The 144,179-nt window shown below is 38.1% G+C and overlaps 4 protein-coding genes across 8 annotated transcripts; 1 reads left to right on the top strand and 3 right to left on the bottom strand.

Annotated features, from left to right (window-relative positions):
- Positions 1 to 26,091: 26,091 nt before the first annotated feature.
- med4 (mediator complex subunit 4) lies at positions 26,092 to 29,195 on the bottom strand. Its single transcript, XM_079427314.1, has 7 exons — positions 29,099 to 29,195; positions 28,768 to 28,834; positions 28,373 to 28,543; positions 27,757 to 27,814; positions 27,086 to 27,172; positions 26,830 to 26,961; positions 26,092 to 26,674 (listed from the first exon to the last, which is right to left on the bottom strand). Exons 1-7 carry the CDS (start codon positions 29,170 to 29,172, stop codon positions 26,502 to 26,504), a joined length of 762 nt encoding a protein of 253 aa, XP_079283440.1. The 5' UTR covers positions 29,173 to 29,195; the 3' UTR covers positions 26,092 to 26,501.
- Positions 29,196 to 29,212: 17 nt separating this feature from the next.
- On the top strand, positions 29,213 to 39,923 carry itm2bb (integral membrane protein 2Bb). 2 transcript variants are annotated; one of them, XM_079427312.1, is made up of 7 exons: positions 29,213 to 29,705; positions 33,382 to 33,513; positions 33,881 to 33,943; positions 37,440 to 37,640; positions 38,476 to 38,586; positions 38,718 to 38,868; positions 39,056 to 39,923. In XM_079427312.1, the coding sequence occupies exons 1-7, from the start codon at positions 29,631 to 29,633 to the stop codon at positions 39,142 to 39,144; spliced, it is 822 nt and encodes a 273-aa protein (XP_079283438.1). In that variant the 5' UTR covers positions 29,213 to 29,630; the 3' UTR covers positions 39,145 to 39,923. The 2 variants fall into 2 exon arrangements, with proteins under 2 accessions (XP_079283438.1, XP_079283439.1); XM_079427313.1 differs by lacking the exon at positions 33,881 to 33,943 and having other exon boundaries at positions 29,215 to 29,705.
- Positions 39,924 to 41,107: 1,184 nt separating this feature from the next.
- epc2 (enhancer of polycomb homolog 2) lies at positions 41,108 to 58,985 on the bottom strand. Of its 2 annotated transcripts, none has more exons than XM_079427311.1 (14): positions 58,594 to 58,985; positions 56,687 to 56,846; positions 56,425 to 56,570; positions 55,022 to 55,228; positions 54,554 to 54,702; positions 54,204 to 54,333; positions 53,909 to 54,118; positions 53,726 to 53,809; positions 46,633 to 46,772; positions 46,173 to 46,468; positions 44,339 to 44,460; positions 44,091 to 44,233; positions 43,558 to 43,842; positions 41,108 to 41,569 (listed from the first exon to the last, which is right to left on the bottom strand). In XM_079427311.1, the coding sequence occupies exons 1-14, from the start codon at positions 58,744 to 58,746 to the stop codon at positions 41,497 to 41,499; spliced, it is 2,298 nt and encodes a 765-aa protein (XP_079283437.1). In that variant the 5' UTR covers positions 58,747 to 58,985; the 3' UTR covers positions 41,108 to 41,496. The 2 variants fall into 2 exon arrangements, with proteins under 2 accessions (XP_079283437.1, XP_079283436.1); XM_079427310.1 differs by having other exon boundaries at positions 43,558 to 43,846; positions 44,095 to 44,233.
- Positions 58,986 to 65,169: 6,184 nt separating this feature from the next.
- Positions 65,170 to 124,943, bottom strand: acvr2aa (activin A receptor type 2Aa). 3 transcript variants are annotated; one of them, XM_079427125.1, is made up of 11 exons: positions 123,781 to 124,943; positions 100,402 to 100,612; positions 97,671 to 97,822; positions 93,571 to 93,725; positions 78,270 to 78,413; positions 72,584 to 72,727; positions 71,789 to 71,934; positions 71,434 to 71,548; positions 70,355 to 70,493; positions 69,100 to 69,230; positions 65,170 to 69,008 (listed from the first exon to the last, which is right to left on the bottom strand). In XM_079427125.1, exons 1-11 carry the CDS (start codon positions 123,833 to 123,835, stop codon positions 68,814 to 68,816), a joined length of 1,587 nt encoding a protein of 528 aa, XP_079283251.1. In that variant the 5' UTR covers positions 123,836 to 124,943; the 3' UTR covers positions 65,170 to 68,813. The 3 variants fall into 3 exon arrangements, with proteins under 3 accessions (XP_079283251.1, XP_079283252.1, XP_079283253.1); XM_079427126.1 differs by having other exon boundaries at positions 97,713 to 97,822; XM_079427127.1 differs by lacking the exon at positions 97,671 to 97,822.
- Positions 124,944 to 144,179: the final 19,236 nt, after the last annotated feature.

Below are 144,179 nucleotides of genomic sequence, written 5' to 3'. Positions count from 1 at the left end.
GAATCGCCAACTACTAGAGCACTTTCATCAGGTTTCTCAGTGGGTGTGTCACTGAGTGGGGAGATCCTGTTTGATGTTTTGATCGGAACGGAAGAGCTGTGTTTTGACCCGCGACTAGGCCGCCTCACTGTCACCCAGTTGCCCTGCTGCATGGGCTCTAATGCCAGAACCGAACAATGTACAGGACTCCCTGAGCTAGTCGCATCCAAGGCCGTATCTACAGCCCTCACATTCTTACTATCCTCAACTAAAGTTTGGATGCGTGTCTCTAGTTCTAAAATCTTCTCCGTCAGCCTAACTATTTCCCTGCATTTATCACATGTGAATCCCTCGTCGCCGACAGAGATAGATAAACTGTACATGTGGCAAGCAGTGCAAACAATAATAAGAGGAGAAGAAGCCATTACTCACCGTGACTGATGAATGATACCAACTTAACTTACCACTGTTGTTTGATGAACTCGTGAAAACCGGAGTGAGAGAGAAATGAAAACGGAGCGAGAAGAAAGAAAACAATAATAGGCGTGAATAGAAACACAAATGGAACCGCGAGTAACAAGCTGACCGGCTAACAAATGCTAACGCACTGCACTCGCGGTTTTAAAAGCGAACGCTCAAATTAGTTAGATTACTTTGATAGATAATACCAGAAATGTGGTGGGAATTTAGTTATATATTATCACTTCAAACAACAGAGAGTGAAAGTAAGGTAAAGGTTCAATAAAAAAAGCGGAGCTACAAACGCAAACCTCTCAGCAGCACAACAGACAGGAACAGACTGAAGCAATCGATCAGCTTTAGTCAAAAAATGTTGGTTCTACATTAATTTGAAGATTGAATGTGAAATTATTGCAATATAAAAGTATATTTAGAAACTTTAATGTTAGGTGGGATTAATCGTGATTAATTGTGATTAATTTCAGAAAAAAATGTGCGATGTTATTTTTTTTATCGATTGACAGCACCAGTATATACATCTAACAATATTCTAATCGTGTGCAAAAAAAAATACATATGTACAAATACAGAATGTGAAAAGTAAACTAAGGTAAAAAAAATTGTGACTTTAGTCATTCAATCTTTGTTTCACTATTCAGGAATGTATGTGGAGCAAGCATAAAAATTGGGAATTCATTTGAAAAGTGAAATGACATCAAACTTCCTTCTAAGTAAACTGCAGAACTAAATCACTTGTTGACAGCTCTTCACTTGTTGACAGCTCAGCTGACACAAGTTTCTTCTTTTTAATTGTTGCTCCAAAAATATAATCACATTCACCACAATGGAGATTACATGAACAGTTTGGCTTTTACATAATGCAAATTTTCTCTGTTTGCCACTCATTTCCCGGCATCATCATCATCTGTGAGTGTTTTTATGCTTGTGGATAAATATAAACACTCAGACTCAATACCTCTTGTTTCAGCAATCTGTTCCTTTCCAAGCCAGTGACTCATCTAAAGATTTGAAATCTTCTCAATCTGCGCAAATGCGCTACTAATTTAAGATAAAATGTGAATGGCTAAAGGAGAGATTCTAGCTTCAGTGACAAAAGCAGTTATGGCATCTTCAAAAACCAACTTCAATGCTTCTCAGTGAATGAATTAGTTAATGTCACTGAATGCGGCTAACAGAGATAATTTCATGTCAGATTGCGCAATGACATCCCCAAAAAATCTCTTATTTTGTGGCATGCATCATCTTTTCCGTCACATCACAGATATTTTTTTTTTTCATCTGAAATCAGCCAGGGTGTGACATTGTCCCCATTCAATATGCTAATGTTTAGGTGCCTTTTGGCCATTGTTAATATGTTAAAATTGGATGCTCTAAGACTTGAAGATGCACTGATTGTCCTCTCTTTGATAAACGTACAATACGCACCTTCTACAAAGTGGATAATACCTCCCAATTCTAAAATCTGAGAGGAAAAAATCTGCAGGTATGTTATAAAACAGATGTTGTGACAGGAACAAAAAAATACTAGTTATCCAAATCCCATAAATATGCAAAGAGGAAATCTGCATATACAAAGAAATGAAATGGTTATCTCTCTCTGTTGTAAAAGAGCAGGGATATCATCACTAAACTGAATTTTAGGATGTGATAGGAAAGGATTTTAACACTGGAAAAAAAAAAAAAAAAACTTAATTTTGAATTTCCAAAATAAATTGTGTCAAAAACTCAGGAACCAAGCAAGTCAACAAATTATTCTGTAATATTCCTGTTACATCATGATTTTAATTGCTTCATCTATGAGAAGTGAACAATGTAATTAAAATTATCTATCACAAGATGCCAATCAAACAGTTTTGCCATTTCATTTTTTAATGAATTTACTCACGGTTCAAGATATTGGCCAGTTTGCAAACCCCTTCTGTGCTGGCACTCATTTCACTGATGACAGTCAACAAACCTCCTCAGCAAATGCCAAATAATAAATAACAGTCTATTTCCATGAAACAGAGCAGTCAGAGAATCAGAAGTGGACATCTGGAGGAACTTCCCCAGACATTTCTACAAGCTTAAAAATGCCACCCAGCATGTACTGATTAAACTATATTATAGCCAATAAATCAATTGATTAAGAAAGAAAGAAAAAAGTAAACCTATAAAAATGTCATATTTATAAATTATGTTGACTGACTGACGATTTCAGTCAGCGTTAGCCATTTTTGCATGTAATTTGCAGCTGATGCGTGGGCTGAGAATAGCTCGCAAGTAACCATATTTGTTCATACAAGATTTAATTTTACATTGACATTGTTGCCACTATGACCAACTTGGACATGACAGGTGCTAGAATGGCCAGTGAAAAAGGCCAAGAGAGGCCTTCATTATGTCAGAAGATGTGATTTGCTGAGGGGAGGATACAGTGCGTAGACTGATACATCAAAGGATCTTTGACAAAGAGTCTGTGATATTCTGTGGTGTTCGGGGAACAGAAGTGTTTAAATGGTGTTTTTTTCATCAGGACTGTGAGTTATAATATAATAATAATGTGGATAATGTGGCAATCCTGAAGCAACTGGCATTAGGTCAACAGGATGCTGTGTTCTTGACTTCCTGCTTAGTCACAGGGAGAGAGATCAGAAGGGACCATTCTTACATCTATGTCTTACATCGACTTATTTTAGCATTTTAGACATTTAGTGCTGTATTTTCTCTCTAAGCTATGACAAATCTATAATTTTATGAATGAGTGCTGCCATGATGATTCGCTACTTCTGTTTTAATGTTTCTACGTCCGGTCTCCTTAAAAATCACTGTAGGAGGTACAAGCACATGCGTATGAGTTCAGCTTTAATATGTGTTTTGTTGATTGCCACAAAAATAAAATTTTTAAAAGAAAATATTCATATGCACATATTCATATTAGTGTCATGATACGTGCAGTGAAATGAAGCGAGAACTCAAGTGCAGGGAAATGGTGGTTTAATTATAAAAGAAACAAAAACACAACATAAATTCCCCCGAGGGGAAAAACAGGCAGACTAAGCAATACAACGATCAGGATCTAGAAACACACAGGACTTACTGCACATCACATTAGACAACGTGGCCGAACAGGACTGCAAACACCAGGATCATTTAAAGGAGACAAACAAGGAGGAACCAGGTGTACACACTGAGACAATTAGGGAATAACAAGGAGGGCGGGGTCAAACAATCAACCGGGGAACACATGGAACAATCACAACACAACCCCATGTGCTCAGACAAGACAGTGACATCTGGTGGCCAACCAGGGCACACCCACAGGATACGTGACACTACCCCCCAACAAAGGAGCAGCTCCCAGATGCTCCATCTGCAACACTAAGACGACACAAAAACATGAAAAATGAAAATACAAAATGTCAAGAAGGGAGGTGGGCAAGAGACGGATCAGGGGGAGGGATGGTGGGCCAGGCCCGTGCAGAGGCAGGGGGCCCGCAGACCAAGGCAGAGCAGGAGACCAGAACAGATCCGGAGGGACGGACCAGGGGGTTTCCGGCCCAACAGGAACCCCAGCGCACGGCCAGGGTGGGGCCGGAGGGACAAGCCAGGCAGTGAGTTTACGAACGGCCTCTGTGGCCGTGACAGGGCAGACAGTCAGTTCAGAAACGGCCTCTGTGGCCGTGACAGGGCAGACAGTGAGCTCAGGAACGGCCTCTGGCAGGGTAGGGAGCTCGAGTGGAGCCTGCAGGGCGAGAAGTTCGGGTAGAGCCGGCAAGGCGAGGAGCTCGTGTGGCGCCGGCAGGGCAAGGCGCTCGGGTGGCGCCGGCAGGGCAAGGAGTCTGGGTGGCGCCGGCAGGGCAAGGCGCTTGGGTGGCGCCGGCAGGCCGAGGAGTCTGGGTGGCGCCGGCAGGGCGAGGAGCTTGGGTGGCGCCGGCAGGGCGAGGAGCTTGGGTGGCGCCGGCAGGGCGAGGAGCTTGGGTGGCGCCGGCAGGGCGAGGAGCTTGGGTGGCGCCGGCAGGGCGAGGAGCTTGGGTGGCTCTGGCACGACCTCCTGGCCAGCAGTGAGCTCCTGGGTAGCCTCCTGGCCTTGTGGGACGGAGAAGGCCTTCCTCCGCCTCTTCCTCCGTCTCCGGGAGCGGGGCGCCGCTGCGGCATCTTCGGCCACCACTAGGGGATTGAGAGCGGGCACCGCCGCCTCGGGAGCGCTGTGAGCGGGCACCGCCGCCTCGGGAGCGCTGTGAGCGGGCACCGCCGCCTCGGGAGCGCTGTGAGCGGGCACCGCCGCCTCGGGAGCGCTGTGAGCGGGCACCGCCGCCTCGGGAGCGCTGTGAGCGGGCACCGCCGCCTCGGGAGCGCTGTGAGCGGGCACCGCCGCTTGGAGATGCGCCAAAAACTCCACAAACTCCCCAAAAGTCAAGCGGCCCAGCCCCCTCATCCACTCCTCATCGAGTGGCTCCTCCAGGGCCAGGTTAAAAAAGTCCTTGAGAGCCGCATCGTTGTAGCCCAAACCCTCTGCTGCCTCACAGAACGTCAGGGCAAATCTCCTCACGTCAGTGCCCCTCTGACGGAGGGATCGCAGCGTCCTGACCTGGAGGATCCGTGAGTAGCGAGGGTTCCTCACGTTAGCGGTTGGAGGATGGTGTGGATCCATTCCCCGCTGAGTTCTCAGTGTCGGCTACGTTCTGTCATGATACGTGCAGTGAAATGAAGCGAGAACTCAAGTGCAGGGAAATGGTGGTTTAATTATAAAAGAAACAAAAACACAACATAAATTCCCCCGAGGGGAAAAACAGGCAGACTAAGCAATACAACGATCAGGATCTAGAAACACACAGGACTTACTGCACATCACATTAGACAACGTGGCCGAACAGGACTGCAAACACCAGGATCATTTAAAGGAGACAAACAAGGAGGAACCAGGTGTACACACTGAGACAATTAGGGAATAACAAGGAGGGCGGGGTCAAACAATCAACCGGGGAACACATGGAACAATCACAACACAACCCCATGTGCTCAGACAAGACAGTGACATCTGGTGGCCAACCAGGGCACACCCACAGGATACGTGACAATTAGAGGATAATGCATCCAGTGCATTACATTTAGCCAGAAAAAAATAATAAAAAATCCTTGAAAGCGAATGTGTCAGTGCAACACAATGTTAAGTATTTGCTACATAAAATAGTTTTTCTTAAGCAGTGCACTCATGCTCATTTTATTTCTGAAACTTTATACATGTGATGACACAAATGACGTGAAAATAATTTTCTAGTTTTGTTCAGTGATGGCCTTGTCTTTACAAATTCACATAAACACACACAAGCTACTTACATTTATATCGGCTGATAAAATATAAAGCAAAGTGAATGTAAAACATTTTGACCAAAAAAAAAAAAAAAGGCCATTTAGGACAAAAGTGGATACAGGTGGAGATCTTTTGATAATAATCACAATAATAACCATGTAGGCCATAAAAATAAAAAAAAGGCCATTTAGGACAAAAGTGGATACAGGTGGAGATCATTTGATAATAATCACAAAAAATAACCATGTAGGCCAGAAAAATAAAAACATAAAATATAATTCATTTAATTTTTTTTTCAGAAACATAACATGTATCAAACATTAACGTTTAAGGTTATTCAACTGCCTCATGAGATCTTTTTGATATTTGTTTTTCCAAAATCTTTTTGCAGACACCCCTCCACCTGTCTCTGTCTGATTAAAAAATAAATAACTTCCCTACAGTTTGTGATTTTCACTTGTATGTTGTTGAGCTGTTCCATCTCAGCGGTCTCCAGTGATGGATGACCACTCTTTCATTTCTTCATAAATATTCCACCTTACAGCAGACACAGATGCCAAACCACATTACAACTTTCAGTTGGAAGACTTGTGTCTCAGAGTCACACAGTTCTATGAAGGAAACTAGGGACATGTTATGAGTCTTTCTACAGACATTGAAACCAAGAACATTAATGACATAAACCACTAATAATTTGTGAGAAATTACAATAAACATTTTCTTTTTTTCTATTTCCTCTACTCTAAAAAATGTCAGCTCAATGTACAGGGAGAATTAATATTTTTGCATTGATTTTTCACATGTATTTTGCCTATATTTTACATTATGCATTTTATTGTATTGTGTTTTATGGCTGAAAGAAATATTCGTTAACTAGTAGGAAATTATCCGGTTTTCTACAGACTTCTTTCTTGCAGTGCTTGTACACACAACTCAAACCATATAGCTGGTATACAAAACTTTGAACACATACCGCTGATGAAAAAATGACCATGCTCAGGATCTCTGCAAGGAAACTGATCAATTTTACATTCAAAAATTGGTTTGAAGCAGAACTGAATTTACAGACACTCCTACGTTTACCTTCATAGAGACTTCAAACCCTTTACAGAAGTGAGAGAGAGCTGTAAAATGGACATCACATAAAGTATGTTTGGAAGCACTTCCTCTCAGTGCATCTCCAGGGCTCTATGCGTTTTAACTTAAAAAGTCTGTAAACATAACTCTATTGATTTCTCTCTTTCATAAACCTATACAGTAGCACATGTCCCTCAGCTGTGCATTGCATGCAGTATGCAGCTGAATACACACCAACAAATTCAATGCATTCTACAGAAAGCCAAGTTTTCATTTTATTTACATATCCATATTCGAACATGTGGTGAGTCACAACTCTCCTCAAATGCATTTCCCTTCTTTGTTCTTCGTCTGCCTGTGGTTAATTCTTCAAGGCTCTGCTCATAGACTGTTGTTGAGTAAGACTGCCAGAAGCTGTGTGCTCATTGATCTAAAGCCTCTGGGTCTTGGCAGCAGGTCGCTCAGCTCTCCTCTGAAGCCTTTCTGCCCTTTGAGCAAGTCGTGTTCCCCGCACAAAAACAGACAGGAGTGTGGAGACACGACATGCTAACTCGCTAACTCAACCCCCCGCTTCCCTCTCTCTTTCTTTATTGAGCTCCTTCACCTGCAGAGCTTCACATCACAAAATGATCTTCTGTTGGCCCCCAGGAGGATGCAGCTTTTTTTTTTTTTTTTTTTTTCTCTTTTTTTCTCATTTAAACATGTCAAGTTGATTTTGAAGGCATCTTCTAAAATATCTTTATCTTCACTTATAAAGTGTTTTAATATATCAAATATTTCATGGTTATTTTAAATATATGTTTATTATATACAAAATATAATACATGATTTCTGAATGATCGTGCGACACTGAAGGCTGGAGAAATGGCTTTGCATCACATTAATAAATTACATTTTAAAGCATTAAATTGGAAAAGGTTGTAAAATTGTAATATTATTTTACAATAAAACTGTTGTTACTTTTTATTATTAAGTGTGTGTATGTGTGTGTGTGTGTGTGTGTGTGTGTCAGACCTCTGTTGTGTGTGTCTTGTGTTTCCAGGTGCTCCCTGTGTTTCCATGCCCATATTTGGTTTGTTTCCTGTCCTCGTCTGATGTGATTATTAGTTAAGGCTTGTCCAGCCGTGTTCGTCTCATTATCTATGATTTACCTGTGTATTTATAGCCCTGTCTTCAGTGTAATGTCATCTGGTCTACTTGTTACCCCCGGTGTTTGATGGCTGTGAGTTTGCATTGTCTTCAGTAAAGTCTGTTGTTTGAGTTTACGTCCTCGTCTGCGTGTCCTTGATCCTCCCTGCTGTGTGCACCGTGACTGTGTGAGAGAGAGAGTTAAATAACATCTGAAACCTCCAAGATGTGTTAAGTAAAAAAAAGTGTAACATAATAAAATTAGATAATCATTCTATTTATAGTGTCAAATAATCAACACACCTATGCAGTATCATTACAAAATAGCAATTATAATATCTGTTTTAAACAAATTTAACAAATAATACACTTGTATGAGCTTCATTATCATTTGCTCAACATAACAGATAAGATTCTCCACCGTTTCAAATGGGACTGGCTTCTATTTCCCTTCTGCTAATGCACTAACCTCAGGTCAAGGAAAGGAGAAAATGCAAAAGAGAAAAATGGTGAGTCACCTCATGAAACGTCTTATGCAATATTATCCTCTAGCACTGTCTCTCAAGAACAAACTTGTCCCCTGAATATCACAGAGGACCGCAGTACACATCTGTCAATTTTCATGACATGTGAGAATTGAAAACCAACCATCTGTTTATCGTAGTTTAAACATATTGATTTGGTGAGCTCTGTCTAAAGCACTGCGGTGAGTTGTCTTTGAAATATTCTCCAGCTAAGCAAAAAAGGGGCGAGACACTGGTGACCCAGCAGGGCGATAAACACATCCATCAAATAAAATCACCCACGTGACCTGAAATGGCATGTACATGTTCTATTGTTCTTTTTCTTGCAGGGGAAGGGAACAAAACAATACTGTCTCTTAAGTCAAAGAATATTTAAAAGTATGATATCTTGAACATAAATGGGTTTAAGCTGGTATTAAAACCTGCGTTGATATCTTCTGAGGATGTTAATAAACACAGAATAACAACAGAAACAGATTTCCTGATCCCATGTGAATCTCTCATTAATATAAAACCATGCACATTAACCTACCGAATGCAAATGGAGAGCCAGACCTCATCAGACAAGGTCAGCAATGACTAACCACTGACAGTAATGAGTCCTCATCAAATATTCTCCAAGAGGATAGCTGAGGAAAGACTTTGACAAGAGCTTTTGACTTCATGTGAATTTCTGCCATTACAGTCACTTTCATGAATTATTCATTTTCTTTGACTGTTGACTGCAGTAAACAGAGGATGCTTGGAAGTGTGTCAATCTATAAAAAGTCCTCATGTGGCAATGCAGGAATACTTTATCTAATCTTATCTAATCTATTAGCTAATCATTGTAGCTTTCCCGCCGCTCTGAATTTACCCTTGATGAAACGTGAGGTTTTCCTGCAGGGATGAATATAACTTGAGAACGGTTTGTGTGTACACCTCAGTTTTCATTTGGTAAAATTCAAATATGCTGAGAAGTGCTATGTACATGCTTGCCATATATAATAACCCTCCTCAACAGAAGGTAGTCTCTGTTTTTCTAAAAAGAAAAATAGTCGGTAGTTGTTAATGTAAGCAGGAAATTACCTCATCCCACTACACTTGTCCCAGCCTCTCTGAAGTCACTACATACTCACTTGAAAGATGTTTAGCTATTAAAATGCAAGAGAATAGGTAGGCTTTGTATGAAGTCTTGCTTTATGTTGCAGTCCACTCATGTCACTTTGGATAAAAGGGTTTGCTAAATCAATACATGTAAATTATAATGCAAAGTGAATGGCTATCATTACTCAACTGCATGTAATTCTTTTTAGAGCCCATCCTGCGTTTTATTGAAATCATGTAAGTGATTGCTATTTAGCTGTGCACATGATTTGCTTACAACAATGAATAATGTCTGATAGCACAAAGTAGACACGTGCTAAGTCACTGCAGTTAAAACTCCTTATTTCAGAAAATTTTATCCTTGATTACTATGCATTCAAATGGTGACTAATGCATTAACAATCTGACAACAATTATAGATGAGTGCATTGTTAGAGTGAGCATTTACGTGATACACTAACCTGCGTAATCAACAACAACGTAAGCAGCATTCTATTATTATTATGATGCTTATTATTATTAGTCATTTTTCATTATCTAAAGCCTTTTTCATTACTGTAGGGACAGTCTCTCCAGGCTAAGCAAGGTTTCGATGACAAATTTATTTGGTTCATGTCTCAGAAATAATATATTTAGCTGCATGTTTGCGGATCCCTTTATCTGAATCAAGCTTCCAATGCCCTTCCATCTGTACTGTAAAAGAACTGAGCAAATAATCACATACAGGCAATGTTTGTACAGATATTTTTTAAATAATTTAGTCACTTTGGTAAACACATACCACGGACCGATGAACCTGTAACGGAGCGAACGAGATGTGCAGATCCATTTGCAAGCTTTAATAAACAAAGACATGGTTAAAAAAACACAAGCAGGGTTAAAACATCAGCAAACAGGTATGGCACAGACGAGATACAAGAATAACCCAAAGGGCAAGTGTGGGTCTTTGATCGGTGAACATCCAGGAACATGAGCAATAGTCCACATAAAATACAAACAGAGTCCGAACGGCGAGACAAGGGTAAATCCAGGAAATACAGACTAGAAAACAAGAAACATGTTCCATATCGCAGCTAAAACTAGGAGAGTAATATACACAGAATGGCTCGGTAAGGCAGCTAACACTAGGGGAGTGCTATACGCAGAACAATACACGGCGATCTATGAAAAGAAGTCCATGGTTTATAAAGGGTGTGTGATTGTGAGATGGTTCTCAGGTGTGAGCCTGTGATTGAGACAGCTGTGTGCACTTAGTGCAATGAATGATGGGAAATGCAGTCCAGGGTAAAATGTAACGGTCTGTGTGGTGTGAAGGTCAATGTGATGGAGGAGTCACCTCTGGTGGGGAGTAAACAGAAGTTCATAGACCAGATTCGTGACAGAACCAGTTGTTTGCACTGTAGAATAATTGTGTTTGCTTGAGTGAAAGCCACACAAAGCTGCTCTAAAATGTATTCAGTGAAACTGCTGAGAGGAAACTCTGATGTGTCATGATTATCTTGTCTTTCAGTCCAGTGCTTGAATGCAGTCAAAATCAGCTGAGATTAAAGGGACAGTCACAGTGGATGTCCTCTCGCAAATATTCGGGATATTCACCGTAAATGATCAGAGCATATCAGTGATCTCTGTCTCGAAGTAGCAAATGATTAGACTTTATGTTTAGCACACCAATTTATTTTTTGAGATTTCTCTTTCACTGCAGAAGAGAAGAACTGAAAAGCTTTTACCTAGGTTATGAATCACCCTTGTGCTTTCACTACCTGTTTTTGTCTAACACTCTATTCTTCCTGACACACATGCAAGTCACACAGAAAGATTTCATTACATGAAAATTGCCCTCATTTTCCCTGCTTGTATTATAATTTTGTCGGGATCTCCATTCTGTACAAATGTCAGCTACAACATTTGGCTTCTAAATTATCTTGCAAAGGTTATTTTCCTGGATGACATTCATTATTCTAACACACACACACCACCGAGAGAGGACAGAATAGATGCAGGCTACCTGAAACCTACTAAAGCTTCCACGCTAACCAGAGCATGCATTTGCTTACTCATTATTTGGGAGGCGACACTGAGCTAAATTATGCTTTTTCCAAACTTACAAACATCTACATTCAGGGCCATTCAGCTCCAGTGTGAAAAGATTAGGAAACAATGATCAAGGAAATGAAATGTCAATCATTTTTTTAACAATCGATGGAATGTCTAATGGCTGTCAGTGTAAGAACAAATACATTTTTAATAATCCTGAAAAAAATAATAGTAAACTTTGTTATAGTTACATTTTTTAGCATTAGTTAATGCATTAGGTATCTGGAACTAACAATGAACAACATTTTTACAGCATACTGTATTTATTGTTATGAATTAAATCATGTTTGTTCATAAGTCTCTTTAAGTATTATTAATTCGAACAACTTCAAAGTTTAAAAATGTATTTATATATTGTATGTAGAAATTCACATTAAGGGGTAGCTCATCCAAAAATGCAGATTATGTTATCGTTTACTAATCCTCATGTCATTTCAAACCTGTATGACTTTATTTATTCTGTGGAATACAAAAATATATTTAGAAAATTATTTAATGTCGCAGTGGGTTTCAGTGTTTCGGACCTGTGTGGGCAAAAACATTCTTTAAACATTTTTGTTCTAAACCAAAAACAGAAAGCTTTGGAATGACAAAAGGGTGAATGAACTGGCAGTGGTTTAATTTTGGGGTGACTCTTTTTAATCTAGATTAATAACCAATATGGTAACATTTTACAATGAGGTTTCATTGGTTACCATTAATTAACTATGTGTTAACATGAACTAATATTTCTACATTATTTATTAACCTCAGATAATGTTCATTTCAACATTTACTAATTCGTTTTTAAATCAAGTTTTATATTAACTTTAGTTAATGCAATGTGAGCTAACAATTGTATTTTTATTAACTAACATTAACAAAGGCTAATAAATATTATGAAAATATACTGCTCACTGGTAGTTCATGTTAGTTAATGCAGTAACTAATGTTAACAAGTTGAACGTGTGTGTGTGTGTGTGTGTGTGTGTGTGTGTGTGTGTCCGCTGATATAAGCTTTAAATTAGAACACACATTTCACAATGACCTTTCCTTGAAGTATGAGGTTATCATTTTTCATTTCCTTCTGTACAATGGGTCAACTGGGTGACTCACAGATGATGGTGTCTCCGTGGGTAAGGTCTTTACATTGGTTACCATAGTTCAACCATCCTCTGACCACTGCTATTGTGCCGAAACACCCTACTCAAATCTACCTCTGGGCTCCTAAACTTCTCTTTCCCTCAAGACCAGGGTAAAGCAGGGCTTTTAATGCCAGGGGCATCGCTAGACCCTTCATACTGAGGCACAAGCTCCAGTGAAATACAGCTGTGCCCCAGTAAAATATTAGACTACTGATAAATCACTGTCTGGTGATGGAGATCATTGTTCACCAACATAAGAATAATTTTCCTTGACAATATTTTAGCAATTTTGCCATGTGTTATTAGCAGTTCAGAACTAACAATACCAAATTTACAAATGGTTTGTAGAAAGGTCTAAAGTTGTTTGTGGTTCACTGCACATGTGAATGAATGAGAATGTGCTGCAGGTGAAGACAATTAATATCCATGTAATAATATTAAAATACAGATACTTTGGGGATTTATGGGAGCTTGTACCCCAGTGCTGATGGAAAACTAGAAACGCACCTCTTCTGGTGGTGAAATCCCTGAAATTAAAACAGAAACCTTTGAATCATAGTTGTCCTGCGTGACCGTAGCGAAATGCATAGGAGAATAAGCCACTGAATATGAAAATAGCAAGGCAACAAAGACAAATAAAAAGAGCAAACTTTTACCCAACAAAGGGTAAACAAAAGAGCATATATGTGAAATGAAGCAAAACGAATTCTAAACATGAATTAAAAGAAAATCAAATAATAGATGCATACAAATAAGAAGGAATGAAAGAAAAGAGAAGGCAGCAGGGGAATAAACAAGTGGTTAAAATCTACAAATCTGCAGCCATTCATTTTTTTTTTATGTGAACCGTTTATGTGAATTTAAACTCATTCCATGGCGAGCGGGAAACAGAAATGAAGGAGACTCTGCACAACAAAAACATTTTAGTCTGGGTTTCCCCGATAACATTGCAACTCGTGCTCTTATGATCATCTTAACTAACATTGTGCTTTTTTTATGAAGCTTCCCAAACATTTAAATTGCTTGTTAAGTAAACATGAAGTGCATTGTTAAGGGCTTTGTTAAGTCCAAAAAAAAACAGTGCTGTCAAACATGTTATATTATTAAGACACACAAAGTTATTAAAGATAATGCAATATAGTAAAATAAATTATTCTGACTTGTATTTCAGAAATGTTAATGATAAAGTTACCACAACAGTTATGCCCCTTTGGTTGGCCTGAGATGTAAACACTGTGTAACTGCTACTTCCTCTATGCAATATGTGACTGTCATAGAGGTTTATCTTACTGCCTGTCAGGTGAATTAAGATATATGACAGGACAAGCTCAGTGTAGTACTATTGTTTTAATAAGTGATTTTTACAGCATTTTTGAGCTTATATTTTTAACAAGATATAGTTTCATTCTTGAATACACTGCTTTGCAATAATCAAAATGAATTAATAGCTTTATTTTGTGTACCTTTGTGTTGGAAAACAAGGAGAACAATCAGTTTAACTTGCATGTTAAAGGCTGACTGATTAATAAAAATTTTAGGTAGATAATTATACTTTTGGTAAATGTGCATTTACATGCTACTAACAATCTTCTTAGCGCTCCTAAGGAAAAAATAAAATAAAGGGCAATGCAGATAATAAATCTTCAATATAATATAAAACTTCCTCAAGCAGAGAATATTCTTATAATAATAATGATAAACTTTTTTTTATATAGCGCCTTTAAAAGTAGAATCTCAAAGCGCTTTACATACATATACAAATATGAAGTAAAAAAGATACACACAAAAGTACAGGCAGTAAAAAACAAATAAAACAATACAAGGCCAATATAATAAAACACAAAGTAAATCACATAAACCACATAAAAGCTACCCTAAAAAAGTAAGTTTTAAGCAACGATTTAAAAACACTAAGGGATTCTGAATTTCTAATCTTAGAGGGTAGGGAATTCCACAATTTAGGAGACAATGAAGAGAAAGCCCTATCACCCATAGTTTTAAGCCGAGTTGATTGAATAGCTAAAAGACCAGCTTCAGAGGAGCGTAGAACACGTGTAGGTGTGTAGGGGGTTAAAAGCTCTGACAAATATTGAGGAGCCAAATTATTCAAGGCCTTATAAGTAAGCATGAAAATTTTAAAAGCAATACGAAAACTAACAGGAAGCCAGTGCAATTTTTCCAAGACAGGTGTGATGCGCTCCCTTGCACTGGTCCTAGTCAGTATTCTGGCAGCTGAATTTTGTACCAACTGTAATTTACTTAGGGTAGCTTTTGAAACTCCAGCCAGCAAAGCATTACAATAATCAATATGCGAAAACACAAAAGTGTTGATTAACTTTTCAGCCACAGAAAAAGTCAACATGGGACGTAATTTGGCAATGTCTCTGAGATGAAAAAAGATGCGTTGACTGTATTACAAACTTGCGGATCAAATATCACCCCCAGATTTTTTTGTTTAGTTTGAAACTGTAAAGCAGAGCCAACCAGACCTGCTTATCACTTCGGTCTTATCACTGTTTAGACAGACCAAATTTTCAGACATCCATTTTTTTATCTCAGTAAAACATTGAGAAAGAAAAGACACAGGCATATTGACATCAGGTTGTGAATGTATGTAGATCTGAGTGTCATCGGCATAAAAGTGGAAGTTAAGACCAAGTGTTCTTAAAAGTTGGCCAAGAGGAAAAATGTAAATACTAAAAAGTAAAGGGCCCAAAACTGATCCCTGAGGAACACCAGAGTGCACCACACCGACCTCAGACCTGCAACCACCCATCACAACATTCTTGCCTGAGCATAACTCAGTACTTCTTGCTAGGTCAATCACTTTCAAACAGCATGATATTTACTGAGACACTTAGTTTGTATTTATCATTGCCATCTTATAACTCTTTCAGAATCAGCACACACCTTTCATACTGTAGTTTTAAAACTTTTGGAAGTGCTGCTGTTTAGAAAGAGATGTGTGTAATGAGGCTTGAATTACATCAGAGGATGCAATTCTGAACAGAACAGCACAAATATAATGTGCTAGCTGTCATTTAATACTGCAAGCTGAAGCTGAAACTAAGATTTGAATGGAGAAATGTCGATGTCAGAACTAAGCCAGAGTGACAAATGAGAATCTGTGCATGTATAGCCATTCTAAACAAAACAGAATGTGCCTTACTTATATCCACATTTAATAAGCAGGATAGTTACCAATGTGTCCTGAAACATCAACATTCTTCCAAAAATGTGAAAAACATTGTACTAAGCATCTGAAATGACACAACGTATAGGCTGGAAACAACACAGACTTCACAAAGCAAAATTATCCTGACAATATCCAAGGGAGGTAACCGAACACTATAACGAGGGACAATGCACAAAGTCTAATCTAGTCTGATTTTGTATTTATTTATTTATTGCTGCAAGGGATGTGAAACTTGTCAAAACTTTATGTTCCATAAAAAGAAAATGTTCAAAGAGGTTTAACATGCAAAAGGAGAATTGGGGGCACGTATAAATAAGCAGTAATTGATAACTTGCAAATCTAACACAGATAAAAGACCTCTTAAATTAAAGCTGACTTAATTGTCCATTACTTAATAATCTTATCTTTAATAATTCCCATCTCTCCAGCGGGTTATTTGGATTTGGCTCTGAAGTTTACCAACTACGACATCATTAAAGTGCTCATAAAAGAGTTGTAAAATGTTTGAATATTAATGGCTGCTTTTAACTAATGAGGAACTATTATTTCAATGGAGAGATAAATCAGTTGTGGAGAGAACTGCAATTAGAAGCCAGTGTTCAGGATCTCGTATCAAGCGAGTCTAATGCTGAGCAGCTTCCAGTGACCTATGAGAGGCTGTGTGTGTGTGTGTGTGTGTGTGTGTGTGTGTGTGTGTGTGTGTCTACTATCCGTACAGTTTTCCAGGCACAGACAAGCACCTCCAGGTTTTTAACACGTATCAGGTTGGATTACACTGAAGAGAAGCATAGGTGAGATGAGATCGGGGACAGTTGTAGTACTCTTTGCTCTAATGTTTGTATCTGTGTTTTTTGTGCTGTTGTTATAACCTACCCCACTAAATGGGTAAATTGTAACAGATGGGGTGGATTGAAACACCATTAAAAAGATTGACATCAGAAACCTTCACATGGAATTCCGCGCCCTCAAATGGAATTCACAATCGCACTGAAATTACAGGATTTCGCCCCAAATTTTCCTGAACAACACTCAAATTTTCCACTGAGACAGGTCCCAGAGCTAGAACCGGTGCTCAGCCAAAGGTTGCACACATGCAGAACAATTTATGTCACCAATATGTAACTAGGATCGCTTGTTATCTCTTGCGGAAGGAAAGCATTGGTTTCTTCTGCCAAGCACTGCTGAACTGACATATTTAATTGTTCTTGTTAATTTTGTTATTTCAACTGAACTCCAATGGCTTTTAAAAATGGTGCCTTTCAAGCTGTGGCCTGTAGTGGAAGCTCCACTTACTAATGTCATAGGTTCCCTTGTTCGAGACCAGAAAGGTTCTGGGCACCAGGATTTTTTTTGAGCGGAAAAGTGGGGGGGGCATTTATTTAAGGTGAGTTTAGGTCAAAGATTCACAATGACACAAGCTGAAATATTATAACTATTTGCTAAGAATATGGTTTGCAACATTCTTATACCGTGTCTGGATGCCTCAAAGCGAATGTTCCAAACCCATTTGTCCTGTTATACCAGTGCATGGAGTGCATCAGAAACAGAATGGGGCATCCATTGATTACTTGTGTTTTCTGTCAGTGCGCATCCACTGTTGGTAACTGATTGTAATGGGTTCTGTCTGGGTTTGACGCGACACGTCTGGTGTATTAAAATGCTTATATGCTAAACGTGGCTTAACAACCAGCAAAAAAATATTTTCTCTTGCATTTCACTTCTCAAAAAACTGTTTGCGTTCTTTCCCCATAGAAAACAGTTACAAAGAAAATGTTTAACATGAATTAATGCATTAATACAGAGATAAAAGACCAAACTCAGTATACAGTTTACTGATGTTGCAAACTATATACAGAAAAGCAGATGTGGCCAGAATATGAACTGCACGTTAAGTGTTTTCCTCTCATTGAAAATCAATGTGAAGAAAAGGCTTAATAGATGAAGACAGTGATATAAAATGCCAATGTCTGCATACAGTTTATATACTAAAATGTATACTGCAGGCGAGCAGATGAACCTAAAATATGAACGCAGTATGCTAAATTGCATGGAAAGTGTTTTCTTCATATAATGAAGAAAATGCTTAAAGCCCAGGTATACTTCATTTTCATGATTTGTTTTACAGTGAATGGTAAATATGCACCTTATTTAAAAAAATAAAATAACAGACAGGTGTGTGAGTCATTCCAGTCATTATTAAACTGTGCCAATGTTGGCTTATACACCATCCCATTTGTGCAATCTTTGTAGGTCCAGCACAGGAAAATATGTGAATATTTTGAGTAAATGTAAAATCGCTGCTGATTTAGCCTAATAACAAACCCAGAGGGCAACATAGTTTTGGCCCACATCTGGCCCGTGTGAAATCCATGCAGGCCAGATGTGGGCCGGATCTGGGCCGACACTGGGTGCTGTCTGGGAATCCAATTATAAAGCACATTGTCGGTTCAAAAAGTGGTTAACCTGACAATATTACAACCATCCTCAGGTTCCCCTGCTCCCACATACACACATAGACACTTCCAGTACTGTTGTCATTTTACATAACAGTGTTCAAAAAGACTTTTCTTATTACAGAAGTTCAAACCTGCTGTTTTACAACAATCGGTGTCAATCCTGACCTTTACACACACATGCAGCTCAGAGCATGTTACTAAATGTAATACAGAAAGATGAAACTGTAATTGCTTATTTGCTCTTTGTTGACCAGTAATTCCGAAAATCATCTCTGCCTCAGGAAAATATACTTCATTGTTTGAGGACAATGTGCAGAATTCAGTCTCTTTCATTGTCTTGAGGGTTTTCTTCTCGCTCCTGATATTTCCTCTCTCCTTCTCTTCTGGCCATGTGAGACGGACTGCATCATGTTACCCTTAATAAACCCAAGTCTCTCTTTTTAGCCGTGCAATAGAGGTGACTCATCCACTGCTCGCTCTGTGCTGATAAGAACACTTGCCTTTTCATTAATGATTTTGACTAAAGGGGAAAACAAGCTTGAAAACAACCCACTGTCTTCACGCTTTCACTACAGTGTGATAAACAGACCAAAAAAGCAGAAGAACAGAAAAGATTTAATTATTCGTCATGATAAAAGAAGAAAAGGATGAGAGAAAAGCCCTTCTTTCTGTCCAGACGGTATCCTATTGAGTAAGCTTATCACTGGCCTTATTGTGTGAAGACGTACATCATTGAGATATTTCTGTACATTTAATGATCAACTATCTGCGGTCATTTATCTGAGTGCAAATTAAAATAAAGACCAGCTGGCATTCCTAGTGCTCTTCAGAGACTTGTTCAAGCAGCTTGAAGCTGCTGACACACACACGGACACCTACAGGGTAAATACCTTCCTCTAGATATTAATATTTTCTGACAGTGGACACACATTTTCCTGCTTCAGCAAGAGTACATTAATATTTATTGTATGTGTGTCTGTGGAACACATGCACTCCCCTAATGCCAACCCACACTGCGTTATCACTGCTGCACAGTGTACTCAAAATGACATGTTTTTCAGAATCATAACTGTGGCATATAGCATTCTGCCAGCATTAGGATAAGACGGCGACTGCAGACAGAAAGAATGAGTCTTTGCTGGAGATCAATGTTTGATGATCAACAATTGCTGCCCCAAGAGGCATAAACGCACACACTTGCACACAAACAGCATGAGGAACTTAATTCAGCGTGGCTTTGTCTTGTCAGATCGTTTTATTTGCAGTTGAATGTATCTTCTCTCTCTGTTAATGTTCTATCAGGACAGGACACCTTTGTGAAATTGAGAAATGAGTCGAAGATGAATGGCAACTTTGAATAAACACTTCTTCCTGTACCAAAATAGGCTCTGACTCCCTTCATTGAATTCTCTGCAAAAATAATTTTCCTCATCTGGTTGTCTGTAAGAGTTCATTACAGGAAAAAATGCCCCTACACGATTGTCCCAAGAAAGAGACGCTGCATAATTCGAGCCAGTGTTCGTATAATGTATCTTGAAGGGCAGAATTATTTTGATTATAAATAGATAAAAGCACTCTGAATTTAACATAGTATCAGAGCACTGCAGTCAACCGCTTTCAGCAGGATTCATTGTTGCGAATGAGTGTCCTCACTCCTACAAGATATAATCAAATTGACTGAGACTAATCACACCAGTGTAATACACAATACTACCATTTAAAAGTCTGAAGTCAGTAAGATTTTGATGTTTTTGAAAGAAGTCTCTTATGCACGAGGCTGCACGTGTTTGATCAAAAATACAGTAAAACAGTAATATTATGAAAAATTATTACAACTTAAAATAACTTGTCTATGTTAATGTAATGAAATCATTCTAATATGCTGCTTTTTTTTTACTCAAGAAACATTTATTACTATCAGTGTTGAAAACGTTTGCTTAATATTTTGGTGGAAACCATGAAACATTTTATTTTCTTGAATATGTCTTAAAGTATTTATCAGAAATATAATTTATTTTAACATTATAAAAGTCTTTACTGTCACTTTGGATTAATTTAATGCATCCTTGCTGAATAAAAGTATTATTTAATAAAAATTTAATTTTACTGACCCCAAACTTTATATAGTGTATTTAAAATGAAATTATAGGCAAATATAGGTCATTTGGAAGCTCATTTACCTGACTACAGTAACACAGGAACTAGAACTGAGGTAGAAGCAGAATACAAATTAATTTATATGAATTCAAAAAAGGAAAACTCATGATAAAAGCTTTTTTTTGTTTGTTTAATGCCATTACCTGTGCACTTTCTCTCATTGAGACAGTAAATTCCACTTCTTGTTATTCCAAATTGAAAATAGAATTCTACTTCCCGTGTGTTGTGGCTAATTCGAATTCACTATATGGACTGGAGTTTTTTTAATTCCAGACTGCCAATTTTGTAATTCTGCATCATGCTCAGCCCTGGTATTTGCAGCATGTTTTGTGTATTTAAAACAGAAAGTAGGAAAGAAAGCAGAGATGGCCATTCTCCATAGTCTTTAACAGTTTGTTACAGAGTGGAGTCAGTGGACAGATCCTCCTTTGTTATATCAGCGGGAAAAAAATAATAATTTGTTCAGACAGACTGGTGTGGTATGGTATGGTGAGAGGAAAAGCTGCTCTCAGCAGACAAAACAAACACACACCTCTGTACAAATCTGAACGGAGCAAATCCATTTTCTAAACCCTTTTCTCCAGCTGCCTCATACCAGCTTTTATTATCTGATTTATTTGTTAGAGTAAAATAGTAAAGTCTAAATCTGAGGACAGGATTAGTGATTAGACCTTGACTTGATTTCTTGAGTATCAAACAGCCCTTGCCAAGTTCATGCAATGTAAATATTCATTACGCACAATCTTAAATGCAAACATTATTTTTGCTTCATAAAACATTCAATGACAAATAATACACATGACACAGTCAAGATCTAAATATGGAGAAAGGTGTTTAGTTCTGTCAATTCAAGTTACAGTTTGTCATCATTAACATATTAGTATGTCAATAGGCCTAACTCACCTTATACAGTCCAATGATATCAAACTTGTAGGACTCTTTTGAGGAAGTTTGAAAGGCCTAGATGAGAGATGTTAAGTTAATGCCGCTATTTCCTGTCAGTTAATTTTCCACCAAAAGTCGACATGTTGGGCTGTGCAGGGTTGGGTGTACACATCACAAAGGGTCCAACCAGCGGGTGAAAACAGATAAGAGGAGAGAATGTAGTAGATAGCCTACATTTAAACAGTTATTGAGTTTTCTTTACTTTAAAAATGTGTGTAGGCCTATTATGCGATTATACTTCATTCTGGCTGGTCGGCCAATCGTGACATTTAGAGGTTATATATTTACTAATCTTTTTTTCCGTTAATGCCAACGATAGGCTATATCTGCCCGCGATTCCGGGTAACTGCAACCGAGGCTACTTTCATGTATCACTTCGCAGAATCGTGCTCTCTAATAATAAATAAGATTAAATTGGTGTATGGTTTGTTAGGATAGGACAATATTTGGCCGAGATACAACTATTTGAAAATCTGGAATCTGAAGGTGCAAAAAAAAAAATAAAAAATTGAGAAAATCGCCTTTAAAGTTATCTATGCATATTACTAATCAAAAATTATGTTTTGATATATTTACGGTATTGTAATATTGTTCAATATTGTTTCATACATTTTACTGGATTATTTTAGTGGAAACTTTTAGATAACAGGTAAATTTCAAAATAATGTACATCAGTGTACATCAATAGTTGTCTACTACAATGTAAAAAAGATTGTTTCAACTTAAAATAATTTGTCACCCCGCTGACTTAAAATTGAAAAATATTCCAGTTGTCCCTTAAATTAACATTGAGTGACTTAAAATTTCAAGTTGACTAAACTAAAAACAGTGGGGTAACAAATTATTTTATTTTTTTCACAGTGTATGTATTTGGTTAGTGGCTGTGTAATAAGCAGGATAATGTACAGTCAGCCCATACATTAGGCTATCCCTTAAATAAAGCAATTAAGCTTTATAGAACATTTTAGAAAAACACAAGATGACAATACACTCCCGTGAGTACCTAATCAACCCCTCACATAATTTAGTGCTGTTACAATCACATTTTATTACAACACTAAATGAGTCTCTATATAAATGACTATAATTATTGATGGTAATTATCTATCATTGTTATTATTTTAGAATTGAGTACTTTGATGATGGTATTAACAAAGGCTAAAGATGCAGTAGGGTAGACAGAAACACAGAGACACATATGGTGAGAAGTCCTTAGAGAGTCAGTTTCCGCTAATAGCACATTTTCTCCAGAGAGCAGAGACATGCCCCCAGCTCATCCATGTGATCAAAGAGACCCTAGTAGCAGATCACCATTTGCAACTAAGTCTTTAATATGTAGTCGTTTTGTCTAAGAAATTATTTAACAACAAGATTAGCTTTTCATCACTGTTAATTCTGCAGAAGAGCATTATATGTCATGTAAATGTGGGACCATTGGTATTATATGGTGCAAAGACCCCAAGCATATATAACGTAACACATATTTCATATAATAGGCTGCATTCTGTAGTGAAGCCATGGGATCATCACTTCATTTACACTCCTGTTGCTTTATGGGAATGTGTTGGTGGACTGAAGACAGTGATGTTGTCGAATGATTCAGAGATTACCATAGAGACACTGGCCACCCTGTCGTGATTTACTGAGCCATTATGTGCTCCCTTGCAAGGTGTGTGTTTGCATGTGTTTGATGCTGTTGAACGACAATGGAACGACTTACAGCCAGAGAGCTCTTTTTGACTTCAAAATATGTGATATGTTATGAACTGTGTTGTTTGTTTTGATTTTATTTTGTATTTGATTTTATTTAGATATTTATTAATATTTTGATGTTTTAACATTTATATTCATTATATTCTTAATTTGAATGAATTTATAAATAAAATAAATTTGCTTGTAACATTAAATGACAACTGTTAGTAGATGAGAAAATTCAAATAACACATTTAGCGAGGATAACAGTACAACAGTGAAATATTCCAATTTAAAATAACTGTTTTTTATTTGAATATATTTCAAAATGTAATTTATTCCTGTTATAGCAAAGCTGAATTTTCATGGTGAAATCATGGTATTTTTTTCGGTTTGTTTGATGACTAGAAATTTCAAAAGAACAGTATTTACTTCAACTATTTTGCAGGAATTTAAATCAGTTTAATGTGTCCTTGGGTTAGTAATTAATGGCAGATTTTCATTTTTGGGTGAACCTTTCATTTCTTTAAAAAATCTTACTGCGCCCTAAACCTTTACACGAAACATTCTCTGAAAACATGCCCTAATGGCCATTTTCCTTTGAAGGTAAAGTGAAATTGTTTAAAATATCTTGAGAAAAATCTTGTTGTCTTTCAACATTGTACACTGAGGGAATTTCAGTCAGTCTTGAACACAGAACAAGCGGTAAAACTGTTACATCACATCAGACTGAATTTAAATCAGTTCTTTTCCTGAACTAATAAGGTTATGATTAATCACTAGAGATGTCAGCCAAATGTCACAGGCATGTCTTTCATAATCATGGGATTTGGACATGTTCTTTGGAAGATTTTGGTCTGCTTTCCAATCTAATGAATGTCTTTGCCGATGATGATTTACCTGTAATATTTACTAAGCGTTGACGAAGAGCAGAAACAGAAACAAAGATTCTTAAAAGGAGTGTCTCCTTGATTTAAATGTGTTTGTACTGTAGATTAAAGCTAGTAAATCTCGAATGTGAGTGTGATGTGAAAATAGCCAGCATTGTTTCTGGTTTGTTGATATATTTTTTTGCACATTTGATCATGTGAAAAACATTAACCTTACAGCTGAGCAAGGTTCATAGACTAGAGCTTGTGGCTGCGGTGTTCTTTGTTTGTAAAATCTGTGAGCTGAAGCAATACAGACGAACATCTGAACTGTCTGTGTTATAGTTCACCTCTGAAAGTAATCATTCTTTCCCCCGGCTCTTCTTTCGCCCTTCCCCGTTCACCCCACAGCTTGCCAGGAGCATAGACAGGAGAAAAAAGCTAAAACAAGAAATGAAGTGTCAGAAGCAGAGAACACAGTTGCAGAATGAGAAGAGTTTGTTCCCTACCCTTTGTGTTGGTAAATGAGGCACAGAAGGAAAATAATGAATTATTGTGTGATTCACTAGCAGCTAATTCAATCTTAATTACAAGCAGGAACAGCTCTAAAATGCCCTGACACGTTATCTCGCCTATTGGTACACTTAACATTAGCACGCATTAGCATAGTTTCAAATAGTCATGCACTGAATCACCATATTTTAATGCTGGGCACAAACTGTGGATAGACTGAAAATAGACTTCTTTGAATATATCCAGTCAATGCTTGAATGCTTCTATACAGGATCAGGACATAACATCTGAAAGGATTAGGATATATGCCTGACATCTCTGAATCTACACTATCGTGTAGATATTATTTCGTTTTTAATATATTGTCATATATTCGCCTGATTCTACATTAGTTTGAGAAGATATACATTGGTATTTTGTACATACTATATAAATAATAAGCACTTAAAATGCTGTGTTGGCTAATTAGTGTTAATGCGCCATCTGGTGGCCAATGTTAAACAACCTGAACTTGCACCTATGCCCTATCAGAAATATATTCATTAATGTTTAAAGTATAAATTCAGTGCTCATTATTGCACTCTGGGACCATTAAACCCAATCACCATGTGCAATATAATAAGAGATCAAAGTTATTTTAGAGCTAAGAATGGAAACTAAGTTAGAAGTTCAGAATATCTTTTTAAAAGAGATAGTAAACATGTTTTAACAACTAATGTTACAAGAACCACTTATTCAAGCACATTATGTAGCATGTCAAGATTGTGTTTCTAAACAGTATGAAAAAAATATACAAATTAGATTATTTCCTGAAAGAAATACCTGTGCTTGCAAAGCAATAAAAGTGCATTAAAATTATGTAAAATAAAACTAATTAGACTAGAAACTAATATATAATTTAATGACGAGAGGAGGGAAAGGCTAAGATTGATGAATGAACATAAAGAAAATTCTGTGCCAAGTGTACCCAAATCTCAAGACATAAGTGTAAATAAATAAAAATAAATAATTTAAATTTAATTTTTCAGTCTCTATAGATGATTCTTGAAAAATGTATATTAATTTATGAGAAAGTTTAACCTGAATTTAGATACCCAAGACTGAAAAATTATCTTTGAAACATATTTGCCATATGTATAAGCGATTCAGACTGCATTAGTAAATAAAAAATGCTGGAGTTTCAAATAAACCCCAACCAGAATGTTACAGCAATATCAAAACTGTTTTGTCTTGCAAGCACTGTAATAAATTGAAGTCGACAGTCTATGAGCAATGATCATGCACAGAGTAGGATCTGTGCAAGCATTTTTAGAGGTCAAGGTATATATATTGGAAAACTGAACCCGAGGGGTCATTTAAATCAGACCTATTCCTCTACTACCTTACCTCAGCTCCACAGGGGAAACAAGCCATTTTAAAACTACACAGCCCTTCTGTATACACAAAACAGACCAGGTAAAATGAACAAAACAACAATATATATAAAAAAAAAACAATTTTATTTACAGAGTCTGAAAGTTCAGCGGTATTTACATTGCTATTTATATTCCAGCTGTAAAACAGTAACGCTACACTAGATTACAAATAAATGCAAATGAGCCTGTCACTCTGCACACAATGAAAACGATGCACCGGTGACATTTAAGGCCAGTGGGATAAAATTATACAAACAAATTATGACTGCAAGGCATCTGCAGAATGAAAAAAAAACAAGCAAATGAGGCTTTGCTGAAAAGAGGACCCGTGTAGGTTTGGTCCTCCTGAAAGCAGTATACGTAGCAAACTGGACCTCCACAATCACAGAAACTAGACGCAGACAACACACTTTCAGGCTGCTCAGGTGGACAAACTCAAGTTACTGTGGACACACTCACACACACACACACTCTCAGTCTGAGTCACTGCTGCTGCTAGAGGAATCTGTTGACATGGCCTCAACATCATCTTCATTTTCCTTGTTATGACCAGGTGGCTCCAGGCCAAAATCGTTGCCATGGTGAGGAGGCAGAATCCCCATGGAAACATCAGCAGACTGCCAAGGATATTGTGGGGTTAGAATATCTAAAAGCGAAAGGAGAAAGACATTAGCAAAAAATAAACATTCTCTACTTCAACAGAAAAGTACATAGCCACACACAAACCACAATATTTGTATGAATAAAGACAACCGGGAACAGAAAAGAGCATGGACGGATGAAACAGAAGAGTGAACCTGCCTGGTAATCTCCCAGCAGCCAATGCGTCTCCTGGCAGGTGCCCGTTCACTCCGTTGGTGGACATATTGCTCATGTTACCCAGTATTCCACTGCGCATCTCCAGATCAGTGGGGTACGGCCTGCGGGGGTCACCTACACATACATCCACATCACAAGAACTTACAAATATAACCGAACATGTTTCTGAGGAAATCAAATGAATAGTGAAAGAGATGAATAAAAGAACTGGACACAGAAGAAAATACTGTCTGCTTACCAGGAACCCAGTTGAGAGGAGCACACACTGCATTACTGGCACTGATCCTGTGGGCATATTTGATGATCTCCTCTGAAGAGACACTCCCTGATGAAAGCACACAAAAATAGTGAGACAAGAGGCCATTTTTAACCAGAGCAGAGTCTATTTGATATTATGGTAAATCAATACATTAAATCAACTAAATATAATACAATTACTTGCATCTCAGTTTTGTGACTGAATCAATCCTACTGAGAACTCCTGTATTTTCCTGAATAAAAGTCACATTTTAAATAATCTAAAACTTAAAATCCAAAGAGGCTTTTTTAAGGCAAGTTTAAATAAATTACATTAGACTTGGAGTTTATAGTGTTTTTTTTTTAATAATGAATGCCACTATAAATTATGATTATATTATAATATATATTACATATATTATATTTTACATTTCTGAGTACCATTAAATTTAAAGGATTTCTTGTGAAGTGAAGGAAACTAAAATACATCTTTACAGTGTTTATAATGTTCCTGAACTTCCTGAAAGTAATAATAAAGTGTCTTGTACACTGATGCACATTTTCTGCATTTTTTCCCCTCTCAACAATGCAAATATGACCTAGTATACATTATAGTCAGGTGAGACTTATTTTCCAGAAAATATGGTCATAATTTTAACAACACAATAATACCTTTTCTGGCCTTTTCAATAGACTTCAGCTTTTCTTTAGCTTGGTAGACAGCAGTGGCCTGATGAATGAAAAACAGAATTATTTTCAGTTTAAAGAACTGATTCATAAATATTGTCAAACACAGTTTGTATAAAAAGACTGGGTGGGTTGCACCTTATTTTAAAGTGTTCTTGTACAAATACATTGTGGTTAATATTAGTACACTATACATACTAAATGTTTAAGGTTTGGTTTAGGGTTAGTTGCTTGTAATTATGCACAATTTACTGTAATTCCTATAGTAATCACATATAACAATGTTAATGTTTTTATATATATATATATATATATATATATATATATATATATATATATATATATATATATATATATATAGTGTCCTCGTTGTGAGTTCAAAGTAATCAAAATACATTTGTAATGTTCTCTCTTAATTTTGTAATTTCAAATGACCAATGATTTTTCTCAAATCAAACTCATAACAACACAACAAGCAGTTGTTATTGTTGGAAATCAAGTATCTACAAAGTTGCACAAAAAAGTGACAGTTTGTAAAGTAATAAAGTATGCCGATCTGTAACTGAATGTTACTGAAATAAACATGCATTGGCTCAGTTACCAGTATATGCTCAGCCTCTTTGAGTTGTTTCTGGAGCTGCTGGATATCGCTGTCTCTCTTCTCAACTTCCTTCTCCAGCGCCTGCATCTCCTGGTGCACTTTGCCCTGCTCCGCCGCCGTCTGCATGAGCTCCTGGAACTCTTTATCTCTCTGCACTAACAGCTCCAGTATCTGCTCACAGAGTCAGCATACGGTCAATTCATGCACTACACAGCAATTCACAAGGCAATATTTATACTAATGCTAACTCTAATTGAACTAAATGCAAAATGTATTTCTTAGTTAGGATTTCTTTTTCCCAGGCTAAATCAGAAAACCTGTAAATATCAGATACAAATCTGTCTTCTTGCGATTTCAGTGATGTACTTGTTGTATGTGTAAACAGTGTCTCTCACATCTGTGTCCTCTCCATGCTGGGGCAGTTTCTGTGTCCTGGACAGCGCCAGCATCTCTATCAGCTCTCTACAACACAAACAAGATCATAAGAGAACCGAAAAGGGAGCAGTGTGTGAATAGTAGTAGTGTTAACAGCAGACTCGAGTGGACAAAGGAGACTGTGACTTATTTATTCCATTATGATCTAATCCAACAACTGTTATCAGGAATCACTGGGAATTTCATGAACGAGCAGTTTAATATAATTCTGCTTTGTAACAGCTAAAAAAGCAGACAGAAATGACATCAAAATGTATTTCTTCTAAACATGCAGAATATATGAAGACAAACCTGGATAAAACTTCAATATCATCCAGAGTGGATAAAAGCTTATCTTTCGTCGGTTTCTCTGCCGCCGCCGCCATGACTGTTTCTCGTCGCTCGCGCATGCGTCAAAAATACCACGCAGACGCAAGAGTAAGACAGTACTGACGCCTGTTGGCAGAAGGACTACAAACGCTCTCAATAAAATATTATCTGTGGCGTTCATAAACAGTTCTTGTAGAACTGCGGGGTAATAGAGTAAACGACGAAGAGCATAAAACTGGTTATCACGGCAATACCTGTCACTTATAGATACCGCTGTAATCTGGTAATTTACTTGCTCCTTTTCCCAGCGCTGCTGAGAATCAGCCAATATTCTATAATATCAAAAAAAGTGAACCACTCAGAATCTAGGGGGTGGAGATGGGCAGGTTTAGGCAGGTGGGAGGATCTTTAGGCTCCATCGAGACGCTTCTGATCAGGAAACTAAACGCTTTCATTTTGCGCTGTCTTTTCTTTCTCGACCTCGCGGAAATAATCATTTACATAAACTTTCAGTATGGTTAAAGTTTCTTTTAACAAGGCTCTCGCCATAAAGGATCCAAAGAAGGAAAGTCTCATTCTTGGTGTACAGGTACTGTAACGTTACTAACTAATCTTGCTGTATATTTACTATTTAATTGCGTAACCGCATTTTAGGAATGTTTGGGTTCAATATTATCTTTCAACCGAAAAGTCCAGTTATATGTGCATTGTTTTTTATTATTATTATTTTATATATATGATCTTGAGAGAAGTGTAGAAAGTATCCCAAATGCAGAAGTAAATGTGTTTCTTTGTTTAGGTTTGCTCATCTTTGATCAGGTTGAAAGTGTTTATAAAATGGCTGACGGCCCAAAGTTTGTCAAAGACACAGATCTGTGGTCAAAGACGGGTAATCACTAATACCTTGGTAAAACGTTACTGCAGGGTTTTTCACCTCCTTAAATTGATATTAAATTGAACTACCTGCCCTTTTTATATAAAGAGATAATAATTTTATATAAAAGGAAAAAAAATAAAAAATAAAAACTTATTATAATAACTTATGTCCCTCATTTTCATTGCCATTTTTTTACTTTAAATAATATTTTATGTATTTATTTCTAATTAATTTTGATATATTCAATTGATATGCTTTGATAATCTACTAAAAAACAAACTAATTTACACAAGCCCCTATGGGATCTGATACAAAGTGAAAATAAGTGTAATTAGTTACTACTGTATTTTGACAGAAACCTTGGTTGCCTTAGTACGTTTTTGTAAGCGTAATGAAATGTTAATAAACGCATAATTTCCTGGTATTGTTGGGTGTTAGACTGCCTGAACAGACTGTACTGGGTTGCTTGTTTGTGTGTTTTTTGGCAGCTGACACAGCCTGTTGTTGCCTCACTGACACTTTTTCTTTATTATATTTGCATGCGGATTTAAAAAAAAAGCTCTTCACTGATAATTTTTTATTAGAAAAAAAGATTAAATACTTGTGACACAGTGACAGAATAGAATAGAACAGAAAGAAAATGGATGACATACTAGACCCACATATAATTTACGTGGGTGGGCTGCACTAATTAAAAATGGCCAAATCAAGGCTAGACGATGGGCCAGTGGTGCAGTTACCTCTGGCTACAAGGGGGGCACTTACAATTGTGAAATTGAGATTGATAAGCAGTAGGTGCATTCCACTTGACCAAGTGCCCTGTGAAGTGGACCATTATGTGTGTGTGTGTGTGTGCATGTTTATGTGGTTTATGAGGACACAAATTTGTATAATGACATGGGTATGACAGAGGTATTACAATATGAAGGTGGTTTATGAGGACACTGCCTATGTCCCCGTAATTCAAAAGGCTTAAAAAACATACTAAATGGTGTTTTTTTGAAAATCTAAAAATGCACAAAGTCTCCTGTGAGGGCTAAGTTTAGGTGTAGGGTTGGTGTAGGGCAATAGCACACACAGTTTGTTCAGTATAAAAACCATTACGCCTATGGAGAGTCCCCATAAACCACAAAAACCAACATGTGTGTGTGTGTGTGTTTTGTGAGATGTTTCTCTGAATGGTATTCTTTCAGAATAATTTAACTGTGTTTCTCACAAACACTTTAGAAATACTCTACGCTCACTACCGGGAGACTTCTCTGATATATAAGGGAGTGCTTTTCATGGGTTGTGGATGTGTTGAGACATGTTTTATGTGTGCACTATCAAACATGTTTATGATACAGGCAACTTTGAAGAAAATTAGTGTATTGCATAAGGAGACAGAACTGCAAGCCAAGAATAAGAAAGTTAGACTTCAACTTAAAGGGATAGTTCACCCAAAAATTCTGCAATTAATTACTCACCCTCATGTCATTGCAAACCCATAAGACCGTCGTTCTTCTTCAGAACACAAATTAAGATATTTTTGATGAAATCTGAGACCATGCATAGACAGCAACGCAACTGAAATATTCCCAGACCCTGAAACATAGGACATTTAGTCATTTGGCAGACGCATAGGACATTGGTAAAACAGTCCATGTGACATAATTAGTGGCTCAACTTCAATTTTACGAAGCTACGAGAATACATTTGGTGTGCAAAGAAAACAAAAATAGCTTAATTTATTCAACAATTCTTCTCCCCGAGTTACCACATTGATTACGTTCTGGGGAAAGCACGTGTATACGTCATGGTACTCTCCAAAACAGCAGAAAATGGTAACTGGGGGGAGAAAAAGTTCTATTTTTTTGGGTGAACTAAGCCTTTAAGCTTAGAAATAAAAACTATTCTACTGCTTGTCTATACCATATGATTGTTGCTGTTGTTAATTTTCCTGCTGCATCTCAACTGTATATAAACTATATATCTGTATCTCACTCGCTATATAAATTTGGCTAAACATTATTGTTAAAATAAAAGAAACCAAAGTGCAAAATACTTGCAAATACCATATGTAAATATAGTGCAATTTTAACTGATTTTACTGTGGAACCAGGAAATGCCTGATTCATGAGGCATTCAAGAAGCATTAAAAAGACTCTCAACTGTCATTTCTGGTCAAGGCCATCCAACACTCGCCTCCATGTACTCAATAAAGGGCTGTGTGGTTACATTACTGAGAGAATGTGCCAATAAACAAAAACAACAATAAAAAATTAGGATACTAGGATAAACTATTTGGATTAAATAAGTACAGCACAATGAAACATGTAGCTCTGAAGTAGCTCTTAAATTCCCCTTCTGCTATTCAAATAGAAACTGTTTGATTAACTTTCTCTTTCAATTCATATTGCACTTAGGCGTGCAGTTCTTGTTTGAGTGAAGAAGCATTTTTGTAGATTAGAATTTAAAGACTTCTTTTTGCAGAAGTTGCTGACACCAAACTGTTTTAACGCCTCTTTGACTGGAAAGATGCAGTGTGAATCTCACTTCTTTTTTTTTTTTGGTTCTGTTCGTCTCATAACTGTCATTTTTCATAATTTATGTTTAAAACAGACTCTGAATAGACTAAGGTTTTTCTTGTTCCATTTGAGGTGTGTCTCATGGCAGATGATATCTGCTGTCTGTGAGGTGTGTGTGAATGTCTACTCTACAGGGACACAACTGAACGTTTAGGCTGAAGGTCAGGCTGGGGAGAGTCAGGCCCTGTTGTATACTGTATACTTTACAGAATGCTTAAAATAAGGCATTCATTTGAACAAGGAAAATGAATCTCTATCCAGTAATATTCATATTTTATCCTTTAGTGCTTTGAAAATCACTCTCTGTAACTTCAATAGATGACTTTAATTCTCAGGTTGGCCTGTTCTTTTGATTTAAGCCTTGTTTAATATGCTTAAATGGCTGCATTTATTTGATTAAAAATACAGTAAAACAGTAACATGTGTTAAATATTATTAGCTGTTTTATTTGGATCAATTTTAAAATGTAATTTTTGTCTGCGATGGCAAAGCTGATTTTTTTCAGCAGCCTTTCTTCCAGTCTTCAGTGTTATGTGAACCTTCAGAAATAATGATTTTTGATTTTCAAGAAACATTTCTTATTATTGTCAGTGTTGAAAACAGTTGTGCTGCTTAATATTTTTGTGGAAATCGTGGTATGCTATTTTTTCAGGATTCTACGATGATAACATTATAAATGTCTTCTGTCACCTTTGATCAGTTTACTGAATCATTGTTGAATAAAATATGAATTACTTTTGAACAGAAGGGTGTATGTATATTAAGTAATTGTTCAAACGTAATTTTGTAACCGTCGTTTCTCTGTGTAATTTGCCCTGTAGGATCCTGAGGCAGCGGTGTTGGTGCGTCCCCCGTCTAAGGTGTGGTGCTGGTGCTTTTGTCTGGGATTGGCTCTCGTTCTCTCTGGCGTAGTGGTGGGAGGAGCCTACCTATATAAATACTATGTGCTTGAGGTGAGAAAATTTATGTAACCATAGTGATATCAAAAACAAAACATCATAACATCTAACATGTATCATCTCGCATTGATTATTATCTTCATCTTGTTTCATTTCTATAACGTTTATTTCATAACCAGTCTAAGCCTCGAAGCAGTGATTTTCCGCTGGTGGGTTGTGACCCATAAATGGGTCACAGATTTTCTCTGAAATGCAAAAGCAACTCAAATCAAGCATAGACAGAATGTAGACACAGATACATGGAATAAACGCATTGATTATTACAGCACTGAGCACACTGGCAATCAAGGTGGCGTATGCAGTTCACATATATAATCAGGGGAGAGAGTAAGGTTGTTAACTTGACTTTCCTTTGCTGCAGATGCAGGATATTGTGGATGACAGAGCGGACGAGATGAAGGATGCACACACCTCTTTGCAATTGGTGAGTATAGAGGTAATCCCTTTCAACAGGTTTGTAGGCAAAGAACACTGGGGACACAAAGGAAGGGTAGACACACTGGAGACAAGTGCTAGAGGTAATGCTGGAGTTCAGGAAGTCAGGTAAGTAGTCCACTTTGTACAAACAAGACCAGACAATGAGGTGTGTGCTTTTGTAACAGTCCTAATGAGCGAGCAGGATGAGTAGCAGGTGTGTGTGATCAGAATTCTGGTGCTGGCAATCTGCCTTGTCCAGATACCCACACTTGCGGTCTTAGCTACTTGAGAGCGCGCATGTATGACAACAAGTGCACAAGACTGTCCAAAGTCTTCAAAACAGTGCCCTTAACGCACACAATCTCAAATACCGCTCCGGAGCGCTATTCCAGGTTTAGTGTACCCCATCATGCTTTGGAGTAAATCGTAAATCGATTTTTGCCAAGATCTTGCGAGAGGTCACAGAAACCGTTGCAATGAAAGTTAAATAGTAATACAATTAGATTTTATTACATATAATTTGGTGTAAAAAAAAAAAAAAGAAAAGTGTTGCACATTTTATTGGTGCAAAGAGTAGTGGTGGTGATATTTTGTACAACATTTGCAACTGCTTTTCACTACTTAATTAGAAGCACCACATTAAATTGCGGCATGTTATAGGGACTACTCAACAGGCATTTAGAAGTTGATCTTAAAATTCAAAGTATTTAAAGTAAAAAAATAAAGCCACGTAAACATGTTTTACAATACAAAACATTTTTACAACACCAAGTGTACACCATCAGGTAACGAAAAGTTCTACACACGTATGGTCTTCCTCCCTTGGCCCAAATACAGTAAATACGTCATGCAAGTAGTCAAGTGCAAAGACCACAAGTGTGGGTATTTGGACAAAAGGATTCTGTGACAGTACTTCCCCCATGTCATGGTGGTCGACCTCTTCCTTGGGGCGAAGGATGATCAGGGTGAGTGTCATGGAAGGCTGTGAGCAGGGTTGGATCAAGGATATAGTCTCTGGGGACCCAGGAGCGCTCCTCTGGGCCATATCCTTCTCAATCGACCAGATACTGTACGGTACAGATACTACAACCATCTACCACAGTGCAGGGAGTCCAGGATCTCTCTCACTCTGTAAATGGCTCCATCTTCCAGGATTAGTGGAGGGGGTTCCTAAGCTCTGTAGAGACTGAAACAGGTGGGTGATATGGTTTGTGGAGTGACACATGGCATGTTGAATGGATTCTGAAGTGTGCAGGAAGGTGCAGTTGATAAGCGACCGGGTAGATCTGTCAGGTGATGGTGAAGGGCCAATGCATCCAGGAATAAGCTTCTTACATGGCAGGCACATCCTATTGTCTCTGGTGGACAGCCAACCCGGTCCAGGCTAGAAAGTTGGAGTTCCATCCATCGGATGTCCGTCTGAATCCATTGGTGGCGCACTGCCACTGTGAGTGAGTGTCCCAGACCCTTTGGTTTCTCAGAACCACAAGTCAACAGATGGGACATGTGATGGTTTCCTGGACCACTGGAACAAAGGAGGCTGGTAACAGAGCATGCACCGAAAGAGAGCGAATCCAATGGCAGGCTGATACAGGGAACTGGAGCCTAGGAACTGCTTCCAAGAGTTCTGGCAACCATGGCAGAAGGTTCGTAGGATAGGTCCAATCTCCTGGATCTCTCTTCCCATCTGCCCATTTGATTGGGGATGGTATCCAGATGAGAGGCTCAATGTCACACCTAGGATGAAGAACGCTTTCCATACCTTTGCAATAAACTGGGGACCCCAATCTGATACTATATCCTCATGAATCCCTAAGACATGATTCAAGACAAGTTCTGCAATTTGCATTACAATGGGAATATCTTTGAAAGGAAGCAGATGACACGATTTATAAAATCGATCATTGACAACAAGAATGCATGCGTTACCATCAGAGGGGGCCAGGTCTTTGTAGTCCATGCCTAGGTGTGACCACGGGCAATTGGGAACGGCAGCAGATGGAGCTTGCCTGTTGGTAGATGGCTTGGGCTCTTTGAGATGGCACAGTCAGAGCAGCCTTGAATGAACCTTCTCACGTCCCTAGCCATATTGCACCACCAGAAACGATCTTTAAGAAGCAAGAGTGTGCTGTTGGCTGCTGGGTGAGTGGGGTGTGCTGTGATCTGGGACAACCCGGTGGAGTGGTTTCGGAGGCATTGGAGGATGTGGTTAGTTGTGGTGATCACTGGATGGGACTCAGAATCAAGTTGGGAAGCAAGATGGGCTCAGGTTCCTTGGTGACCTCTTTTAGAGCATGAAGACAGACCGCTTTGACATTCTTGGTACCTGGACAATAGAAATTGTAAACAGACCACTGGAGACATGAAAGGAAGAATCGGTGGAGTTCAGAAAGTCAGGTAAGTAGTCCACTTCACTCAAATGAGACCAGACATGAGGTGAGACGAGGTTGTATTTGTAGCAGTCTTAATGAGTGAGCTGGATGGGTAGCAGGTGTGTGTGATCAGAATTCTGGTGATGATGAGCGCTGTGATTGGCTGATATTGGAGCCTGGCAATTCTGTAACAGCAAATACTTCAAAATCATCTGCCACTTGGTAGAAGCTTGCAAAATTAGCCACAAGCCAATATACAAAGATCACGTGACTCGTCCTTATCCTCAAAAACCACAAAATGCAAGATACAACTTAGACTGCATAGTACTGACAGTAAACATGTAGGTGCAACTGGCCACGTTTACATGCACAATTTTTGGTTCAATCGGACTGAATTCATTCCGATTTATGAATCTGAATGTAGTGTTTACATGAACACTTAATAAATTGATTGGGTTGATGTGCACGTTTAGGTCACAAGCTTCAAATTGGATTTTTTTTTTTTTTACATGAGAACACTGCACAAATAGAGTTTCTCACTGTTTGTGCATAATAACCACTCTCCTACACTGTTTCTTTATTTGTTTTTAACAGCAAAATTAATATTTATCCATAAACCGCTGTGCCGTGCTTCTGATATTTATCACGCAGCAAAAACGCCCCTCCCTGCGCACAAGTCGGATCGATTAAGGTGTTTACATGAAGTCTTTTCATTCTGATTGAGCCATCAATCCGATTACAAATGGATTATTTGGTTGAATGTAAACGTAGCCAGTGCAAGCCATTTTACATCTTGGCAAGTTCTAGGAAACTAGTCACTAATATTAACATATGAAAAAACTTCTTTCATTAAGTGAACACATCTTGAGAGAAAAATGCAGAATTTTTCAGACGGCAGGACATTTATAGATCTGCACTTGTAAATTAATTCTGTATCATGCTTTTTTTCCCCTATGAAATTGTGATATTGTTACACTTGTGGGAGGTGCATGACACAAGTGTCATGCACCTCCCACAATGAGCAAATAGTTGATTTGCCTTTCAAAAAGTGTACATTTTCTTGGTACCAAACTGTTCTTTGAAATGTTGTTGCCAATTTGTGTTAATGCTGCATGTGTTTCTAACACACAGAAGGATCAGGTGTTTGTCTGTGGGTTGAAGTACTTTGAGGAAGACTATGAGTTTGATGAGGAGGTGGAGGTTGAGGCACCTCTGTTGCTCATTGAAGAGAATGTGAGCTTTTTCGAAGACGATGAGGTGGAGCTCATCAAAGTACCAGTCCCTGAGTTCGCAGAAGGCGATCCAGCTGGCATCCTGCATGACTTTACCATGGTACAAACACACACACACACACACACACAGACAGTGTTTAGCCATAACCACCATAAACATATTATCAGTCACGCTGCTGTATTTGTATCCATTCGAAATTTAACAAGGATAGATAGTTTTCTGAAATGATCAGGTTACAAAAAGAAGTTCATGAATTTCCTGTCTCGTGTTAAAGAGACTCTGGAAATATAAGTACATTAGTGAAATATTTTTATGTGACCCATTGGATGGGTCAAAATTATCTATTTTTCTTTTATGCCAAAAATCATTAGGATATTAAGTAAAGATCATGTTCCATGAAGATATTTTGTAAATTTTCTACCATAAATATATCAAAACTTCATTATTGATTAGTAATATGCATTGCTAAGGATTTTATTTGGACAACTTTAAAGATGATTTTCTCAATATTTAGATTTTTTTGCACCCTCAGATTCCAGATTTCCAAATAGTTGTATCTCGGCCAAATATTGTCCTATCCTTACATCAATGGAAAGATTATTTATTCAGCTTTCAGATGACGCATAAAACTCAATTTCACAAAATTGACCCTTATGACTGGGTTTGTGGTCCAGGGTCATATATTTGATTGATATGTGCTTCCTGGATCACACAAACTGTTTTAAGAAAAATTTGGAGGTTTTTTTTTTTGCTTTTATAATATTATTCTGCAAGGTTGTACAAAATTTATTAAAATTGACAGTAAATACATTGAATGTGACATCACAGGAATAAATTACATTTTAAAATGTATTCAAATAGAAAACAGTTATTTTATATTGTAATATTATTTTACATGACTATTTTTAACCTTTGTGTCATTCTGTGCTGTCAGAAACTGACTGCTTACCTCGACCTGAATCTGGACAGATGCTACATCATCAACCTGAACACATCTATTGTCATGCTGCCCAGAGATTTTCAGGAGTTCCTGGCCAATATCAAGGTAACCAGCCACATTAATAACAGGAGATTCTGTGAATTTGTGTCAATAAGTGGTTCTTGTGTTGCCGTGAATGTGTTTTTCACACAAATGCATTTCAGTAGTTAAGTTGATGTTTGTGTGTGTTTTTGCAGGCAGGAATGTATCTTCCTCAGACATACCTTGTGCGAGAAGAGATGATGATTACAGAGATGCTGGACAGCACCAGTGATCTGGGCTATTACATCAATAACCTGTGCAAAGACAAAGACACGTACAGACTGCAGCGTAGAGAAACCATACTGGGTAAGTGTACACAAACACTTACTTAAATTTGATAAGACTTTGTGTTTACATCTTTCCACCATCACAGTGGAACTTATTTTCAAGTTTTAAGCACAAATAAGTGGTGGAGGCACAGTATTTACTCTCATGTTCACTGTATAAACAAGTACATTTCAAACTTCTGAAAGCTGAATGTGCTCCGCTGCAGGTATGCAGAAACGTGAGGCTCTGAACTGCCACAAGATCCGCCATTTTGAAAACAAGTTTGTTGTGGAGACTTTGATCTGTGAGCCATGAAGAACATGAATCTCTGACGCAGCAGCAGATCTTCGGCTCTTCCTTTCATTAAGTGAAAAGAGTTTCTTTTGTGCCTGCTTTGTTTTTTCATAGGCCTTTTTTCACATACATTTTTAAAAGAAATCTAAAATGTGAAATTCTCTTCTGCACAAAGAGGTATATTATATTTGATTGTAAATGTAATGTGTCTTTTAAAGGCTATTTTCTGAATATTAGGCCTAATAAGCTATTGCAGCAATAGACATATTGCACATAAGAAAAAAAAAAGAGATTAACAAGTGATTTTAGCCTATATAGATGCCCAATCAGAGTTTAGACAGTAATTTAAATAAGTTTATTCCATGAGCTTGCTGAAAAGGTATGATTTTTCTGACTTTATATAAAAGTGTGTCTGTTATATTTAACATTTGCAACATCTACTGTATTTAAATCAGAGTTTTCAGCAAGTTAGTATATAACCTGGATCACAATGACAATCTGAGCTATTTGCATTTTATTTTCATATATAAATCTTTTATGAGATTAATAACCATACAAACATAACACTTCCTTTAAAATGACTAGAAATGTTCCAATCTGAAATGAATGTTCTTTGCTAATTTGTATATATGATAAACACTTTTCTGTCTTTAGACACAAGCTCCATATAAACAGAAAAATCACACAAAATGTTTTTGTCATGTTCATGTGTTATTTTGTTAGGTTTGTCAGTATACGTAACTATTCAAATGTTTGGGGTGGATTATTTTTTTTTTTTATTAAATACTTTTTTCTGTGTCGAGCGACAGTAAAGACACTTTTTTGGCAACTATTTAAAAAAAATACTTTTTTTTTTTGTGATTAGTTGAAGGTAATGTTAAAATATTTCAGCTTATTCCTACTTAATATGAAGAGATAATTATAGGTAAGAATTGTGTAGGTTTATTCCCCTGAAATGTAAATACTGAGACTGTGCTGCACTGTAAGAATATCAGCATCAAAAAAGAAAGTCATTTTCAGTTGATTTCAGATTTTCATCAGGTACGGCTCAGGTGATTGGCTCAAAAACTCGCATGAGCAAAAACGGCAGTAAGCAGGTCACAAGACTTCTGGGAACCTGCCAAACAACTGACAAAACTAGCAGCTTCCTCCTGGCAATATGGCTTGAAGGGCTCATTTGCCCCATCTGGTGGTTAAAGCCCATTCTTACATTGTTAAATTACATATTAAATCCTAAAAAAAGAGAAACAAAAACACAAGGAACTGATCATACTAAGCAGCACTCACTCACCAGCTGACCACAGTAACGCACCATGAATTGTTAAAATGGCTTTTAAAGATCCGTCACGTCCACACTAGCGAGCCCCATGGACTGTCAAGCTAAGTTCATGAAGAGGGACTGTAGGCTTATGTACTTTTCCCTAAACATTGTAAAAACAAAACATGTACGTCTGAGTTATCATAACTGAAATGTAATTATTTTACAGGAAACCAAATGCACATGACTGGCAGCTGTGGTAGTAGATTCACTCATTTCATTAAAAAGGCCATTTGAAAAGGGGAAATTTATTTGATGACACTGGACTGAGGATGTATAAATTTCAGCATTCATAAACAAGATGGCTGACAGTATTTGTGACCTGTAGAGTTTACTTTCAATACAACACGAGTCAGAACCCTGAACAGCTCCTTCAACACTGGTTAACCAGCAACGGCTAAAGACAAACATGAGGGCTTCTGTCAGAAGAGCAGAATGTTAAAGATCTTCTGCTCGATTCCTCAAGGATCACATTCTGATGAAGCCCATTGGGCTCCAGAATTAAAATACTATTCTTGGTAAGACAAGGAGAGGAAGGCAAGAAAATAAACCAATTAAAAATGGTTGACATTTCGAGAGGGGAGATCACCCCTTTTGAAAGTACATATCTGTGAAACCAAATTCAGCTTTGTCCTTCCTATAAAGAAACAAGCACAAAGCATGGTATACTAGCTATGTCTGCATTTTGTGGTCACAAAATTGGATTTATTTGTACGAGATACAAAAATGTAAACATTGCAAAATAAATAGTTAAAACCTGTGACGCAGGACCTCTATTCATGCTCATGATCCCAACATGAACTGATGCACTTGTCTTGCTTGCATTTTCAAGTGCAAAAGCATGATGACAAAAAAAAAATCTAGGATTCAAGTAACAGAAATGACAGACTAATGATACAAATATACTATTTTACAAGGTAGTGATAATTCCCAATTTTACAAAATGTACACTTATATTGACAAATTTCTTAATATTTTGATATGCTGTTATTGGGTATAAGTCCGTGTAGAAGCGCACAGCTCTCAGCACTGCAGTCTTTGTGTTTTTGGATGGGCTATGTGACCTCCATGGCGACTGTGGTCTCTGATAATCCGTTGAGAGCCAGTCTCTCTGGTTCGTGATTCTCCCTGCAATAGCAATAGAACATATGATATATTACTTAAAATTTTCATTCTATATTTGAAAATGAAAGACACACAAAACTAGATTTTGTTTTAAACAATACATTTATTCAGCAAGAATGCATTAAATGTCATTACTGTCACTTTTATTATGTTGCTTGTCAAATAAATTCTGTCCTTTAAACTTTCTATTCATCAAAAAATCATGGTTTCCACAAAACTATTAAGCAGCAAAACCATTTTTTAACATTAAGAAGAAAAAGAGCATAAGAAACATCTATCGAAAGCATAAAATCCCAAACTTTTGAACAATAGTGTATATTTTTTATAAAAAATAAAAAAATAGTACATTTACAGTGGGGCAAAAAAGTATTTAATCAACCACCAATTGTGCAAGTTCTCCCACTTAAAAAGATGAGAGAGGCCTGTAATTTTCATCATAGGTACACTTCAACTATGAGAGACAGAATGGGGGGGAAAGAATCCAGGAAATCACATTGCAGGATTTTTAAAGAATTTATTTGCAGATTATGGTGGAAAACAAGTATTTGGTCAATAACAAAAGTTCATCTCAATACTTTGTTATATACCCTTTGTTGGCAATGACAGAGGTCAAACGTTTTCTGTAAGTCTTCACAAGGTTTTCACACACTGTTGCTGGTATTTTGGCCCATTCCTCCATGCAGATCTCCTCTAGAGCAGTGATGTTTTGGGGCTGTCGCTGGGCAACACGGACTTTCAACTCCCTCCAAAGATTTTCTATGGGGTTGAGATCTGGAGACTGGCTAGGCCACTCCAGGACCTTGAAATGCTTCTTACGAAGCCACTCCTTCGTTGCCCGGGCGGTGTGTTTGGGATCATTGTCATGCTGAAAGACCCAGCCACGTTTCATCTTCAATGCCCTTGCTGATGGAAGGAGGTTTTCACTCAAAATCTCACGATACATGGCCCCATTCATTCTTTCCTTTACACGGATCAGTCGTCTTGGTCCCTTTGCAGAAAAACAGCCCCAAAGCATGATGTTTCCACCCCCATGCTTCACAGTAGGTATGGTGTTCTTTGTATGCAACTCAGCATTCTTTCTCCTCCAAACACGACGAGTTGAGTTTTTACCAAAAAGTTCTATTTTGGTTTCATCTGACCATATGACATTCTCCCAATCCTCTTCTGGATCATTCAAATGCTCTCTAGCTAACTTCAGACGGGCCCGGACATGTGCTGGCTTAAGCAGGGGGACACGTCTGGCACTGCAGGATTTGAGTCCCTGGTGGCGTAGTGTGTTACTGATGGTAGCCTTTGTTACTTTGGTCCCAGCTCTCTGCAGGTCATTCACTAGGTCCCCCCGTGTGGTTCTGGGATTTTTGCTCACCGTTCTTGTGATCATTTTGACCCCACGGGGCGAGATCTTATGTGGAGCCCCAGATCGAGGGAGATTATCAGTGGTCTTGTATGTCTTCCATTTTCTAATAATTGCTCCCACAGTTGATTTCTTCACACCAAGCTGCTTGCCTATTGCAGTCTTCCCAGCCTGGTGCAGGTCTACAATTTTGTTTTTGAGCCTTCGACAGCTCTTTGGTCTTGGCCATAGTGGAGTTTGGAGTGTGACTGTTTGAGGTTGTGGACAGGTGTCTTTTATACTGATAACGAGTTCAAACAGGTGCCATTAATACAGGTAACGAGTGGAGGACAGAGGAGCCTCTTAAAGAAGAAGTTACAGGTCTGGGAGAGCCCGAAATCTTGCTTGTTTGTAGGTGACCAAATACTTAATTTAATTTACCAATTAATTCATTAAAAATCCTACAATGTGATTTCCTGGATTCTTTCCCCCCATTCTGTCTCTCATAGTTGAAGTGTACCTATGATGAAAATTACAGGCCTCTCTCATCTTTTTAAGTGGGAGAACTTGCACAATTGGTGGCTGACTAAATACTTTTTTGCCCAACTGTAAATTAATTTTACGTGAATAAGAATAAGCGCTGCGTCTGGGTTCAGACCTGGCAATGTCGATGGCACTAGTGGGGGTGACTTTGGGTACCCGGTCCAGACTGCTAGCAACACTGGCCAACTTTAAGGCTGAGGGTGAAGGGGCGCACAGGCGCGCACTGTGGTGCGTGTGGGCAGGAGACACAGCGCTCACGGTGCTCAGGTGCCCATGGCCGTGAGGCAGAGACTGAGGGACGGGTAGCTGTGGGCTAGATGCATTCGTCATCCGTACTAAAGAGCCTGACTCACCACCACCTCCACTCTGTACAGAACGGTTCAATTTGGCTTGTCTAAAGCTTCCTGCAGGAGACAGAAGAATCATTTAAATAATCTACTTAAGTAATCAAATATGCTTATCTTTCTTTAAATTAACCACCAAACAAAGAGTTTGATACAAGTCTCCAAATAAACTTAGGTCTCATTAAAAGAGGTGTTATTATTCCCCACTAAATTCTCTAAAGCAGTTTTAGTTTTAAAATATTTGGACTATAACATTGCAATAGAACTACTGAGAATTTTAGATTTCAATGACATGAAGTTACACTTGCCTGAACTGGGAAGGACGCCATTGATACTCGCAATTTGGGGCCTGTTTTCATTGTTGGGAGTGTTGACCACAGCAGAGGCAGCAAAGTGTGCACTAGCCGAGTCCAGAGTCTTAGACATGCAGTCAGATGACGCCGTGATCTGTAGAAGAAATATAAAAATACAATTTCTTGAATTCATAATTACAGAACAGAATGGCAGTGAGGTTTAGCACCATAATGTCTGTCATTTGGTGTATATATTCACAGGCAGGTGTGTGTGCAGTTCTGGTGCTGTCGAGTTCTGCTGGAGTTCTTGCTGCTGTAACTGTTTGTGCATCTGAACCAGCTGCTGCTGATGGGAGTGAAACTGTTCTTCGGTGAATCCACCTGCATGTGCAAGAAAGAGCTTTAAACCAGCAATTTAATTTTTTTTTTTTTCGCTAGGTGGCAGTAAAGTAACTCAAGTACTAAGGAAATCATAAACACTAACATTCGGTATTTTTTATTTTATTTTAATGTACCACTTCTTCAACAAAGGTGACAGTAAAGACATTTATACTGCTAAAAATGTTTTATTTAAAATAAATGCTGTTCTTCAATGATTCATGAGGAAAATTTTATAAGTTTCGACAACAATTCGACAAGGTTTTTTCAACATTGATAATAATAATAATAATATAAATGTTTCTGGCACACCAGGTCAGCATATTAGAATTATTTCTGAGGAGTGATGTGACACTGAAGACTGGAGCAATAACTGCTGAAAATATAGCTTTGCCATGACAGGAATAATTGTATTTTAAAATATACAAAATTAGATTTAAAAATATTAGAAATATTTCAAATTGTAATAATATTTCAGAATATTACAGATTTTACTGTATTTCTGATGAAATGCAGCCTTAAGAGGCTTTAAATAAATGAATAAGATAAACATGTTACTGACTTTCAAACGGTAGTATACATGTGTAATAACGATCAACATTGAACTCAGCCATTTAATTTAAATATGTGCAGTTTTGTTTGTTAAATGACAACGTGTTCCAGGAATTATGACGTGGCTCAAATAGATTCAAGGTAACCATTTAAATAAATACACTGATAGGACAAAACACAATTGAATGCACGAAAATAATGTAGCTGCATTATTGCCAGAAAAATCTAAAAACGTGCTCTGCATACAGACTTCGTCCACTACTGAGAAGTGTGAGAGCTGAGTTTTATGCATAGTAGGACTGCGTGATTACGACAAAAATCATAATCACGATTATTTTGGTCAATGCTGTAGTCACGATTATTTAACATGGTTATTAGTAGGTCATAGGACCAAAACTTTATATGATAGATTTAAAGATAGCAATATATATCAAATATATTTTTTCTGTAAATAATGTTGCTATGCCATCTACATTTTAGAGAGACCAGCAAAATGTCACAACTCTCAATACCACAGCAGAGTACTAAGGTATAGCCTAATTTACTTTAATCCAATTTACCGCTACACATGTATTTTCATTCTCATCTGTTTACGTCCATTTATTACATAAGTGATGAGGGTTTACATGAATAATAACTAAGCGCCACGTTTTGCCATTTTAGTTTACAGTACATGTTCTGTTCCGTCTCTGAGCACATGCACAGAAATCCTCCAAAGGAACAGCGCAAGTTCTCTTTCGTGCTTTTAAAAACATGAATATATATAATCAACTTTAATAAATCAAGCAGGTCCCATTTTGCAAAAGTCACGCAACATGATTTTACTGATTTGCATGTGAAATCTGGCTTTTATGGAGGAGCGAAAGCGCACCACTGAAAAAAGGGGCGGAATGGGGTGCAATTATCTTGATTATTGTATTTTCATAATCGTTGGAAGCCGAAATCGATTTTCGATTAATTGCACAGCCCTAATGCATAGTGCACTATCATGTATCAGGGCAGTGCAGAAATAACCAAATTCAACTGGCAAGCCACATTACAAAAAACTGACAGGCTACATTTGTTGGAAAAACCCTGGAATAAAAACCCTGGAAAAACCCTGGAATAAAAGTTACAATTTAGTTGATTGACCTTCTGAATTCTGTTCAGCTCAGATACCTCACCTGACACATTGTTAGAGAGCGGCGTCGCTCCACCTTTTTCCACCTGCGGAGTCCCTTTCTTGTCCTCACCCCTCGTGTTCTCCTGTAGCGGCCGAGGGCGGAAAAACTTCCACCTGCAGGCCTGGATGTCACTCAGGAGCTGAGTCAGTGAGCGCTGAGGGCTCGATCTGGAGTTGTGAGTGTTTGTGTGGACGGGGAGGTCAGGCACAATAGAGTCAGCGGAGGGATAAAACATGTCAGGGTCCAGATGCCTGAGGGCACGGTCCAGATCTGACGAGGTGCGATCCAAAACAACCCTGATGGAATACAACAGTGCTTTTAGATTTATACTTTAATCTGAACTAAATAAAACCACACCACACATTGTCTCTACAGTGACTCATACTTCATTACAGGAAACAGAATTATTACAAAAGATGAAAAGGGCAATTGAGAAACTGTAAATAGATGAGCGACGTACCTGCCACCTCTGGCCACCCTCCCGCGAGCCACTGCGATGCAGCGTCTGGGCACAGAGAGAGCAGTGAGACAGTTCCGCTGCCACAGCCGGTCCTGACCTGTCTGTTGCCAGTGGGGAAAGCAGCTCTGATCCACCAGCGGCTGCGGACACACACCACACATGTAACAATGGCAAAGGAAATGACCAAAACACCACAGAGCCAAATATGCTTCTCTGTCATTATAAAAGCAAGTAGACCATAGTCTATGACAGGGGTGTCAAACTCAGTTCCTGGTGGGCCACAGCCCTTCAGAGTTTAGCTCCAACCCTAATCAAACACACCTGATCCAGCTAATCATGTCCTTCAGGCTTATTTGAAGAATACATGGTTTTTGTGTTGGAGCAGGGTTGCAACTAAACTCTGCAGGGCTGCGGCCCTCCAGGAATAGAGTTTGACACCCCTGGTCTATGACATCTAGAAACAACTTCATATAATAGTTTGGTTTAGTTACATGATATTCACATGCACTAAAGCTAAGCACAGTTATTTCTCATATGCTTTATTTACATGCCAAAAAAAACCCTTCCTGTCTCATGACCCACGTGTTTGGGAGTGTTCATTACTGCGAATCAATTCTTTGTGGTTTCAAGAATACATTCAAAACAATGATCTGATGCCATATAACATTCACAATAGATTTTAAAAGTCCTCAAACAGCATTTTCTCATGCTTAATGTTTTAGTAGAATAACATGCACTTATATAAATAATACAAATAAAATCCTTAAAATAATTTAAAAAACATACTTTGTGCTCATTTCAGAATCAGAATCAGAATCAGAATGAGCTTTATTGGCCAAGTATGTTTACACATACAAGGAATTTGTTGTAGTGACAGAAGCTCCACAGTGCAACAGAAAGAAAGACAGTAACAGGACAGGACACAGGTAATGAAACAAAATAACAGGAAATAGCCAATAACCAATGTACAAAGCAGCAAAAAAAATAAAAAATACACAATATATAATATATAATATAGGCGACTATGTATGTACAGGTGAAGTATGTGCAAATTAGAAATGAGAAAATAAAATAAGTGAGTGTGGTGAATGGATAATGTATTAGTTGTGTGTTCTACGTTTATTTATTGAGTGTTCATGAGATGTATTGACTGAGGGAAGAAACTGTTCCTGTGTCTGGTCGTTCTGGTGCTCAGAGCTCTGTAGCGTCGACCAGATGGTAACAGTTCAAAGAGGTTGTGTGCTGGATGTGAGGGGTCCAGAGTGATTTTACCAGCCCTTTTGCTCACTCTGGATAAGTACAGTTCTTGGAGAGTGGGGAGGGTTGTACCAATGATTCGCTCAGCAGTCCGGACTACCCTCCGTAGTCTTCTGAGGTCAGATTTGGTAGCTGAGCTGAACCAGACAGTTATTGAGGTGCAGAGGATGGATTCAATGATGGCAGAGTAGAACTGTTTCAGTAAGTCCTGTGGCAGGTTGAACTTCCTCAGCTGGCGAAGAAAGTACAGCCTCTGCTGGGCCTTCCTGACAATGGAGTCAATGTGAATATCCCACTTTAGGTCCTGAGAGATGGTGGTGCCCAAGAATCTGAATGACTCCACTGCAGTCACGGTGCTGTTCATGATGGTAAGTGGGGGGAGAGCAGGGGGGTTTCTCCTGAAGTCCACGATCATCTCCACAGTTTTGAGCGTGTTAAGCTCCAGGTTGTTGAGACTGCACCAGACAGCCAGCTCCTTAACCTCCTGTCTGTAAGCAGACTCGTCACCGTCCTGGATGAGGCCGATCAGTGTGGTGTCGTCTGCAAACTTCAGGAGCTTGACAGAGGGGTCTTTAGATGTGCAGTCGTTGGTGTAGAGGGAGAAGAGCAGTGGGGAGAGTACGCAGCCCTGAGGAGCTCCAGTGCTGATGGTTCGAGTGCTGGATGAGAATTTGCCAAGCTTTACTAACTGCTGTCTGTCTGTCAGGAAGCTGTTGATCCACTGGCAGACGGAGGTGGGGACGGAGAGCTGAGTTAGTTTATTTTGAAGGGTTTCCGGGATAATGGTGTTAAAAGCAGAGCTGAAGTCCACAAACAGGATCCTCACATAAGTCCCTGGTCTGTCCAGATGCTGCAGGATGAAGTGCAGTCCCATGTTGACTGCATCATCCACAGACCTGTTTGCTCTGTAGGCAAACTGCAGGGGGTCCAGTAAGGGTCCAGTGATGTCCTTCAGATGAGCCAGAACCAGTCTTTCGAATGATTTCATGGCTACAGACGTTAGTGCCACAGGTCTGTAGTCATTTAGTCCAGTAATTTTGTGTTTCTTTGGGACGGGGATGATGGTGGAGCGTTTGAAGCATGAGGGGACTTCACACAGCTCCAGTGATCTATTGAAGATCTGTGTGAAGATGGGGGCCAGCTGCTCAGCACAGATTTTTAGGCAGGCTGGTGACACACCATCTGGACCAGGTGCTTTCCTTCTTTTGTTTTTCCTGAAGACCTGGCACACATCGTCTTCGCTGATTTGAATTGTAGGTGTGGGGGAGAGAGGGGTTGCTGGAGGTGTGAATGGTTGTGTGGAGGGGTGTTCTGGGCGGGTGTGGGGTGATCGTTCAAAACGACAAAAGAACTCGTTTAAGTCGTCTGCCAGGTGTTGATTCTCCAGAGTGCTGGGGGGTGGTGTTTTGTAGCTGGTGATGTCCTTTAATCCAAGCCACACTGAAGCCGGATCGCTGGAAGAGAATTTGTTCCTGAGCTTGTCAGAATAATTCCTCTTTGCCACTCTGATCTCCTTTTCCAGTGTGTATTTGGCCTGTTTGTACAAGACTTTATCCCCCTTTCTGTGAGCATCTTCTTTGGCCTGACGGAGCTGTCTGAGTTTGGCAGTGAACCATGGTTTGTCATTGTTGTAGAATAGATGAGTCCTGGTAGGAATGCACATGTCCTCACAGAAACTGATATATGATGTTACAGTCTCTGTGAGCTCGTCCAGGTCATTTGCTGCAGCTTCAAAAACAGACCAATCAGTCAGGTCGAAACAGGCTTGTAAATCCCGCTCTGTTTCGTTAGTCCATCTTTTAACAGATCTTAATACAGGCTTCGCAGACTTAAGTTTCTGCCTGTAGGATGGAATAAGATGAACCAAACAGTGATCAGAGAGTCCTAAAGCTGCTCGTGGAACCGAGTGATATGCGTCCTTTATTGTTGTGTAACAGTGATCCAATATATTACTGTCTCTGGTGGGACATGTAACATGCTGTCTGTATTTTGGCAGTTCACGGGAGAGATTTGCTTTATTAAGTCCCCGAGAATGATTAAAACAGAGTCCGGGTGTTGTTGTTCACTCTCTGTGATCAGATCAGCGAGTTTCTGTAGAGCTGTGCTCACGTGCGCTTGCGGTGGAATGTAAACACTCACGAGAATGAACGAGCAGAACTCCCGCGGCGAATAGAACGGCTTGCAGTTAATGAAGAGCGTTTCTAGATCTGAGCAGCACATCTTCTTTAAAACAGTTACATCTGTACACCACCTCTCATTGATGTAAAAGCATGTCCCGCCGCCGCGCGATTTCCCCGTTGATTCTGTGTCCCGATCTGCTCTTATCAGCTGGTAATTAGGCAGATGGATCGCGCTGTCCGGTATGTCGCCATTCAACCAGGTTTCCGTGAAACATAGAGCAGCAGAGTTAGAAAAGTCCTTGTTTGTCCGGGAGAGCAGAAGGAGTTCGTCCGTTTTGTTGGGTAGAGAGCGGAGATTCGCCAGATGGATGCTAGGCAACGCCGTTCTAAATCCGCGCTGACGAAGTTTCACGAGCGCGCCGGCTCTCTTTCCCCGTCTGCGCCTCCTGAAGCGTTTGACCAGAGCTACAGCTCCGCCAACTACAATGTCCAGCAAAACGTCCGAAAAATCAAAAACCGGTAGAAGATTTTGTGGTGTGTTCTGCCGAATGTTCAGTAGATCATCCCTGGTAAAGCTGATCTTATTTGAAAAACAAAAAACAGGAAAAACAAACAAAAACAATACAAACACCGAGGAGCAACGCACAATAGCTGCCATCAGCGGCGCCATTTTGTTTGCCATTTTCAAGTAATTTAAATACAGTTAAATGTTTAAAATATTTTATTAGCTTATGTTTATTGCCATATCAACTTTGGCTAAATGTTTTATATAAGAAATTATCTACTTGACAACAATGGCAGACTCAAATTTCAAAATGATTAGGGGGCGGGGCCTCAGCAAAATATCCAGATGTCTGTGTATATTATATATATATATATATATATATATATAGGCTGGGTATCGTTCAACAATTTTCAATATCAATTCCTGAACGATACTTTTTTCGATACCAATTTTATGAAATCAGTTTTAACAAGATTACATTATCTCAAAAAAACTATTTTTTCAGCTTGCTGACATTTATACAGACTCAAAGCCTCATCTCCTGACCCACTGCACAAAGCAACAAAATATATCCAACACAATAAATCAGTGCAAATAATTTTAATAAAGCTCAAATAGTTTTCAGTTTATACATCTGTTAGGCTACATTTACACTACTGCGTGTTCATAGCTCAGACAGAATCATCATTTCTATTCATTTATTCTAGGTTGTTAAAGACTTCAAGAAATTGAAAATCTTTATCCACTTTTATAAGTGGGTGTTTTATTTTCTTTCACCATATGTTTTATTGTTATTAAATTCCGGTGTAGCATGTCTAATTATTTGAATGCATAAAAACAACTTTGTTTATTCAAGTTTATTCTTAAAATAGCCTTATGAAATGTTTTATTTTTCTTCAGAAATTCTGTGTTCTGTATCTGGTTTTCAAATGAAGGCATAAAACATAAATTTATCTTTAAATTATTACGTTTATTTATTTTGGCAAATAAATGGGGTTTACTATTAAAATGAAACTGCATCGCTTCTAGTCGAACACACCTAGTGCTGCAGGCTTATTGGCTCACTGACGCTGATGAGATTAACCCCTTTTAGTTATTCGGTCGGTGGCTAAAAAGTATCTCGATACCCAGCCTAATATATACATGTATGTATGTATGTATATATATATATATATATATATATATATATATATATATATATATATATATATATATATATATATATATATATATATATATGTGTATCTTTGGGATGTATATATACACACATATATATACATATATATATATATATATATATATACACACACTCACCTAAAGGATTATTAGGAACACCATACTAATACTGTGTTTGACCCCCTTTCGCCTTCAGAACTGCCTTAATTCTACGTGGCATTGATTCAACAAGGTGCTGAAAGCATTCTTTAGAAATGTTGGCCCATATTGATAGGATAGCATCTTGCAGTTGATGGAGATTTGTGGGATGCACATCCAGGGCACGAAGCTCCCGTTCCACCACATCCCAAAGATGCTCTATTGGGTTGAGATCTGGTGACTGTGGGGGCCATTTTAGTACAGTGAACTCATTGTCATGTTCAAGAAACCAATTTGAAATGATTCGAGCTTTGTGACATGGTGCATTATCCTGCTGGAAGTAGCCATCAGAGGATGGGTACATGGTGGTCATAAAGGGATGGACATGGTCAGAAACAATGCTCAGGTAGGCGGTGGCATTTAAACGATGCCCAATTTGCACTAAGGGGCCTAAAGTGTGCCAAGAAAACATCTCCCACACCATTACACCACCACCACCAGCCTGCACAGTGGTAACAAGGCATGATGGATCCATGTTCTCATTCTGTTTACGCCAAATTCTGACTCTACCATCTGAATGTCTCAACAGAAATCGACCAGGCAACATTTTTCCAGTCTTCAACCGTCCAATTTTGGTGAGCTTGTGCAAATTGTAGCCTCTTTTTCCTATTTGTAGTGGAGATGAGTGGTACCCGGTGGGGTCTTCTGCTGTTGCAGCCCATCCGCCTCAAGGTTGTGCGTGTTGTGGCTTCACAAATGCTTTGCTGCATACCTCGGTTGTAACGAGTGGTTATTTCAGTCAAAGTTGCTCTTCTATCAGCTTGAATCAGTCGGCCCATTCTCCTCTGACCTCTAGCATCAACAAGGCATTTTCGCCCACAGGACTGCCGCATACTGGATGTTTTTCCCTTTTCACACCATTCTTTGTAAACCCTAGAAATGGTTGTGCGTGAAAATCCCAGTAACTGAGCAGATTGTGAAATACTCAGACCGGCCCGTCTGGCACCAACAACCATGCCACACTCAAAATTGCTTAAATCACCTTTCTTTCCCATTCTGACATTCAGTTTGGAGTTCAGGAGATTGTCTTGACCAGGACCACACCCCTAAATGCATTGAAGCAACTGCCATGTGATTGGTTGATTAGATAATTGCATTAATGAGAAATCGAACAGGTGTTCCTAATAATCCTTTAGGTGTGTGTGTATATATATATATATATATATATATATATATATATATATATATATTTTATTTTATTTTTTTGTAAAATAATAAAAAAAAAAAATTGAATTCTGGATATAGGAGGTAGCCTAATTTTAAAAGTGAGATTTATAGATCTAAACTATTTTTTAAAAATCCTTATGCAATAAATCACAAACAACTGGAAGAAAGTGAAAAATACTTAGCTCCTAGAGTAGTAGTATATTTTTATTTAATGCCATGTCAGCATCTTAGGCTATTTTCATGGCAAAAACTATAAAAAAAATACAAGTATAACAAATACAATAAAAACCAGCAAACAAACGAGTTATATTACACAAGATTTTTTACATTAACATATGATAGAAATTCGAAAACCTTTTGTGTCAAAATTACACGAAATAACTCTAACTGAGGTCAATTAGCTCCTAGAAGTTTTGGAATCCTACAATTTTATTATTTATTTTTTAAAATTTAATTTACAGAAACTATAGTAAAAGTGGCCATGGTTTAAAATAAGTTTTGAAATCAAAACTAGGACTATGGGGCATTCAAATATTTTTGAAGACAGGTTGAGAACCATTGCTTTTACGCCATTTCAATGCACCGTAAAAATCAAGACATAATTTTTCAGCTTTATCACCCAGCTCTGGCACAGACTACAGCCAGCAGTGATGTAAAACGGGAAACTCACAGCGTGGTAACTGCAGCCAGCTTTCCGTCTGAAGGCAAAGATTCCATCAGGATCATTCTCTTCATCCGGCTCTGAAGCTGGAGACTTCAGAAGAAAAAGGAGAAACAAAAGACATAATTAATGTCTTTTAAGTAAAACCACTAAATACAACATCAACATGAGCATGTGTAGCCAAACACTGACCAATGGGTAATCCTCCTCTCCAGAGCTGTGGAAGTCATATTGTTTAATGTCTGCTTTGTTGATGGTTTGCTGTCGTTCTGGCCGACCAGGCTGGCGAAATGTATCAAGTCGGGGCCTCTTGTTGTACTTTTTATGGTTACGCACAAAGTCAAAGTGAGGCTCAGGCTTGACTGTGAAAGGGTGGAGGTGTTTGGGACCAGATTTGTGTAACTAAAGGAAAGAGACAGAAGAAATATTTTTTATAATGACCATTGAGCATTTTCAAGCAATTTCTTGCACACAGATCTTTCCTTACCTTAATTTTGCTCTCTGCCTTGTGCCGACTGCTTATGGGTAGGGATATGGGCGAAGGGTAAATGGTTTTCTCTGCCAGAGGTACAGTGACCTCATTCAGAATCTTTCCTGAGAAGTCTCCGATTTGATATCTAAAATACACAAAACATGGAAAACAAAGTGTAAAAACCACTTTGCACTTTTTAAATGATTTAAAGCTTAGCGAGACTGGTGATGAGAGAGATGGGTCACCTTAAATACAACAACCATTCTAGCAGTTAAGTGACACAAAACAGATTTATTTATATAGCGTATGTAACAACAGAAATCATCTTAAAGCAGCTTTATAAAAAGAGCAACGTTCACACACACCTTTTCTCAAACACTTCCAGCGTCAGATGCAGCAGCTCTCGTTTGCTCTTTTCTCTTTTCTTGATCATCTCCAGGATGCTCATGGTTCGGCTGAACTCTCTCCTCAGCTTCAGCATCTTCTCATAAGACACCTCGTCATTCTTTCGATTCTACGGAGAAAAAGGCACACAGACAGATGGTATGAATTAAGAAATATGCTGTACAAAACAAATACATTCGGCATTTAAAAATCTGTATTTCACCCAATCTGTCACCCACTTAATATTAGCTAGAAACAGCTAGAACTGAATGCAGATGTCTTATAAAATAAATAATAATATTAGTAAAAATAAGACTCAACATAAGGAGGCCAGTTTGACACAAACATATAAAAAATATTTCCATTTGGAAAGTAAGAACTACTTGTCTGAATGCCCTCTAGCAATACTGTTTGAGGAATGCATGACAAAGAACAGAACACATGCATACCTTCCTAGTCTGCATCTTCTCTGTGCGACGCCTGAAGGCCACGTAAGCATCATTGTTGGTGGAGCCATCCCTCTTCTCCTGCTTGATCTGAGGGATGAGCGATGGGCCTCGGCAGTTCTTCCTCTTCCTCACCCAGTAGTCATACACTGACTTCAACAGGTAGTCATCTTCATTTAGCAGCAGCTTGGCCTCCTGAAGAGTGACCAACTACTCAACAATTATTGAGAGAAAGAGAGAGAGAGAACGTGTGAATAAAAGCAAAAAATTAGGTGAATTGTTAGATCTGTATCATTTTTAGATCCGTGTGCAATCAGAACCCAAAAACGGGTCTCGGAGTGTAGGGAAAAAATTATGCTAGAGGCCAATAATAACTATAATACAACTGAGCATAGTAAGAATAACAAAATAAAAAGTATTTTTTACAAAAATAAGCACACTTTTATAAGACTTTATGGCCTGGTTTCACAGACAGGGCTTAGACTAAGCCAGGATTAGGCCATTGTTCAATTATGACATTTAAGTAATTTTTCTTAATGTGCCTTGAGACAAAACAAAGGCACTGATATATTTTAAGATCAGTCAGTGCAAGTTACTTTTAGTTGAAACAGCTCAGAATTACATTTTAGTCTGGGACTAGGTTTAAGCCTTGTGTGTGAAACCGGGGGTAAACTGTCTACTTTATTTTACAAAACCATGTGTCACATTAATGATATTTAGGACCAAGCTAATTTGCCACTTGGTAAAAGCTAGCTAAATCAGACAGGTGCTGTGAACAAAACAAAAATATGACTAGGACACTACATACTAGGTTTACTTACAGTTGCAGTGAGTATAATGGTCTGTGTCGACTATGTCTGTGTGTTTTACGTGTTGAATTACTGCTCAAGTAATTTATTATTTTATTCATTGGTGAAAAAAATGCAGTTCTTTTAAACTTTTTATTCATCAAAATACCCTGAGAAAATGTATCACAGTTTCCAATAAAACCTTACAGATGATTGAGAATGATTACTGAAGGATCATTTGACACTGAAGCCTGGGTTAATGGCTACTCAAAATTCAGCTTTGCCACCACAGGAATAAATTACATTTTAAAATATATTCAAATAGAAAACACTTTTTTGAAATTGTAATAATATTTCAAAATTGTACATTTTTTTTTACTGAATTTAACTATTGTAAATAAATACGGCCTTAAAGTACATAACACATTCTTTTAAAAAGGTTAAACTACCTTACAGACCCCCAAACCTTTGTATGGTAGTTTATGGTAATATTAATTTATTTCACCGTTGGCTTTATGAGATTGTTACTCTCATACAATTCTAGTACCGTGCTGGCTCGCCACTTAATGTCCTATGTCCCACAGCAAATCCAGATAAGAAGCACTGATATGTCATTACCTGGTTGGTGCTTGCTTTCTCTAACCGATCCATCATGGTCTCGAACTGCACAGGTTTGAGCTCCATTTTGCGGTTGAGTCTGTTCAGTAAAGTCTCGTCCTCCGAGTCCATATCATAGTCAGGCAGCTCGTTATCCAGCCCCAGAGCTGGTGTAACAGATTGAGAATCAAATTTAAAATCACACTTTGTTTGTTTTTTTTTAAATCAAGAAATTAGAGTATCCAGTAAGACTATGTTGAGTTTGAAGCTGAGGGTCACTCACGCTGGATGTGGATGAGCTGTTTGGGGATGCGGAACTCTCCTTTGTAAAGGCGGTCATAATACGTGATGTTACTCTCAGCCTCTGGCACAGGGATGACCATACTCTCCTTCTTTTCTCTGAACACCTGCTGGGCAGAGATGGCCCTCTGGAGATGGTGCTCCTGATGAAACACATTGTGTGTGAGAGAGAGAGAGGGAGAGAGAGAGAGAGAGAGAGAGAGAGAGAGAGAAGATGAGTAAACCTTATTCCTCATTCACTGAGTGGGACAACTCAAATTTGTAAAAAGGTTACACCATATATGCCACAACAGTAAAGATTTTGTTACCTCATACATCACACAAAGTATTTCCATTAGCAAGTGAGGCCAGTTCGTTAAGCTGAAACTGATGTAGCTGGACTCAGCAATAAGAAAAAGTTTAAAACTCACACAGAGTCGGAAATAAGAATTGGGCAAGTATGACTTCTAATGCAGCTGAGAACAGCAACGTGATGAAACCCGTTGCAATGGCTTACACAGCCCGCAAGCATACAAATGAACTCCAAGTCGTTCCAATGACTTTTGGATTCATAAGAGACCCACTGTGGTAGACGGTTCAATAATAGAAAGGTGAGCAGTTCATTATCAGGTGGGTGAGGAGAGCAAATGCAATCTGTGGCACATAACTCAAGTTTTTAACAGGTACCTTGGTCTGTACTGTATGTCTGTCCAACACAACCGCTTGATCTTCCTTGATCAAGATGGCAACATGGCAGTTCATACTTGTATTTTAATAAAACTCACTTCACTAACAAATAAAATGAATCAAACTGAAGAAACCTTGATCTGCTGCACATCTTTCAAAACAGCTGAAGATGTCCTGACAGTTGTGTCAAGTAGTGTAACCAAGTAAAGTAATAAATATACATTTTTGACTGAATGAATACCAGGTTTTCTTTTCCAAATGGAGGGTTACTTGATTTAACCAAACCAAAACATTTATTTTTATGTGTTTTAAAAAACAACAGGGATATAACGGGGTTGTTTCTGTTTTATGTTTTTCTTGACAAGTTGACATAATGTGAAAACAACATGAAGGCTTTTTGCCTGTCGGTTACTAGGACTTGGATATTTTTCAAATATTATTCCTGTGTCAAAACAAAAATTCTTATTTTTTTGTAAAGAAAATTTAGAAGTAGTATTAATAATACAGTAAACTTTAAATTATTAATAATAAAATACATCTCATTCTGCAACTCCATAAGCGATGATATACACTCACAGTCACAAACATATTTATGTAAATATTAATAACAACAACATTAATACATTTTAAACCAACAATAACCAATACTATCTTAAATAGTTTAATTAAATTATATTTCACAATTTTATTTGACTTTTCATTACAAGATGTGCCATGGAAACACATGGTAATATCATGGTACTTTGATATATACAATGATTCCCATATTCATATACCATTGTATTAATTATATGATACTGAAATGTGGGAGGTAAGTTAGTCATGCTACATTGAAGACTAGGGCCCGGTGCTGCAGAAACTAAACATCAGAAGAATCAGATTCAGGCTTCAGAAGCACGCCGTTCAGCTCCTGTATTCCTGTCGTAACATACGTAAATCTCTAACGCATTTACGCAAAAAGACTGACGTCAATGTGCATTCACCACTAGCAAATGTCTCACGTAAACAACCTTGCTCACGCCACTAGTGTATAAAAATTCCCACGACTACGCAACTGTCGTAAATTTTATACGTAACTTAGAGCATTAGAACGCTGCTTGCGGATCCCTTTGAGCAGAGAACGGACTTACGTACTAAAACGTGCGTAAGAGATACGTGAATACCAACACCCTGCTATGCACCTGAACCTCATGAAAAATTATTAATTTAAAACCATTTACATACCGACTCCTCTTCCTTTTCCATCCCGGTTGGCATCTGCGGAACCGCTCGGTTGATGGAGACGCAGTCGGTGAGGTCCGGGAGGTCTTTATTGCGGTAGATCGGCAGCGGTTTGGCGGCGTCTAGCGCTCGCGCGCGGAACGAGAGTTTACTCATTGTTTTCAGCGATCACAAACACACTAAACACGGATCATTCGGTACAAATACACACACGAGCCGGCGGTTCTCTCCGCGGCCGCGCTCACTGGCGTCCCTCCGATCGAAATCTGGCGGTTAAAGGCATCTCTGAGCGAGTTCTGGTGTTTTTTCACGGGCCTTTTTTTCTCGGCTGGTGTGAAAACATGGCGGACATGATCCCGACAGTCCGCGCGACACTGCCAAAGAGCGGGAGCGGGAGCGGGAGCGCGCGGGTGCCTCTGCGCGCGCACACGTTGTTACGACACGCGGGCACGAGGAGCACATGAGTGCGTCGCAGAGCTGTCACATTATACATTTGTAGACAGTCTGTTACACATCCCCAGTGATGCGTGTAATGTGTTCACATATGCCACTCAGCCAAAGATGGCCTACAATCCAAAACTGAACCAAACATTCAAGATTTTTGGCCGCAGAATGTTTTGATTGAAAATCCCAAAGGCTAGGCCTATTGAACGACAGTTTATGTGCATTTGGGGAAGGGATGCTCTTAATATGATCTTACTAATCCAGTCTTATGAGAAAATGTTACTGTTTTATGAGGAGGCGAAGAGATTCTCATGGAAACAGGCCTACAAGTTTTAGAAAAACATAAACATAAGGGTTTATTCCCAGCCCTACCACTAAACCTAACCTTCAGTGGGACTACATACTAAAACATAGGAATTGTACAAATTAGTCATCAATTTGCCAAAATTTAAAATATGTACGAATTGCAATGAAATTATATTAGTAGCTTCTCACCCTTATTCAGGTTAGGCACCATATTGAATTTAATGTTTGAACAAACACATTTTCACAATTTACAACTTTGAAAACTGTTTCTAGATTTATTGTCTAGAAAGACATTTTGCTAGCTGAACAACAGGTATGGTGATAAACAACAGTACAATCTATTCAACGCTTAAAAAATGAAATATGGCGTACTCTAAGGTCAGTAGTCGTTTTATTACCGATAAAGAAAGTGAAGAAGTGGGCCTGCTTGCTTTACAACATATACAAACTCATTCCAATTCCATTAAATACAAGTAAAATCCATAATTACTATGGATTATTGCTGGTTGTTTTTACTACTGATTTGTAACTAAATTTAAACCAGTGAACCAACAACACATATGTGACCCTGGACCACAAAACCAGTCATAAGGGTCTTTTTTTTTATTATTATTGAGATTTATACATCATCTGAAAGCCGAATAAAGCTTTCCATTTTTCCCACAAAAAAATCTAGATATTGAGAAAATCACTTTTAAAGTTGTCCAAATTAAGTTCTTGCATATTGCTAATCAAAAATTAAGTTTTGATATATTTACGGTAGGAAATGTACTAAATATCGTTACGGAACATGATCTTTAATTAATATCCTAATGATTTTTGGCTTAAGAAAATGATCATTTTGAGCCATACAATGTGTTGCTGGCTATTGCTACAAATATACCTGTGCTACTTATGACTGGTTTTGTGCTCCAGGGTCATATGTTGAGTTCAAAATTCAGTTATTTTGTTGCTGTGTTTTTATGTGCCTAGCTCAAATGATAAAAACGTACTCCACATATTTTATTGTGATTATGGTTACTCTGGTTTTGAGTGCATACTGTAATCACAGTAGCCTATTCTGTTGACATAAGTTTCTTAAATAACATGCGTCCTCCAACCATGTACGATTTCTGATACTGGAATTGAGATTCATGTGCAGTCTGGTCACATGGAAGCCAGTCTGCAGAGAGGAAAGTGTAGCATAAGGAGCTGCTTGGAAAAAGTTACCTGCTAAGACACAAATCATTTTTAATGAGAGGAACGAGCAGAACTTAGAGTGCCGAGGCAATCCTATAAAACAGTGGTGCATGTGAGATGGATAAGTGGAGAGTGTCTTGAGAGCTGCAGGGGCTGCGCTGGGTGTTTCTCTAGAGAACATTGCCTATATTGCTTGCACACACCAGGAACAGTACATTAATTGGAGCATTTTTGTTGTATGCTACTGTTTAAAAGTCTGGGGTGAGTAAGTTAGTCCTTTTTTAATTTCTGTTCCAAAAATTTCTGTTTCAATTAAATGCTGTTCTTTTGAACTGTGTATTCATCAGAGAATCTTCCCTTTTGAGAGAGAGAGAGAGAGAGAGAAAAACAGCATATGCTGGTTAGGTATGTTTTAAAGCATGGTAGCTGGTTTAAGCTGGTTCTTAGTTGGTCATAAGCTGGTTTAAGCTGGTTATGAGCTGGTCCTGAGCAGGATCTATAGTAGCCAGCTAAAGTGACCAACTAAAGACCAGCTGACATGCTTCAAAACATACCTAACCAGCATTTGATGGGTTTTTTCAACAGGGTAAAATCTTTGATAAAAATATTTAGCAGCGTAACTGTAAAACATCTCAGTGCTTTGTATGATTAGTCCACCACTGTTTTAAAAAAATAATACTGCATTTGTGCCTGCTTCATTGCATAAATTGATTGGTATCACTAGGCCAACATCAATGAATTGAACAAAAATGTTTAACTATGAAATGGAAGGAAAAACATCTAATTGTAACCATCAGTGAAATACGAAACTTAGACTTCATAGAAAGAAGATGTCATGGAAAAATAATGTTCTGTAATGAAAGATTTGATGCGCTGGTTACAAATAGTTACAGAAATATTGCTTTACTAGTCACTGACAAATGTTCATTTATGATGTTTACACACACATACATACTGCAACCAACTTATTAACGTGTTGTTTTACATCTAAAACCAATACTGAATGTGTATCTGATTCGTCTCCTGTCCTGACTGCGTTTTTCTCTTGTTTAAGACATGTCACCACTCATAGAGCTGGTTATGACAGTGATTCCCCATCATTTAAGCACACAACACACGATCCCGAGTCTCAAGACAATTCATTGTTGGAGTCATTGCAGGCATTGAGATCCCAGGTGTGAATTAGTGTAAACTGCTAGGATCGGGATTAAATGTAAGTAGCTGATAAAAGCATCACAGGCTTCAAAGATGGCTGTTTCACTTCGTCACAAATGGTCATCTTCCTTTCTTAAATTAGCCTTTTCTTCTCCAAAACTTCAACTGGAATATCTGTGTATGTGTGAACCCTGGGTTTTAGTGTAGTCCGGAGGTGTTTCAGCCTTTCTGTGCTGTCACAGCTATGATGTTCCTCATTACTGTACTCCATATTATGCTCTTCTTTCCCCTCAGGGTCCTGTTCTTTGGGTACACCGGGTCCTGGACCTTCTCTGACAAGTCCTGGGAGTTTTGGATGTGATGTTCCACTTCGCCAAATAATGGTGACAGGAATGTGGCCAAGTGTCTCGCGGTGTTGTACGAGTAGGAGTTTATACTGCTGACATTTGGTCGGAGTTGAACTCCCTCTTTATTTTTGGGAGGCCGTATGAACATTAGGGTAGAAGCAGGAGTAGAAGTTGCAGTTGGTAGCTTTTTCTAGGACTTAGCGTGCAAATGAACTAAACACCACCTGAATTATATATTGTGAGCTACGTGCATTCACTGAGGGGGAACGGTGAGCCCAGAGGCCTTCGTGATATTGTGACGTGCATGGGCCACAGGCATTACTAGACCCAGTTTCATCTCAGCTCAACTGTGAACGTGCATTCACTGTGCAGTGTTTATAGGCAACTTCTTTTTGGTCACATGCTATTGACATTTCATTCTGAAAGAGTAAATGGAGAAAAGTAAGTCACCACTACAAGATTCAAGCGGCTTTATTAACATATAAAGGCTTCTCATTGCCAAAGTATTGGTAACTTTAAAGACATACACATTTACAAACAATTAAAGCACATTAAAAAATGAGAGGGGATATTTAAGCTTATCTTAAGAAAAAAATGATGCAGAGCCAGTTCTATATAGCTGCTTATGGGTCTATTATATTCATCTGTACTGCAACACTTTAGAGGTTTTAATTTTCCTTTTTGCCTGAAAGGAGACAGTTTTACTTTTTTCACATTTATCCACCAAACACAGAAATATGCCTTCTGGACTGGATATAAAATTTCCTTCATTAAAACTGGAGACTGCCTTTTACTTATTCAGTGGTGGCCTGATCTTATATGGTGGTCAAGTAAAATACATTTGCTCAAAAATCAACTAGTTTATTGATAAATTGAATACCAGATCTAAATTTGAAACATGGTATGTGTTTATGTTGTATTCTGTCATGATATGAATTTATGCACATTACTGATAGTTTTCAAACACATTTCCAGATCTCTAGTTATGGTTTGTACAGTTGGATTGCAATAGATCCAATATGTTGTGGTTGAATTAACATTTGTCTTTTCAGACAGCTGTCTGTTCTGCCCAAGACAAATACATACATTTTATGTGTGAATAGAGAGCTTTAAATGCAAATCCTTGCTGATACAATTAACATTAAAATTGTCACATCAACAGTTTTTCAGAGTTAATCTGGACCTATGTGATCAAATACATTTTTTAAAGGCAGATGTTCATTTTCATTACTATAGGGAAACAATTAAGATCACGTTTAATATTATTTCATTTTATTATTTATTAATATTTTGAATTGTCATACATATACACACACACACACAAACAATATATGTTTATGTAATTATACTTATTTATTTATGTGTGTGAGTGTGTATATATATATATATATATATATATATATATATATAAACATTAAAAATGCATAACAAAATTTCTAAAACACACATATATATATGTATATATATAGAGATAGACATCAGTTTTTTAAGTTCTTTTGGTGTATTTTATTTCAGCTTAATTTCAACAACTGAAAACTATTTCAACTATTTTTAATAGCTAGTTTTAATTAACAATAACAGCACTGATGTTAAAAATCCTTAGGTGCATCATGTGAAACCTCCTGTGACCTCTGGAGATGCCGGAGAGGCAGGGGGCACATTGGCTTTGTGTTTGGGGAGCTGCCAAATGATTCTAGAGACGCATGTTTTTCCCAAGAGGAGCTCAATGTAGATGTTAATTTTCTCCTCCAGGGATAATGGCTTTCTCTGATCAGGTTATAATCAACCACTCAGTGTTATGAGATGCTGAAGTAACTTGATGTTAATTCTTAATACAAATGTTTTATTCTGGACTGTGAAATTCAGAAAACTGAACTACATCTGACTTTATGTAAAATCACTATAGATCAGCCTCACAAACATTTTTTTTTTAAATATAAAAGTAAAATACGTAAAATATAAAACTACAAAGCAAATCCAAAACACTAAAAAACTGTAATAGTATATAAATAATCACAAAGAAACAGCTGAGATGCCGGACAAGCAGTACACTTCATTTTATATATAACCTGTGGTGGGCGTTCAGTCCCTGCTGTGACACAATGAAAGCAATTTTAAAAACACCTGCAAATCAGTACCATTTAAAATAATAATAATAATTATTATTATTAATCGGGATGTATGTTGGCACAGAGGGCCTTGTGGTTTTGTTCCGAGTTCGAATCCCAACTGGACGTCTGAGAGTCCAAGAGCAAGTCTGCAGCCAGTCCCTTCTCAATCCCTCTTTCTCTCCCACTTCACTTCCGGTCAGTTCTGATCTGTCATTATCATAAAAGGCGGGGAAAAAAAATTCGGGATGTATAATAACTGTAATACATATAATATGTGACCCTGGAGCACAAAACCAGTGATAAGTAGCACGGGTATATTTGTAGCAATAGCCAACATTGTATGGGTCAAAATGATCGTTTTTCTTTTATACCAAAAATCATTAGGATATTAAATAAAGATCATGTTACATGAAGATATTTTGTAAATTTCCAACCGCAAATATATCAAAACTTAATTAGCATTCCTAAGAACTTCGTTTGGACAACTTTAAAGGCGATTTTCTCAGATTCAAGATTGTCAAATATTCCCATATCCTAACAAACCAATGGAAAGCTCATTTATTCAGCTTTATAAAATCTATATAAATCTCAATTTTGGTTTTGTGAATAGCTGGAGGACACATGCAACTACCATTTAAAAGTTTGAGTTTGGTAATATTTTATAAAGTTTTTGAAATCTCTTATTAGTTTAATGCATCCTTGCTAAATAGAAGTATGAATTAAATGGTCATTAATTTATTAAATTAGCAAATATTAATAATTTATTTACTGAATACTACTATTAAAAATAATGTTACTGAGCTCAAACATTTTACATTTAGGGAATAGGGAAAATCCAAGTCAAAATGGGTGCACAGAATTTGGCCAAATACTGATATCTAGTGGTGCGTTCACGCATTACAGCTATTCATCAAAAACCTGTCAGGCTGGACAGTACTGATCCCAGCATCGAGAAAATATGCATGCACGTATTTTCAGGTAAGTTCAGTGAGACACAGCACACATTTGAGAGCAGTCACTATACTTTATTTGAGGGGAATAGTAGCATAAAATTTCATCTGTACATTATGTAACAATTACATCTGATCAGGCCCTGAATGCGTTAAATATTAGAGAAAGGTGGACAAAAATGGCATGTCCAGCACAACAGTAATACAGCTGCTCGCACCTAAAATGGAGAGTTTTGGTAAAGTGGAGACATTTATTCAATGGTGTAGTTGAGAAGAAACATGGTCAATGAAGACCAAAAAAGTGTGTCTGAGAGAAAAGACAGAGAGAGAAGCTGCTGGTCGAATCCCAGGAGCAATACTTGCAACGCTGCACCATGTTGTCTGTCGTGCTACACTGTTTGTTCAATCTTTTGAACGCTGTGAGTGGAAGTCTGAGGTAAAGGATTGATTCTTTAGTAGTGTTTTATCTGACCAGTTTTAAAAGTAGCATCACTTCTCATTGATCAAGAAAAGAAGAATGACAGTTGGGCCATGATATAAATTAATAAAACTAAAATACAGATGTACAAAATTAACATTAAAATATTTAATAATAATAATAATAATAATATCAATAAAGGATTTTTTCTTTGAGACATTAAAAAAAAGCATGCTCTTTTCACAATCTAAAACAAGATTCATATGTACAAACGGTGCATTATTATCCAAGTCTTTTACTAAACACAGGGCTTTTAAAGTTTGGCTTTCCATCTTATTCAACCTTCCTCCCAGATTCCCCAACTAGAAAACCAAAAACAGACAGGGAACAGGACAGCACCTGGTGAACTCTACAGGCCAGCAGCAGTCACTCAGCTTATTGAATCATCTGTAGTGTTTAGTCAAAAGTGAATCACAAGAACCTCACGGAGATGCTCTCAAACCAGAGCGCTCAACCTGCAAATTAAGCAGATACTTCAGCTTAATGTTATAACCAACTGACCTTAAATGCAATGACCTTTGTATCTACAGAGTCCAACTGAGGGCCTTTAAAAGATGGCACAGGCTCCTGTATTAATTTACCATCACATGAAGTAAAACAGAATGAGCTGGCTGAGAATGCTACAGTAGAGAGAGATGGAGAGCTTTCATTGAAAGGGCTTGATTGCATACGATTGTATGAACCTGAACATTGTCAAATGCATCACATTGTGAAAGAATTGTGACAGCAAAATGAACCACTGAATCCTACTTCAAATCATACGATTTGTTCAGACAGGCAACAGAAATCAGATATTGTATGAGACTCAAATCAGTTCAGATGTTTGTAGTCTGAATAGATGAAAAAAAACAAAAACAACCATGAAATACATTGTATACAAACTGGATTCAAACCACCGCCATGTGGTTTGAAATCAGATTAAAATCAGGTTTTTACAAATGTGTTGAGTCTGAATGGTCTGATTCAAGCATCTGATTCAAATCAGTTTAGTTGTTTGAAGTCTGAATTGGGGGGGGGGGGGGGGGGGGGGTACATGAAATCAGACAATTTATACAAACCTGATACAAATCACATGAATATGTGGTTTTAAATCAGATTAAAATCAGATTTTCAGAAATGCGTTCAATTGTCAGTTCAGATCTCAATTCATTTTTCACTCTTTTGGGGTGCAATGTAACTAGAATATTGAAATCAAAATTAACGAAAATGAGCCACTGAATCATATTTCAGGACTTGTTCAGACAGGCAGCAGAAATCCAATTTAGTATCTGCTACAAATCAGATTAGTTGTTTGTAGTCTAAAAGAGGAAAAAACCCTCAAATAAATATGTGGTTTGAAGTCAGATTAATATCAGTTTCAGTGTGAACAGTCTGATCAGATCTTAAGCAGTTTTTTGTTATCTGGAATAGATATCGACTACACTGTCCGAACAAATGAAGCAGATTTCTCGCAAAATGATTTGAAAATCAAACTGGATTCAAGTGCAGTGTGAACGAAGCCACAGAGCAGCAGCAGAGAAGCTGTTCTTTTGAAAATACTCTGTCGGCCTGTTGGCAGAGAGTTACTGCATGTGTTCGGTCCCCATTACAGCATATTATTAGATTAATACTCTCAGACAACCGGGCGTCATAATATATGCATAGCCAGACGTCGACTTCAGTTTGTGATGTACAATATGGTCTATGCAAACTGCTAGGCGCTTGGATTTTTACCACACTGGAAGTGGCCTGTGAGCTGTGAAACAGTCCCTGGATGTTATTGCACATAATATGACCACACTAATAAGGTGATATATTAAGGACCCTTGTATACATAATACAACAAGGGTCACCAGAATGGCACCAGAGGGCTCAAAGCAAAGGGAAACGCTTCCTGAGACATACTGAGATACAGTTCTTGTAGAAGTGTGTAGAAGGTCGCCTAGTTGCTGATCTGAAACCAGTTTGACGTGTCGAACTTCATGAACTCGGGCTTCATGAGGAGGCTGGTTCAAATGCAGCTCACAAGAGCGGTCTTCTACTCGCAGAGCGACAGAAGCGGACAGCGAGAAGACTGTAGAAGACCAAGATCGGATGATTCCAAAAGGAAATGAAACAAAAAGAGTGACGCCCTGAAGACAGGAAATACTTCAGATTAACCAATAATGAAGGGGTTTCCATGACTGCTAATGGGATCTCATGCACAAGCTCCACATGATAAAGGTTTGAAAAGCTAAGAAAATTAAAAATAAGCCAAAAAAAGAAAAAGAAAAAGAAAAAAGAAAACAAGGCATGCACATACGTCAATGTTGTGAGGACACTGCAAACCTATATTGGTAAGTGCTTCTGTATAATGTTCACAAAATTCATATTTTCAGGGATTTTTTCTTCTCAACAGGTCTCGATAAAGGTCAAAATTTGTTTTAACAAACGGTCACAATGCTAAAAAAAAAAAAGGATCACATTTTAAACAGCAGGGCAACAGAGAACAACTAAAAGAAAGAAGGCAGAACACTGGTTTATGAATGGCCATCGTTTCTTGGCATAATCTGTCATATAAAAAAAGTTTTCCCCGTATTTAAAAAGCTTCCGTGCCAAATGGAGGTCATCGAAAAGCCTCTTTTTTATATCATATAGTGTTACAAAACAAACTTATTATTAGGATGAGAAACTGAGGTATACCTTGTCGAGAGGTTGGTGGTTATCTGACAGAAAATCTGAAAGCTTTCAGAGGAAACACGTGTTGATTTGGGTTGTATCGTCACCCTTTCTGTTGATATCTGTACAGCAGCATCACACTACACATTCAAAAAGCTGTTTCTTATTGGCATTACAATAGTCATTCATACGAACACATTAAATGTGTCTTTTTTTACATGGACGTTGCCCTTTTTTATACTGAAATGACACTAGCGCCGTGCGGAGGAGGAGTCTCGTTTACTCCTTGAATGGGAAAGTTTATTCTCCGAGCAGAGAAACGACAACAAAGAGGTTGGTTTTTGATGTCGGCTTATAATCCATCCGTCCTTACCAGAGCACCCCGTGGTACTAGTTAATATATACACAACACATACAATAACGTAGCTGGCTCCAGGTAAACCTGTATTGAACCCAGATTCGGCACAAAATGCATTGTCTGCATTTGCTCCAGCCGTAAGTACAGGACGATCATCCAGCATGTCTGAAGCCAGCCGTCAGAACAGCAGTCCACCACCATCCCCGACACGTCTTTTCTGTTCGGTCAGCCCGCAATTCACATGCTAATATCCTCTAGTCATAGGCTGGACTCCTTAGGGGGATAGTCCACGTTGGTCACCATTGTTACAACGGTGACTATTTCCTCCGGGGCGGAGACGCTGGTCTGCCGCTGCATTTGGATCACACGTTCCTCGACGCAGCCCGCAGAGAGACGCGCCTCAGCCTCGTGGTCCCAACACTCCTCTATAGTCTCACACAGCATGGCCAGACCCTGAGAGACAAATTGAACGTGTTTTATATCAAGTATATTCACTTCATTAAAAACTTCAGAGTAGCGGTGAGGTTTAATGATGATTACGTACCGGATGTTTCTGCCAGCACTCCCTGAGAGTGGGCCGAAGCTTTTTGTGGACCACCACCTCCTGCATGTCCTCTAGATTGGGGTGTTGGCCCACCTCCTCCTCAAATGGAAGCATGTACTCATCCACTGGACCTTAAGAAGCAATAAAGAAGCATTTGCTCAGAAATTCTACTGTTGAGGGGTAACACACGTTTTCAAACTAAGGTCCAGAGACCCCAGGGGTAAAAGGGGTACACAGAAAAACAAAAGAACACAGTTTTTTTTAAAGAATGTCTAAATTTATGTTAACTTTAGACATTAGATAAATGCACCAATGTATTAATTTTTAACATTTACAAAATTATTACGGTTTCATGTTTAATTATCAGCCCTAGTTTTTAATAATTTTGAGCAGCATAAAAGTAATTTAAAATATTTTTTTTGGGGGGGGGGGGGGGGGGTGTTCAGCTGCAAAAATGAAAATTGTGTCATCATTCACGTTGTTCCAAAGCTGCATGACATCCACTAGAGAACACAAGATATTTTGAAGAATGTTAGGAACCAAACCGTTTCTCAAAGTAACTTTTTACATTTCACAGAAGATAGAAAGTCTTTCAGGCTTTGAATGACATAAGAGTGAGGGAATGATAACAATTTTTCATTTTTGTGTGTACCTTTAGTGGTTCTTGGCATTAAAACGTTTAAAAACCCCTGGGTTAGTTTTGATGGGAGAATAAAAATACATATTTTGCCATTTGCATTAAAAATTAAATGAAATAATTGTTGATAAAAACTGATAGAAATGAACCCAAGATAAGATCAAATATTTCAACATCGAAAAAATAACATTCTTCTGCATTATCATCAGAAACGCCAAACAAATGAGGGAGAAGACACTTTGGAGAAGAAGTAGCTAGACAGAATGCCGTTTAACCACCTGATCTGCCATCACACTCTGTCATCAATTCAATCCCATCATGCACTGCACTCAATGAGGTCGTCACACATGATGACCCTGTCACAATAGTCCCTGAGGTCTGCTTCACTGTCCACTCCTGATCAATATTGTTCCATTAGACCAGACACCAATAATCGATAATAGTGAACTTACTGCACTTACAGTGACAGGCTTATTCAGGCCCAAGTGACAGGAAAACATACTGGAAATGTGTTTGTGTGATCAGGGAGTGCTGCCAGACCAGATTCAACTCAAATGTCAATCAAATTTGTACATCTGATTTAACTGCACAGATTGACAGCAGCTCACACATACGTACCATCAGATGCAGTGCAACGGGCCGCCAGCTCCCACAGCACCAGTCCCACCGCATACATGTCTATCCTGAGGAAAGCATCTCGCTGGAAGTTGATGGCCCCTTCCAACACCTCAGGGGCCATGTAACGTCTGGTTCCCACCTGCAGTGCACAGAGAGACCACCATCTGGTTAGCATGAGAGTTAAAAACGGAACATGTGCATGCATATAGTATGCCTTGATGAGTAGTGAATTATGGCCAAGAGTCCAGCTGCCAGAGCAACTATTACATTAAAGTATATGAGAATGTTTCAATGATCTAGATACACACCAACACTTGAACACGCCAGTAATAAAACAATGTGTATGTAGTGGGGAACTACCAGCACTTCGGTATCAAGTGAATCCAATAAAAAAAGTATTGCTACAAGTCATTCTACAATCTTTCTGCTAGCACTGCAGTCAATTCATTCATGGTTTAAATATGGAGGCCACCATCCAGATGTGATTTATAGCCTACTAAAACAAAAAGTTGAATTTTATATTTGATTTCTTTTGTATTTAAATAAGTTACTGAATGGTTACCTGAATACTTCAGACTGCTGTTAAAATGTGAAAAACTTCCATTTAATTTGCATCCTTGTTCTATTGTTTTAATTGTTCTATTTGTTCATGATTTTATTACCACCTGTCTACTTGAATAATTTCTTAGAAAAACTTCAAGATGTGATTACTTAATTGAGAAACACTTGAAGGCAAAATGCCATGGTTTTAATTGAATTTGTTAGCATTTATATTACTATTTAACTTTTTGCACAAAATACTTTGTGCTCAATAGCATATACATTTTTGTTGAGGTACTGAGAAAGAAATGTCACTGCTGAATCGTGCTGATATGTATCGACTACTGACATTTTGGTGTCGTGATAAGTCTTTTATGTAGGCAGCACATTAGTTTTTGAGATACAGCCTCTAATACACCTCCATAGAATCATATTCATATTTAAACACACTTCACGCAGCCAACCCTCGCACAAAGGGCGGCACTTTACGATCAGCACAAAGCTTTAAAGGATCTGAACAGTTGTCTTTCAACACTTACCTGCCCATGTGTGTCCCCAGCTGACTTTCCTGCCTCAAACCTCAAAGCCAGACCAAAATCAGCTATACAGGCCGTCAGGTTAGACTTCAGCAGCACGTTCTTGCTCTTAATATCTCTGTGCACATATAATACAATTTTAAGTAAGTAAAAAGGCTTAAAATGCTCACAAAGATCCTTTCAATTCTTTCAGCTGATTTTGTCTCTACAATGAAAGTCAGTGGGGTCCAAAACTGACTTTCATTGGACAAAAAAATCCACCCGTTAAAAATGTACCCAAGAAAGCAAGTTATACAGTGTTTTCTGTTCAATATATCCAGTGACCATAATGGTTCTTAAAGAGCTGCACATTTCTCACCTATGTGCGACGGCTGGTTTGTGGCCATCTCTGTGTCCGGGGAAGTCAGAGTGCAAATAAGCCAGCCCCCGAGCCATGGTTTGAGCGATGTGACACAGCTCATTCCACGTCACTACGTTTGCCTTTAGGTAGTCCGTTAGGGATCCCTGCAAAGAAACAGCACAGACATGCGGATCAATCATGGCTGTATATCAGCCTACAGTGCAAAAAACTAAAACCTTTTCAATTCACAATAAAAGAAAGAAAAGTATAAACTCAGCAATAACACAGACTGTGGATACTTTGGGTGCGACCATGTCACATATTGACTGGAAAATCTTGAATGATCTTTTTATGAAAATTATTTTTTTTCACATAATTGCATCCTACCAGGCATTAACATGACAAATAAAAAAATGTTTCTTTTGTAATATCCCTTGAGAACATATCAAACAGAAAACCTTCATAACAAAATTTAAAATGTATTGATTGACGCATTTTTACTACATCAGTAGCATTCAAAAAGCAGCCAATTCTCTTTCTCACTTTTTTATCATTGTTTCGTTTCATGTTTATTTCTCAGTGTTCAGCAGCTGGGATTGATAATTTCATAGTTTCTAGTATGATGTTCAAACTTCATATAAATAAATGACAAAAAAGACTTTATAAAGTTTATTTGCAACATCTGAAAATATATAGTACGTAATCCCTGCTCAATATGATAGCAGAAATTAGCCTAATTTGTTAACTATGAGAAACTAAAATGGATCTAGAACGGTTCCGCCAATATTGTCCAGCCCTCATACATCTCCACACCTTCTCATGGTAAGCCGTGATGAGCCACAGCTCAATGTCCAGGTTGCTTCCTCTCTTCTCTGCCCCCATGAAGTGCAGAATGTTTTCATGCCTCATGCCAGGGAGATTGTAAATGTCATACTCGTTCTGCCATGACAGCTTGTCCTGAGAAAGACAAAAAGTACATAGTTATTACAGCACACTGGCATGATGGGCAATCCCCTAAAAAAACACTGCGCTCTATGGAAGCAGAATAATGACAATAGTTTTTGAAACATAAAGCATGCTGAATTCCACAAATCGAAAAAAAAGATGCATTGCAATTAACAGTGCTTGCATTTTAATGCCTTGTATTTCCAGGGCTTGTATTTTTAGGTCCTGAAATTTAACAGTTTATTTAAGATGTGAATATTTCACACACATTTTCATAATTAAAAATTCAATAATTCATATTCACCTTCCAGAATTCACTTCCAAAATATTCAGTCTGTTTAAAAATACGATGTATAATATTCGACAGGCGCATTTCAGTCATTTTATTTCACTTTCCAAATTCGCTGCCACAAATTCAGTGGTTAAAAATTTTGGTAGAAAATTCAGCGGTGCACATCCGGGAATCGCAGCAATAGCAGTAGAGCACCGATACATGATCTCCAGCTGATGTCAGCCGCTCACCAGCAGGTGGCGCAAGCGGCTGTGATGAAGGCCATGTGTGGATAAAGTCATTCATTTACAAAAACTGATTTGCAGAAATAGAGCAAGCGCTAAGTAGAAGTTTTGATTATCAGAGCCAGTATAAACATGTGGAAACGCTGATTATGTGTATGTTTAATTCAACATCTTTACTGTGTCCCGTAGCCTACATGTAAGCAGCTTTCTCTACCACAAAGGAGATTATAATGCTCTTTTACCCAATGCTGAAGTACAGATCTAACATTACATCTGAGGAAGACATATATTGCTTTCGGTTGCTTAGGTTCTGTAACTTTGTATCATGGCTTGTGTGACGCTGTGCTGCAATACCGGGGTTCCCCTCAGACGTCACACTCCAGGATTCCCCAACGACGCGTAACGTGCCTCAGTGAACTAATACATTGATACTAATACCAATACATTGTTTCCCTCAGAAATCGGTTAAAGAAAACGCAGCTCAACACAGCTATTAGAGTTGTTTGAGATGCGCCTTGCATGAAGTGTAGGCGAGGGTAGTGAGGGGAGGAGTGAAATAAGCGCAGTCAAGACGGACAGTTCTGACCTCTCGAAGTGGAACTGATACCAGCGAGATCAAAGGCGGATACCGCGTTATTCTCACTCATGTGCTGTGCTGCTGATAAACGTGATATAATTTCAGCTCTGTTGCTTTTATATGAATATAAATATGATGAACAAGACCAGGGCCGGTGTGGGACTAATTTTCAGCCCTGGAGTTTCAAGCCTTAGACCGGCCCACTTTTCTTTTTTTTTACTGGCCTTTTCAGTGCCTCCTTTGTGCTTTCTATTATCCATTTTTTTAATCTATTATTTTTTGCTTGCATATCTCGAACAACTGACTTTTTTTTTTGAGCAAGGTGCAGCTGGCAGGGAAGTCAACAGATAATTATGTCATCATTAGTATTGCCAATTAACTTTAGAAATGGAAAATAAGGGACAATTGTGATTTTTTATCTTTTATTATTTGAGAAAATAAGTGTTTACTCTTTAAGAAAATAAGGAGCAGAAAAAGGGATGCTCCAAATATTTGTACTGTACCATAATGCAGGCTGTTTGCCTGCAGTTAAAAAGAAGTAATAAACTCAGAAATAATCACAATTGTTCTGAAAAGAATTTTAATGTAATACAAAAAATGTCATTGACCTAAATATAAATTGTACAATTATAGAACGGGGACTTCACAAGTGTATTAATTTAGGAGGTGAAAATACTGTAAAATACATACAAATGGCATGACATTTGAAAGCATAACAACTGAAGGTCTATGAAACGTCAGTCAATAAAGCATTATTTTTTTAAAACAATGGCACTTAAAGTTTTGAACTAAAATATTATTGCAACTATAGCCTTTGAATGAATGAAAATGCATATTTTTCAGTTAAATAAAACTTAGAGAGTGTGGTGCTTCTGGTGCTTGGATTTGTACTTTAATAATGAGGTCCAAGCTTAAGAATAGGCTACTAGAAGTTTATTTTATTAATGTATTTTTTTTTCTCTCACTCTCTCTCTCTATTTAACAGTATTACAATGAAAGATGTCTTCCCTCAGGTAGACTGAATGTTTTCCTGCCTTGCTAAATGTTGGTCTCATGATCAATAAGTTGTTTGCATTGGCCAAAACTGATTTGGCAGAGTCACAACACGGACGGTTGCTGTTAGCGCGAGTCCCGCACGCTGTGAAGCAGGAGCAGCCGGCAGAGGATTCCGCTTGGTCTTAAAGCCTTCCACAAATGGCTACTTCACAAAACAATGATTTGCGCAAAAAGAATGATTAATTATCAATTGAGAATTTGTTATTGATATGGTCTGGTGAAAATAATAAGGGCTGAGAGAAAATAATAGATAAAAAGAGTGGGGCTGCTATGAGTGCAGGCAGTCTAGGGACAGCATCCATTTCAACCCAGTGGCATGATAACACTGCGGGAATCCTCCCAGAGTCCCGGTGCTCCCAATTAGTCAATCTGGGCCTGAACAAGACACTCAAAGTGCTTGCTATTTAATCCCATATGAAAGGCGTATTCATCATTTCTACTTTAATACAAACATATATTTGAGATTTTTATAGAAATATGACAATCACATATCTCACACAGAGATCATAGTGTTTGGGAATATTCAAGCATAATTTAAATACACAATCACATGAAATCAGATTTCATTTTAGCAGAGAACGCAGCACCACAGTTGTCTGAACCAATGAGCATAAGCTATGTCGTCAGCAAGTCTTTCCCATCATGTTTTGATCAGTGCAGTCGGTGGAGAGCAACTGCGTGCGACTGCTCAATCCGACACAGCCGCCTCGCAGTTGCGAGGAAAACAAATAAATAACATCTTTTAAAAATAAATAAATAAAAAAATCATTACGTCGTCCGCCTTGTTCTGATGTCATGCTGACGTGTGTCAAAAAACTCTCGCGAAGGCTAAAAGGTTCTATTTTTTTTAATCTGATTTCATGTGATTGTGTATTTAAATTATGCTTGAATATTCCCAAACACTATGACAGTGCGATCTCTGTGTGAGATATGTGGTTGTTGTCATATTTGTATAAAAATCTAAAATACATGTTTGTAGAAATGGATGATAAATACGCCTTTCATATGGGATTAAATAGCAAACACTTTGAGTGTCTTGTTCATCATATTTATATTTATATAAAGGCAACAGAGCTGAATGAGTGAGCACATGAGTGAGAATAACGCGATATCCGTCAGAACTGTCTGTCTTGACTGCGCTTATTTCACTCCTCCCCTCACTACTCTCGCCTACATTTCAGGCGAGGCGCATCTTAAACAAGCCTAATAGCTGTGTTGAGCCGCATAATGCGTTTTCTTTAACCGATTTCTGAGGGAAACAGCGTGAAACATTGCGCGTTCGTTCATATTCTACATCTGCTTAACTGTCGATATAGTTTGCATAATCATCAATAAAGTGGTTTCTGAGAGCGGCGGTCTTATATCAATGTATTAGTTCACTGAGGCGCGTTACGCGTCGTTGGGGAATCCTGGAGTGTGACGTCTGAGGGGAACCCCGGTATTACAGCATAGCGTCACACATGCCATGATACAAAGTTACAGAACCTAAGCAACCGAAAGCAATATATGTCTTCCTCAGATGTAATGTTAGATCTGTACTTCAGCATTGGGTAAAAGAGCATTATAATCTCCTTTGTGGTAGAGAAAGCTGCTTACATGTAGGCTACGGGACACAGTAAAGATGTTGAATTAAACATACACATAATCAGCGTTTCCACATGTTTATACTGGCTCCGATAATCAAAACTTCTACTTAGCGCTTGCTCTATTTCTGCAAATCAGTTTTTGTAAATGAATGACTTTATCCACACATGGCCTTCATCACAGCCGCTTGCGCCACCTGCTGGTGAGCGGCTGACATCAGCTGGAGATCATGTATCGGTGCTCTACTGCTATTGCTGCGATTCCCGGATGTGCACCGCTGAATTTTTTGCCAAATTTTAACCACTGAATTTGTGGTAGCGAATTTGGAAAGTGAAATAAAATGACTGAAATGCGCCTGTCGAATATTATACATCGTATTTTTAAACAGACTGAATATTTTGGAAGTGAATTTTGGAAGGTGAATATGAATTATTGCATTTTTAATTATGAAAATGTGTGTGAAATATTTTGAATTGAAATATTCACAGCTTAAATAAACTGTTAATTTTCAGGAACTAAAAATACAAGCCCTAGAAATACAAGGCATTAAAATGCAAGCACTGTTAATTGCAATGCATCTTTTTTTTCGATTTGTGGAATTCAGCATGCTTTATGTTTCAAAAACTATTGTCATTATTCTGCTTCCATAGCGCTCCTCAAAAACACTGATTCACCAGTAAGTTGACAGCAGTAGAGCTGCTAACTGACCACTCAAACAATTGATACGAATTACAGAGCTTTAGCTGACATTCACAGACAATTCAGATTATGCAAGTAAGCAGTAATTTACCAGAGCAAATTATTACAAGACTGATTGATGAATGAGACAAATGATTTCCCTCACACCAAACTCTTAGCTGTGGAGCGAGACAGCTTCTGTTAGCTCGGTTTCTACTAGGGATGCACATTTTTATTTCATGGCATTAATATTTATCTTTATATTTTTACATATTTAATTCATGGATATTTAAGTAAGGAAGTATTTTATGCTCACCTAAGATGCATTTATTTGATAAAAATGGGGTAAAAACACTGTAACATTGTGAAATATTATTACCATTTAAAATAATGCTTTTCTATTGTAATATATGTGATGCAAAGCTGACTTTTCAGCAGCCATTACTCCAGTCTTCAGTGTCAAACAATACTTCAGAAATCATTAACATATGCTGATTGGGTGCTCAAAATCTTTTAGTTGTATCATTAATGTTGAAAGAACTTGTGCTGCTTAATACTTTGCAGAAACAGTCATAATTTTTTTAGGAATCGTTGATGAATAGAAAGTTCAAAAGAACATCAGTTATATGAAATAGAAATCTTTTGTAACATTATCTTCACTGTCACTTCTGATGAATTGAATGCATCCTTGCTGAATACTAATATCTTTTAAAAACAGCGCCCACTGAACACCGTTCTGTTCATAATCTGTTTAAAGTCATAGTTAATTAAAACAAGTTACAATATTTATTTGACAAATAAATAATTATATAATTTATGTATAACTATATAAATATTAAACATTGACATATACAGCTTTTACAGGATATGTTTGAATATGAAAGATGTATAGTTTCTTGCTCACATTCTTTTTAATACAATTGCATCATCTTTGCTGTCAAGTATCATTAGTTAGAAATATTTTACAATACTCTCAAATTCAGTTTTGTTTAAATCACATTATGTGCTAATGTTGTACATGCAGTTCACTTCACAGGCCGACACATGGCTCAGCTCCACGTTTGGCGGAGTAATTGTTTAAGCAGGTTAGATTAACTCATCAGCTTTAGGAGCTGATTCTCTGGCCTCGGGTCTGCGTGGTACCTGAATGGGGAAAATCTTCACTGCCACATAGTCATTGAGCAGCTGAGCCTTCCACACACAGCCAAAGCGCCCCCTAGCTTTGATTTCCAACAACTGCAGTGGCTTCTGGACCAGGGTGGGAGACGGCGGCATGGGTCCAGGGTCCTGCAAGACAATAAGTAAGGAAGTGTAATCCATTGGGTTGGCTGAACAGACCATCTGTAGGTGTAATAACTGCTGTAAGACTTCATCGCTATGGAGACCATCGTCACCCAGCTTGTTTCACAGCGACTATCTAAATCACAAGATGGCTATGCTGATTTATGAACAACTTATGCAGTGCCATCACTAACCACCATAAGGTTATTTCAATAAGATGCGTGTACAAAGAAGGGCCATTCAAAGTGCCCATTACAGAAGGACACCGTCCGGAAAGAAGACCCTGGATTAACCCACGACTCTTTAAATAAAACCTCTCTGTTACGTTGATTGCTGGTGCCACTAATATGTTGTGATTCCCACTTTAAAGGAGTTAAGGGTTGGTTCATGCTAGATTTTATATTCAATTTCATATACTTCCATTCATTTACATGCAAACGAAGGGGAATGGGTACACAAGCACATGCAATGATTTTGTCTTCTGCTACACAAACTCTGACCTGTGAACTGGCATAGAGACAATCTGTTTGACCAATAAAGGCTTAAACATCTAAAATGACTTATTGTATGAAAATCATACATGGAGGAAATTCTCATTTTGGAATCCTGTGTTATAGACACTACCATTTAAAAGTTTAGGGTTGGTAAGAGTTTTATAAATGTTTTGAAGTAGTCTCTTCTTTTCACCAAGATTGGTGAACTTAAGACAATTTTTTTTTTTTTTTGATTAAGAAGACCTAATATTTAAAATATTATTATAATAACTAAAATAAGAGTTTTCTATTTTAATGTTTTTACTTTTTTAAATTGTATTTCTTTGATGACAAAGCTGTATTTTCAGAAGTCTTGAGTGTCACATGATCCTTCAGAAATCATTTCAATATGCTGATTTGGTGCTCAAGAAACAATGATTATTATTATTATTATTAAAGTTCAAAATAGTTGTGCTACTTAATATTTTTGTGAAAACTTTAATACATTTATTCAGGATTGAATTCAGGATTCTTTAATGAATAGATTTATTTTTATTTGAAATAGAACATTTTTGTAACTTTATAAACGTCTTCACTTTAAATGTATCAATATAATGTGTCCTTTCTGAATAAAAGTATTAACTTCTTTCAAAAATAGAAAAAAAAGTCTTAAAAACCCTGATTTTTTTTTATGTTAGTCTAAGACAAGTTCAAAACAGTTTCAGTTCAGAAGACAAACTGCATGGATTTAAGCCATTAAATCACCAACAATAAAATTGGTAACTATCGTAAAAAAACATTTCTTTTTTTTTTGAGCACTTTACAATCGACCACACCCATTGTTATATAAGAAGGGAAGTGAAAAGAGCGTAAGCCCAGCAGAAGACCTGTTCATTGCATTAGGATTGTAACAAGTTGTGAGAACACTGAGGGGTCTCCTATGGCCATTATAAATACTATTGTGACAGATACCATACCTTATATGAACAAACATGCAAATAATACTGGTTGTGGTGATGTGTTAAATGGGGTAAAGGTGGACCATGTCATGCAGCTGAACTGCATAAAGCTTGGACAGAAGGGGCTTATGGGAGTTGCAGTTCAGAGCTTGTTACGCATAATCCATAGCTTCTGTAAGTGGACCACAGATTTGATAAGCAGCTGACCTAGTTTGTGGGTGCCGTGAAAGACACTGGCATGCCATTACATCTTGAAGGCTTGAACATTTCTGAACATGCCTTATGTAAGCAGAGACCATTTAGCAGTTCATCTAAATGCATGAGAGTGCGCTCAAACCTTGTCTTACACCCAACATGACCTTTTCTGACCAATTACCCTTTGTCGGCAAAACACAACAGACTGTTTCCCGCTTATCAAATAAGCTAATCCCAATTATTCAAGTGAATCAGTGCAAGGAAGCAATATAGATGGCATCTGTAGGCACGGATCCAATCCCTGCCGGTGTGCTTGCTGTACTTGGCATACAATTCTCCTAATACTCAACGCAAAGAGTGAATCCACAAATTTCACATAAAAAAAAGAAGAAAATTATATATATATATATATATATATATATATATCTGCAATATATAGTAATACTGTTATGGAACTGTCGGACACAAAGGTAAGTATTTCAAGTGACAATATTTATTAACAGTCTTGGTGATTTCCCAGCACCAGTGGATGATGTGAGAACAGGTGAGTGGTGATTCTCCGTGAGTTTGGTGATCGATCGTCAGGATTCTAACCGTCCCTTTCTTAACTTGCAGGTCCGTGGTGAACCGGAGTTACTTCGAGCTCGGGGAAGATGGTAGCCACCAGGAGCTGGTTCCTGAGAGCGGGGTGGATGAAGAGGAACAAGGCAGAAGGTAAGTACGACAGGTAGGGAAGTACAGGAAGTATACTCAGCCTAGTAGCTTCGTAAGCGGTCTCTCCTTGTAGTCACAACAAGATCGGACAACTGTGTGAACTGAGGACGGTGCTCTTATTGAGGGTGGTGATAGTAGAGGTGATGAGGTGCAGGTGAAGGTGATCAGAACTCAGGTGAGGCGGATCGTGGTAATTGGATTTGTGATGAGCCTGGCCGTTCTGTGACAGTACCCCCCCTCTCCACGACCTGCTCCTGAGGGCCGACCCCGGCGTCGTGGTGGTCTACCTCGGTTTCGTGGAGCAGGATGGTTTGGATGGGTGGCATGAAACTCCTCCAGTAGAGCGGGATCCAGAACATCATCCCTGAGGACCCATGAGCGTTCCTCGGGGCCGTAGCCCTCCCAGTCCACCAGATATTCCAAACTCCCACCACGGCGCCGGGAATTCAGGATCTCATTGACCTTGTAAATGGCGCCGTCGTCGATGATGAGAGGGAGAGGGGGTTCCTCGACCGGACCAGGCTCTGGGGAAACAGAAGGAACATGAGGTTTGAGAAGTGACACGTGGAATGTGAGATGTATCCTATAATGTGAAGGTAGTTGTAATTTGTAAGTGACCGGGTTGACCGGTTCCAGAATGGTGAAGGGACCAACGAATCTGGGACTTAATTTGCGGCAAGGCAGGCGCAGCCTGACGTCCCGTGTTGACAGCCATACCTTTTGACCAGGTAGGTAAGTCGGTGTAGCAGAGCGACGGGCGTCAGCGGAGATCTTCTGTCTGCGCACTGCCTGTTGTAGATGGTGGTGTGCCGAGTCCCAGACTCCCTCGCTCTCCCGGAACCAGTGATCTACGGCGGGCACGTCGGAAGGCTCACCTGACCAAGGGAAGAGGGGAGGCTGGAAACCGAGTACGCACTGGAAGGGAGCGAGTCCAGTGGATCCTTGCCGGAGAGAATTCTGGGCGTACTCGGCCCAGCCTATGAACTGGTTCCAGGAGTTCTGGCGACTGTGGCAGAAGGTTCTCAGGAAACGTCCTATTTCCTGGATTTTGCGTTCAGTCTGCCCGTTTGATTGGGGATGATATCCGGAGGTTAAACTGATGGTCACACCCAGGAGAGTGAAGAAGGCTTTCCAAACCCGAGAGATAAATTGAGGTCCCCTATCGGAGACAATGTCTTCAGGGATTCCATAATATCGGAACACATGATTGAAGAGTAACTCAGCCGTCCTCATGGCTGTGGGTAGTCCTGGTAAGGGAAGAAGTCGGCAGAATTTAGAGAATCGGTCGACTATGACTAGAATGCAGGTATTGCTATCGGATGGTGGCAGGTCGGTGATAAAGTCGACTCCCAGGTGTGACCAAGGACGGTTGGGTATGGGTAACGGTACCAGTTTGCCTGAAGGAAGATGACGGGAACTTTTTGAAATGGCGCAATCTGGGCAGCCCTGAACGAACCTTCTCACGTCCCTTGCCATGTTGGGCCACCAGAAGCGATCCTTTAGCAGCGAGAGAGTGGCGTTGGCCCCTGGGTGGCCAGTACCAAGTGAAGAGTGGGTGGAGTGGATGAGGGGTGTGCGCTGAGTCCGTGGAACATACTGGTGATTGGGAGGACAGCCCGGCGGATTCGCTGGAGGTGCCTCGGAGACGACTGGTGGAGAGGTCCAAATGATGGAGCTTGTGATAATGCCAGCAGGAAGAATCCCTTCGGGTTCCTCGAGTATTTCTTCGGAGGAATACATGCGTGATAGGGCATCCGCCTTGATATTGCGAGAGCCGGGGCGATAGGAGATCTTAAAATCAAACCTTGCGAAGAACAATGCCAATTGAGCCTGGCGAGGGTTGAGCCGTTTAGCCTCTCGCAGGTATTCAAGGTTTCTGTGGTCGGTGAGTACCAAGAAAGGATGAGATGCCCCCTCCAGCCAGTGTCTCCATTCCTCCAGCGCTAGCTTGATAGCTAGCAACTCGCGATCTCCGATGTCGTAATTTCTCTCCGCCGGGCTGAGTTTTTTGGAAAAGAAGGCACATGGATGGAGCTTGGGAGGCTTCCCCTGCTGCTGAGAAAGTACCGCACCAACTCCGGTGGTGGAAGCGTCTACTTCCACAATGAAGGGTAGGTCTGGATTGGGATGGATGAGGAGTGGTGCGGTAGAGAAGGCCTTCTTAAGGTGATTGAAAGCCTCCGTAGCGTTGAGGTCCCAGGTAAGGGATTTGTTTTTTCCCCCGAAGAAGGTCAGTGAGTGGACTGGTGATTGAACTATAGTTGGCAATGAAGCGGCGATAGAAATTGGAAAATCCTAGGAACCGTTGAAGTTCCTTTATGGTAGTGGGACGTGGCCAGGATGAGATAGCTTCCACCTTCCTCTTGTCCATGCGAATGCCACCATTGCTAACGATATAGCCCAGGAAGTGCACGGAGGGTTGGTGGAAGAGACATTTTTCGGCCTTGAGATATAGTTGGAACTTGCGGAGTTGTTGGAGGACCTCCGCAACGTGGTGGCGATGTTCGGCCAGGCTCCGGGAGTAGATTAATATGTCATCGATGTAGACAATCACAAAACGGTGGAGAAACTCCCGGAGCACCTCATGCATAAAGCTCTGGAAGATTGAGGGAGCGTTGACAAGCCCATAGGGCATAACCCTATATTCGTAGTGGCCAGTAGGGGTCACAAACGCGGTCTTCCATTCATCCCCTTCTCTGATGCGAATGAGGTTGTACGCGCTGCAGAGGTCCAGTTTAGTGAAGATGGTGGCATCGCGGAGTTGCTCAAGAGCTGCTGGGACAAGAGGAAGGGGATAGCGATATTTTATGGTTATGTTATTGAGCTTACGGTAGTCTATACAGGGACGGAGGCCTCCATCCTTTTTGGCCACAAAGAAGAAACTGGAGGCAGCAGGGGAGGTTGATGGTACGATGTATCCTTGATTAAGAGCCTTCTTAATATACTCCTCCATGGCCTTCTGTTCAGGCAGTGACAGGGGGTATATCCGACCCCGTGGTACTGGCTCACCCGGAACGAGGTCAATAGCACAGTCCCATGGACGATGAGGTGGTAGGCGTGAGGCTCTTTTGGGGCAAAAGACATCACGGAAGGAAATATAAGCAGGTGGTACCTCAGTAGATTGCTGCTCCACAGGGCTTTCCACGGAAGTTGAGTAGAGCGATAACTGCTTTGAGCTCTGGAGTCTAGGTAGTGGTAAGTGTGGGAAGCAGTGTGGGAAGCAGCTCGAGCCCCATTTTAGGATCTCCCCAGATCTCCAGGACAACACGGGGTTATGTTTTACCAGCCAGGGCAGACCCAAAATGATGTCGACAGTAGATTCCTCAAGCACCAGCAGATGGATAGATTCCTGATGAAGTAGACCCACCCTGAGCTGTAAGGGTCCTACACAGTGCTTAACTAGACGGTGTGTGAGAGGGGTACCAGTTATTGTCTGGATCTGGTAGTTAGTTTCGGTCGCAATGGTCGAGAGTTGGAGCTGTCTGCAGAGCTTCCCCGAGATGAAGTTCCCTGCCGAGCCGGAGTCGAGGAGGACGGTAACTGGCATTAACTCAGTGTCGAGGATTAGATTAGCACAGGTAGTTAGGGGATTCATCTTGGGAATGTCGGGCTTGAGGCCACTCACCAGCAATCTAGGTGGACGCAGGGTGCAAGTGAGGATCGTATGTTCTTGGCTGCCACAGTATAGACACAGTCCATTGTTTATACGTCGCTGCCTTTCCATGGGGGATAATCGAAACATGTCTGTCTGCATGGGTTCGGCGGTGGTGCTGACCTCTGGCTGGTGGTTGGGAGGAGTGACAATGGCTGCGGTAGCATTGGTATCCGATGAGCAGGCCTTCATTCGATTGGAGCAGCGGATGGCGAGCTGTATAAACTTTTCCAAGCCATGTGAATCATCATAGGCGGCTAGATGTAATCTCAAATGGGGATTCAAACCTTGACGGAAGGCGGTTATTAAAGAGGGCTCATTCCAGCCGCTCGCAGCTGCTAATGTGCGGAACTTCAGGGTAAACTGGTGGATCGTCATAGACCCCTGTCGAAGTTGATACAGCTGTTCACCGACTGAGGAGTCCCCGGGAGAGCTGCTGAAGACCTCTCTGAAGTGGGCGACGAACTGCGGGAAGGACTGCGTGGCGGGTCCTGCTTGATGAAGTATTGTCTCTGCCCATCTTAAAGCAGGTCCCTTAAGGGAAGTGACCACAAACGCTATTTTCGCTTGATCCGTGAGGAACATCTGTGGATGTAAGTCGATGGTTAATGAACATTGTAATAGAAAGCCATTGCACTCCTCGGGATCACCTGAGTAGGGCGCTGGTCGGGCCATGGGACTGGCGAACATGACTGGAGAAGAAGAGCTGGCGATGGTGGAGACGGGAGTGGGAACTGATTCTGGCAAGGGTGATGAAGCTGGACGGGTTAGAATTCTTTTGAGTGTGTCGACTAGTTCCTGAAACGGGTCTGGAACACTCATCTTGATGCCGTCTTGGTCCGATCTTCTGTTATGGAACTGTCGGACACAAAGGTAAGTATTTCAAGTGACAATATTTATTAACAGTCTTGGTGATTTCCCAGCACCGGTGGATGATGTGAGAACAGGTGAGTGGTGATTCTCCGTGAGTTTGGTGATCGATCGTAGGGATTCTAACCGTCCCTTTCTTAACTTGCAGGTCCGTGGTGAACCGGAGTTACTTCGAGCTCGGGGAAGATGGTAGCCACCAGGAGCTGGTTCCTGAGAGCGGGGTGGATGAAGAGGAACAAGGCAGAAGGTAAGTACGACAGGTAGGGAAGTACACTCAGCCTAGTAGCTTCGTAAGCGGTCTCTCCTTGTAGTCACAACAAGATCGGACAACTGTGTGAACTGAGGACGGTGCTCTTATTGAGGGTGGTGATAGTAGCGGTGATGAGGTGCAGGTGAAGGTGATCAGAACTCAGGTGAGGCGGATCGTGGTAATTGGTTTTGTGATGAGCCTGGCCGTTCTGTGACAAATACATATAATAATCAATAAATAATAAATCATTGCTTTTCTTAAAAAAAAAAGTACAGATATGCGTTATATAAATATATAATGTGTTTATTTATATGAGATAAAAAATTTAACATTTAGAAATGTCTATAATACAACAATTTGTTTAATTAACTTAATGACACTGCAACACTTTCTTTATGGTCCAAAAACCATTTTCTTTTTTCTTTAATCAAATATAAGCAAAACATAGCTGGAAGACAAATGACCCGAATACATTCTTCGCAGGTGTCTTTTGAAATTCCCCTTAAAACTTTGTAACAACTAGGGATGGGTAAAAAACAAAAAAATCGATATCACAATATTAATCGATTCTCATTTTTACCGAACGATATCGATTCTTAAATCCCAAGAATCGATTAGTATAGCCTGTTTTCAGTTAATGGACATATCATTGAAGGGCACTTCCCATCCAATATATTGCAATAAGCATTGTGCTTTGGTACTTTTAATATGAAACAAAGTCTCAGATTTCAAATTCTGTCCATTTTATTGCAGTATTCAAACAATAAATGCCTTTTTGGCGCTGTTTAATGTAGAGTGACAGATCGCTGTAGCGCCTCAGCTCAACAGACGCGGCAGTGCATAGTGCGAGAGAACTGATCATCTCCTCCACATTAATACCAGTTTCAACACAAAATAAACATGACTAAACATCCGAAGGTAAATGAAAAGACAGAGTACAACTTTACAATCTGTATCCTGTCTCATTTAATCGCTCAATCAGTGTTTCAGCCGCGCAAAGATGTCAAAATAACGTCTTGTAAACAATGTCACATAACGTCACATTTACCTCAGAAAAAACATATTCGTTGACCATAATCTCATTAGTCAGATATAAAAATAAGCTGTAGAGAGGGGCATTTTGCTAAATATATGCAACATATAACATATTCATTATAAATTTGACTGTTCTTCAATGTTTCATTTATGTTTGAATAAATCCATTCATCAAGTTATGTCAGCCACCATTATGTTTATAGATAAAAAAAACTAACTGAAGTAGAAATATTATTATTTAATTATAAATAACTTTATTATTTTAAAAACTCCATTAAGTGTAATTTTAACAAATCAGTCAATTTTAACCTTCAATATTATAGTAATGTAGTACCAACTGACTCTCATGTAGGCCTATATTTTACAGCATTAGTGGAGTTTTTTTATTTTTATTTGGCATGTAGTCTACCTGATATATGTCCAAAATAATCGATATTGAATCGAATAGAATCAGTAATTATATCGAATCGCAAGCTTGTGAAAGAGAATCAAATCGAATCGTGAAATTTGTGTCAAAACCCAGGCCTAGTAATAACCTACTTCCCTTTGTTCGTCGTAAGTGCTTGAATAGAGAAAAAAAGAGCTTCATTTGGCCTCCTTTTGAAACAAATGCCCAATAAGTAGGTAGGATGAAGAAAGACTGTCCACAGAGCACCTGCTGGATTGTGGTTTGGAGTTCAGGCAGAAGTAGGACAAATGCAGAACAGGCATGTTTTTATATGTGGCCTACATTTCCACCAACTGAACATGGGGGGGAAGGCACGATTGTTCTGAACTGAGACTCCTTAGCATATGGATCTGGGTTGTTAACTAACTTTTTCCAAGTCCTCAAGGAAACAAATGCTGGAGAAAAGTACATCGCATGACTGTGGGTGGGTGGAGACAAGGTTAAAGAACAGAACATCCATCATGCAGAGAAGAAAAACACGAAACGGTGAGGACGCAGGCGAGAAAGCGAGTACTTCTGAGATGGCAAAGCTTTGCTGTTACACAAACCGAGAGAGCCAATGCGTAATGAGGGAGGATGGAGGTACGGGAGGGACTGAGCTCCTGAGGGGGACGTAAAGAAATCAACCCTCACACTGACCTCACACACCTACACCCACACGGGTCAGGGTCATGTTTACTTTTCCATTTGCCTAAACGTCAGTCACTAAGCAGACACCAGTCATAAACATGACGACAATAGGTCTTATGGGAAGCGTTTGCCCCTTGCAATGGATGGAGGCACAGACTGACATTTTTAAAGCATTCCTTTTCTAAAATAGAGAAAAAGAAAAACAACACAGGTAATTTAAGAAGGCTATCCATCTACCCAGACGCCTGTGGCAGATATAGTATGTCAGAGCGCAGGTTACTGAAGTTGTTTGGTTTATTCAATGCTTGAAAATAAAGAGACCAGTGGAAAAAGTCCAGCGGAGACGATTGTTTTGCATGTGACTTCCATGTGAACAATTCATACAGGTATTTATTCATACCACTGACGCCCTTAATTCTCATTTCTCAGCCTATACTTTGAATAACTGGTTTAAAAAGAAAAAAAAGAAAAGATAATTTAAGCAATACTTCTTCAGATATGTCGTTTGCTTTCTTTTATACACAAACATTCTGTATCAATCAGGTCGGATTGTTTCTGAATTCAGCATACAAGGCCAACTCAAAGATGTGGCTTCGTTATTTTGTGATATGTCAAATACCTTCAATTCAGACGTATTCATTGATGGACATTTTTATATTGATTCATGTCTGAATAGTTTTTAATACATTTAATAAATTAAACCTTTTTTTTATTGGGACTGTTAAGTATAAATATGTATGAAAAAAAAAGAAAAAAAAAAGATTTCTCACCTAACAGAAAGCCACCCTAAGGTCCATGACTGTTTACCAAGACTATTACTTTAAGAAGAACGCATAGAATGCATCTGGGATAACTTGGGACATTTTGTGGGCTTTTGATCTTGTGAATTATTTACATACAGCAATTCATTTGAAAGACATATTTAGACCAGAGCAATACACAACGGTTTGCTGTAACAAATGGAAGCGTAGGCAGCATATATACAATGTAACACAGAGCTAAATCCTTACAGAACTAAATAGACTTCTTAGTGCCAGAGTGTTTCTTATCAGTACTGGCACACAGGTGGATAAAAGCAGCAATGTGATGTTTTATATTATACCTTCAGGATGGACTAAATCTCAAGAGGAATCAGGCAACAATCTTTGGCTCCAGAAACACTGAATGACCAGTTGATTTCCTTTACTTGGTCTTGGGCTGCCCAACATTACTGTTCAACCACCCTCTGGGAACACGAAGTGATTTAAAAAGGTTTTAAAAGGGCAATATCTTACACTTGCAGAATTTTATTTCCCCCCTGAGGTCCACTTATAATGTTAGTCAAGGTTTCCTGGTCTAAAAGTTAAATATCCTGGTCATAATTCAGTTTTTCCTGACCATTTTCAACTTTTTTTCTAGCCCCAAGAAAACAGGCTGATTTCACCGTTAGTGTGATATGGAAAGTGATTTCTGAAAAAAAGAAGGAAAAAAAACAAACAAACAAACAAAAACTGTATAATCTATATAATCACTATACCACTGCATTACTTGCTGGGAGGGAAAAATCCAGTTTCCCTGACCCTTTTAAAACTAGCAAGGCATTTTTATATTTCGCTGTTGTAGATTTAGTTAACTCGTGGACGAACATCTGTCAAGAAGCACATTCATGCAAATGTAAATACAGCTCAGGACTCATCAGGGAATAATCTTAGTCCATTCTAGTTTTTAAGAGCTTTGCCTCTCTGGCCAAAACTGCAAATGAGTGCTGCAGAGACCAGCAGCCTCACAACTTTCAAAGGTATCAAACCACTGATTTTCATCTGTATTTTGTGTGTGCTGAAACGGAAAATGTCCAAGGGGTGACACTGATGCAATATGACAGTTTGCCATGAATCTTTCAATATGACTGCAAATGTTTTATAGGTTAAGTACAATAAAAGCACTTTAAGCTGTTCCCCATTCCCACATTCATAACATTCATTTTGGCATACATTTGCTGCATGCTTGGAGACGTGCATTTTTAACCTCAGTACTGCCATTTTACCATGCACCTAAATCAAGGGATCTCTGCCTGAATCCCCCGAATCAGAGAGGATTTCGTTTTTGTTATCCGTGCACTGAAAGTCAGAACATCACAGATTGATGAGGCAATGTGCAGGGATAAACGCAAAATAAAACCAGTGGGATATTATAGGAAAATGTGCTAACAAAAAGAAAATGTTTAAAATGAGGTTCCAACATAATCTTGAATAAAAAATAATAAAAAACAAATTAGATGAGTCAGGCTTCTCTTACCTCTATCATTATATGAAAGGCGTGCTAGTTGAGGAAGGAAAGAGGAAATCAAGTGTTAGTTTTAGTTTAACGCATATGAGATGGAAAGACGTGATGGGGAATTTAACGATTTCTTCAAGAACGAGTTAATGTGTTTCTCAATATTTCTGTAGGTATTTTCACTTGCTGGCCAACACAATACAATTTTACAGGTTAACCCAATTACGTCTGTCCAAAAGATTTAACATTTATGTCAAGCCAAAAGATAGGACCCACTACTTTTTAAATATATATACACTATATATATATATATATATATATATATATATATATATATTTAAAGTTAAAGTATTTCGTTCTACTTTAATGTGCAGAGACTACACGTAAGGCATTCAGAGGTTGTTCTTGTCTGAAAACATCCTGACATAGCAACATTTACTCAACCAATGGCTTGTGTTTGGGATGGGACAATCTATTTGTCCAACCAATGATTTGGGTATTTTTTATTTTATTTTTGCAATTATGTTTGGTGCCACTTATGCTGCCCAGAGCACATGCTTCACAAGATAAAACAGCAAAGACTGATGCAGGTGTGGGCCTCAAGTAGATATTCCGATTAAACATCTTGCCTTATGTTTTTTTTTGGCTTGTCTGTGATTTTAACTTTGTGTAAGTGAATATAACTGGAAAGAATGAACCTTCAGCCCCAAGGACACCACTCAACGGTTGCTGATTATACCTGAGGCCAAATCTGCTTGTTACAGCAACTGCCAGATTTCTACAAGATTCTGAGAGACTTAACCAAATAAAACTGTCAACTAGGAACAATTCTGAACAATTCAAAAGAAAAACACAAAAGATTTTAAAGCATTTAAAGCAAAAGTTAAAAGACAATCGGGCATCAATTGTTACCAATCAGGAAGTAAAACAGATCTGCATTCCCATTTATAGTACAATATAATATTGTACTCTTGTCAGACAACCAACACAGGAACAGGAACATTTTAATCATGACTTAAAAACAAAATGACAACAAGAAAATGTTTTTTCATAGCAGTTTTCACATCTTCCCTCCCCATATACCAAAACATTTCCTGTCTAATGCAATATAAAATACAAAGCACAAAAAAAGATGAGTATAAAAAAAAAGAAACGTGACTTAACTCAAGATAGATGTGGAATGAGTTTAGGCACATGCACAAGAACTAAAATCTGAACAGAAAAAAACGGTCCTGCATGTGAATACAGGATCTGACCCAATGACCGTTTCTGCAAATTCTGCAAAATGCATGCAGCTGCCTGAATGGTCTTTCCTTCCAGAAACGAAAAATTCCTGTCCTCACAGTGAAGCCAAGCACTTAATGCGGTTAAAGCACATTGTGCTCTCTCTCCTGAGGGGCATGTTAGGTCTTGGGTCCTAGTAAGAAAACCGTTAAATAATCAAGAAGCTACTCTCCGCTTTTTAAATGGTATGAGACTCTAAAGTGGAGGCTGGGGGCCAAATGTTTCAAAAGAAGACATTATTTTTAACTACATGCTTTAAAACAGCCTGAGAATTGATGGGGAAACATTTCAATCAGAGCTATTCAAAACAATGTTGATGACAACTGCTAAGGGCATCATAAAATGATTCTCATATATGTTGATAAAGTGCCCAAAGTAAATGCACACAGCAACCACCATCAGGCCACCGTGCACAGTTAAAGATGTATCGTGTATTTCTGGCTTGCAGTGAAAATGTTTATAAAGACCATATCGGTGAGTAAAAGAAGAAGTTACAGGAAGACAAGAGAGGAGTCTTTAACCAAATAAAAAGAGCAAACAGTAATAAATATTGAGTCAGACAGCTCTCATGTTACTCGTGTTTAGCTTGAGCTGTACAAACGAGTTTAGCTCTTCTAGCTTAGCACTGAACAGTAGAAAGAAAGGTTATATCACAAATGTAGCAACCACCATTATAATAGCTCCTCTGAAAGTCAGAAGAAAGCTAAATGTTATTTATCAACAGACATTGAGCAAGCTTTTGGACAGTAATGGTTTCATCACTAAAGTAAGAAAGAGAACTAAAGCCTTTTTCTACACTCAAATGTCTTAGTCGATGAAAAAGATTTTCAAAGAAAACACATTTATAAGCATTTCAAAACAAGCAGATTTCTTTGTGGCACTTTGTGAAACGTCACATTTCCTGTCAACACATTACAAAATCGTTTCTGGCAATCTTGCAATATTTGGGACGCAGTAGAGTGACAGATAGAACCAAAATACTAGAGGAAATGATTGATCAAAACAAAAAGTACAAAAAGTACACTAGTATATAAACTACCATTTAAAGGATTGGGGCCAGCATGATTATTTTGCTCACTAAGACGGCATCTATTTGCTCAAAAATACAGTAAAAACAGTAATATTGTGAAATGTTATTATAATTTAAAATGATTATTTTATATTTTAATTTATGGTAAAATGTATTTTTTTTATAATGTGATGGCAAAGCTAAATTTTCAGCAGCCGTTACTCTAGTCTTCAGTGTCACATGATCCTTCAGAAACCATTCTAATAGACGTTTTTCCCCTTTTCTTTAATTTTTCAAGATACTTTGATGAAGGGCAAGTTCAAAACACCATTCATTTGAAATAGAAATATTTTGTAACAATGCTAAATGTGTCCCTGCTAAATAAAAGTATTAATTTCTTTCAAAATAATAATAATAATTAATAATGACAAAATAAAATGTTCTCTTGTTCCAAAAAGACTTTCTTTTGAAAATAAATTTTCAATTTTTCTAGTTGATATACCATTAGGGAAGTTGCAAATGCAGTTTCATATTAACTAAGTGTTGTAATAGTCCCTGAGGCCTTCTGACGGCTGCATTAAGAGCTAATAAAGTTCCCTACTTATCAAAAACAAGTTTGGGCTGATAATGATACTCGATATCAGCAGCGCTGTGGGGATGTTTCATCTGTCAGATCTGGCCTACATGACACTGAAACTCAATCGGGGAATTCCAAATGCTCACCTGACACTAAGGTAACCCTTTGTGCTACCACAGAGACCATATAATCAGCCCAGCACACATAAATGCATCTACTCTGAGCTGCTAAAGATGTCCCTGCAAGGCTAAGGATAAACAGTAAGGATTTTTTTCAGGCTGACCCAGCAGTTCAGATTTTGACTTCACTGGCTAAATCTATAAAGATCTATTGTGTAATTCAGAAGTAGATGTGACTCTCAACACTAGTCTCACACAGGGGTAAAGGTCACCTGATTGCTCATGTCTTGTGTTATGTCAGCTCTGTTATCTCGTCTTTCTGGTGGGAGAAGAGGGCACTGAAACACAACCGTGTCCTCACAGATCTAGTTTGATTTCAGCTGACAGTGTGTTTGAGCTTAAGTGAGTGTGACATTGAGCACATTAGATCCCTGAAATCACTGTCATTCACATCAACAGGAGGTGCTGCCCAGGGGAAATAACAGCTCCCAATAGCACCGTTTCTAGTGGCATGAAAATGTTCTGATACACTGAAACTCAAGAGCTACAGTGATAAGAGCAGATGGATTTTGCAACATTGTGCTGCATGTGATACACTGACATTAGTATTTCCATATTTTGAATTGAAACACTACTCTCATTTTACTAAAAGTAAATCAAAACACATGCATTATACAGTATAGATATCAATTTACCTGGGTAGGCACCAGAACAGGCGGATACGCCAGCTTGTGATGTCGATACATCCAGAAGGAAAGCAGGACAATGGCTGTGATGCCCATGATGGGCACGATGGAGTACAGAAGGGTATTGAACAGTGATGGCTTCTGGGTAAAGGGGTTTGATGTTGCTAGGGAGAGAAGAAGAATGAGAGAGTTCAGTACCAATCAACACTTTTTAAATAGGTGCACGATTACACTACTGTTCAAAAGTTTGGGGTCGGTCATTTTTTCACGAAGTCTCTTTTGCTCACCAAAGCTGCATTTAGTTGAACAAAATACAGTAAAAACAGTACTGCTGTGAAATAATATTACAACTTATAATACAAAAAAATCTCTTTTAATATATTTGAATACATAATTTATTCCTGTGATGGCAAAGCTAAATATTTTTTTACAGAAATCTTTGATGAATAGAAAGTCAAAAGTGGTTAAAAAATCTTTACGGTACCTTTTGAAAAAAAAAAAAAAAAAAAAAATTTACTTACTGAACCCAAACTTTGGAACCAAAGTGTATATGATTAGGAATAACTGGGAATTGACTTTGAGGACGTTCACACAAGACACATTCCTATATTCTGTCATGAGTACATATACATTTAGTCTTCTAGCAGTTGTTTTAGCTATGTAAATAAATTAAATAAGGAAATATTTTGAAGGATTTCTCTCATGCATATGACAGTTTTTATGTATATAAATATGCTTGCTTATTGCATTCTACCAGTTACGGCTGTTACAGTAGTTTCCCTCCTAATACACATATTCTATTTTGGAAACCCACACTATTGCAATCTCTATTGGCTTAATAAGTGACATGAATGTGAAAAGGGATGACCTCAGCATTTGACAGAATGATTTCAGCTTACATTAGCATTAGTAAGCAGAACCTCAGATGAGAGTTTGCTCCTAATTCCCTCAAGAGGAACACAACAGATGATGGATGTAAAGTCTAGCACACACCTTCTATACGTCGCATTAACGAGATATGCGGTGTACACTCAGAAACTCTCACTGCATACTTATTTTATGTCCTACACCTTTTGAACTCGCTAATTGCAATTCTTTCACAGCAGCCTTGAAAAAAGGTTGGTCTGATTCTCTGAAGGCTGCTGACAGATTACGCCTTATGCAAACAGCTTTATTCCAATGCACATGCATCTATGCAAATGCAAATTCCCGTTAAGAGTGGTTCAACAGAACTGCACAAGTGTGCGCTTGAGGGAGAAGAGCACACATGCTTAGTCAGTGCACACGGTGGCCCTCGGTTTCTCTGCATCTAGTGCCAGAGATAGGATTGGGCTGTGGCTGCTGGCCAGAGATGCAGCTATCCCTTGCTCTTATGTTATGGCAGAGCATTTCCCATTCGCCCCGGGCTGACCACAGGACCATGTGCGCGACCCACCCGGTCGAACTTCAGCTGAACCCGTATTAGCTTTGGTCCAGCAGAGAGAGATCTCATTCATGATGCCATTTCTTCTCTCTCGTGCCAGTTATGGACTTGGAAGTGAGTTAAGGACTCTGGATTAATCCATAAGCACAAGAAAACACACACACACACACACACACACAAATCCACCCCCAACAAACCCACTCTCATCCAACCCTACTCTACCCTTCCCCCACTCAGCGGGCAGAATGGCCACACGCAGCCGTGGGGCATGAGAGTACCCGGTCACAAGGTCATAAAAAGCACACAGCTCCATGCTCGCAGAAAGCGAATTCTGAGAAACTCCAGTGTGCTTTGTTCAACTCTTCATGTCCCTGTGGGTTTTTGCATTTCATATCAAGATCATTCCATATGGAGTGAGTCAGTGCTGGAAATAGACCCATTACATAAGCATGAGTGAGACCCCCCTCCCCACCCACCTCCTCTGCTACTGAAGTACTGAAGACTCTTCTACCCACTGCATTTGCACTGATACCGACAGTTGTAGTGTCAAAACTCATCAGGCGGAACACAACCAGTACTGCACGCAACTAAATCAGGCCATGTTTTCAAGAGACGGTGGGCAGATCATAAATCACGATTGCTGAAACGTACAACTGCCCCCCTGCAGGGAGCTGAGAGCACTGGGCCAGTAGATTAGAACCGCTGGGTCTGTATTCGCTGACATGCCTCCATCCCTCATTTAGTTAAGAGGATGTTGATGTCAGTGTTTACTCAGAAGAGATAAAGCGACCAGATCAGCCTCGGTAATCTAAAAGACACGGTCATCTCTGGGGCTGCGAGAGCACGTTACGCTGTTGAAAGCTTAAAGACAGCAAAGCAAACTGATGTCTTCTATATGATATGCAGCACGGTCTTCTAAATGTTTCATTTTAGGATGGATGGATGAAAGCCAAACAGCTCTGAGTTGCCAAATTACAGAATCGCTCAATATAGATGGTTGTTCAGAAGCCATGCTAATGTTCAGTTTATGTATTCTGAGGATCTACTACAGCGGATGAAGATGGTTCAAAATCTGTAATGTTACGCTTAGACATTTCAGAAGAGAAACATAATGTAAAACTTTACTACTATTTATTCAATCACTCTGTTCCCAAACGCACAAAAATTCAACATTATAACTGATTCAGCCTTACAATTTGGTTTAACGATGCTAAATAATAAGTAGCAGGCCTACTTTTTGTCAAACATAAAGTCGCCTTCCATTTTTTTAATACAACAAAACTAATATGAATGTACGGTTTACTTAAAAGAAATAATAATAATAATAATAAAAGAAAAACAGATGCATTTCTACCTCTAAAACACCTAGCAAACATTCTGATAACTTTAACAGCTACTCCATGATTATTTAAAAAAAATATGCTTAAGCTAGATATTTCATGTTCATCACTTGCATCTGCTTTAGCTCCATCCAATGTGTCTGAGCTTGTTCACATAGGCATGCTTAGTTTTTTTTGCGATTCTGATATTAAATAGCACCTGACTTTATAAAAGCCGCCAGTTGCAGCAACATCACAAGAATGAATTTTGATTTTACAGAGAAACCTCCCGCTCTGAAAAGAACTTCATCCGCATTGAAGTAAAGGTTATGAAACATGAAAAAGCCTGATGAGCTGCATCAGTAAGATAACATACGACTACAACAAGCCCTTCATTCAAAAGCAGATTAATCTGCAGCCATTGAGCTGTGCAGTGGTCACAAAAAATTAAGATATGAATATGAGCCAATGTACAGAGTAATTAACAGAGCTTTTTTAACATAAACATATCTTTTCATCAACGAAATATACAATTATCTGAACATCTAACATCTTTTGCTTAAAAGCAAATCTGTAATTTGATATTTCAGAATCAAATGTTAAATTCAAGGTAAAACTATAGAAAGTAGGCACAATGAACTAACTGCAATATCTATTCAGAAGCTAAATTGCATACCCATGAGATATTATCAAACTCAAATAGCTCACAGAAACCGAACCTCAATGTCACTTTCTTAAAAGGATATTGAAAACATGCCGAACCAACTTCAGCTGCAATATTCCAACAGGAAATAATAATGAACATACACCATAACACTTTAGAAAACCAGTACCTAAACAGCCAGTTAATTTAATATAAACATCAAAACATTGATATGTTATGATGTTCTGCTAAATGCATAAAGAATGGTAAATATCACAACACATAGTAATAGAGAAAGTGCATATGTTGTAAGTGGTCTTCCTAATGTGCAAGTTTTTCATTAAAGATTTATGTTCATAAATAACATGTAGCACACAACACTGATGTACAGACTCTACATGCACTGTAGAGTTATACAGCACTTATGCATTGAATTGTGGCAGAAAAAAAAGCTGCAGCACAAATAATTCAGGAAATGAAACACATTGAGAGAAAAAAAAACAAACAAACACTACAATGGAGAGGAAAAGCAGTGAGCCCGTTATGATTTTTGACATGAACAGTCATGAAAAACGCCTGAGAGGTTCTTCAAGGTAATTGATGATTTTGATAATAAGGTTATGAGGTAATATAGGTTATGAGGAGACAAAGACATAAAGGAGGGTTTCACACCGACAGGACAATTACATCAGAGGAAGGGGTATATCTGAAGAACTTCCAATACCCTTAAAGACTTTGCTGTTTGTGTCGCTGAGGGGAGCCTTACTCTGAACTGGCTGCATGTCAGGATTATAGAAGAATTTCTCGTTGCACATGTTGCCCTCGCAGCAGCAGAAGAACACATCCGGGTCCTCCTTCTTCTCAACACACTCAGTGCTGTAAGATAGAGATCAAGCAGATCTGTCAGCCCGCAACTATTGTTCTTTTATGGACATTTGCAGAATTATTTCAATTTGACACACTAATAGAACAAAATACAAGTCAATTTTTCAACCACTTAAAGTTCTAGGGGACGACATATTTTCAATGTTTCATCAGTTCACCAAAAAAGACAATGAAGGTGTACAACAGCACATATGTATTACTTGTAATTCCTTTGATTAATTAAAGTTAGTTTTAATTTGATTTAAAAACAATGAGAAAGATTGATCGGCAGCACTATTTGTTCTGAATCATAAAAATTATTTTGGCAATAACAAAGATGGCATCACATTTGGAGATAATTAAGACATGCATGCTGCAAGGTTTATTTGGATTTTGCTCGGGTTAGAGAGCAAACAAACGGATAAATACACATTGGCGGAAAAAACCTGTGCCAAAGAGATACTTTTTTAAAAACTGGCAGCCCACATCAAAGCAGAGCTCTCAGGTTGGCTTAAAGAAGATAAACAAAGCTTAGCAGCACACCAATAATCCTTGACATACACACACACAGGTGCAAATGAACAAATAAAAGGGGAATGGGTGGCATTCCAGAGGCATTTAGTCAGAAAAGTGAGTTCATTCGTGCTTGCGATGCACACGTGCCATAAAGCGCTTGCAATACTTGCTTAGCTACCTAAGGACTTGACATGGTAGTGCAATGTGCATGAAAAAAAATATATAAATCCTTCCAACGAATGAGGTAAACGGGTTCAGCAGCATGTTAGGACAAGAGAAGTGCTGCTGCCTTTGCACGCTATCAAAACACCTCTGTTCAGGAGAAACACTTCCTGATCTCCCAGCAGTGCTAGCTGCTGCATAGGGGCAGATGGGCTAATAAAACGGTTTTTAATATCTCCCCTATTATGGATGGAGGTTACAAGGTTCACAACCAAACCTCAACATGGAAACAGGTTTACACAAGCCTTTATCTGAAATACTGTGAAATCTTGAGAAGGAAGTATTTGGTTAAATTAATGTGTGAAGTAATCTCTTTTTTCTATATAATAAATGTATTAATTAACAATCTTATTGAGTACAAACTTTGAATGGTAGTGCACCACACAATGCTATATTTATAGCCCTTTAGTTAATACATTAATCTAATTTGACAATAATTGCACAAATATTACAATGTCAAAACAAGAGAAAATCTGCACGTCAGCAGCAAAAACATCTTCACTACAGTCAGTTACAGCTTTAGAAACAATGATACAGTCAAAAATAAAAGCTGATCGTATGTGCACAGCTGAAAGGTTCAACCACAGCCTCTATAAGTAAAATCAAAACAATCGCTATTTGGAAGGAAATCTGTGACGTGACTACACAACCTGACACTTAAAAATTAGGGATGCACGATATTGGATTTTTGCCGATATACGATATGCCGATATTTTTCATCTCTTTTTGACCGATAGCCGATATATTTCCTTTTGTTTCGAAACAACACCAAGTCTATCCTGTGTGGAAATTATAAGCAAATTATTTTTAATTTTGGTTAGTTTTTAACAAGACCTTATATGTTAGAATTAAATAAACAATAAAGAAGTTATTTTATAATAACAGTACATTGAAGCTTTAAAAATAACTATAAATAAACTATCAATCGCTGCATTGTTTTTCAGAAAGATGCAGTAGTAACCTTAACTTTTTATTTTAAGATTTAACATTTGTAAATGGTCTAAAGCAAAAGAGTTATAAAAATTCTGAAAAATCTTTTAGAGCTCATAATTTGTTTAAAAAATATAACAATACACATTAATGAATAAATCGTTATAAAAATGATTTAATTTAAAAGTGTCATATTTGTTAATTTTTTTTTTATTATTATTCATGTAAGCTATAGCTTCTGACCTTTAAATCAAAACATACTCGTGATTTTTGTCATCAATTACTGCTTTATTTAATCAGAAACACAGTCTAATGGCGCTTTTCCGCTGCTTGGTATGGCTCGGCTCGGCTCAGTACGGCACAGGTCGGTTTGCATTTCCAGTGCAGTTTAGTACCGCTTTAGAGTGGGCGGGATTATTCACATGTCGTTATAGTTGTGCCACCTCTATTGTCGTGACTCCTGAAAAACTTTTTCATTCCGCGTCGCTCCATCAAGCTCTCACTGCATCCGCTCTTCGGCTATCAACGGGAGGAACATCTGTACTTCTTCAACAGACAACGAAACAGCCATTTTTTGGTTTAAAAAAAGTGCGCTCATTCAAAAAAGTTGCGTTTGATCATTCGCTTCAGTTGTGAACGACATGAGGGTGAGTAATTAATAACAGAATTTTCATTTTTGGGTGAACTAACCCTTGAATAAAGTTAAATAAAGTTAGTGCAGTTAGCACTCAATGGACCACATTAAGACAATTAATAAAAAAAAAACTAAATCTACCCATTTTTTTCAATGAATTGATCAATTTTAAAAACTACCAGTCAATTAATCAGAAATGAGCCTATTTTCCTCCCCACTTCAGTTATTTGTATCAGACTATCTTGGTTTCTTGGTAATGTCAAACAGGCATAAAACCACTAGAGATTACCTGTCATAACAGCTGAGATCATCAAGCCAGCAGCCTTGCTTTACTATTTCAACCGATCCTGACACATTTCGCCAAGTTGCAAAGCAATGAAGCCTCTTGTCCTTCTCTCCCACGCAAGACTCAATACCACTGCGATTTCCTCGGTTCTCCGAGCTGGGGTTGTAGTTGTAGAACACACACTCTTGTGTCTCTGATCGGCCGAGAATGGCACCTGGAAAAGAAAACCACAGGGGAGGCCGGTTAAGACATGGACTGCCTGCAGTGAGAGTGGAGACGTGCTTCATTGATCACTCACAAGACTTCACACTCGACCCAAAGTATAAAGCACAAATCTCAACCAGCAGTCACAGATTGGCAGCTGAATATCAATCGAAAATGATAGACATTGGATGTTTATAACAGACATAAAAGTGGTTTAATTTAACCCAAAAAAGTGAGATCCACAGATGTGACTTCATATTGTTTGCAAAAGCTAATTCACAGGCAACCATATGGCTAAAAAAATATTTAAAAAACCAGTAGCAAGAGTTGCGGTTAACCAAAACAACAACCGTAAAAGTAGTGAGCATGATTAACACAGAAGGGCTCTAAAACAGGATGTGGTGGAGGATGGTTTCTCAACTTCTTCCTGAAACAACCGCAGCTAAGATCGTGTTTGAATATGGCACTAAAGTGATGTGATGAGTGTTGTGAAATTATTCAAAACACACAGTGTCATCACCATCACTTAAGAGACAATACAAAAACATTTCATGACAAAACAAACAGCAAAGTGGAATCAGATTTTTACTTTACTTGCTAAGCTTGTTCAAAGACACTAGGAATCTTGTGCAGGTTGAGCAGACTTAGTCTCGTCTAAATGTTTACAAAAGAGTGTAACAGAACAGAAAGTCAAGAGTTAGAAACATTAGTTTGGCAGCAATCTTGCATCTATGGGAACTGCTGTGATCCAGACATTTTGCAACGCGCGAGCTGATGTTATATTGCAGCACAAAGAACAGTTTACGCTTTGGGCCAGGTATTTGAGGACTGGTTGCACAGGTTTAGTGGCGGCACCATGCTGGGTACAGTTGAATGGAACAGAAAACAATGCACGCACACTGTAATAAAGCAATTACAGGAACATTCATCAGCACTTTTGTATGCTTCAAAAATTCTTAAGCCACTTCTTTCTAGAAAAACAATTGTGTGTGCATTCCATTACCACATTTATGGCATCTTCAGTCCACAAATTTCTTTGCACGTCAGTATTTTTATTACCACAATGACAAAAGAAATGGCTCATTAACACCTAATGCACGCGTGTATACATGTGCGCATAGGAGTGGCACAGTGAAATAAACAAACTGAATATTACATAAAATAAAATACATTGCTGTTAAAAAGCTTGAGGTAAAGTTTTACTTTTCGAAAGAAATTCACACATTTACTCAGCAAGGATGCATTACATTGACCATAAGAGACAGTAAACATTTTTAATGTTACAAAAGGTTGTTATTTCAAATAAATACTGTTTATGTAGTTTATGCAAGTATAATTTTATGCAGTTTTGTATCATGGTTTTCACAAAAATATTAGGCAGCATAACTGTTTTCAAAATTGAGAAATGAGCACAGAATCAGCATATTAGAATAATTTCTAAAGCATCATGGTAGTGTATATGTGTACATTAGGGGTGGGACAATAAATCGATATGGCGATATATCGCGATTCTTCTCAGTGCGATACTATCATCGATATCTGGCGCCAAATATCGATATTTTGATTTATATAATAAGGTGCTCTAAATAGATTTCCCTGTTCACAGTGTCTAAAAATGCGTGGAAATTGCAGCAGCGCCATTTCCAGCTTCTATCCAAGTGCGCTCTGAGCAACCATGATCCGCGTTCTCTATGAAGATGGGGAAGCACTAGGAACTGAAGGATAAACAGATTTCCAGCCTCTGTATTAGCTTTACTGCTACATACATATATACATATATATATATAGTTATGGAGATGAAAACTATTATCAGCGTGGACCATAGGCACCGATCACGTCATTATTGCAGAGCGCATATTCGGTCCATGAGTAGCCTCTCCGCTCGGATCGCAGGTGCGAGAGAGAGCCCCGCCGGTGCGTCCAGTTTTATGTGAACAACACTGGATGTTCTCCCTCTCTCTCGGATATTATAAGTGCACGTTATGCAGTATGAACAGTGGGCACCGACCGGCAGAAACATAAATCTGCACCTATGGCATGGAGGATGAAACAAAACCTTGTCAGAGACGTAATGCAGCACAGAAGTGTGCAGTGAGTGTGCTTGCCGCACTTCTATGTTTGAAATAATGAACCTGAGCGTGCAAAAGATGCGATGTGAGCGGTTATTTCTTTGTGTGGGGCTCTGTTTTTATGATGAGATGAGTAGAAAGGTTGAGAAAGCACTTTATTATATTATATCGATCTATCTATCCATCTATTTTTTTTTTTTTTTTTAGCTTGATTAGCAGTTAAATGTGTTTGTTTACACACAGAGAAAGAAAAGTGCAAGCCTTTAATAAGTCCAAGAATAAAATGATTAATTTAGCCTACTCAACATGTTAAAATTGATTTACAGAACTTTTTTTTTTTTTGCTGTTTTCTAACAGTTTTGACTTGAATAAAGAAAGAAAATTTGCACTTAACCTTTTCACAGGCATTTTGTTTAGAGATATCGTATCATTATAGGATTTTCTAGAAATATATAGATTATCGCAGAATCGCAGTATCATGATATTATCGTTATCCTGAGCCATGTATCGTGATTATATAGTATCGTGAGCTACCCTGCGACTCCCACCCCTAATGTAAATACATTTGAAATGAATGGTGTGGTTCTATTACATGAATTAAACTAAACTGAATCTTGGACAATCAAAGAAAACTTTACTGGAAAAGCTTGGATGACAGACTTGCCAACTGAACTTAACTGAATTTTCCTATTACTACAACTGAAAGTAGCTTAATGTGTCCGTTTCGAAAAGATATGTTACTGAACTGTTGCGGTTATGTGTATTTATTACATTTGACAAAATCTAAATCAGCCTACACTAAATGTGCTGTGCATATGACAATGTATAATTAGACATATCTGCAACAAGTTTTGTTTTATTCACTAGCATTTTAATAAAACAATATAATAACAATATAATAATATATAACAATATAAACAATAATTTGTTGGGAAAAAATGGGTATTGTTACTGTTTATCACACTACAAAAACAAAATCCTGAAGGAAAATTATTTTGGTGGGAATTAATTTGCTAATTGCCCTTAGTGGGGATAAATCCTCAGGATTTGTTCCAGAGACACAAGTCACCGTTATTGGGATTAGAAGGAAATCTGCTAGAATTACTGTCACATCAATGTAGAGAAGAACGGCAGTGCACATGACACACATCAATGATCACCAGAGGAAGAATCACATTTAACCATTTTAAATAACAAATGGAGTACCCCAAATTGCTCCAATGCCTTCGGCATCTGTTAGGAAACATCTAGAATAAATTAAAAACTAATTACAAGTGGCAAACATAAGGGAATTACTCACCTGCCCTCTACACTAACAAGGAGATGGCTCAATAAATCTTTGACCCATATTCTACAACTGCTCTTCCTGACAACAGCTCTTGCCCCTCCGCTGAGCTGCTCTCGGTTTTTAATATGAGACGCTGGGATACACAGAATCCTCTGAGTCAGCAGGGTTATACGAGGCAAAACGACAGGGTAAATATATAGAGCTGGTAGAAGAGGCAGCTTAAAAACACTCTGAACACGGCCCATGAATGACAGCCAACACAGTGAGCGAACAGACCGTAAGCCGTAATGTTAATGGATCAATTATGGTGGTTTCCTACACAAAATAAACTTGATGACCAACACTTTGCCTGCACATTAGAAACAAAAGTTTTTTGAAAGGTTTAGAAGTGGGCTGCTGATAGCATATTTGAAGTTCCTGATGCTTACATTTTTCATCTCTGACACATTTAAACTCTTAGTATAGTAAGAGAGATTACAGGTTACATACGGCATTATTGCACGTTTGGATTCAGGTACATTTGTAATGTATATACAATAGGGAAGTAATATCTGTGACCAATAACAAACATGATTTTATAATGCATCCGTTTTAACCCTGTGGTGAAAATCAAGTTTTTAACATTGTTTACTTTTCTATCTATTTTTTTTTAAAAGGCATAAACACAAACCATGATCAAAATAATCAGTCAACAAGCATTTTCTCCTTAAAACTGCAGCGTAGTTTAGAACAGTTTAAAAAATGTGGTTTGAAAAAGCCCCGTTTTCTACCGTCACAAACACATGTATGTCCCGTCAACTTGCTGGAACATGGTTTGTGCAACATTAGCAACACATTATTAGCTGTTTGATAACACAATCAAGCCAAAGGCTGATGTTATCAATTATCGTTACGGATTTTAATGGAAGAACAACATCTGACCAACTGTACAAAGTTTCACAAGATCAATGTCACAAATTTGATTATTTGATTAGTGGCGGAATGTGAAAATATTTCTTAATTTCTTCATTCACACCATAATGCTTCAGTTTTTAAACTTCTTGTGCTGTAACGAATGACTTGCTGTGAGACACCCAATTTCCTATCAGACACGGTTTAATTAATTCACTATACAACTGTTTGCTATTCCTCTTGCTCTAATCGTACACTTCAGCAATAAAGACAATTTTGTTTTTGTTGTTTTTTTCTTTTAATAGAGGAACTTTTGCCCCTCAAAATAACCTAATGCAGTCAAATTTTCATTCCTAGCAGTCTTTCTCCATGAAGCATTAGAAAGACTTATGAATTATTTGAAAATACTCTATTAAAAGAACACTGCAACATATAAAGTAAACTGTGTGTCTTAAGTCATAAAAGTTATATTTGTTTTTTCTAAATGTGATTTACAGGGCTGCCTGTCAACACATTTGCATGTGAACAGGCTGAATGCTGATTTTCAGTCATGCCTACACGGGTCGCTTTAGTAACTATGCAAACATCAGTGCTTAACTACTATAACTGTATGCAGCATAAGACACTTATTGCTCGTTTCCACCCAGCAGTACGGTTCAGTACGGTACGCAATTATGTCCCTTTCCATTGTCAGAAGAATGGCACCAAAATAGCGAACCGTACTGTACCACTTTTTTGGTACCCTCCCATTGGGTTACCTAGCACAGCAAAAAGCACCATAAGGGTGGAGCTAAACTCACTGCAGAACGCTGATTATAGGGCTGCAACTAACGATTATTTTGATAATCGATTAGTTGGCCGATTTTTTTATTTTTTTCCGATTAATCGGATTTAAAAAAGCCCAATTTTCTTTTCTTTTTTTTGACAAAAAACACTTCCACATTCTGACCAATGTCCTTCAAACAAACGTGTCAACTGAATGCTATGAAAATAAATTTATTATACCACCTGTCATAAAGAGAAAACAAATATTTTGGGAATTGTCCAAAAAAATAAAAAATAAAAATAAATGTTATTGTCATTTATTGGGCAAATAACAAGCTATGTAGACTAGTATTTATTCACAATGACAAAAATGTCTTGCATTCTTGCTGGCATTGTTTATGTACTTTTTGACTGTAATTTGGTATCTGAAATAAAAAACCCACTATAAAGTGCTTGACTATTTTTTCTGCCTTTTTTCATAGATAACAGCAATAATTTTAATTATAGCACTAGAAATAGCCAACTACTGTTACTAAAGAGCTGTTGTTCCGTCTGTCTGACACATGTGCACGCACCCGCTGCACCGGCGCTCATTCAGTAAAGATTTACTATCAGGACGGACCTTTATGCAAAAATGGAAATGCTCACGTGAATTTGTGACATTTACAGATAAGGATATGACCGTAAATTGAAACTAAATTATGACCGCTTAAATTGTCACTTTTGCATGATACAAGGGGATAAAGCTTCTCCTTCACTTGTTCTGCTCTGCTGTCCATGAGTGTTGGGCTTATTTGCATCAGAGTGGACAAAAACAAAAATGTAAGTGTACTTTATAATTTTATATTTACACACAGACAATAGCCGTTTCTCAAGATGCATTCTTTTCTGTTCTTGTGGATTTGTTAAACGTAATTGCCCAAAAACCTGCATAATTTTCAAAATATTACTGTGTCATGAAATGTAGTTTTAAGAGTTTTTCAGGCGAGAATGTAATTGTTTAAAACTCAAATCTGCGGTTTATTTATAAAGATAGCGCCTTTTTGAAAATTTGCTATGCCGATTTCAGAGCTCTAGGTGATCACCAGGCACTCAGTGCTCATGTATCCGCAGAGAGCAGCCTGCGACTATTTTGGTCGCAGTCTAGAGCCCTGTATTCGGTCCCGAATCGTACCGTACTGTACTGTACTGACCCGTACCACTTGGAAGAAATGAGCCAATAGTGACTAGATGAACTCAGAGACTGCATTGGCCACCAATGGGTCTCATTACCTTTGGCATTAAAAAGTGTGTTGAGTAATCAGCTAATTATACAATTGGCATTCTATTGGTTTAAAGCACATATAATAGTCCATGTAAACACACCCAAGTGCTTTTATGCGGTTTGGGACAATTGAATTGCAATCAAATAGCTATCCAATTACTTAAGATGCAGTTTCATGGCAAGAGCAAACAAGACCCAAGTAATGGAGGAGGGTGGCATGAGGCACTCTGTTTCAGGCCACCCTCTAAACTAGCATCAATAAAGTATAAACATCAAAGCGCCAACTCATGAATGGTCAGAATAAAAGGAAACTGCATGGACAATTTTGTAAATCAGGATGGTTTTATTGATATAGAGCTCTAGAGATTTCATTGTGTACTATTTTGCTTTGCGATCTCTGGAAATCTGGATTTCAATCACCTACTAATGTGAAGTTGGAACTCTGATTCCATACATTTTATGTTTGCTATTCTGACAACATTCAAATAATCATTTGACTGAGATATTCAAAAACGGATTTGCACAGCCACTCGAAACAGAGTATTAGAGTCTGTGTCCGCTGCACATTAGGGCTATGTATCACCAGTAAAGTCACAATACGATACATAACCCGTTACAGAGGCCACGATTCGATGTGTTTCACGATACATGACTGCACTGAATTTCATCTCACCATAATTTAGTAAAACAGCTGTTAATTAAACACTGCATATTGCCATTGCTAACTATAGGCAGAGCAGGCAGTTGACCTCTGCATTATGAAGGGCCTCCATAACTGTACCACAGTACAATATAGGTAATGGCATATGTTTCCAGGGTTTCTGCAGGATTTTTTAAGCTCAAATGTAAGACTTTTTAAGACCTTTAAGACCTGCACAAATAAAATACCATATGAGCGGGGGAGGGCAATGTCTATAGTACCATATTAAACTGTACAATTCAAATACAAGTTTTCACAAAAACAAAAAGTTTTATAAAATTATAAACTTTACATTTCAGCCTTTAAAAAAGTCCAAAGTATTAATTATTATGTTGATTTAAACAATTAATATCAATAAATTATTATATAAATTAAATAACATGAATTAGGGGTAGGGCTGCACGATTCATGCTAAAATGTGAATCACAATTTTTCTCCATGGGAATTGAGATCACGATTATCTTACACGATTCTCATTTTTTCAACCAAAATGTATTGCACTCAAGTACAAAAAATAAAAAAAAAACAGGACATTCAGTATAATAAAGTGCTGGAGTAACAAAAAATTGTCTCTTTTCTTTATTTTAGACCCCTTAAAGTGAATAATTTTAAAGCTTTAAGTTGTTGAACATAAGAGAACATTAACAATAATAAATAAAAATATTCACATTCACACGAGGCGTCGGCGTCAACGCCTCTCGTTTACTTTGGAGTGACGTCATGCGTTGCCGAACTGAATTGTGGGTCCCTCGCGTCGCTTCACTGGCATTGCACGCGGCAGAAGTTGAAAACTTTTCAACTTTTCAAGCGCCAACGCAGGCGTCAGCCAATCAGATCGCCTTATGCAAATACCATTTTTTGCCATTTTAACGCATTAGTTTACCTCTCGGAAATCTGACCAGTAGTTGTATTTTATGAAACGCGTTATAGTTAATGTTTATTTTTAGATAATAGGCAGTATGCTATATTTGCAGCTAGACAACGTGGATATATTATATAATAAAATATTTTGATGAATACAGATACGGTTGCCTTTTTTATTTTGAAGTATTTGCAAAACTTAAATTTAATTTTTTTTAATTTACATTTAGTCATTTAGCAGACACTTTTATCCAAAGCGACTTACAATATAGAAGCAAACAGACCAACGAAAGAGCAACACAATACAAGTCTCAGTTAGTCTAGCACAGGTAACATAGCAATGATTTTTTTTTATAAACATAAATAAATAAATAGAATAGAATAGGTAAGTGCTAGTATTAATTAGTCAGATGGTGGCGAAAAAGATGTCTTTATATGTTAAAACAATTTCACACATTTTTCTAGCATTCATTGATATTCACTTGTGTATGCATATTGTATCTTATATTTTAACATAATATTGTATTAAAATGTGAATAACAGATGACCATAGATGAAGAAATATATATTAATACAATAACACATTTTACATACTAATTAGATTTCTTATACTCTTTAAATAAGCATAATTTATAGTATTTATAGAGTTGTAACTTTTAGTTTTAGTTACTTTTTCTTATTTGTAAGTCGCTTTGGACAAAAGCGTCTGCTAAATGACAAAAGTAAAGTAAGTAAGTAAGTTATTTCATCATTGGTCTGCACATCCACAGGAATAAGTGTAACACAAAAACACACAAAGTCATGCCTCAAGTCTCCAATCTTTATTAAGCAGTTTACACTCTTTATACTTTGCATACAAAGAAATGTAACCGCCTTATCCTGTGTTGCATTGTACTATGTTTTACTCCATAGTTAAACAAGAAAAACCCATTAATATTATTTCCATTAAACTCCACAGACAAAATGCAGTGTATTAAACAAATGAATCAATGGACGTTTTGTGTTAATATTTGCCGGAAAATGCTGCTAGGGCTGGGTATCGAGTTCGATACTTTTTAGGCACCGACTGAATTGCCTCGATACCACCGAGTATCGAAAAACGTCTTGTCGTTCGGTACCAAATTTCGATACCTAAGGGGTTAATCTCATCACCGTCAGTGAGCCAATAATCCTGCAGCACTAGGTGTGTTTGACTAGAAACGGCGACGTGCTGATTGATCAGTGTTTGACCTCCGCAAGAGCGTTTCGAAAGCGCACGGAGCAGTCCGCTCTTTATATCGCGCGGTTTGTTTACTAACGTTACACACAGACTGAAGCGTGCGTGACGCTCGCGGTGATTTCAGCGTCTGCCGTCTCACTAAATGAGGACATAAACACATGAACAACATCTCCAGAACTGCTCTGAGACTCACTTCATGAGCATTTTACCGTTTGATTCGACGAAAACTAGCGTCATAACATATAAGTTACACACAGAACTGTAAAGGTATTCCAGGCAACCCGTCAAAATAAAAGTTCGGTTTAACTCGGAAGACACTGCGGCAGAAATATATTAATATTGTTCAGCAGAGAGTACATACTGCTACTACTAGGCTACTATTAAAATGATTAAAACTTTATTATTATTTTTTTTAGTAAAGATCACACAACAGTTATTCCATGTTTTAATTTTAATAGACCCTTTTTCTGTTAGTAAACATTGTGACGTTTTTCTGTGGGCGGAGCTTAGCTGGAGGCAGAAAGATTCCACTGACCGCTTCACTAACGCTAGCTTTGAAGTTTGTTAGCTTGTTTTTTAACAATAACTGGAGAAAATCCGATTTCACCCACATATGTAAGGCCACGCACTGTCCAGGACCGCGATTGTTATTTGAAAAGGTTAACTTTAATGGACGAAACCAGATCGGCCGACCCGTGCACGCTTTTCCTCGAAGCATGGACGATCTGACAGGATTCCCACCGGTTGACTGACTCACATCTAACCTGTGTAGTTAAGACAGACTCACAGTGTCTATCTAGTCATGAAGATGTATTTTCAATTTCAGCAGGCAACTATTTTTACAGAAACATTATTATTCCAAGCCACAATTACTCATAACATTACAATTACAAATGATTAAGCTTATAAGTTTGTTGTTTTACACACATGCACACAGACATTATTTCATACACAACATAATCGTGAGATGCATAAGAAATCTATAGACGCACTCATAACAACAAAAGACAATACTTTATTGAACCTTTTCTGACAAGAAGTGTGCGTTGCAAACGCGAGCATTTTGACGGTCGTTTCTGTCCAATCCTCTGGTTTTATCGCATTTTAATCACAGTCGTCCGTTTTTGTCTGGCAGTGGCAGCAGGTAAGCGATAAAATTTCAAATCAGAGCCTGTACTATGTCGATTCTGGCACCCAACATCACAACAAGACTATATTTAAAGCTCCTTATGTTGCTGAATCTGCGCTGGTTTGAATGGGCCGCCTCCAGTTCTCCCTCTGTTTTGCCTCCAGCTTGTGCTGTGACGTAATCGTGACGTCGACTCAAAAAGGGTCTATAGTAACCCCCCTTTGTTTGCCAAAATAAATAAACTTTGATTTTCAATAATTTAAAGATAAATTAAATTAATGTTTTGTCTTCATTTGAAAACCAGATACAGAACACAGAATTTCTGAGGAAAAATAAAACATTTCATAAGGCTATTTTAAGAATAAATTTAAATAAACTTAGTTGTTTTTATGCATTCAAATAATTAGACATACTACACCACAATTTAATAACAATAAAACATGTGGTGAAAGAAAATAAAACACCCACTTATGAAAGTGGATAAAGATTTTCAATTTCTTGAAGTCTTTAACAACCTAGAAATGATGATTCTGTCTGAGCTATGTGTTTTAAAATGAACACGCACTAATGTAAACGTAGCCTAACAGATGGTTAAACTGAAAACAATTTGAACTTTATTAAAATTATTTATTTATTGTGTTGGATATATTTTGTTCCTTTGTGCAGTGGCTCAGGAGATGAGGCTTTGAGTCTGTATAAATATCAACAAGCTAAAAAAAAAATATTTTTTTAAGATAATGTAATCTTATTAATGGTATCGAAAAAAGTATCGTTCAGGAACCGGTATCGAACTCAAGGTATCGGTATCGGTATCGAACATTTTTGAACGATACCCAGCCCTAAATGCTGCAAGTATGCCTGCTGTTGTTGTCTGACCCGATTGACAGCGCGGAGTTGTTTGGAACTATTGAGCGCTCCATGAACCACGTGACCGCGCGGCGGCGAGATCAAAGCGTGTCACAACTCTGTTTCTCAATGGCTCTGGTCAGCACCAAGCTTCAGACACGCCCTCCGTCAAGCGTTGATGCAGCGCTGCGCAGAATGATCACCGTATGACATCAAAGTACCGCAAGAGCAATTTGAATGCATAGGATCCGACTGCTTTCTTACCGCTCTCGTGGTACTTTGATTTCATACGGTGATCATTCTGCGAACGTGCCTATTGACTCCGTTTAGGTCTGCCGCCTTGTTACACGTCACGTGAGTGACAGCGGAACGTGGCTAATGAGGGAGAGGAGAAAAGTGATCGAGATTTATGATTGATTGGTGAATTAATAGTGTTTTGTTATTGTGTGTGAGTGTGACCAATAACGGGTGAATGCAGCATGATCTGAATGCAGGGAAATACACGGAAGTGAATCGCCGTCATTTAGAAATGAGATCGCATTCATGTATGAATCGTGAGCGTGATTTTTTTTTTATTAATCGTGCAGCCCTAATTAGGGGTGTGTTATATAAAAAAATTATATCTAGATATGTTCTGGTATTTTATCAATAACGATAATTAGGCGATATTTTGCTGAGTGTGTTATTGTGCTGGTATTGTAAAGATTACCATGGACAGCTGACTCCTGAATTTTTTTTATATTCTTCGTATTCTGTTCAGTTCACAGCAGTGATAGAAATTAATATTTTCCTAAAAGTTTTATGGGCATTTTTACCTTTAAGCCATTTTTTCTAAAAGTGTGCATCATCTTTTGAGTCAAATTCTTGCATTTGGGCTGTTACCAAGGAAATGAAATCAGTATCAATAAATTTCATCTTTGCAATGCATCTGAAGTGGCATTTAAATGCATTTAAACACTGTTTAATGCAGCTCAGAAGGACATAGAATGCTAACCTGCAGTTACAAATGCATAAATAAAGTTTTGATATTTCAAACATAAAACGTTGAAAACTGATGTTTGAAATTATATATAAAAAAAATAAAAAAAATGAAGATACTTTAAATGTGAAATTAAAACCATCAGTAGGTGGCAGCAAGTCACTGTTAATAAGTGAGTCATTGCGATTGAACCGAATCATTTAAACGTTTGATTCATTCAGGAACGAAACCCCGTCATGTTGTTCAGAGAGGCAAATAGCGCTGTGGTTGTGTTTGGAATGATTTTTGTTGGAGAAATAGAGCAAAGGCAGGAAATATGGTGTCTAAAACATAAGTCTCTTAATATTAATATTTGTTTAATGAACTGTTGCATAAAATCAATATCACATTTGTAATCATGCTGACTTTTAGAGAAAAAACGGCACTCTTCGTGTGATATTAACTATATGAAATGATATAAATATAGGCTATACATTTTCTGCCCCCATATCTTAAATTATGTGATCATTCTAAATGCATTTTAATAGACTGAATCGTGCAGTGAAAGGCGGCACTCGTACGTGCATTAGTTTAACCTATGTTAACTGATTCATTCTCTGCCAGCAGGTGTCGCGTTTGGCAGAAATATAACGGTTTTCCAGGTAAAGACAGTACATAAAGCAGCACAGCATCGGACTTTGAACATGCAGCGCTCATGTTTATTTAATGAAATCATAGCCTTTTGAAGTTTAATCATCACATCATAATCAGAATCAGAATGAGCTTTATTGGCCAAGTATGTTTACACATACAAGGAATTTGTTGTAGTGACAGAAGCTCCACAGTGCAACAGAAAGACAGTAACAGGACAGGACACAGGTAATAAAACAAAATAACAAGAAACAGCCAATAACCAATGTACAAAGCAGCAAAAAAAAAAAATTAAAAATACACAATATATAATATAGGCGACTATGTATGTACAAGTATGTGCAAATTAGAAATGAGAAAAATAAAAATAAAATAAGTGAGTGTGGTGAATGGATAATGAATTAGTTGTGTGTTCCACGTTTATTTATTGAGTGTTCATGAGATGTATTGACTGAGGGAAGAAACTGTTCCTGTGTCTGGTCGTTCTGGTGCTCAGAGATCTGTAGCGTCGACCAGACGGTAACAGTTCAAAGAGGGCGTGTGCTGGATGTGAGGGGTCCAGAGTGATTTTTGCCAGCCCTTTTGCTCACTCTGGATAAGTACAGTTCTTGGAGAGTGGAGAGGGTTGTACCAATGATTCGCTCAGCAGTCCGGACTACCCTCCGTAGTCTTCTGAGGTCAGATTTGGTAGCTGAGCTGAACCAGACAGTTATTGAGGTGCAGAGGATGGATTCAATGATGGCAGAGTAGAACTGTTTCAGTAAGTCCTGTGGCAGGTTGAACTTCCTCAGCTGGCGAAGAAAGCACAACCTCTGCTGGGCCTTTCTGACAATGGAGTCAATGTGAATATCCCACTTCAGGTCCTGAGAGATGGTGGTGCCCAGGAATCTGAATGACTCCACTGCAGTCACAGTGGTGTTCGTGATGGTGAGTGGGGGGAGAGCAGGGGGGTTTCTTCTGAAGTCCACGATCATCTCCACAGTTTTGAGCGTGTTAAGCTCCAGGTTGTTGAGACTGCACCAGACAGCCAGCTCCTTAACCTCCTGTCTGTAAGCAGACTCGTCACCGTCCTGGATGAGGCCAATCAGTGTGGTGTCATCTGCGAACTTCAGGAGCTTGACAGAGGGGTCTTTAGATGTGCAGTCGTTGGTGTAGAGGGAGAAGAGCAGTGGGGAGAGAACACAGCCCTGAGGAGCTCCAGTGCTGATGGTTCGAGTGCTGGATGTGAATTTGCCAAGCTTTACTAACTGCTGTCTGTCTGTCAGGAAGCTGTTGATCCACTGGCAGACGGAGGTGGGGACGGAGAGCTGAGTTAGTTTATTTTGAAGGGTTTCCGGGATAATGGTGTTAAAAGCAGAGCTGAAGTCCACAAACAGGATCCTCACATAAGTCCCTGGTCTGTCCAGATGCTGCAGGATGAAGTGCAGTCCCATGTTGACTGCATCATCCACAGACCTGTTTGCTCTGTAGGCAAACTGCAGGGGGTCCAGTAAGGGTCCAGTGATGTCCTTCAGATGAGCCAAAACCAGTCTTTCGAATGATTTCATGGCTACAGACGTTAGGGCCACAGGTCTGTAGTCATTAAGTCCAGTAATTTTGTGTTTATTTGGGACGGGGATGATGGTGGAGCGTTTGAAGCATGAGGGGACTTCACACAGCTCCAGTGATCTATTGAAGATCTGTGTGAAGATGGGGGCTAGCTGATCAGCACAGATTTTTAGGCAGGCTGGTGACACACCATCTGGACCAGGTGCTTTCCTTCTTTTGTTCTTCCTGAAGACCTGGCACACATCATCTTCGCTGATTTGAATTGTAGGTGTGGGGGAGAGAGGGGTTGCTGGAGGTGTGAATGGTTGTGTGGAGGGGTGTTCTGGGCGGGTGTGGGGTGATCGTTCAAAACGACAAAAGAACTCGTTTAAGTCGTCTGCCAGGTGTTGATTCTCCAGAGTGCTGGGGGGTGGTGTTTTGTAGCTGGTGATGTCCTTCAATCCTAACCACACTGAAGCAGGATCACTGGAAGATAATTTGTTCCTGAGCTTGTCAGAATAATTCCTCTTTGCCACTCTGATCTCCTTTTCCAGTGTGTATTTGGCCTGTTTGTACAAGACTTTATCCCCCTTTCTGTGAGCATCTTCTTTGGCCTGACGGAGCTGTATGAGTTTGGCAGTGAAGCATGGTTTGTCATTGTTGTAGAATAGATGAGTCCTGGTAGGAATGCACATGTCCTCACGGAAACTGATATAAGATGTTACAGTCTCTGTGAGCTCGTCCAGATCATTTGCAGCAGCTTCAAAAACAGTCCAATCAGTGAGAGAGAAACAGGCTTGTAAATCCCGCTCTGTTTCGTTAGTCCATCTTTTAACAGATCTTAATACAGGCTTTGCAGACTTAAGTTTCTGCCTGTAGGATGGAATAAGATGAACCAAACAGTGATCAGAGAGTCCTAAAGCTGCTCGTGGAACAGAGTGATATGCGTCCTTTATTGTTGTGTAACAGTGATCCAATATATTACTGTCTCTGGTGGGACATGTGATGTGCTGTCTGTATTTTGGCAGTTCACGGGAGAGATTTGCTTTATTAAAGTCCCAGAGAATGATTAAAACAGAGTCCGGGTGTTGTTGCTCACTCTCTGTGATCAGATCAGCGAGTTTCTGTAAAGCTGTGCTCATGTGAGCTTGCGGTGGAATGTAGACACTCACGAGAATGAACGAGCAGAACTCCCGCGGCGAATAGAACGGCTTGCAGTTAATGAAGAGCGTTTCTAGATCTGAGCAGCACATCATCTTTAACACAGTTACATCTGTACACCACCTCTCATTGATGTAAAAGCATGCCCCGCCGCTGATTTCCCCGTTGATTCTGTGTCCCGATCTGCTCTGATCAGCTGGTAATTAGGCAGATGGATCGCGCTGTCCAGTATGTCGCCATTCAACCAGGTTTCCGTGAAACACAGAGCAGCAGAGTTAGGAAAGTCCTTGTTTGTCCGGGAGAGCAGAAGGAGTTTGTCCGTTTTGTTGGGTAGAGAGCGGAGATTCGACAAATGGATGCTAGGTAACGCCGTTCTAAATCCGCGCTCCGTCCGAAAAATCAAAAACCGGTAGAAGATTTTGTGGTGTGTTCTGCCGAATGTTCAGCAGATCATCCCTGGTAAAACTGATCTTATTTGAAAAACAAAAAACAGGAAATTCAAATAAAAACAATACGAACACTGAAGAGCAACGCACAATAGCTGCCATCAGCGGCGCCATTTTCTTACACGCTTTCTCATTCAGCCATATCGCAAATCTGGTCTTTCCGTCTCCAAATTTAAAGCCTTTTGAAACCATAATTAAGACTTTCTTGTACAATTTAAGACTTTAAGGCCTTAAATTTGATACAAGTAAATTTAAGACTTTTTTTAGACCCCATGGAAACCCTGGTTTCATGTTTACATTGGGCACTACCCATGTACAATATTCTGATTGCTTGCATCTTGTTTTAATCCCATAAATAATAATGTACTAGTTCTAATAAATTTATACTGTAATGTACTCATATTAATATATTAAAAATCATCTTAACATTGCTAGTAAGTTATCATTGCACAAATTAACACTCTCTACATTTAAAAAATTTAAATTAGAAGAGTTCTAAACTAATGCACTGTCTTCACTGAATCTCACACACACACACACACACACACACACACACACAGATCATGCTGGGGCCGCACACAGACATGCAGCAACACAAACTTCTTAACGCTGCCCGCAATTTTATTAATAAAATACAGGGCCAGCTGTATTGATACTCGTATCGTCAAATCTCTGTGACGATACATTGTTGTATCAATGTATCAAACACAGCACTACTGCACATTGTAAGCCAGTTTTCAACAGTTCAAAGGACTGAACTGTAAATATAATGATATGAATAAAATAAATACACATGCAATGTTGCATATAAATGCTGAACCTCAGTTATAAACACTGAAATGGCACACGATGCGTTCTCAGATGAACGTTATAATAAACAAACTCACAACAACATGCAGAGATGGAGTATGAGATGCTCCTCACATGTAAATGATAACAGTTTCTGTGGAGCTACTGTGAACAGAGCCGCTGTGAGACGCACGTGCTTCACCTACACGCATGGAAATAATTCAAGGGCATATACGGTGTTAGAACTGCATCGCATAATTATTTAATTAAATCATAGCGTTTGTGAATTCATAATGCTTAATTTTAAAATGGGTTTAATATATCATGCAGCCTTGGAAAATAGTCTTAAAATGTGTTTTATGGATTTTCGTCTGTGAAATGCGCCACTTCCGATATTTTGCCGGTTAGTCGATGCGAGCAAAATGAAGTCGACGATTTTTAAAAATCGACTAGTCGACGAATCACGACAGCCCTACTTCTTATATTTACACACTAAATACTCTTTCTCCTAAGGGTTTGAATTTAGAACTTGATTTTAACTCATGTTTCTAATTGATACCTTTTGTATTGAAAGGTGAATGTTGTTGGTACAGCTTCATTTGTACCCTAATATGTGTGTTGTATGGCTATGCATTTTCTATTTTTAGGACAAGCAATTGTAAATCACAAATAGAATGGGGGATTGTTTGGGTGTTATTTTGGGTATTTCCTGATATGTGTTTGTATTCAAAAAAAATTGCCTCAATGTGGTTGTCTTGTTTTAATTGTGATATAGCTTCTCACATGATTGACCATGATTACTAACAGGTGCAATCAATTGGAACTCTGCTTGAATCTTATATTTCATCTGCAACAGCAATATGAACTTTTTCGCATGAGTTCTCCGCATGAAAGACCCGCGACTGGCAGATCAACGAGCTACTTCTTTTATCTCCAGTACGTTAGGAAGTTAAATTAAATGAAGTGTGGAGGATGTTAACTGTGACAAGATGATTGGCAGGCCGATTTACTGTGACAGGGTGCATGTAACAGATGCGACAGAGCGGTCTGTTAAAGACGCAGTTGTGTGACGTGATAGTATTTCCCAAACCTTGCCTACTCTTCTACTACACACTCAAAATTGTGTACTTTTTCTTCACCAAAAGAGTACATACTTTAAGGGCGTAGTATAAGTAGGCACATTGGGACGCAGCATTAGTACTTATTGAGCTGTTGCTTTTGCTTGTATGCATTTGCCTGACGAAGGTCTTTGGACCGAAACGTTGTTATTTGAATTTTTTGAATAAAGGGAATAACAGTGTGCAGACCTTGCACTTTACCATTACAAACACACTTCCTGGCATTCAAGACAGTTCTTTCCAAGAGACATCCAAACACGGATATTATTAGAATGAAGCAAATATTTTAAATATTCTTATTCTTGTCAATTGTTTAGCCAGTCTTTTACTGAAAAACACTTTTATAAATATGTGCAATGATTTCTTCAGCATTGTAAACATAATACAGCACAAATGTAACTACTAGATTTAGTCTCTGGATATATAGTAAAAAGATAAAACAATATACATTTGATCATTTTGAAAAAAAAAATGAATCATGAATATCATGAATGGTAGTTAAAACAAAGATCAAATTATTTGATATTTAAAAATTATTGAACTATTATTGAAATTATTGAAAACAGTAATGAAGGTCTATAGGGATCCTCTATGTGATATAATTTCCAGTTTTATAGTTTTTTTGTCACATAACATCAAAATTTGTGCAAAACAAACTTCTGTATTCTGTAAACCAGGCTACACTATTTAGGTCCTCTGCATGTGCTAAGTTGAATAAGACACTGTTTCAATAAAGATGCCTTCAGGAGCTACACAGCAGAAATCATTGTTAGGATTATCCCACTTCTGGTACTTTATTTTTTTTACTAATATCCAGATAGTTGAATAAACAGAAACAATAAAAAGCATTAATTATTTTAGCTGAAACTTTATATAGCTTTCACAGTTATATAGCTTTCATCTAGTGTTACCAGCTTCTCTGACAACCGGATGAGTGAAGACCAGTTTTCCAGTTCGGTCATGTGATGTTTAACATAAAGCCTATGGCTTCCACACGGACTTTGATTTGGCAGCCAAACTTTCAAATATTAACGTTTTTATACTAAGCTACTAAAAGTCTGTATGAATTACATTTTTGTGCAAATAAATCTGGACACACCACTGACTCACCAATGTATACAATTTATAAGTCAAGTCAATCAGCTGTCAATCATGTTTAACACACTTTTTGCTGCAAATCCCTTTAATCTGCTTTGATTTTCCTCCGCCCCCCTCATCCAAATACCACCACAGGACTGTCTGAAAGCTCTGGTGTGCTCCTCCTGACAGCACAAGATCACAGATCTATGATGCATGAAATGAACGATCACATTCAAATAAACAAGCTGGATCAGCTTTTGTTCCTGTGTCTAGCTGTCAGAAGGCAACTTGACTTTGTGTCACACTCAAAGTTGTTTGCAAACACATTGAAATTCATGCACAGATGTGCAATGAAACAGCATTTTGGAAGACACTAGGAAATCTTGTTCAGAAGTTCAGTGATGACAGGTTTAATCTGCCATTCTTTGAAAAATCATTCATATACAGACTATTTAGGCCAAGCAGCTCTTAGAGCTAAAAGCCTTAAACGCATGTTACAGTGAGAAACAGATATATTTACTCCATCACGATTTAACCACACAAACATCTGTCACAAAGAAACAGGAAAACTATGGCACAGGTCAAAGCAGACCGTTAGAGGACAAAGGCAGCACATTTGATTTCAAATAGCCCTTCCGTCAGCAGTGGTCAACCGTGGTTGTAAATTATTCACAGAGGCATCTGCATCTTGGGCAACAATGGCTGCAACCTGCCTATGTCATGGAAGTCCAGTTGGCGAGGATCAAAATACACTGAGAAGCAACTCAAGGTCAAGCTATCAATCACACATTAGCGCTTTAGGCAAAATAAAATATGGGAAGAATCAAATTATCACGTGTTTGTATCATCAGGATCACAGGGATCAATACGGAATAACTTTAATTGAAGGACTTTCCATTTATGAGCCTCTCCTCCGGTGTATGGAAAGCCCATTCTTCTTTAGTAGTCCATCTAACCTGCTGTTTAAATATTAGCGATGTGACTTTACTTAACGGGGTGAATGAGTATTGTTTTATAACAGTGTGACAAACTGAGCGCATGGGTTCATACCGACATTTGATACTGGGCTGAAAACATCCATCCGATTGGTATTAAAGAAACATGGTGGAGCCGAGAACACTGATTACATCTGGGTAAAGATACTTTACTGAGACAAAACCAACTAAACTAAGTAGGACTAAGGTCAAGTACAGTAAGGCAGAAGTTCTGACACCTAACGCAACAAGAACGAATGAAGTACGGCATGCCCACATTAATCAGACACTAAGAACAAGGAAAACCTGATAAAAAATATTGTGATTAAAATGTATCATATTTTTGGATGTCTGTCTTTATTTCCTTCTTTCAAACATCAAACCATAGACATTTTATTTTAAAGTAAAGCTTCTCTTTTGTTGACAATAGGGCTGGACCTAAAATCAAAACCTCGATTAATTGAACACTTTACCTCGATTACGATTATTGAACGATAATTGTTTAATTTTTGCCCTCACAGTTCATTAAAGGTTTATACTGTACATTTTAAAAATTCAGGGAAACAAACTATTTATGGTTATTTGGCTGCACGATAAATAGACACGCATACTAGACACGCGGTAGTATGTTTTCAAGGGGAAAGTATTAATATTATTCAAAAAATAAAAAAATAACCGACGTATTCACAAAACATTTTATCTTACCACTAAGAGTTCTCCTAAATAGCAGTAAAAGTTTTTAGCTAAGAGTTTTCTCTTAAAACCTATTCACAAAGCTGCGGAGATAAACTTTTACTAAGGAATAGAGAGAAGTCTTAAGCTAAGCGTAAGGGCGGGGTTTACCTCATTGCTATGGATGATGTCAGCATGCTTAATAACTATGCACACAGTGATTGGCTGATAGTCTCTGTCAGAGATTTATTCATAGAAATATTGTGGAGCACGATATTATGTTGCCATATCCAAATAAAGGTTTACAAAATCATGTTAATTGCCACATTCAAATAAAGATTTTAACATGCAGGCTAAGTGTCACTAATTAAACAAATATATGTTCAGCTAATTGTCAGTCTCTTCCATGTATGCTTCTTGTAGCGGATGCATATAAGCCGCCTTTTAATTAACAGAGTGGAATAAGCATGGCTGATAGTAAGACATGCAAACGTAAAAGAAAACCAAACTGGATGCAAGAACATCTGTTACTTCTTGCCCAACTGGTTAATTAAAAGGATATAATCAAAGGAAAATTTGGAGTAGGGATAGCCTCCAAACCTTAAAGGTTATACCATTTTAAAGGCTCATTATCATCAAAATGTTTCTAAAATGTTTATATTCTGAGTCAGATTGCCGGCAACAGGCATTTTAGGATAGTTGTGAGTTGGTCTTAGTGACTTAGAAGTCCTCTTCACTACTCCTAAAGTTTCACAGATTTAGGACATAGTTTTAGCGCTAAAACGCTTTGTGAAATACTCTAAGAGCAAGACTCTCTAAGAGCAATACTCTCAGTTCCACCAAAGCTCTCATGAAAAACAGCTGACCATGGCATGTACTTTTAATAGCTGGTAAATATTTACATCAAAAACAGATACAGCAAGCGAAACCACTGAACAAAGTTCGTAAGTTCAACTAAGATGTTTGTGGTCAACAATCTAAGGTCAAATAAAGCACATTACTTCCAACTTCTAGTATATCATCCATTACATCTGAGGTACTGTGTAACACTCACAAAGTCACTAAAGTAAAAAAAAAAAAAAAAGTTAACAGTTATTAATCATAATAACAATACTAATAAATGTATCTTATCCGTTGAATCTGTTTACAAATTGCTATTGCTGCTAAAATATAACTTGTCTTATGCCAAAACTACAGTGTAGATTTGTAATGCATCAATATCAGACATAAGTGTAAGCTTTGTTTTCACTCTAATGCTTTAATTAATTTTTTTTTAAAGCAGATAGTTCAATCTAATCGCTCCTAAAAGGATTAGCCTAGAAACTGTAGGGGGGGAAAACATTTTAAATTATACAATTCATGTTATCTTCTAAAATGGACATAATAAATCCATTGGAGAATAATAACAAAATAATACAAAAACTAAAATAAATATATCTATAACTGTTTCTGTCATTCAGCATTGAAAAAGCTAAAGAATTTCCATTAAATAAATACACAAATCAAATTCCTCTTTATGCTTCCTATTTGTCTGTGTGCTTTGGTCAGATGTTGCCAGTGGTGATTTAGTTTAAGAGTCGTGATGTTTAAGGCATAATTTACATTAGACTAGGCAATCGCTCAGACTTAATTCTCTCAGCAGTCATAAACTCAAACTTGTGTAATGCAGCAATACAACACAACTCAGTGACTGCAATCTTAATTGTGGCGCTAAAAAAAACACAACTACAAAAAAAAAGCAAAAGAAAAAAGAAGAAAAAAAATGTAGGTGAAAGTCATATCACTTCAAGCAGAGGTCTACAATGGTTTATATGTTCATCCCATTAGTTTACACCAATTCCTCTGAGAGAGCATGTGCAATGTGACCCAAAATATATGGTTTCATATGTTACCCAGATGCTCCTGAATACTTCTGCCTTTAGACTGATATAATTACCAAAGCGATGTGCTCAGATATAACATTGTATTGATTAATTGTCTCTGTAGTCAAAAGAGAGCAGGGATGTGTGGGCAAGTGCGATCCAAGATGAGGGATATAGTGGGAACACTGAGTACAGGCACAGACTGTGCCTCTTGTGCAAAATTCAAACCTTGATCACAAAGTCTGTTAAGAGACATCCGACAGTTGCCTTGCAGTTCCTTAAATATTCCTGAATAAATATAACCATTAAGGTGCATGCTGATGTAACTCCAGCACTCACCCATATCTTATCTAATGTTCTCACATGCATATATGACCTTTGGCCTTGCCGGCCTCATTAAAAAAAATAAAAATAAAAAAATTAATCACTCGTGTACAAACATGCAACAGTCCTCGTCCATGAATAATAATAAAAAAAGAGCTACCAGTAGAGGGGGTTTACATGCAACATATAAAAAAATGCATGCATGCATGAGCAGCAGAAGCAAGCAAAATGTTATTGCTCAATATTATTGACACTAACAGTAGTTCAATGCATTACTAGTGTGTTTTCTCAACTCTACCGAACAGATCTTCATGTTGGGGACTCGTCAGACCAGTTACTGAGAAAATAAACTGCAAAATCCTGGCAGCAAACGCTGCTTCTGTATGGTGCATGCTCGGATTATATTCAGATGGTATTATGTAGCTATTTACGAGAAACCAGTGAATACGATCTCGATGCGGAGTAACACGAGAAACAGCCTCCGGTGCCACATACATACACACAAAAAGAGACATGGCATGATACAATATACACTCTATATATGCATATTGCATTTAAAGGGGTCAAAGCGTATTAACACCCACCTGAGGAGCAGGATATGAGGAACACTCCAAAAGCCAGCTTTGTTGCAGGTCCCATTTTTCAATCTTCTGTCTTGTCCTACAAAATCCAAAAGTCTTTGCATTCAAGTTTCTCCTCGAACCACTGATCAGCAGTCAGTGAAACACATCCATGTCACCGAGTCAGTGGTATATGGCAGTGCAAAAATCCAATGCCAGCTTATAGTCCTCAGATTCGGTGATTTAGAAACGGCATTAAAGTGTCCAATAGTTCATTCAAAGCAGACGAGCTTTTAGAAATAAAGTGATCTATGACTGTCCATGCAGTTTGCTTTAAACCCCATATCAATAACGAGGAAATTTCAATACGAATCCAGTACTGTATCTATACAATGTTGCCCTGCCGCGCGCTCAGAATACACGAGCCCGTTCAATAAACTCGTTCAGTAAATGGGCCAGCTCCCAACCCCAGTGACCAGAACTGGACAACCTATGCATAGAACCCGCCATAAAATATACAGATACAAATATTGTTGTTAATGCAAAGGAACTACAATTTCAAACAGAGCAATGCCTCCAAACCACCTGGAAAGTATATCTATGGCAGTACACTAAATGCATGCACATTTATGGGGATAAAAATGGAATTAACATCCCTAAACGATGTTTCCACATCACGCTCACTTCGCTTTATGCTTAAATATAGTATATGTAGTACAACAGATCATAGATAAAGTGAAATAAATGGGGTCACGCGCACGATTCAGCGCACGCGCGAGCTCAAGTTGACAGTGAAGGACTTAAATATGGCCAAACGCGCTATATCCACATCCCCTTCTGGTGTTAATGACTCAAACCTGCAATTCCCGACCTCACAAAGCTTCTCCAGAGCTGCTAAGGTAGGTAGTTAAAACAAACAGTCGTTTTAAACTAAGACATGTCGACCGCTGAATAAAGCTTAGCACGTACAGCCTCTGAAATAACTTCATCAGCCCTGTCGGGAATATGACGCCAAAAATGAGACGGAATTGACAGATAACGCCACTAAATGTAATCCTTCAATATGAATTGTCCCGGTGTTCGCGGTCGGAACTCAATTTATCGCGATTTCCCTCTCTGTTGCTGTCAGTCACCGTTGGCTACTGTATTCAAGATGGACGCCGGGGTGGATTGTTTTTGTTTTTTCTGTCCTCCGCTGCCTTTACCCACCCATTTCTTTACGTAAGCGCGGCACCGTATTGATTGACAAGCGTTTTATCCAATCAGAACAACATATGTAAATAATTGGAACCAACCATAGAGCTGGCTCCACATAAACCCAGCCCTCTCTTTATGAGGGGTTTGTGTGTGGCAGAATGTGCTGTGAAATATTCACTGTATGTTAATAGCAGTGTAGGATACTATCATACTTGTGATGTAATATCCTATCATTTATAAAAGGCGCATAACACATTATTGTGTAATTATGTTGTACTTACATATTGGGTAGACCAGGCTAGTCCAATTACGAAAGTGTGTGTTTTCTCTAGTAGAGGTTTTATATGTTGGTTTTACCCAAATCAACCAAGCATGCATTATTTACAAAATTATATTTTTGTAATCAAGTGAACACAATAAACCACAATGCATTCCTTGGTGGATTTTAACACAACGGTATTATCCATAAATCTCAGGTTGTGGTAAGCTATCATTGGTAGCTGTTCATAGCCTAGCATTTATTAGTTGGAATAGTTTTTGCCCAAAAACTTTGCTTTTGAACATTTATGCTGTGTTATGAATTGTTTCATAGTTGTTAGTTTAAATTTAGCTGAAAAGCATATAATCCGGTTGTTAAGTCTGTACACGTCACCAGGTACAAACAAAACCAGATGCTTAAAGCAAAAAACAAATGGTGCTAATATATACTCACTGTGTGCTGTAGTGCTACTGAACAATCACGAGCCTAACTTTTATCTCATATCGAAATCTCAGTTGGCCAGACAGTGATTCATCTTTTCTGAATCATTAAAACATTGGTGTCCAGGACACAGTGAGTTTGGAGACTGTAGTGTGTACCGCCAGACTTTAAAAGCTTAGCTTAAAATGAATAGTGCTCATAAATGGCTTTTGCGATAGTATTCACACTTGAAGCATAGAAAGAGGACTTGGTATCAGTCGGATAGGTTGTTTTAATGGCATGTTCCACTGTGACAACTTACCCCATAATTTAACAACATGCCCTGCTATAGATGTGTTCAATAACAATGTCCATTTTCCCCTGGTCAATAACAACGATAATGTACAAATGCTTTTTTTGTAGACACGATTTTAAGATATCTGCATATACGGTAATTAATTTTCAGAAATAAACCTACCTTCAAAACATTTGTAATTCATGAACAGGAATCATAAGAGAGAAACCATTACAGTTTTGTGAAAGACAAAGAGGCAGTGACTGACGTATTGTTTTATTCTTACTAAAAACCATTAAATGCCTGCATGGCTAATGAGAAATGTTTCTCTATTGTTGTTGTCAGCCTCTGATAAAGAAAGACAGCTGAATGTTTCACCTTAATAGCATTGTTATTGATTTGCCTTTAAATAAAATATCATTCATTATTATTTTTGCTTCATCAATGTATGAACCCAATTAATTTTTTTCAGTCATTTATAGGTCAGGCATTTTGACAGTAATCAGGAGTAGTAATACTAATTTGAACACCTCTGTGCTATACAGTAAATTATTTTATTATGCTTTTGTACATTTTAAATAACTACTGTGCTATTGTCATGATCTGTAGCAGCTAAGTGTCTAATATAATGCAAAACATGTTTTTATTCAGACATAAATTCAGGTATAAATACTATAACAATCTATAAACACTATATAATCTTATGGTGGCATATGATAATTACTAATCAGACCATTTTTTAAATGAAAACCATCATAAATCTACATCACAAGGTCTCCACAGAGGACTGCTCTTAGTGATTTGTGTTCTGCTCTCATTGTAACATAATAGCAACTCCCAACCTGGCCGAATGCAGCCTATGTAATCTGATCCACAAATATTCACACATATTCCTGATGCCCTATTTAACCATAAGCATTTTTTTTTTTCCATTTCTGCAGTGATCTGAACCTTTGATGAAGTCCTTCAATTTCCACATTTAGTGTCTGCAATGAAAAAGCTGAAAGTTATGGAACTGAATGTATGAAAAGAGAACTCTGGAGCACATTTCACAATGAAATGTCAATTTTCCACCAACCAGACGTGACTTTGGAAATCTCCAAACTAAGCTCCTGTGAAGGTCAAAGACATGTGATCAATGACAGTGCCCACCACACTTTGTCTCCCTCTCCTGATATTTCAAACCCGAGAGAATGCTGAAGAACGCTCTTTTCTACCAACCTCCACAACCTCTTCTTTCCCTTTTAAAAGTGAACCAGTGCAGTTCCAGATAGATATATAGATAGATAGTTGGATAGGATATATAGGATGAATGTATACATATAGATAAACGGTCAATAATCATGATGCACAATAGCATAATGGCTTACTAAAACTAATTTGTTATTATTATTATTATCATCATTACTTGCATATTAAAGTGAATCTTCTATTATTATTATGTGGGGTTTTATTAAGGATAATATCTAATTTTTTGGCCATGGTTGAAATTTTTCTTGAAATTGTGAAAAGGAAATTTACAGCATGTGCAGACTACAGAGCATCTTTCCTGCCATCTCGTCACATCTGCTCTGTGCTGATTGACAGGAATTACTTCTCAATTGCTCAAGGCCAGAGCAGTGTTGTCAAGCAATTACAAAGAATCCTTGCCATTGTCATTACCAGGAAACCTCGTTGGTCCATATTGTGCAGCTAATGATTTTGGACTTGTGTTTTATAATCTAGAATGGAATTTCTCTTTTGTGGCCTTTGAGGGATTGTCAACTTGACCATGCGAGGCTGTTAAGTGTTTATCTTCTCTCCAGCTCATCGTAATTAAGAGCTAGGAAATCGGAATTTATCTACAGCAGCCATGCACTCCCACTGAAGGTCATTACAATAACCCATTTAAACGACATTCCCTCACGTGCCATTTTATCGGACTTGTGACACACAGGAGCCACTTTGCTGAGTCAATCACCCACACCGCACAATGCTCGAGCAGATACTTAACACATACTTCAACTGACACGTTGTCAGCACAGCGTCTCAGTGACAGCAAGCATGCATTCTCTCTACTGGACCATGAAGAATATTTTGCCATGCTGGAATTCTACAGATGCCTAACATATCTTGTCCTGTAAGTTCATTAACTTTTAATCAAAGTTCTAAACGTGCCGGAGATTATCCTGATAGATTTCAAAGGGAGCATGTGAGATGGCAACGCATCTGTCAGTGCTTGTCATCCCTGTCATCCCTGTCGTCCTTGGGCAGATGGACATGTGGCTCTTCTGTGTGGCTAATTAACATTTCCGTCGGTGCTTTGTCTGCCACTGCTGCTCAATAATTATGCACAACCTACGATCATGTGCGAAATCCCAGTCACAATGGACCTGGGTGTGTGTATTTGTACCAACATCAGGCTAAATCAATGAATTACTGTGTCAAAGATGAAATCAGCCAGATTGGGTGGTTGATGCAAACATAACCCCTGCTTGGCAAATGAGCTCTCAAAAACTAAGCCACATTCTTACGTCTTATATTACCTCTTCCTGCTCGTGGCTAAGCGCACAGCCTAAGAACGGGCAAATCACATTACATCCTATTCTCTTAAAGCACATTAATGCTGAGCCTTGACACGTGGCAAGAATACCCCTATTCATTCACCATAACAGCAAATCAAGGCATCATCTTGCATTTCCCTTTCATTTGTTGATGTAATTATTTTATGGCAGCCTTAATGAGGCCCTTTAATTTATCTCTGAAAGCTGTAATCAAGTCTCAAATGCTAAATTACAGCTATTTTGCTGACCGGCGTTCAGCGATAATATAGCAAAGATCTGAAAACAGTCCTGAAATGTATTCTGGGGAAAAGACTGTACAATGTATGCTTGAGATATCCACGGTGATGTGGCTTTAACCATGAGACTGTGGTGAATGCATTGTTCACAACAGCGTCAGAGGATAAGACTCTGAAAGCATATATTATGTCCCCACCTCTGTATTATACAGTAACCTTTAAAAATGCATGCATCTTAGAAGGAAGATGAACTTGCTTTGAAGAACATCTAGACTTCATTGCATTGAATGAGGCAATTTATTATTTCAGTTTTATACAAATGCATACTAAGCGTACATTTTTACATCAGTTTTAGGTTGTATGTAGTTTTTCTTTTCATTTTTTGTTAAAATTAAACAAATTATGAGAAGCAAAATTTGTAAGAACTCACATCTCGAATTAAGTTTATTCTCTTTAAGTTTAATTTTAAGGTTTTTCCACACAAAAGTTTCTTAGATTTTTGAGTTGTCAATAGGCTTTCATTAGTTAACTACATTAGTTTACATGAACTAACTATAAAAATACCTCTAAAGCATTAATCTGAGTTAAGGTCATTGCACACTGAGTCCGAAATTTTCGCGTGCATTTTTCCGTTTTTTTTTTTGTATTCCGCATCCTCATCAAAATGCATGCTACGGATGTGAAAACGCAGAAAATCGAACCTATTTTTTTATGACGGACGAGGCAGTGTGTAAACGTGATTGACATAACTTGAGGTCGTATTTATTTTTTAACATGCAAAAATTTCGGACTCAGTGTGCAATGACCTTTAATGTTAATTTCAGCCTGTGGAATACATTATTTAAAATAAAAGTTGTATCTGTTAATATTATTTAATGGACCTGAGCTAATATGAACAGTTATAGGCCTACCTAACGTCAACAAAGATAAATAAATACTGTAACATGAACTAACATTGAGCAATATGTTTGTTTATAAATGCTAATTATTAAATAAATAAATATTGGGGTGTTGTTTTGGACCCCAATGACTTTGTATGTATTAAAAAAACGTTTTTCAAAATATCTTCTTTTATGTTTCATAGATTAGAAGAAAGAAAGTCATACTAGTTTGGAACAACATGAGGGTGAGTAATGATGACAGAAGGTTCATTTTTGTGAAAACTATTCCTATATATTCTCCATAAACAAGGCTTAATATGTGTAATATACTTTAAATTTCAAATTAATTTTGTTTTAAAGACTCAGGAATTAGAAAATAATTTATTGCAGTACTGCAGTTTTTCCGCACCATCACAGGCTCTTTACAGCTGGACCATTTCACAGCAGTGGCTGTCTTCTATGCATCTTTAATGTTATGCTATAAACACAAATATATATATATATATATATATATATATATATATATATATATATATATATATATATATATATATGGCAAACTAAAAGCAATGGCATAACTAATTGACCAGCATTGACTAGATGAAAGGAGCACTGTTACTGCATACTGCTGTGAAAGAGTAGCGATTAACGTGTGCATTAAACAGATTTGTTTTAAGAGCAGAGGCTTAAGGTTGTTGAGTTTGACTATCTCAGAGACTAACGGTGATTAGAGATTACCTGAGTGACCCAGGCCAAAGTGACACATGCCCAATTAACTTTAATCTCACTAGTGCTGTGTGTGTCTGAGCACGTGAGTGATGGGGCGTTGTTTTTTTAAAAAAAATTAACTACATGTTCATCTAGGAATATTTAAATAATTCAAAACCAAACATATATCAATGTTCCAACCCTAAGGCATTAAAATGCAGCAGTATCTTTCTATTGAAAGAAGAGTTTCATTCTTTGCGTTTTCAAATATCACTGACCTTGTCATTGTCCTGCTGTCTACGTCTCTAGCTCTACAGTGTGAAGCTGTTTTAAATCAATCTGAAAGGCATATGGAGAAGCTGGTGCCTTAAAGCAAACACATAAAAAGAGCTCTTAATTATTTTGCAGTTCCTTGGTTGGAATCAATGCCTCTGGGCCACAGACACAGGAGGAGGAATAAATGACTTTCCCCTTGAGGAAAATAACGTCTCGTGAAAAGGTAGGAAAATAGTCTCAGCATATGGTGAAATAAGAGCTTGCATGCCCCACAGTTTGACTTCACATTCTTACATTACATGTTGTATCATCTCTGTTTTTACTGTAGTTAGAGCTCATAATGTGTCATAGCAAGTCACGGCCTAGTGGTTCAGCCACATGCTTCAGCACATTGAGACATGGTGGCATGCAGTGTGAGTTTCATTCCACTTTCAAATCTGGTTTCGACGGAGCCTCTAAGGATATAAAATAGCCCCTAAAATATCAAATGAGAGCAAAAGGGAGAAAAAAATGTAATTCAATAAGTTGTGTTCTCTCAAGGAACTCAAAGTACATTTGCGTTTTCTTGCAAAACTATTGTGTTTCCCCCAAGAAACTTACATATTTCACCGTATTTCAATACTCAAAACGTTTGAGAAACTTCTCAAGAAACTTTGCGTTCACTTACAATACATTTGCATTCTCTCAATCTCAACTGCATTCGTTCACTCAATACATTTGCCTTTTCTTGCAAAACTATTGTGTGTCCCCAAGAAACTTTCCATTTGATCACAAAACTATTATGTTTCCCCAAGAAACTTTGCATTTGATTGCAAAACATTTGCATTCTCTATAGAAACTTTGCACTCACTTGCAAAACATTTGCATTTCTGTACCATCTTGATATCCCTTTAGGGGTTCTCTTGGTTCCACCTTCTTCAGTCACGTTAAGCAAAAAGTCTATTCTATTATCATTTATATTACATTAAATTGGTACTTAATCGGTTTACGTATGTGTCCGTGTTTGATGACATTGCATTGCATTATTTTTACCTGCTTTGTGTAAGACAATCACAGCCAATCAACCCAAAGTTCCCTTTCAGAGAGAGACTAACTGCAGGTTTCACTCCCTGATGGTTTGGTTTGTCCGTGGCTGAAATGAAAAGCTAGTGGCCAGTGCCAAGTGGGGTTTCATCCAAAGACTGGCAGCTTGGCTGGGCAGAGACTGATGGAGCCATAGTGATAAATTCCTCACAGCACGAATGCGTCTGTCACTAGACATGCTGTTCCACTGGACATCTTCACTTCATTGTTATCTTGACCACTACTGACAAACAGTGAAGCACGGAGACATTTGTTTTGCAAGAGCTGAGGCATAATTGATTCTCCATGTATGTGACAGTGTTTCAACGTTGGCACTGCTACTGATGAGAAAAGTTTTGTCAAAATATAAGAAACTATCTATCTATCTATCTACTAATATATTATAATATTAGTATACTGTATAATGGTGTTTAATCCATATATTGGTAATATATTCCTGCATGTAAATTGAACCACTGCAGCTTCATATTGTTTAAAGTGACGTTTTCCTTAAAACTCTCATAAACAGCTCACATCGGGAAACAGAGTAGCTGTGACAGCATGACTTTCAAGGAAAGCTTGCCTGATCTAGCCCTGCTTTAAAGGTTGTGAGCTGCCCCCTGCTGCAGTGTCGCCCCACACCTGGACAAACCGGCAGGGGGTCACTTTTGTGTTTGTCTTTACCTGGTGGTAGTGAGGATGATGGCTGTGTTGTGACTACACGACCTGAGAATGCATTGCTGGCTGTGCCTCTTGACATCCACTAGACCCAACACAGCTAAACACTTCAGACACTGAAGCGTTCTGCCCTCATCTTCACTATTTCAACTCTTCAAGAGGGGTGAAAGAACATTGGAAAATTCTGAGACATATATTACACAAGCCATATATAACAGTACTTGGGCTGTAAATCGATTAAAATGAATATGGTATTAACTGCATGATATGTTAATTAATCACATTAATTGCAATAAAATTCCTTTTAACTGCTCAAAAATGATTATTATTATTGTTTTATACAATTAATTTGAGTAAATAATCATCACAATGACAATCTATATGTTACATATACTAGTCACAGACTCATAGATAAGGTTGTAACAAGAGGATGTGGTGTCTGTGGGTAACAAACAAGACGTGGGAAGTGAAATGGAAAGATATTCATATCTAGGTCAGCATCTGTGGAGTTCAAGAGCGAAGTTAGTTGTTGCTTGAAAACATGAGCAGAAGAGACCAGTGTGTGTGAAATTAAGCAGTATGTGCTTGTACTTTCACTGCTGCTTGTACTTTCATTCTTTTGAAACCACCAACCTTTCACGGTGAGTACTAATAAAAGTGTCATGGCACCTTGTGACTCAAATGTGGTCATAAAGAATTATTTTCAGAACCTCACATTTGAACAATTCTAAACAGGCAAGGCTTTTATTTTACATGTGTCTCCCTCTCTCTTGGTCTCTCCCTCTCACAGTTTCAGTTTCTGCATAGATCTCTTATCGGTAGCTGAAAGCCTTTCCGTAAACAAACATGCGGTAGAACTTTGTAAAAGACAAATGTTCCAATTGTGTAAAAATCTGCAGAGTTTTGTGAGCACAGATTCCATGTGGACCTGCTAATGACCTTCAAAGCACAGCACAGATGGTACTGCACATCCCCCATTACAGTACTGCTGCAGTCTTTACACCACATTTTTAGATTTACAGAACATCAGGAAATAAAGATCACAAGATGCTCGTTTTATATTACAAGAAAGAAAGAATAAATAAGGAATCTGTGAAAATGTAAGCTTACCAAGGCGTTGAGGACTTGGGGTTTCTGTACATTACCACACTTTGAAGAGTAAACAACGGTAAACTTTCGAAAATGCCACATATGTCAGAGTTGACACATTATAGCAGATGACACCAGAGTAAACTCGTCAGGAACATTTTGTTTACCCTCCTTGCTCTTTCGTTAGTTTTCTGATCCCATTACATGTCTTGTTGTCCCCACATCATCTTGCCCTTTTCTGTAATCATCACGTCTACTGACTGTGAGTGAATCTCCCTGCTGTTTTTATCGTCTTTCTTGGCTTTTTTATGTTTTAATTATTTATATAGATTTATTTGCAGTGAAATGAGGTAGCGCTGGCTGAGCAGAGCTTGTTCCTCGTGGGCGCGTCAGTAATAGCCTCTCTCCTGCAATTAAAAAGCCACTTTATTTGATCTCCTTCAGTTATTGTAATCATTGTTCACTCTTCAATGTGTCCAGCCCGTCAGGTCTCTGAATGGCTGGAAAATGGCTGTCCTCCAATGCTCTTCCTCTTAGGTCTGTACATTTTACACTGGGCACAAAATTAAAGGAATAGTTCACCCAAAAATGAAAATTTGCTGAACATTTACACACCATTACACCATCCAAGATTTATTTATTATAAACACACAGCTTTTCACTTCGCAAGATGTTAACTGATGGACTGGAGTCATGTGGATTTTTGTGACCTTTTTATCAGCTGTTTAGATTCTCGTTCTGACGGCACCCATTCACTGCAGTGGATCCATTGGTGAGCAAGTGATGCAATGCTCAGTTTCTCCAAATGAGTACAAATTTTCATTTTTGAAAATGTGAACTATTACTTTAACAGCTCGATCTCACAAGGAAACGTAACTATTTTACAAGGTTTGAATTTGTTTGTTGTGATTCATATGGAAACTAGTGATTTTTAGAAATAAGTAGATTGTACAAAAAACTATTTGAGATTGTACACTGTTAAAAAAAAAAAAGTTGGGTAAACTTAAAAGTTTAAGGCAACCAGCTTCAGCTGATTTGTGAGTTTTCTCAACTTCTTGTTTTAAGTTTATATAACAAAAAGTTGAGAAATTTCCTAAAAAATAAGTTGAGAAAACTCAATGGACTACATGTTTGCTCAAGCAATGGAAGATCCAAATAGTTTTCAGGTAAACATATGTTGAGTAAAAGATGTTTGAAAATGAGAAGTAAAATAAAAGTAAAATAAGTAAAAGTTGTTAGAAAGTAAAATAGATGAAAAATTCTCTTAATGATATGAAAATGAGAATGGCTGACCAAGACAGATTCATTATTTTTTGACACGTTGATGTCAATGCTGTGAGGCAAGTAGTCTCAGCCTCAGATGTCATGCCCATGGCTCGTTGGATAAAGGTCTGATGCAAATGGCACACAAAATTGGAAACACTTTAGGAGTTTCGAAGTCATCATTGGATTGGTTGAATTATACAGGATTTCCGGGAGACGTGTGTGTTGCGTTCTTTAACGTTCTGCCTGGAAACCAAGATGCCGTGATGCATAGTAACATGCGAGTAACATGCAAAAGATTATTAAAATCATTAACCATGTGAGCAATAGTAATTTAACAAGTGCTACTAATTACATACAGGCCTGTTTCAACTTACCTGTTTAGCTCAGGGGCGTTTGGGGAAATAAGGCATTTATTCACCTTCCTGTGATAAATTTTTCTCTCCTGAATGTACTTGCAGGAAAATGCCAAATTCTTGAAGGACAAACTGAGATTGCTCAACTCATTCACATTGCTGTGCAGAATGCGTCTTGAAGGTGCCACACAAGAAATGAGCCACACGAATTTAAAGGTACAGTCAAACCTGCAGAATAAATATTGGAGACTAATGATCAATAAGAAAATAAACTAAGAAAACCTGTTGATTGACCAATAGCGTTGAACAGAAGCCAAAAGGTTTGGGACTGCCTCCTCAAAACTCAGATTCTTTTCCCTCAGGCCAACCCGATCGTGTCTCTCAAGAGGAATGTTCTGGCCTGAATCCCCATGCTACTCCTGTCCTCAACTGCACCCAGTTACCAAATCGGCTATACGCTTGCTCACATAAACATGCTTCTGAGAAACTTGTCCTGGCATGCTGTCCTGATGTCTCTCTCAAGCGTGGCCAGCATCGGAGTCTCTTTAATCTCAGCCCATCGATCAACCAGCACTTTAGTGCTGATAAAAGAGCCATTTCTCAAGTTTCTGCTTATCCCCTCCCCTCCTCATACTTTCCTGCCGAAGTGGTTTTGTCCAAGGTACTTGATCTAAATCACACTGAATGCATCGAAGTGCTCCATGTGAGAGCAAGTGCCAGGGGGGACTGGTGGGGTTGACAGGCCTCAACCATTACAGCCATAGGTTGAAAAAGATATTGTTCAAGATGTCAAAGAGAGGAGCTTAGAAAATTGCATATGTCTCCGCTGTGTTGATTCATTGAAGCTGCTGCTGTCAGCCATGGCCGCATTCTGGAAAAGTGATATTGTCAAGTTTGAAGGGTTGCCAGATGGGTTTCAATTCCCCATTGTGGTTCAACCCAATCTGTTTTCTCAGATTCACAACTTTTTTATTTAAAATGAAACTATTTACTGTGAAAAACAAACCAAAATGATGTATATATTGTAAAAATACTGTAGAATATTGATTATACAATTCTGAAGAAACTAGATAAAAAAAATTAATTATCTATAGTGACCTGAAGCATTCCGACAGAAAAATCAAAATACTTGGTCCTGAAATGCTATCATGAGCTAGAACATTGGTTCCCAACCACATTCCCGGAGAACCCCTAACACTGAACATTTTGCATGTTTTCTTTTGTGAAGCTGAAGCTGTGATCTTTTGTGTTATGAGCTGCATGATGATCAGGTGTGTTTTATTAGGAATGCAAAATGTGGAGTGTTGGGGGGTAAAGCTGTTGAATGGTCTGCCTTCTTGAATAATGTTATTATGGTTATATGGCGATGGTATAAAAAAAAAGATGGAAGGAAATATTATATTTAAGTGCTTTTGAATTCTTGCACAATACTTTTGTGATGGAAATAATACAGAAGGAAAAACTATATTTCACTGCTTTTGCAAGCAAACGTTAAGTTTCTAAGGGGAACGCAATAGTTTTGTGAGAGAACACAAACGATTTGTGAGAGAATGAAAAGTTTCTGCAAAATTATGAATTACAAATTACATGATCTAGAGCCTTTATACAGTGTGTCCCATTGTAAAGACTAAGTCTTTCCTTTAGAGCCTCGTTGTCAGCCTTGTTTTTTAGTGCTAAATTCAATGTGACATCTAACCTGATTAAGGTATATACGTTTGTGAGAGAACGCAACGTTTCTTGGGGGAATGCAGTGGTTTTGTCAAAGAATGCAAAAATCTTGAAATATAATTTTTCCTCCAATCTCATCTTTTTTCCATCAGCATGTCCCCTCAGGGGCTCCTTGAGTGAGAGAAAAAATGGTACAAATGATGTTCTCTTCCTGACCTAACTTTAAAGGTCTATCAAGAAGAAAGAATTAACAAAAATAATTTTATTTTATTTGGGGGTTTGCTTTTAATGATACTGTATTGTTAAAAAAACAATGTTAATTTTCCTGGTTTAAATTAGTGAAACTAGTTACCAGAACCTGTTAACAGACTTTTAACAGAACTGAAATTACTTTATGGAACCAACCATTAATTTTCTCATGAAAGCTGAAATGAAAGTGATAATTTTAAACTTTTCTTAATTTTCCTTAACCTTTTAAATTGTTACATATTTAACATTTTTCATGTCACATTTTTTTAATAAAAATGTTAAGCATTAATATTACTGTTTAAAATGTATAATAAATAATTCTAAAGTTTATGGGAAATTAATATAAAGAAAATAAAGCAAGAATGTTTTTTTTTCATCCTCCATCTCTGTGTTTTTAATAAAAAGTAATATTCAGGAAAATATTCAATCTCATAAAAAAAAAGGAAGCATTGAGACCTAAAATACTGATTCTGGATGAGTATTTGCTCATCTTTTCCTGATGAATGTAATTATTAGAATGCAAAAAGCTCCAAAATCAGCACTGAGTTTTGAGTTTTTTTATTTAATTTTTTTATTACTGAATGAAAGAATAGCAAAATACAAGAACTGTGACAGCTCCTCAGGAAACAATAGAAATCTTTGTGCAGTATGAAATGTTCTGTATGCTAGCCCAGTTTTCCCTGAAAACGACACATTGGAAACAACTTTGGGGTACATTTTAATTGCTTGTCTGTGTGGTAATGATTTTGAATAATGAGTCAACAGTTATGAATAATGTGATTTGCCAGAGGACATCAATGCAAAGTCAGTTACCAGATCCGAAAAAAAGGCAGAAAAAAAAAATCAGTTGTCAGATTTATTGGGGTTTTGTTTTTTTTGGCAGAAGAACAAGTGCTTCGCTGTAAGCTCGTCAGACAATGAAATGTTGGCATTGACAATTACAATAGTATCTTGGAGCAGATGCTGTGAAATCAAGGCCTGTTCTCATGAGCTCTGCAAGTTATGAAACCTGATGTCATAACCTAAAGCAGGAGTGGCAGGAGAGTCATTTTAGGTAGATTTTTTTGATCCTAGTAGGCTATTTCCATTGTAAGTGTCTTACTATAACCACAATTTTGCCTTTTAAGCGAAAAATCTAAAATATTTTGTTTGCTAATCAACATGCCATGTTAAGCCAGAGCTTAACTTCTGCTGAACCCGGAAGACTCCTTTAACGATTCAGTTCTGCCCTGTAACCACACATAATCCCTTCTAGAGAGATAAAGTCCTCAAATCTGCACAGCTCTTTATCCTGAGGGGACCGACAGCGGGGACGACACTCTGACAGCTCCTTATGTCATGGGTAAACACTTATTCCATGGCAAGCTTTTTGATGCCTGTCTCTTTTTACAAGAGCCCCTGATATCAGATTCTCACTGCGCCTGAGATCAAACGCCACAGACCAGGAGACGAGATGGCGTCTGCACATTATTTGTAGATAAAATCCTGATCAGAGAAGCAAATGAAACCTGAGCTTGGGGCCTGCGTTCTTAACTGCTGAAGCTGTCTGCAGTAAATTATATATATGGTACATGGTTTATGTGGATGACTCAAGGGTTTTTTGGGATGTACAAAAGCACATCAGATCAACCAGAACCTTTTAATATATCCCTTGCATCACTGAACATGTATAGTATGATAAAGATGAGCAGCACTATTTTTTTTTTAAATTCACATCAAATTATTTATATACAATATATCAGGGTTATGTGTTGATCAATAAATACTTAGTGTAGGTTTTTTATTTCTCTTTAAATCTACAACTTATTTATATATTAAATGATATATTAAATTGTCTGTTAGTGTTTCGTGAAAAGTGATTCCAATGATATTGTTTCTGTGGTATTCAAACTTTATAGTTAGCTATCCTTATAGTTATGGTCCTTGGTGTGAACAGGCCTTAACTTTGGGCAGATGTGCTTCACCAATGAAAAGAGTTCCAAACAAAGTCCCAGCAGTATTGACCATTGCATCTCCAAGCAACACACATTAGGCTAGTTGTTTAGTTCCTGAATGAATCAGAGGTTTTGATCTAATCGAAAAGATGAATGAGTAAATGACTCATACAGGCCATCACTTGTTTCATTCCAGATTAAATAAATTAGTAAATAACTTACTTAGGAAGGCAGTCACTTGTCGCCTAGAGTCAACAGTTTTGAAACACGCAAACTCAGACAAGCATAGTTATTTAGAACTATCAGATCGCTGTATGACCAATCAAGGACCAGAACTAATTGTATAATATTACTTAAAAGTAACACATTCTGGTTTGGTAGATTAAAGGGTATTTGAGACATACTGAAGGGGCTAGAGCAGCAGCATGAGACAAAAAAGCTTAAAAATACTTAAAACATATATGTAATTGCCAATTAATTGTTTTAAAACAGTGTGATATTGGTTCAGTTGGTTTTTGAATCTCTCCACTGGCACCCAGGAGATGGATTTCCTCAAACCTTTAAACTTCTCACTTCACTTCGAGCTTTAATTTCTCACTCCAGTCACCTCATTTTCATTTCGCTCTGCTCGCACACTCACCCTGAAGCTGGCAAAACACCTTTTGAAAATGTGCTTATACAAATCTGACTGAAATTATTCAAAGCAGAGAACTGTTGTTGCTTGGCGAGAGCTCCAGCATGACAGCTGCTGCGGATCTTTGAGGCGGCGTGCGTGGGCCCCTCTGACGGATGGACCTCTTTGTGGCTTGTCCCTGGGAAACCCTTTCAGTCTGCAAGGTCGAGAGCCACTCTCCCACACTGCGCCGCTTGCGCCGGCCAAACCTACTGTAGAAACCGGTCACCAAAAGTGTGCAAGGCAGCCTCTCACCGTGCCTTTGTCTGGAGCAGTTGTGTTGCCATTGAAAAGATGTAAAGCTAACTGTATTGATAGCATATAAATAAAAGCCTTTTATTTTGAAGGTGCTGTGGCGGTCGTGCATAATGTGTGTGCCACCTTTTAAAGAATGACTCACGTTTTGTTGTTGTTGCTCAGCTGTCACCCCCCAATGCGTTGGTCCATTTACATCACAGCTTTGCCATAACCTTGATGCTCCTCGGCTATTTATCCCATTAAACAGACTGTCGTGAGTGAGGACAGTGTCATGAAATGAAAAATGACAGAGTGTTGCACCTGCGCAAGGCCTTCTCAGAGAAAGCATGAGGAAATAGGAAAGTGTATGGGAAATAAACATAGAAAATTATCCACTTTCCACTTTTTTTTTTTGAAAAAGCCCAGCAGCTGATTGTTTTTTTTTTTTTTTTAATTTTATAATACTATTTTTTCTTTGTCAAAGGAGCTATAATCTCCCACTCATTTGAGTGATATGTATCCTTTTGACTACAGCAGTTCCCAGAGCTGATAGACATCAGCTGATGGGATTTGGCACATAGCGCTGATGTAACTGAGCAATAAACCTGAAGTTATTTGCATATCAAATGAACAACTGGTCTAAGACTGTGGTTTTGTAGAGTAAGTCTCTGATGTGACTGCAGTACATGATGTGAAGCGATGGAGGGTTAAACAGGAAATAACCAATATGGCTGAGCTTAGTTTGGAAGCCTCAGGGGTTCTTAAAGGGATAATTCACCTAATAATTACAATTATGTCATTATTCACTCAACCTCATGTAGTTTGATTTTATTTCTTTCATGGAATGAGTCATACAGACTATTTTTATAGATTTTTTTGTCATTTTGGAGGCTTATAGACTGAGTTCCCATTTTCTTTGAATCTAAGATTTTTCCCTGTTGTGCTTCATTGCAACAAAGAAAGTCATACAGGTTTGGAAGGACATGAAAGTGAGTAAATGATGATTTGATTTTCGCGTTTCCAGTATTTTAATCGAATTATTCTTCCTTCCCAAAATTAGCTTCCTGCATAGATGTCCTGAACACTGGAGCCCTATTCAACAGAACTCTGAAGTGTTTGTGTTCATTCTGAATTTACCGCTCAGATGTTGAAATCAATGTTACCTGCCATAGTTCACATTTGACTGCTAGAGCTTTCATGAAATCATTATGTGCCAATAGACTTATTTCACTTCCTTATTTAAAATCTACACATTTATATACATTTGACCAACTTTGTGTGACTAATTAAGATTTCATTGATCAAAATTTTGACATCAAAATTTGTTAAAGTGCCCCTATTATGGATTTTTGAAAATTACCTTTCATGCAGTGTGTAACACAGCTAAGTGAATGAAAACATCCTGCAAAGTTTTAAATCTGAAAGTGCACCTAAAGTTATTGGGCCTCATTCATGAAACATTCGTAAATATAGGAGTAAATTCAGAGTAATTTGCGCATAAAACGGACCTTCCCGAAAACTCTCCTCCAGATTCACAAACGCTTCGTAACTGTCCGATATGATAGTTAAACGTGTATGTTAATGAATTCCAATCATTTGTAAATAGGGCGCTCGTGCACGCTCATTCACAATTAGCATAATCCCCACCTATGAATACAGCTATGCAAATTTAGTGTCCAGGAGCACAGTGGAATATTCTGGTCTACTTTATCAGTTTTGGCACCAGTATATTGCAAAAAAGACTAATAGGCCATATGGCTAACAATAAATATTCAATAACGTGTCCACGTTTTTAGCCACCCGAAAAATGTCAGGTGCTCTTTTGAAAACGGAAAGCTGGTGGCGCTTGAAAGCGCTTTGGTGGCACAGCGTTTTTCCCATAGACTGTTTTCTTTTTTCCAGCTGTCGATTTGGTTGCTATGATGTGGAATATCCACGGCAGTAACGTATTATAGTATCTAATTTGGAAGAATATTACTGAATATAAAAATGCAGTAACCAGTAATATTAACTTCTCTATTGTTGTTCAGTTGTTGTACATGTAGGATGATTGGTCGGAGTAGTACCTCCTCCATTGATTGGTTGGCTGGCTAAAAAGTGACAGTGAGCGCCAAAGCTAAACCGGAGCTAAACAGTTTATCAGCTCTCAGTGTAGTACTCCTGAAAAGAAGTTCATTTTAAGAAAAATTAAAAAGAGCGCGCTGCAATGATGGCGTATTTACTCAATGAATTATAAGAGCATATGCATATAACAAAAGCTCAGCACATTACAGCACAACACATTACAGTAGCACTCTTTCCCAGTAATGACTGAATGCAAACACGAGTGACTTCAAACAATTTCCATCAGAATAGAGGAAATAACTAAATATGATCAACAGGCTATTTAACAAACTCTCTCTACGGTTCACATGATCTAGTCTCAACTGACACAGTGACACTCAAAACACATTATTTTTTTTAGAAACAGGATAAGATATTCAAAATGTACACATAAGCACCAAACGATATATAACATCTTCATTAGTATTCACCCTTACCAATGAAATGAAAGAATTAAATTGATGATACAAGAATACAGCTAGGATATTAACCATGTGTTCATTTCTAAACGCTCTTCAATCCCTAGTATCTGATGTACTTCGTTCAATAAAGACATATACAAGATTAATTCAGATAACCGTAAAGCATAACTCAGGCACAAAATGGTTAAATTACCTAAATGTGCCAGTTTAAGATAACTCATAAGTATGAAACAGCATCATGAACTTTTATACACACAAACAGTGTTGGGTGTAACGCGTTACTGTAATTAAATTACTTATCCACTGAAAAAGTAAAGTAAGGGATTACTGTTCATTTTTAGGTAATTTAATTACAGTTACTTATAAAGTACTTGCGTTAAATAATTTCAACAGTTCTAAAATCAATATTGAATTTGAAATGTAAATTTACCGTCTAAAGATAAAATTGAATGCATCGGCTTTAACCCTCCGCGTAACGGCTCGTTCACTTTCAGATTTTCCTGATTCACAAAGAAACATTAAATACATATAGGACTAAAATCAACTGAATCTAAAAAGCTTGGATTTTACTTTAATATCCCCGATTAAGTAATCCATATGAAAGCGAGGTACAGTCTTTCCCGTATCTAATAGCTTGAAGTTTCTACTTTTAAATGAACGAATTCAAATCAAAAACGAATATTCTTAAGTTTAAGTATTACAGTTGTTTTAAAGGTAAAAGGCTAAACTATTCTATGTTTGACTCAAATTGAAAGAATAAAGAGTTTAATTTCTATTAAGGTTTATAGGGATTTTAAGATGTAGCCTAATTAGCAATTTGAATAATTACTTATTGAGTAACTAAGTTACTTTTCAGACAGAGTCATTAGTAAAGTCATTGAAATACAATATTTATGAAGTCATTAATAACTGTAATTAATTACTTTTTGAAAGAAACCCAACACTGCACACAAATAGCATCTACATACTGACCATTATACCGGCTATCGCGCTAATCGCGAGGCACCCATGCTAACCATGTGCTCAGGCCTGCTAAACGCACGACACACTATAGGCTAAGTATAGTAAAACGAACTGCTTTCAACACACATAAATCATCAATATCATATTACACAGTGTTTATATTTAAACGGAAGAGTGTTTTGTGCATCTTGTTTTACGATTACCTGAAAAGAAGTTTATAAAGATGGATAAAGAAAAATGAAAACGAGAGCGCTGCAGTGATGGCTTGTTTGATGGCGTATTTACTCTGAATGAAGCACATCACGAGCACGCCACCTACTGAAGCGTGCAATGACGTCATGACGCAGGTATGCCAAGATAATTAATCAATAAATGTACATAACACCTTTTAAGAACAAATAGGAAATTAAACACCATTTAACAATATTAGGAAAAATAACAATTTTATAAAGTGGATTCAAAGAAAATGTACCACATAAACATAACTGGTATTCAAATATTCAATATATCACATCAGCTACAAATAAATAAATAAAAAACGAGCAAAAGAGCTTGTAAAATATTATAATGGCAGTGCATTAAAATTGTCATCAGTGTCATCAGTTTGCCAAAAAGAACACAGAGCGTTTTACGCTCCATTTAGTTTATACCTGGTAGGGAGCAGGTGTAAATTTCTTTCGTACCAACTAACATTTTGAAATTACAAACATTTTCATGAATCCGAAAATTTACGTCAGAACAGCATGAACGATTTACACAAAAAATAGTTCTGCTTGTGTTTCATGAATGAGGCCCATTGTCTCTCAAAAGAAAGATTCAACTCTGAATCATTGAAAGGAGTGTTTTTAAAACGAATCCTAAGCTGTTTCATGTTGACATCAACATGAAACATTACCATATTGCCCTGCCCA

Source organism: Barbus barbus, assembly GCF_936440315.1.
Source record: "Barbus barbus genome assembly, chromosome: 10".
NCBI lineage: Eukaryota > Metazoa > Chordata > Actinopteri > Cypriniformes > Cyprinidae > Barbus > Barbus barbus.
This window is presented reverse-complemented; position numbering and strand designations above follow the sequence as displayed.

Bases quoted from the DNA above. Each gene is read 5' to 3' on its own strand.
- acvr2aa (XM_079427125.1), bottom strand. From the start codon at position 123,835: ATGGGACCTGCAACAAAGCTGGCTTTTGGAGTGTTCCTCATATCCTGC. The intron at 78,414-93,570 runs GTAAATTGATAT...ATTGTCTTGCAG, and splicing joins CTGTTCTGGTGCCTACCCAG to GACCCTGGACCCATGCCGCC. The intron at 69,231-70,354 runs GTACGTATGTGT...TTGCTTCTTAAG, and splicing joins CCGTTGCACTGCATCTGATG to GTCCAGTGGATGAGTACATG.
- med4 (XM_079427314.1), bottom strand. From the start codon at position 29,172: ATGGCGGCGGCGGCAGAGAAACCGACGAAAGATAAGCTTTTATCCACT. The intron at 28,835-29,098 runs GTTTGTCTTCAT...TTTGTGTTGTAG, and splicing joins GATATTGAAGTTTTATCCAG to AGAGCTGATAGAGATGCTGG. The intron at 26,962-27,085 runs GTAAGCAGACAG...ATGTATGTGTAG, and splicing joins TCCTCTCAACTGGGTTCCTG to GTGACCCCCGCAGGCCGTAC.
- itm2bb (XM_079427312.1), top strand. From the start codon at position 29,631: ATGGTTAAAGTTTCTTTTAACAAGGCTCTCGCCATAAAGGATCCAAAG. The intron at 33,514-33,880 runs GTGAGAAAATTT...CCTTTGCTGCAG, and splicing joins ATAAATACTATGTGCTTGAG to ATGCAGGATATTGTGGATGA. The intron at 38,869-39,055 runs GTAAGTGTACAC...GCTCCGCTGCAG, and splicing joins GCGTAGAGAAACCATACTGG to GTATGCAGAAACGTGAGGCT.
- epc2 (XM_079427311.1), bottom strand. From the start codon at position 58,746: ATGAGTAAACTCTCGTTCCGCGCGCGAGCGCTAGACGCCGCCAAACCG. The intron at 54,334-54,553 runs GTGTGTGTGAAC...TGTGTATTTTAG, and splicing joins CTGGAAGTGTTTGAGAAAAG to ATATCAAATCGGAGACTTCT. The intron at 53,810-53,908 runs GTCAGTGTTTGG...TTTCTTCTGAAG, and splicing joins GAGAGGAGGATTACCCATTG to TCTCCAGCTTCAGAGCCGGA.